At 37.8% G+C, this 106,023-nt stretch overlaps 2 long non-coding RNA genes across 2 annotated transcripts; one reads left to right on the forward strand and one right to left on the reverse strand.

The window, feature by feature from the left end:
- Positions 1 to 12,173: 12,173 nt before the first annotated feature.
- On the forward strand, positions 12,174 to 75,699 carry LOC125694206 (uncharacterized). Its single transcript, XR_007377456.1, has 6 exons — positions 12,174 to 12,377; positions 42,575 to 42,688; positions 71,295 to 73,929; positions 74,482 to 74,553; positions 74,635 to 74,706; positions 74,791 to 75,699. It is a non-coding gene; the product is annotated as an uncharacterized LOC125694206 (long non-coding RNA).
- On the reverse strand, positions 47,327 to 93,935 carry LOC125694207 (uncharacterized). Its single transcript, XR_007377457.1, has 3 exons — positions 93,857 to 93,935; positions 59,957 to 60,082; positions 47,327 to 47,750 (listed from the first exon to the last, which is right to left on the reverse strand). It is a non-coding gene; the product is annotated as an uncharacterized LOC125694207 (long non-coding RNA).
- Positions 93,936 to 106,023: the final 12,088 nt, after the last annotated feature.

Below are 106,023 nucleotides of genomic sequence, written 5' to 3' on the forward strand. Positions count from 1 at the left end.
GGAAATGCTCCAGAGACTATAAGAAATAGTCATTTATCTTCTTATTTGTTGGGATAGCGAAATTAGATAGTGAAAGAAGGGTTCTACAGCAAGAAAAAAAATGCTCCTCAACTCATTGCTGCGGAGAGGGCAGGGCTGTGCACACATTTCCCTGATGTCCAGCTTACTGCAGAAGATTCCGGTAATTTTTAAAGCAGGGAAACGCTGACACTGCCTAGCAACATTTTCAGTTTCTGTTCCCTCGCCTTCTCCGATAAGCTGGGTTGTACACCTCACTGCTAGCACAGGATGTGGTACAGAGCAACCCTGGGGGGACACAGCACTGGTCACTGCACAGCAGCACGCAACGGGCTGCTCTGCAACACCCCTGGGCTTCTAGGGTCCAATCAGAAGAAAAGTTATGACCCTATTCCAGAAGTAAATTATAAGGTAACGTGTGCCTCCTGAAAGTAAATCAGTTATTTTTTTCCAGCAGGTACATTCAGAATATTAGTCCCATTCCTAGAATTAAGAAACAACCCTTTTAGAGAAAGCAATACATCTCTGATTGAAACTGTATTCTTTTCAAAGCTATTAGAAACACATTTACAAAGCTGCAGTCAATGAAAAAGTCTGAAAGTTGTTTTATTTCTGCTTGTGTCTGCCGGTGTGGTTTTGACCCTAGTAAGCCAAAACAGGCACGCTTTTGGACTTGAGCTTTCAACTGCTGGGATCCAGTCAGTGGCCCAGCTTACCCTACTGGCCCCCCAGTCAGCTTTCCCTCATGTAAAGGTCCTCAAGCGCTACTGACCTGCTGCCACTGCACAGCCTGCTCCAAGGCCTGCTGCAGCCCCCAGCACTGCGGGTCGCTTCCACTTCTCATGGGTTCACTGACACAAGGTTCAATCAAGCTTTGCAAGTCCAAAACAGATTTGCAATGGAAAGAACAAGGAGATTCTCTTGCCTGTTTAGATTTTAACAGTATTAATTTTATTACAGATTTAGATAGAATTAAGATCATGGTTTTATGTAGAGCCCAGACCTACTTTGATCCGTTAACAACGGGAATAAAGTTTGTTGAAGGACTTTTAGGAAAGAAAAAATGTTCTCAAAAAACTTGCAGTGTTTTAAAATGTGTGCAGATTTTTCTCTACTAACTCATCCTGTAAGTTACTAAAATTAATGATGCTGAATCCAGAAGTGAATGCAAAGTATTAAGCTTTTAAAAACATTTCTGGTTCAGTTCAGCTTTTTCCCCAAATATTTTATTTTCCAGTGTATTGCTCATTTGTTCAAAATTGACAACTGGACAGTGCAGTGCCCCTTTCAGGTTCCACTTTTATAATCCACAGAATCTTTGTGTTTAATCTTTTGTTAGGCCCTCAAGTTCTTTGATGCATGCACATTATTTTCTAGTGATTGCCACCACATGAAAAGGGTGTTAATCCTCTGCTAATTAACAACTTGTTGAGGTCAAAAGGGGTCAGCACTTTACATTTTTGGATTTAGAGAATTTTTGGTTCATTGGAACTTCATTTTCTCATCAGGTCGGCTATTCCATTATTTTTTTCCTTGATGTACCTTGTTCTACCTCTGTGAGAGCATCCTCTTATGCTTTTAGCCCGCTAAGAACATACTAAAAGCAACTTCCCTTTGGTTTGACATGGGATAGAGTTTACTCTAATATTTGAGTAACCAGATTATCTACCCTACAATTATTTTGACTGCAAAGTCTATTGCTTCATGCATGCTCAGTGTTTTTCTAGTTCGGGAATGGACTTTAATACTTTTGATAGTCATACTACTTTTCATCATGTGCACTACTACTCAGTATAAATACAGAATCATTCACAGGTAGCTGGACAGGATAGAAAAGTGAAAAAATCAGTATTTTTCTTTTCTGTTGGAATCTTTTTTTTTTTTTTTTTTTTTGAATTTATGCCTCCTGTACATTTTTAATTATTCAGTAAGATATATAAATATTTCTTATTACCTTATTAATCTTCAAACTGACTTAATTAACTACAGACAAATTTAATTTATTTCACCTTTACATTTGCTGAGTGCAATGACTGTATAGTTGAAATTCGATTAATCAAGTTTCAAGAACTATTTTGTTTCTCTTTCACCTAATATTAAGGGAAAAAAATGATGTTTTCTTTAGGAAAATGATTTGTACTAAAAACATTCTTATCTAAGCAAAATTAACAAGATAGATTATTTTTTTCTGTAATACCTCAGCAAATTCCTCTTATGTGACCACATGACAATCAGATCAGACTACTGGTGAAAAAAATCACACTGCCCTATCTGTATTCTTTAAAAGCTTCTGCAACTTGAAGAAAAGTAGATAGCAGAGCAGTAAATGTTTTGTTTTGCACTCAGTTCCCAGAAAGTGGTAAAGATGCAAAGAAAATTGATTTAAAAAAAAAAACAAACAGAAAGAAAGAAAGAAACAAAAAGATGAATGAAATTGTGATTATGAAGCGACAATGTAACGAAGAAAATAATGGGGAGGCAGCAAAGCAGCCCATACAGATCATTCAGAAACTCGTCTAGCTTTATCTTGCCAGTGAATTCCACACTTTAATCAGACATGGTGCGTAAAAGCACTTCCTTTTGCAGAGAAGAAAGAAAAAAAACTAACATTTTTCTATCTTCAGATTAGTTTGAAGATCTCTCTCATCCCTTGTGTGCGACACAAGGAAGACAGGCAATCCCAATCTCTCTATAAGCTTCAGTACTTTGCATTTTTTTTTCCTCATGACCCATTTTAATTCTTTCGCCTTTGTAAATAATTAATCCTAATCTTTGCAGTCTCCTTAACCCAAGTGCCATGCATTAGCTTCACCATTTCTTCACTATTTGAGAATCCATATTTCTAAAATATTCTAATAAGGATGAGGAAATTCTCTTTCGAAACATTGGCTTTTGGTCTAGATGAAAATTACAAGAAATTGCTTAGAAAGAAGCAAAACAAAAGAGAAAATAAAGCAGAGACTAAACACATAGCGCTGTGGCTGTCACTTGTAATTATAATTCCTGCAAGAATTCTTTGAAAAAATACAAAACCATCTAAAACAGAAGTGCAGAATCAGCTGCACACACGTGGGCAGTGTGACTAATGACATGTTATGTAAACAGTGTTTCTCAAACAGTACAGTATAGATGATAGATCATTAAGACAGTTTTTAACAGGAAGTGGAAGATCTTACCCTTTTAAACCTTTATTAAAGGAAAAATTAATTGTATAAATTGCTTGGTTTAAAATGATTTTGTTATCTTAAATTCAGTAAAATCTTATCACAGAGGTGATTCATGATCCAGGATGTGTCTATGTTGTTGGACAAACAGAATACCTTCAGGGTACTGAAGCACTTTGATTTCATTTATGCAGATATACTTTAAAATCAAAATAGTTGAATAATGCTTGCCTTTTCAGTATTCTCTCTTTAGGATTCTATTAAAGCATTTTCCCTTTTATTAGATTATTAACATTACCTTTTATTCCTTCTGTTTTTCATTTGTAGCAATAGATTTTTATGCAGATAAAATAGTCATTCACTTGAAAGTCTATTTTTTCCAAGCCTGTTAACCAAGTCAGGAATTTCAGTGTAAATATTAGCATTAATACAGTGCTACAATTTTAGCATTTGAAGAAGTTTCATTACTTGAGGATTTGAAGTATTGAGATAAAGTTAAATTAGGCCACAAGAAAATACATTTTTTAGAAAAGACGATGACCTAAATGGTGAATTGTGACAGCAGCCAAGTAAATAACTTAACAAGAAAAAGCTTTGCAGAATATTGATTTAATGCATCACTTAAGCAACAGAATATCTCAAACCCGCATTATCCATGCTCTATTTCCCTGTACCTTGGACAGTTTATCTATTCACCTCTCTCAAAGGAACAAGCACATATTTCTACATGAATTGTTTGTCTCTGATGTACAGTTTTTAACAGTATGATAAAATTAATCTTCAGTATAATTCTGTTTTTGTGGAAGATACTAATTTAAAGAAATTTTACAATGCTGGAATTAGAAAGCTACAGAAATTTAAGCAAGATCTCAACTATTGCTGTTATCCTGAAAATGTGTCAATGCAAAATGAAGATTTTCAATATGGTAAAGGACTGCAAACTGCATCATAACTTCATTTCACAGAATTTCTTAAAGAAATGAAAAAGGCTTGCCAAAAATATGATACAAAATTACCATGATTTTAAAACATGTCTTCAAACATTACATGGAGGACAAATACTATAAAGGTAATGAAGTCTGACAGAAGCAGGAACAGAGAGCAAAAAAAATCTACTCCTGTTCATTTTATATTCGTTTTAAGAAACGGGTGAAATAATCAATTTTTGTTTGTTTGTTTGTATTTGTGTGTGTTTGATTTTTATGAATCTGTTCTATTGCCCAAAGTAAAATTTTGTTCTCTGAAAATGATTTCAACCAAAATTAGCCTTTATCAATGTTATGTCATTTCAAGCCCATGAATGACAGATCGCTGGCTAGAGGTGCAGGCAGTCTGAATTCTGAAATTTCCTGCATGTATGCGGAGCTGGAGCTGGCCAACCCCAGCTGCCACATCAGGCTCTGCATGTCGGCATGGCTGTTGTCACAGCACATGTTTAAATGGTTCTACCAAAGTCCTGCCTGCAGGATGGCTATTCTGAATGAGGTCCTTTCCTAGCTGCCTGTTAAAGGAAGCACTTAAACAGTCTTTAGTCTGGTAGGTTTGGTTTTTCCTAAGTAAGCACTCAATTTTATGGAAAATAAATGATTTTATGACAGTGTGATAAGAAGACAGAGGTGCTCAGCAGGTGGTACAGGAATTAAAATGGTTAATGGGAGCCCAAAGGAAACTGTGCTTTCCAAAAACTGGTCAAAGTACCATCCCTACTGGAGCTTCAAATCACTGCCTATTCATGACATCTTCAGTGATTTTCATACTGTTACTTACTCTCAAAGATCAGCAAAGTATAGAGAGGTAAATTCAGTACTGACAAAATCAACCATACCTACTTTAAACTTCTGTTTAGCAACACCTACTTTTCTAGTAGAACTGTTTAGAACGTTTAGGTCTCTTCTCAGTCTTAAGGTGGCCACAAGGTGCCACCGAACCTCGCCACCACACTGTGACAGATAGCTCCCAGGCTGTTTGTAGTCTCCTTTGTAATTTCTGCAAAGCAGATTTAAAGTATTACAGAAGTTACCTCCTGGCCAGTTTTATTTATCTTTTACAGCTAAAGGATGCTCTAAAAGCATCCTTGGAGCCCGTCTGACCACCCTTGGCGATCTTCCCAGCTGAGCAAGGCAGGGAATTGGACTCATCTGTTCACCTCATGTTGATTTGTCGTCTGACATCTGTGTCAGAGCAACACCCTGTATGAGCAGACACTTTGATGCCACTGCAGCTTTATCTCTGTCAGAACTAGAGCTGGGCAAACTATTTACTGCAAATAATTTATTCAGCAGATCCCACCCTTTCTTTAGTTTAAGAGTTCCCTATACATGTCCTAATTAAAAGGAATAATTGGCTTATTACTCAAGCACTTCATTCGTACTTGTTTCCTTTGTCTAGAGGTGTGCTGAATAAAGGCAGGGGTGAAAGCCTCATGCCACTTGAGACTCTGAAACCCACTCTCCTCCTTGATTTCACTAAGGATCTCAGCCAAGGCCCCTCATGCAAGAAATCTCTAGTCTAGATTGTGATATACCACAAACAAGGTTCATAAAAACAGCATGAAGAAAAAGGAGAAGCAGAGCAAAGGATGTGGTATTATGATATTTAGACACTATCTTGATGACTATATATAAAAAAAACAAACACTGAAAGATATTACTTAAAGCATGAGGACATTTCGTAAGGCACAGGATAGGATTTTATTCCCCTACAAGGATCAGACGAATATGTGAACATACTTTCATGACTGCAATTATTTGAACAAGTGCAGTTTGCATTGATTTCCCACCCCTCTCCTGCTTTCCTCCCCTCTGCCTCCATCTCGCTCTTTACCGAAGATCAAAATCCTCTTGCTGAAAGAATTCTTTGCTCTTTAGTCTATTAGAAATTCATTAATCAATATAGAATACGTAATCCAATATATAATTAAGGATAGAATGTCATTGCTAAGTACCAGTCCTATTTGACTCTATAAAATTATAATCTATTTCTGAAAGCATCTCTACCCTGCACACACCTAGCAAGGATCAGTGCCTTAAGGCAGTAAAGTATCAAGCTATATTCTCTGAAACGTCTCATGTTTTACTAGCAATTTCAAACTCCTCTGTTCTTCAACATTCACTCACTAAACTATGTTGCTTAAATTATTAAATCCTTTTAATTTAAATTTTCATAAGCTACCAGAGGAAAAAATGCATATCCTTAAAGTAACAGATCTGGCTTCTTGCAAGGAAAGCTACAGTATTAGCATTGCCTTTATACAGCATTAATTTCTCTTAAGTAAAGACTAAAATAAATTGTTAAAAAAAAAGTAGAATGTGGAAGACAGATGGTTTAAAGAGAAATTCCTTTGAAACCACCTCAACTTAGGACCACCCAAAAGTGGAACAGAAATGGGGCAAACTACCTGCTATCTTTATCCCAAAAAGACTGAAATAGACAAATTGTCAGAAAACAATAACAAATTTCCAAATGGGAGATCCATTTAAATCAAAATTATTTTTAAAAAAAAGTCTCAAAGATTTATTATATTGTTCCCATAATAATCAATATTTTGGATCAAATTTTAATATATTTTAAATTATATATATTTTACTGAAAACGTTGCAGTTGCATCTGACTTGTTTCCCTGTGATGCTTCATTTTCATAACAATCCTGTTCCTCTGTTGCAGACAGTGCTACAGGTGCTGGAAGTGGCTGCTCTATTTAATTTTGTTACATATAGTGTGAAATACTTAAACATTCATCTATTTCCTGTGTGAAAATAGAGATGATTTATCCCAGGGGAAGGATATATTAAATAAAAAATTACAAAATTAGACCACATACAACTTTTACATTAAAAGACTTCTGCATTTTAAATGTGATCTGGTAAGTACTATCATTCTTCACTAAATTCTGTCACAAAATGTTGAAACACTTCAGATTTTTAAGCCAGTAGAATACTTTACAGCAGATGGAAATGAAAATATAAAGGGCCAAGTGCAGCCCTCTATGAGAAAGTGGCAGTCATAAACATAATTTATGAAGTTTATATGCTTATATGCTATATGGGAGAGCAAAGAACTTACCTGAAATCAGCAAGAATTACATAACCTCATCAGAACAGTCTGAGGAAAGAAAAACCCCTCACGGTCAACAAGTCAGACTGCCCCCATCTGAGCCCCTCGTTCTTAGTGAAAATCAGACCAGCTGACTTTCATGCTCACATTACTACATAGAAGAGAATTTGGTTTATTGAAGGGATTTATGGACAAAAACAACTAGAAAACAGTTATAAAAATGGATTTACAAAAAATTCAGAAAAGCTCCCTGGGAAAAAAAAAAAAAAAGAAAAAAAAAGCATTATTTAATAGAAATCACCAGGCTTTCTGGATTCTGGAGATGTGATCTAAACATTGTCCAAGTATCTTTCACTTCAGTGGAACCTTAAAGGTTGCCATGTATTTAGTGTATCTTAAACTTGACATATATCAGCTTAAAAGCACTGTTGGTTCTAACTCTGTTATCAAATCTTGTTGGACATCACAACTCTGTGGCACTTTGAATATAGCCAAATTCTCAAACATTTCTGTCACCCAATTTCATCGGAACAACATTGCAGCTATCAACTCACTGTTTACAGAAAAAGCTACAAATTTTAGCCCTACAAATACAGTTGTTGTGAGATTGTTTTAACTGTCACTGCATAAAGCTTCTAAAAATTTTAGAATAGATTAGCTGAAAATTCAGGATTTTTCCTAACACCCTCAGGTCATTGGAATCAGATGTTGATGAGATCTGAATTCCTGATCAAAAGTCCTGTAACCAAAATCAGATTTGTAAACACAAAATATCTAAAAGCTTGAAGTATTTCATATTTCATATGGGTCAAGAACATATTCAATCTGAGGAAGTTTATAAGCCTATAAAGGAAACAGGGATAAGTTCCTCTGACTTTCAGAAGTAGTGGGATACTGGCTCCCATTCTGCTGAAAATCTTCCCAGTATCTCTTTTGTTTCTTATCTACATAGCATCTACATAAATACCAAGGGGAGAGAACGGAATGAAAAAGAAATCATTCCTTCCATCCATCAATGGTTCATCAAAGAAATGAAACAATAAGACAACAACCCCCCCTCCCTCCTCCCCCAACAGTTATGATACCAACAGCTTTACTGTTTCTTTTCCTTTTTGTAGGCAGGAGATACTGCAGCCTGACCAGCTGGTTCACATGCAGCACAGATGACCACCTTAGACAGCATTCTAAGAAAGTTTCGCCCCTCTTGGTGCAGAAGACAAGAGCAAGCATTCCTTCAGAGCTCTCCTATATCGTCTGCACTGGAAGATCTCCTCATGCTACCGTAAGGCTGCTCTTAACTAGTGTATAAAACCATTTCTGGAATATACGCGCACACTACAAGTTGTGTTCATGTTTCCAGGCTCTGGAAATTCCTCCCTGTGGAATGGCCTTTTGGTATCTTATCCACTTGCCACTACCAGAAATTCTGCCTCTTCTCTATCTTCTTCCATTCTTCCAGTTTCCCAATCTCTCTCTTTTTTTTCCCCCCAACTGATTTATTCTTTTCTCATGCATTACCAACAGTCATCACAGTGAGGGATTTTACTAGCAGTGACTAATACAAGATTTAAACTTTAGCAGATACCACCTACTGCTGAATTATAAAAAGCAAAGGTGTACAGAACAGCAAGTATTCTCTGCCAAAGTTGCAAGCAAATATACAGTCCATACAATAAAGAGTAGGCATTTTCCATAGCAAGAAGTGTTGCTTATAAACACTGGGCAACATGAAGTCTACATTACTCATGTGATGGTATTGCATTTGATTTTCTGAGGAAAGAGTAAATGCTTTCTGAAGTATCTATTTATATAATACAGTACATCAACAAGCACACTGCCTAAGTGCCTTTATTCAAAGTATTTCTGAAAGAAATTTATCTGATGTTTTGATTTTTGCCTAAATGTGGCACACATCATGATAAAGCAGCTGAGGGGCAAATTGCTTCCTCCCACCAACGGTCACTGTGCTCAGAGTTACACAGTAGAAATCACGAGCTGTTTTGTGAAGTTTGGGAATGCACCCCACACGAGAGGATCAAGGCCATTCTATTTTCTCCCCTCACACCATATGCTCTCTAATAATTCCAGTGAATAAAAAAGAGATCTTTTAGTGAAGACCATCTCTTACTTACTTCAGCCTTTTCTTTCCTAATGTTCCCATGCAGGGAACTGTGAAAATTCTTAGGAACAAGACCTCTATTAGGCAGGAGTTAAGCCTATGCTTACATCTTACTGATTCAATGGAATTTTAACACAAGTTTAATTAAGTATCAAGTCCATTCTGTCAGTGGATGGAATCACAGAGGACCACATAACAGTGTCAGTGTGGTCTCCAGACCGACAGTTCTGTTATATAGCAACATGATGTCTCACATAAGCATCACGGTCATAATAAGAGTATTTACAAATCAATGTTCTTGACCATATTGTGATGATTTTATCATGCTTTCATCCTTTGACTCCTATAGTTATGAAATCCTTTCCAGTATCCAATAATGGAGGAAGCAGCAGTTTGTTAATCAAGGAGAATTAAACTGATGTAGCTTTAGTCTTAGCTTTGATTACTTTTCAATGGAGATGATATGGTGAACAAAATCTCCACTGAATATACAGAGGCATTTCTCTCTCTGAAGACAACAGTGATGCTAAGTATTAATACACAAACACATCCACTTGCATCACCTAAGGCTTTGACTCATGACTTTAGAAGTGCAGGTGAGCAATCTTTGCTTCTGATTCCCTGTATTTCCCCAAAATTCACCCATGATTTGTTTGAGAAAACAGCTGAACAGTATTAAATGAATTCATATGTTTATTTGCTCCCTCTAAATAGCTTTCCAACATTTAAAATCAGGAATCAACATGAATGAAAAAGATGCATTTAACACAAGACCGTGTACTGGTCTTGAAAACAAAGATTTAACTGCACTCTGGAGTAAGGTTTATTTTGTTACTATTTCTTCCCACTTTAATTGAATTAAATGACAACAAAAAAAGTAACCAAATTATGAAGACCACCAGCACTGTGAAAAAAAGAAAATGTCTCCCAGGGCTCTCAGTTCTCTCCCATCCCTGTTCTGGAGTCCAGATGTGAAAGCCCAGTGGAGTCAAAAACATTTTAGGAGGGAGGAGAGAAAGTTTTGATGCTACTGCTATAGCCTTGTTTTATCCAAACCAGACAATTGCCTTTCTTCATGAAGATTAACAAATCCCAAACCCAACAATTAAAGAAAATATTAATTCCATCTTTTATGCGTTATTACTGAGCATTTTTTAAAGTAAGCCTGCTAAAGAAGAATAAATGCTCTGCATCTTCTTAGCACTTACAAGCACAGAAAGCCTTGCAATAGGCCTTCTTAGCTGGCAGTAAAACATGCAGTGTTCTACATGTAGCATTTTTTCTGAAGTCCTCCTTGTCAGGTTTGTGAGTAGATTTTTTTAAATATGTATTTTTTTGTGCTTAGGTATCGAGCAAGCTCATATCGATTTCTGCAGCAATACCAGGTGCAGGCTGCAGAGGAACATTCCCATATCCTTTGCAGCTACACCTGGAAGACAGTGTTCAACAAAGTGATGACAAGGCTGGTCAGCGAGGTGATGATAAAAGTCTAAAAATAGCTTAAGAGAGTGAGCTCCAAAGAGAAAGACACATTGTCTTAAGGTGGTCTGAACAAACAAGAACTCCTGGCACCAAGAGCTAGGCATAAGCTGCTGAATAAGGGCGTACACAGACGAGCACCCACGATGTAGCTTGTCGGTACTTGGCCCTGTGTACTCTTGAGGCATATAATGAATTAACTACCACAGAACAGTTATTCTGGAAAATTTCCAAGCCCACTTAAACCCTTGGGCTGCTACATTAGCGCCCTAAGTTCAGCAGTCCCTCAACAGGAGCCACACATTTAGGGTATTTAAGCAGCACTGGTCAAAGCCCTAGAAACAAACCTGCAAAGAGAGAATGGACACTGAGCCTGACAGATCTGTCATACCTCTGCCTTCTGTGGCTCTGGGAAATATGCATGTGGGATTTGAGAAAGGTCTTTTTAATAAGGGTTAATTGGAGAAGTATGTCACACATGACTGAGTACCGTTTCAAATTACTGCTCACGCTGGCATAACTAAATCAGGCACATGACATTACACCAAAATAAGGAATACTCAATTTTCTACCCTCTTATTTAATATTAATAGTTTTGTTATTCTCAAAATGTCATAATATCAGCAATTACAGATACTTATCAAATTATGTTGCTTCATACAGAATACTTTGATTGTAACATGATAAATAAATATTATTATATCATAATATTCCCAGAAGATTAAATAACTTAAAAAAAAAATAGTTTCTATTGCCACACAAATTACTAGTATAGGTCTTGGGACTGCTGGATTTATTTGTCTAGCTCGTGGGATGCAAATGCTCAAGTTAGATGATTCTAAAACAAACCTTTCAATGCTTAAAAATCTAGAAAAGAGAAAATAACTACCTTTTAGCCAGCCAGAGTAATTCCCATAAAATTACTGCACAATCTGTCTCACTCTAAAGTCCCTATCCCTGAACCTAACCTGGAGAAAGTCACTTCAGTTTCCCTCACTGCCCAAGTTAACTACAAGCATTTCCTGATATACCGAAGACGGGCAGAAAAAGGAAAAATGTCGACTTGAGAAAAGCACAGCTTCCAATCCCCACCCACCAGCTTCAGTCAAAGGGATGACTTCAGTCCCTTTCTTAACTAATCCTGTCACTGTAAAATCCTACAGTCATTCTTCCACACATAAAGGGAAAACGGACTCACTAGGAGGACCTAGACTCTTTCAGCTTGAACTGTTAACCAATGGTGGAAATGCAAGAACGCTGAAGTTGTGCCTTCAGAGCCAATAGAGTGGATTTGTGTGTCCCACATGACTGTGTTTCCCCTGTCTTTCACATGGGCAGTATTTAGTTCAATTCAGAACTGCAGATAGTATAGCATGCAGAGCAGCAATGGGATGTCTGAGCACAAGTGGTTGACTTCCAGGCGACTTCAAGAAACATATTTGCACATTTCTCCTGAATTAAACTGGAATTCTGCACCCTTGACATCCTCCTACTCTCCTGGTGTCTGTGGAAGGAAACAGCGACCTGCACAGCACAACAAAACTGTGAGTACGGGGCTATTTCTTTTTATTTTCAGCCTGAAAAGCAAATCCCTTAAAACTGTCAAAATGCTATGTGCACCAAATGGAGGGTTACTTTTTTGAATGAGATGAACAAGTATGAAAACTGTTATTCAAATTCAGAAATATTTCTTGCATGCTTCAATAAAAGAAAAAAAGAAAGAGTTCTCCTCCAGGGTAGTGCCTGCATGCATGCTGCATGCCACACTGCTTCCTGACATAGTCAGCATGCTGCTTTGTTCATAAAGAAAAACAAAGACAAAAAGCCCTACACACGTATGTTGTTCACTTTTATTTGTACTCTGTGTCTAATCATGCCTGATCTGTCCCCAAGGGGAAAAAATAAAAGCAAACTTTAACTCCGCCAGCAAGGGCAACCCAGACTTTGCATTCATCTGACAGTTATTATAATTAGCTATGAAAGACAGCAAAGACACTTTGGGGCAAATAGCTCTTACATTTGGAACAATGAAGTCGAGCAAGGTTCCCATCCCACCCCTTCCATGGGGGGAGGGGGAGAGCGGGCGGCTGGGGGGAGAGCAGGGCGGATTATGGCTGTACTGAGAAAACACTGCCGTGCAATATCTGGACTCGCTCAGCCTGAGGAGAGGCTTTTTGATAAGCAACTTTAACTGCCTCTCCATTGCAACTGGCAGTCGCGCGGGTTCCCAGCAGGCGGGGAAGGGAGTGGGGCTCCGCACAGCACAGCATTGGGAGGGCGGGTGGAGGGGGCACTGGGGCCGAAGGGGGCAGAAAGAAGAGAATATTCCTAGTAAGAGGCATTGCAATCGCTTCCCAGATCTCCTTAAGCCCAAGTTGCTTTCTGGGCAAGATTTATGAGAGTTCTCAAACAGAAGCAACAGACAAAGCAGAGCTTTTTCCTTCTCCGGGAAAGAAATCAAACCCAAACGATAACTGCAGAACAAGAAGCACTGATTTGTATTTCTTTCCAAACATTCATGAGATCTTTCCCCTGCTTGCTTCCCCCAGACCCCCGCAAAAGTTAGATCCTGAGAACTACATTCAAAGGGGAAAAAGCAAAGACAATAGAAATCTGACTCGGTCCTGGCTGGGTTGGATCTCCAGTAAAGCATGCAGTGAAAACAGTTACTAAGTGAAAGAGGAGCAGACTTCTTTTTAAAAAAATTTAAGTGCAATAAGGAGAAATTGTTGAAAGACTCCAGACGCTACTAATTATGGCTTAAATAAATCTTCCTGGACAGATGTTTGCTTGCTCCCACTGTGGGGAAAGGAACGTTAAAAGAAGCGTTTTTCAAAAAAAAAAAAAAAAAAAAAAAGAGGATCTTGAGGTGAATTTTTAACATACGATTTTTTTTTAAAAATACACCATATTATTCTTTGTCTGCCCTCCTTTCTCCCCTCCCCCACCGCCGCCCACCGCGCAGACACCTGAAGGCTAGACATAATGATCAACAGAGCTGCGCTGCCTCGCTGGAGCCCAGCCAGGTTTTTTTCCCCTCTACAATCAAGGAGCCTGCACGCAACGCACGGCGAGCCTGCTGCTCTGCTATGTGCACGTCAGGAGGAGTCTGAGACGGGCCGCAGGGAGATTTGAGGCAAACACAGCCCTTTTCTCCCTACGTTACCTCCTTCAGTTTTGACTTCTCTGTAATTCTCAAATAAAAGCAGTAACTCCATAAATACATATGCATGCTATTGTACAAAACACGTGCTTATGTGCACACACTTTCCACTCTGCATAGCTACAGCCCCCACTATTTCTGATTTTATGGTGGTTTCTACTCCAGCTTTACAGTCACTGCAGTGTTTTACTCTAAGTTTATGCATTAGTTGCACAATTACCGTGCAGCTCTTGTCTATCACACTAAGATTTTCTGTACGTATACAATACCCTGGATAAAGGTAAACAGTGTACAGCCCTATAACTGAAAGGCGGTCACACTGAAACACTTTAGCATTTGCTTTCAGAGAGATTAGCAGGATCTCCAAGACCATTTTGTGGCAGTTTTCTACTCAGCAGCAGTCAGAGGCTTTACAGGCAGGCTTGTCTGCAGATGGAGGGAGGGAAGCATGGCTGGGGCTGCTCTGGTCATTCCCGCAGCCAGCCCGGCCCCGCCACAGCCCTTCTGCCGGCTGGCCCAGAGCCACCACGTAAGAGCTGGGCTTGGGCACGCAGTGCTCCCAAAATAGTCGCCCTCTGTCTGGTGTGGCTATGGGTGGGGTTAGCAGACACCCAGGGGCAAGGCAGACTGAAAGCAGTTTTTGCCATTTCGTTTTTAAATATATGCTGTGTGGACCTATTTTCTCCAAGTTCTTTGGATTTGTGTCGCCTTCTGGTACAAATTATGGTATGGTACAAATTTCAGTATGGACTTTGTGTGAACAGAACTGAAGATATGTCCTTGTACATGTGTGCTTCTAATTTACTCCCTGGAAAGTCTTAAAACTACAGTTTAGCCACCCTAACAAGTATCTTGCTGGAAGGATAAGAGTCGGGGGTTTTTTAGGTATTTTCTTTAATGCTGCTAATAGACACAACAAAGGGACCCAATATTGATAGCCCAGATATTTAATCTTTACAAAAACTTACTTAGCAGCAGAGATGTACAAACAAAAGCTTGCATCTAGAGACAACACTATTCTACAGGCAAGGTAAAGATTCCAGAAAAGAGATTTCAAAGAAAGAAAGAAAATGAATTGAGAGCTACAGTCACATTTGCATTGCTGTATTTTTTAAAACAAGGAATTAAACACTTATTTGATGGAACATTTTACATACCTTGTATGTAATATCAGTAGCTGATTCAACACAATGGTTATGTAAGTACATGCTTATAAAATGCATGTCTATATACATGAGTTTGGTAGGATTAATACGCTACTTTCTACTTTTTTTTTTTTTTGTATTTTTTCTGGCGTGTTATGCTTGAAAAAGATAATTTGTCATTTTTTACAAATGAATTTCAGAATGACTGCAGCTGCATTTTGAAGTGCTGACTTTTATTTTCTTAAGTGGTAATGACAATAAGCAATCATATTTTTATCCATTTCCTAAAGGCTGAAATCCAACACAAATCCATTCCTAGAAATTTCAGATTTATATACTACTTTGTATTCAAATGAATATTTCAACTGCCAATGTTTGTATTGTATGTCAATGCAAAACTAATGGTTAATCACATAAAAGTTGAGCATTAAACCTGAGCTTATGAATGCAGGACCCTCGAATCCATATTTAGTGCATCATTCTTCTCCCCATAAGGCTTCCTGCTGTTGGGGTTTTTTGTTTGTTTTGTTTTCTTTTTGTCAATGCTTGGTGTTCAACGACTCTTGCTAACTGAGTTGGATTGGTTACTCCCACCTACTTTTGTCAAATATGGCATTAGCCTCCAGCTGCTGTTGCCCAAGTACCGGAGATTTGGAGAGATGTGATTTAGGTTTTTACGCAGAGTTTATTTTTTTTTTTTAATATGAAAATTCTGACCTCTATTTTTTGCTGATTTCTTTAAACTTTTAAATTGCTGCTGATGCTGAAAACAAAGCAATTGAGGAAGCTCATGCATATTTATGACTCTGTTCCCTAAAAGTTTGATGTTTATTACAGCTTATACCTTAGTTTATGGCCTTCAAGTGGTTGTGCAGACTCCATGGTGCTACTCACAGAAACTTCAAGTTCTAATTTCTAATACAAGTCCTCCCAACCCCTCTCTTCCCCTCCTGCTTCCCTTGTTGCATCCGCTTGTCACAGCCTTTTCTTGTTCTAGCAGAAGTGCAAGTTTTAATCGTAACAATAAAGTACTCAGGATTACTTCTAAAACTTTCAAAAGACGGACTGTTTCACTTATACCTTTACGTAGCAGAAGTAACTTGAGTGTCTACCAGAAACACAGTCAGTCTGAGCAAGGTAATGGGGTCAAATGAGCTCATGCATTACAGATAGGAAGAGGACGGCACATTGCATTTTTATAGATAAAAAACACAGAGTGGTTTAATGTAAACAGATTTCTGTGTGATATTTTGGCAAACTGTTGTAAAGATCAAACTATGGCTGAGCCAAAATGACTTTCAGCATGGTACAGTTAGACCAGATGGCCACGTGTTCTTTTCTTATTTAGATGAGACTTTTCCTTTCAATAACATCTTTCTTCCTGACCTGCTTAAAAATTCCAGTGAATGAAATCAGCACAGGATTTTCAATTCTAATTGACCATGTGCAGAGGAAGGGCCAGTAGAGAAATCAGTAGAGCCATTGTAAGGCACACTGCATCAATCTCCCCTTTGTCTTGAACCTTTTCTAGCATGAGCTAAAATAATTAAGAATATTTAATTTATATTATTTGTATAGCAGCAAATCTAGTTGCATTCAGGCAAAAATCATTACGAATTCTTCTCTTATGAATGTGTGCAACAAGGAATGCCTATCACACACCAGACAAACAGGTACTCAGCATCATTTCATTGTGAAATATTCAAGAGAAAAAAAAGCCCTCAAGCAAAGAGCAAATAAAAAAGGAAAGGTGTGGGTGAATTAAGGCTTGATGCGCTGCTTTCCCTTTTCTAACAAGGTCAGAAAAGGTAAAGGAGATGGTAGTTAAATAAAAAAGAAAATACAGTACAATATAGAAAACATATTTTTCACTATCCAAAGTGCCACCTTTAAAATATCTGAAATCTTCTATTGCTACTAACTTGCCTATGCGGATTTTGTACACACACCTCACCCACAATGAGTGGGTTGTAGATCATGGTCTCACTTGTGTCTGAGAGCTACATGCAAAGTACAGACTGTAAATACTGTACATATCACGCATGAGCATTATCAATAGAAACATGCACACAGATTGCATCACAACCTGCTGTTTTATTGGGATTTAATGAGATATCATCTGGAGACTAATATAGCCATGATCATTGAGTTTTAATAAGTAGAGCATGCTAAAGATGCACAAGATCCTACATATACGTTTATGTAATCCACAGATAATGTAAGTGGGTAGAAAGAATATTTTAGAAGGAAAGAAAGAAAAAGAGTATCAGTTGAAAGCAGTACAGAACAGTTTTCTTTATACTCACAAGAATAAAATTTGGGAATAGTTTTATCATTACTATTATTACTATTACTATTATTATAACTTAGATATATCTAAGTCACTCAACTCTTCCCAGTATAGTTTAATATTATTCTTGAGAAGTTGATAGTTTTAAATTATCACTGGAAGCTTGGACCAAAAAACTACCAAACAGTTCTGGAAAATAATTTAGGTAACGTATCTTCATGTTCTTCAGTTAAATTTTTTTTTATTAAAGTTTCAACCGTTTCCAAATGTAAAGTAGCAAAAATAAAATTAAATAAAATTTAAAAAATTTTAAAAAAATTAGAAAGAAGTGGGCAACATGGCCTTTAGTGTACGTCAGGCATGCAGTTCAAGTAACATGTGCGTGAAGAAACACGTCTGAGAACATAAAACAAAGCACAGACTTTGGGATTGGCCAGGCTGATGTGATAAAAGGTCTGGTTTCAGCTCTCCAGCAATATGCTTTGTAGCCTTGGGCAACTCATGTAACTACTGCCTTGTTTCTCATCTACGTCATATTGCTAGAACTCAAATTTTGAATACGTGAATATCATTGTGAGGCTGGTATTGAGTTATCACAGCAAAGTGTCCCGAAGACAACCTCAGATGCTCGGAAAGCATATAAAACTCTAGATAGAACAATAGTCTTTTTTCTCTTTCTGTTTTTCTGTGTGCATGCATGTACACGTGTGTTAAATGAAGTAAATTTGCTGCCTTATTTCTATAGCTTCAGATAAAGGTGTGCCTCAAGAGGTTCACAAAGTTCAAGCTTAGTTTTCACATGCTTAAAAATAGAATTTTAGTTTTTCAATAGCCAACAAAAGATCAGAATATAGGACAAGCAGACTTTACTAATCCATCTGCAGTGATGCTCTATGCTCACTGTAAAGCACTGCCATACAAGGCCTAAATTTAAAATGCTGACTCCTGCAGAATAGCAGCTTGTTTAACAAACAGATCCACGAGACAGCGATGCTATAAATTCAGGTCAAATCACTGCACCACATGTGGGTCAGTACCAAACCTGAGGCCCAAATATTTTCAGCCAGTACATACACACCAAAGCCCTGATCACATAATGGCGTTGAGCATATTCTTATTATTAAAGTAAAAAAGACATGTAGTGAACCACTTCAGTGCTCAAAGTTCAACCTATGCTTTACACATGGTGTTAAAATATGCCTTTAATTTCCACAGCACCGTTTGCATTTACAGTGAAAAGTAAATACCCTTTGCTGGTTGTAGTTAAATCATATTCCCAATTTCAGCTTTCTATTTGTATTGACAATCTAATGCCAGCACTAAACAGGCAACTTTATAAATCCTTGGGCAGTAATTCTAAAGTCACCACACAGGGGAAAAAATCAGTGAGCCTGAAGTTGGTCATGAGGTTTCACAGATTTTCTCCAGCCACCATTTTGTGATTAACTAAGATTACAGTGTAACACACATGGAATTGAAAAATCTTTTCTCCACAAGCAAATATGGATCTCCATGCAAAAAAGAAAATACCATTTTCTGCTGAATGTTTGTATTCATTTTCATACAGAGGAGTATGAAAGAAATAGACTTTCAACCGCCTTTTGTCACTGCTGTTCAAGAGCTGCAAGAACTCAACAAAATGGCAGCATGGCATGTCTGCAGGGTGGTTTGCAGAGAGAGGGCAGGGAGGACTGGGCGAGAAGGAAATATCCTGTATGGAAGCGCAGCCTGGCACCGTGCATAGTGGGGGGAAGTCAGTAAAATGTGCGTGGCTATGTGCAATTGATGGGCTCTTTCACCATCCTGTTTGTACTGTCCAGGCTCCTGACTATATTAGCAGTCTATCCAGCCCCTTAAGCCTTGGGATGTGGATAATGGGATTGGACGAAATGATTAAAATCAGTTTGGTCTCGTGATTCCAGCTAGTAAGCGTAATAGATGCAAAACTGAAAGACTTTATTGTATGATAAAAGTACAAGCACTTCTTTGTGTTTTACCTCTATGTTTCTTCCAGTTTTAAGAAATATTTTGTGAGGACTTTTTTGTTGGATTAAAAAAGCAACAATAGCAAGCGACATGATTATTTTCTCGCAACATCTCAATTGACACTAGTTTCGTCTATCCAAATAACTAAGGTCAGAGGAAGTTGCAAAAACAAGTATTATACTACATATTTTACATACAGACTATTTCAGAAGATAAAGGACACATTTAAGTTGTTTGCAGCTTGTGAAGTGGCTTAAAAAAATCAGAGAATGCTTTATGCCTATATTGAGTTTGTGCTTCTGTTATCGATAATTTTTAGTTCATTTGTGACCATTTTAAAAGAAGATAATTTGCAAAACATGATTTTAAAAGATGAGAAATCTAGCAAATCACAACAGTGAAGGACAAGGGCAGTTCCCAAGGTTTATTAAAAGAAACAGAGTTAAAATTTCAGATCTTTATGTAAGAATTAAAAATGAGAGTTAAAAAGGGGGAGGGGGCTGGGGGAAGAACTAAGCTGTTGGTGACTTGAGTATATTTATGGATTACTATGTCCTGAAAAGAAGAGAACCAGAGTTGTAAGATGACACTGCAGGGGTTGTCTGGACTTTTCACCGAGTGTAAAGTCTGTTTAGTCAGTGCCTTAATGCCTAATGCTGACCTTTGCCCTCTTCACTCCTCCCTGCTCCAGGTGCAACATTTTTGCAAGTGCTTTAGCATTATTGGGAAGTTTGTGCAGGTTTCACGTGCTGCAAAATGCAGTATTTTACACTACACCATTCATTGCACATATGCAATATCAAGGCTTAGCTTTTTTTTTTTTTTTTTTAATCCCAAGTACTACACACAGTGATTTTATGCATTTTCTGCTATTAGTTACTACTGCGCTAAATTAATAAAAACAAAGCTTATTTGAAAGGGTATACCATTTGCATAATTCTGTTTAACAAGATACAAGATTAAGATAAAGCTTTGTTGCATGCTCCCCAGAACTGTGAATTATAGAGTAGGAGTAAGCAATGTATGCTAGCAACTCTATTGATCTCTCAAATTAATTCTCTTTGCTATGGAAATAGGAGAGACAACCAGAACCCACTGCCATTAAACAGACAAGGTACTTCTGATGATTTTCCTTCAAAATATAAAGATTTCTTGTACAGAAATTGTAACATTAATGTCTATGTGTAAATATCCATTTTGTCTGAACAGAGATTTTAAAGAAAAATCTCAAGTCTTAGAGTGTAATGATAAAAAAGCTAAATTACATGAAGTCTGTATAATTTTACACTTTGATTTACAAAAACATGTATATTAAATAGAAGATTCTGCAGTATATTCTGCAGTTGTCAGCGATACATATGACGTAAAAGCACATCCATGTGTGTTATTCACCTACATTGTATATTTAGTAGATGGTTGCTAAGATTTCTGAGGACTTGTAATTGGACTTTGCTGCAGAAAGCACAAGCCAGATACGACCACCTCAAGACCGTTAGATATTTTTTCCACATTTGTAGAACTGGTGTCTTCCTGAAATGTGGACTTTGACTTTAAGATCCCTAGCTTCTTCACCTTATGATACCACTTAACTACAATGTACTCCATGTAACTACAGCATAAAGTTTACTGGAAACACAAAACTCCAGTACAGGAGTCCTGCACTTTGTGATCTATACCAGCTAACTATGCCTAGGAAAAAATGTGATATTATGATTTAGACATTTAAAGCTTTAAATAACCAACTTTGCATTCTTTCTCTCTGAGCTATGCTGCAAAATGTTCATCAAGATGGAGGAAAAATAAAGGAAACAAAAGAGTTGAATGGCAGTAGTATGAAGTAAAAAATGAAGTAGTCTTACTTCATCAGAACTGTGGTTATGGCTTATGTGGGCTAGACATCTATTCTAGGTACAGCGTTACCTTGAGGTGGTAATTGCACAAAAAGCGGTCTGACGAGGGTTCACACTTATGGAACTTCCTTGAGAGGTGTGTGTGGGGTCCGTACTAGAACATTGCACTTGGATTCCAGACATGAAGAGCAGGCTGATTCTCCTATGACTTCTATATGTGAGTTAATTTAGGTGTTTTCATTTGCTATATAATCTTAAGGGGATTGGCTTTGGAGTTTGCTAGGTTGTTTTTTTTCCTGTGCGTATTTTTTTTTGTTTAAACAACAAACAGAAAAATAGCCTCTACTTCATTTTACTGTACTGATTTATTCTATGATTAGGCACAAGCCTAATTCTGTTCTAATCTTGGGATTCTGCAAAATGTCCCAGAACAGCTTTGTTACATTCCCTGATTTCATTTCTAACATTTCTACTACAAGAGATCCAGGAGAAAGAAATGAAAATTGTTTATTGTATGACAGGCTCTTCCTAGAGCTGGACAGCCTTATCTCGCACAAAAACTGCTCCTGTTCACAGTGCAGATGCCAACAACTCAACACTGCTTGTTCAGGCGCAGGCTACAATTAGAAGTCAAAACTTTAAAGCAATCTGGAATGTCATTATTCTAGTAAGCTATGCAACTGGACTTGATTACTAGCCAGACTGTATCTCTTTGCTTCTAACACTGTTTACAAGACACATATTTAGTGCAGGTGGTACTCTCCTTAATTTCACTGAAGGTCAAGTGTACTTGTCATAATTGTGTTTTTTGCACAGCTGAGAATTCAACTACTTCTGTAGACTGAAAACAGACATTGTCTCTATGAAGGAAACAGCACTGAAGAGCTGGTCTTGAAATAAACAGAATGAAATGATTTTTCACACTTTTTTCTCCTACTATCTCATCAAGATCACTTAGATCTGAGGTTGCTCTGTATCAGTGGAAACAGACATTCAGGTACTAACAGTTAAAGAATTGTGAAGTTCACTGTCTGGAAAAAGTGGTTTCAACTGTCTTACTTTATGTGGCTGCTATGAATCCTTTTCAAGACTGTAACTAGAGATGAAGTTTGTATGTTTATATATGATTAATCTCACAATGACTAGCAAGTATAAGATTTAATAAAACTTCAAAATTAGTCACATTTCTATTTTAACTACAGAAAAAAAATTGGCAACTCTGCCTATGGCAGGGGGGGCTGGAACTAGATGATCTTTAAGGTCTCCTTTAGCTTAGAGACCATTCTACTATTCCATGAAATTAATGCCGTCTACTATTTAGAATGTTAAAAGAAGGTCTTTCAGAGAAGATTCATATAAAGCTTATTCTCTGCAAATTCTAAACTGACTTGGTGCAATTGTTACTCACCATAGTAAATCTGCAAAAAAAAAATACCATAATTGGAATAGGACACTCATCTTGTAGATTCATTTGCTATTTCAAACTATCAGTGCCTTCGCACACGCTTTAAAAAGTCCATTCTAAATATAAGAAATTAACCATTGAACCTGCTTTTTCTGTGAATACACATTTCAGTCATCCTCCAACTTCTGATCACTTCTTAATGCCTTAAGTATTAATTTTACACAAACAAGTGAAATTAAAACAAGCAGTCCCAAATCACTATTTGCTTTAAAGTTATTTTCCATGTTGAACTGAGATGTAATGAAAAATGAGGTGTCTCCTTCTGTAATTTTTATATAATACTTTAGTCTTACGTAACACTTAGAGTGGGGGGGAGGGGGGAAGGGGGAAAGAGGGTGCCGGGGGTGTAAGGGGGAGAAAGTTTCTTCCAATAAACTACTTCCTAATATACAATAGACATGAAAGTGAAGAAAAGAGAATATAAGTGAGCGCTTGGGTCAGATCTTGTCTGTGTTCCAGAGCAAAAACAAACCAGAAAACCAACCAAACAAAAACAAACAAACAATCCACATTCTCCTTGTGAAATTCACTTGGTGAGCTGCTCCTCATCAATCTGATCTGCTATTTCATTAAAATCATAGAACGGCTTGGGTTGGAAGGGACCTCAAGGGTCACAAGCTCCAACCCTCCTCTTAGTATTCACCTGCAAAGGGTAGACTCACAATATGTAAGTTGGATCTAGTCGATCTAAATAGGAAATGCTACTGAGGACAGGATGAGATTTGTGAGGATTTTGTGAAGGCTTGTTTTAGTTGTTTGGATTTGTTGTTGTTTTACTTCCAAGTACATATGCAACTAAAATGGTGTTCGTATGGAGTATTTTCAAAGATAGACAAATATTTTTATTAAGTTCAGACATGATAGATTAGGATTTCAAATCTGCATTTTCATTAGCAGTGGAAATAGCAAGAAAATCACGAACTTGCAATCTGAACCGTCTCTCATAGTTTTCTCACTTGCAAAATGACAGTCAGATTTCCTCGAAACACAAAAATATCATGCTAAAGAGAACATTTACTCCTGAAATTTCAATAACTCAAAATATGGGACAGTGGTACCTTCAATCTGTGAGACTCATCTGGCATTTTGTTTCCAGATCCAAGCTAGAGGGATCAAGAAGTTTCTGCTGAAGAACAAATTAACTTTGTACTAGACAAAGAATTCTGAATTTTAAGAAAGAAATAGGTCAAGGGAAACTGCACATCCCATTCATGAAAATATTTCTTAGTTATATAACTGAATTGGTTCTCCAAGATGGCAGCATACCTGTTCCCACAGTCTGTCCTGTGGCAACTAGTTTAGTGAAGGTTAAACCAAAGTAGGGTAATCCCCTAAGGCCTCTGTGGGTCAGGACTCCATCACATATTTCCAGCTCACATGAAGACGGAAAAAGACTGCCACCTTGCATAAGTAGATTATGAAAAACTAAAGGCCTTCAAATTCACCATAGGAAATTCAGTGAGTTAAACTTGATAGCGTTAAAATAGCTTCCTCTTTTCTCCTCTGCTGCGTAAAGCACTATGTGGTGCCTACATTCTCTCCCTTTCTTGCCTTCTTTGGGATTTACACAGAACAGACAGCACGTTTCCTGCTGGACACCCTCTGGATTCACCATGTGCTTTGGGGGTGTTGTGATGGGTGAGCAGTTAAGAAAATTTGAGATTTTTTTTTAAGGGAGAGGAGGTTGTGGCCTTTGGCTGCAAGATCACACTGAGCCTTCCTGCTCCTTTTCTTAGCTTTCTACAGAAGGAGCTGGTGAGTATAAAGAAGACTTGAACTGCATATCCCATCTTGCCAAAGATTTATCATACAGTATTATATATTTAGAAACTTCATTTGGCTGGCATTTCCCTTACTGCACAAAAGTAAAATAAGTGAGAGTAACACAGCATGGAAGAGAAACATGGGGGAGAAGACCTACTTTTCAATTTTTCTGTTTGAAAACTCATACTTTATTTTATGACAAGCAATGAGATTCACTTTATTAAAAAAAAAAAAAAAGCATTCTACATTGGAAGATATTGGGCATTTCTTATTACATGAGAATATTTCTGAATTAAAATCTGTATTCTTTCCCATTTTGTTAAGAAGCCCTCAGATTGTACCAGCTGTCAAAACATATTTACAGTCTCTGCACTGCTGCAAGCCCACTGTAGTGACATTTGTGTAAGGCTCAAAGGTAGCCTAACTGAAGAGTTTTTGTTTTGGGTTTGTTTTTTGAAAGAAAAAAGATAGCTATGCATTTTCTGCAAATATGGCAACAATCATAACTGTATCTCTTGTTTATTGATACAGCCTTTCTGATTGACTGCTAATCATTTGGCAACGTAACTTTCTTTAAAGGTAGTGGTACATTTTGCATCTTACTTTTTTCTTACCCGTTCTCTACTCCCTCTCTTTCCTTTTTTTTCCTGTATGAACACTAGTTGGAGTGGTACAACCTGTTTAGTTGTCAGGTAAATTTTACCTTCACTTATTTATTAATTTAAGCTAGAAAAGAAAACCACAAACATTTGGGGTCAGATGATAAAGTCCACATCTGAAGCCAAAAGCTGAAATGAGATTTGATCAAGTTTGCCTGAATGCAGACAGTAAATTACTCACTATTCTCTTGAATCAGTTTGTCAAAATTTGAAGGTCAATTCATCTATGAAATTGCTATTTGGAGAATCCCTTCCCCATTCTCCAGGAAAGGCATCTGGCTATTACCAAATGGAGTTTGGTATTTGAACATCTCATCTGGATTCATCATGTTAACACATGATTCCAAGTCATTAAAGAAGTATGAACAATGGATATTGTATTCCATATACTACTGTATGGATTTAATCTTTAAAATATGGTGGCATGGTAGAACTCAACCTTTTAGTTGAAAATCAGAACATCTACAGATCTACAACATCTATGTACAGAAAACATATTTCGCCTCAGAAAAGTCATGAATATTATTCCACTCTAAAATCAATAAGAAAAGATGTCTCACTCATCATCATTCCCATTCTCACCCATTCTATCTTGATAAATCAAGAACACAATTCCTAAACACAGCATTAATGAGTGATATTATGACAGACTTGCACATAATTTTGTGAGAATATTAATTATCTTATTCCTCAAATTATTTCCATATTGCTTAAAATCAAATCTTAAAATTTGCTATGAACCAACTTAAATGGAAGTTGGGCACTCTTGCCTTCCACAGTTGGCTAGTCTACCTTCTACAGAGACCAAAAACATATATATCTTTACAAAATTTTCTTCAACATACCAGCATTAATCTGTTCCAGCAACACTGATATAAACATCTCATTCCTCTCTTCTCTTGAATAAGAAATTAAATTTCAATTTATATTTCTTAGTGAAACACTTCATTTATTTCTTCATAAGAATGATTTACCCACGGGTCCTGCAACCCTGATCCTAACAGGTATTTTCTGTATTTATTAAAGGATCCTTACTAAAACCAAATATTCAGTAAGTGGCTTGCTACGAAAAATTAACAGAACTAATTTCAAACTGAGATTCATGGAAACTTCAGATGTAAGCAGGCACTTAAGTATTTATTAACTATCCTGTAGGCAGCCTTAAAATGACATGTTAGGTCATGTCATTTTTAAATCACTATGCTGAATCACAACTCGTATTTTATTTTATTTTTGGAGGTAAGATTATAAGATACATGATTTCTCACTGGAAATCCCTGGAAAAGGACTAAAAAAAGGGATGGGCTCATCCTCAAAACTGTAAACCAGAATCATAGCAGTGTAAGAAGAGAGATTTGGGTGATGAGAAAAGACAAAGAGAATTCAGTGGAGGATGATAAAGGAGATTAAGTTACACTATCCTATATTTTGTGAACAGTGTTGAAAAGTATCCTCTCTTTAGTGTCACCACAACTACCAGCCAGCAGACAGACTGAAGTGAGCTAGATAAAAATGGATGAGAAATACAACACGGATCGTGTAATAGCAGGATTTTTACACCTAAAACACCTAAATAAGAAGTACTTAAGAGGATAGTGAGGATGCTTAGGAGATCCTGGGAAAATTTTTTACTCCATGCTTTTTTTTTGTTAGCTAAACCCATCTACTGTATTTGGAAACTGAAGGGGTAAATGAGGAAAACGAAGAAAAATTATCCAGTTTTCTTTATGGACATTAATGTCTTTTAGGAGGACACTGGATAAGTTCATAGCAAAGTTGGGTTGAAGTTCAGCTGTATCAGTTCCAAGTTTTCTTCAAACTCCTGGTGATCAAATCAACTGTTACATTAGTAGATTACAAGTATTCAAGTGTCCTCCCCCTCCCACAGCTGAATATAGCAGGGAGGTTACTAAACTCCTTAATTCAAGAAATCAGCTAGAAAATGCAACATAAGAATAAATATGATACAATTTTGCTGTTCTTAATATAGTTTCTTCCTATCATCACTAACGATTGAATCATAAATTTATTAATGTTAATTGACGACCATCTTGGTTTTACAGAACTAAAACAGAACTGCTTGATTCATGTTGTAATACTCCTTTCAACTCTTTCCAAGTAGTTTTGATTGAGTGCCCACTCAGTACAGACTTAGGCAAGCTATTGCAGATAGTACATGTGAGAAAGTCCTGGGAGTCTAATTCAATTACTGTTACTCTTTTAGTTCCTTATGCTGGCAAGTATAAAGTCTCCAAAATACACAGTACTTTGCTGTCTGTAATTATTAACAGTAAATGTTAGCAACCTCCCTAAAGGTGGTTGACGCGGCTGGAATACATTGCCCACCGAGGTGGTGGATACCCCATCCCTGGAGACATTCAAGATCAGGCTGGACGGGTCTCTGAACAGCCTGATCCAGCTGTAGGTGCCCCTGTTCATTGCAGAGTAGTTGGACTAGATGGTCTTGAAGAGTCCCTTCCAACTCAAATGATTCTATGATTCTGTCAATCATCTGTAGCACCTGACTTGCCACAAGCACTCTTCATGCACCAAACAAAAAAAGAGACAGCAGAATTTAAGTGCAACACCAAGCCTGCCTGAAATCACTTTTAAGAAGTTTTAGATTTCTGTAATATTTTAAGACAGGAAAATGCTCACTTAAAAAGAACTACAAAAAGAAAAAGCAAAACAACTTCTACAACTTAGAGAGCTAGTTAGACCTTATTGCTTCCATACATAATACATATATGGCACAACTTGACTTCTTTTGCCATCAAAATCTTTGACTTCTCACACAATATCTAGAGTTACAGTTGGTTCTACTCATGATAGGTTTTGCTTAAGACCATAGAATAACTAAGGTTGGAAAAGATCTCTAAGATGAAGTCCAACCATCAAGCCATTAGCACCATGCCCAGTAAACCATATTGCTAAGCATCACATCTACCTGTTTCTTGAAAACCTCCAGAGACAGTGACTCCACCAACTCCTTGGGCAGCCTGTTCCAATACTCAACCACTCTTCTGGAAAATAAATTTTCCTAATATCCAACCTAAGCCTCCTCTGGTGCAACTTGTAGCCATTACTTCTCATCTGTCTCTAACCACCTAGGAGAAGAGACTGGCGCCCACCTTGCTACAATCTCCATTCAGGGAGGTTGTAAAGAGTGATAAGGTTCCTCTGAGCCTCATCTCTCCAGAATAATCAATCCAAATCCCCCTGATGCGCCTCATAAGCATTGCATTCCAGCCTCATTGCCCTTCTTTGGACACACTCCAACGCCTTAGTGTCTTTCTTGCAGCAAGAGGCCCAAAACTGAACACAGTACTCATGGTGCAACCTCACAATTGCTGAGTACAGGGCAACAATCACTTCCCTAGTTCTTCTGACAATAAGCCACGATGCTGAAAGAGAAATACAACATGTACCAAGAGTTTCCACAGGAGGTATAATTTATTCAAAGAACTTGCAGTGAAATAAGTTATACCACACTAGCCTAGCTAAGCCACATAAACTTGGTGCCAAGTGATCAATAACAATGCATCCAGTGATACATACCTGATAGAACTCATTACTTCATTAGCTCTTCTCTGACATGTGCTATGTGTGGGCTGTTAATCTTTTTGTTGTTGTTGTTCTAGAATTTAATAAGGAATGTTTATTTTTGAGTTCATTGTATTCATTCATCTTGCTTCTATCTATGGTGTAGTTTGATTTCAGTTCCAACATTAAGATAAAAATAAGTGACTTTATTAAATGTATCCACTCTTGTTAGTTATCTACATAGAACCGCCACTGATTGACACTAGAAGTTTGTCTGAATATGAAGTCTTGCAAGGGCAGCCTGAATTTTGAGTTGGACTTTTGATTATTTGTAAATCATGGCTCTCCATATGTGGGCTCTAAACGCGTTATGATACAAATTACTAAATATAATTTAAATCTCTTCTTCATTAACATGACTAAGATATTTGTGCAGAGCAGACGTGAAATCTTAGTCTCTCCCTCTTGCTAATACAATCTTGTTTTCCCCAGATACATGGCAAGCTGCCAATTAGGGAAGTACACATGCTGCAACGTGAAGGAAAATAAGTAGATATGTCTGTATGTATAACTACAAGTGAGAGTATTGTCTGGTGCAGCTGGAGTGAAAAACATTCCAAAAAAGCTAATTACAATTCCAGCCTTTATTATTATTGTAAGTGGAAGCCTTTGTGAGCTAGAGTTTCATTCTTTACCACATCTTACTACTTGTATTTAAGTTTTACTGATTTTCTATGTCCCCAATGCAAAACCTTAAAAATAAAATTGTGTCAAAGACATTAAAATGAAAGAAAAAAAAGGCAACTTTTTTTGCCTTCGGACAAAGGCATAGGACAAAGAAAATAATTCTCTTCATTCTTTCTGTTACCACTATGGAAGAATATTTCAGTCCTATGTAGAAAAACTCCAATGTAGACATCAGAGTTGCAGTGAAATATCTACAAAAGAAAACCTATTAGTATTGATTGAAACATTTTTATAAGCCTTCCTTCCTCCAGCTTAAGGAAGCAAAAAACAAGTTACTGGAGAAGCCAGCGGGCAACCCATGCTCCTGTTACAGATTCAGAGTGGTGTGAGATGAGAAACTCCTTCTGCTCATTCCCTGACTGCTGCGCTGTGGGAAGATGTATTAAGCTTGCTTCCTTTTATTCATTTTAGTATAAAACAAAGGAAATTGAGAATATTTCAGACACTGCAATACAATAATAAAGAAATCTAGGCAACTCTATATGATTTATCATAGACATACAGCCATATAACAATCTCAAAATCTGGCTGTATTATTCTGATCAGAATACTGACAAACAAAACCAAAAATGTCTGCATGTCCTCTCTCTCCTTTCCATCTAGGTACCGAAAGTATCTTTACCATCTACAAGATCACTATATTTTTTGAGCTTTTTGAGCTTGCTAAAATAAAAATACAACCATAATTATATTTTATTCATCCTCCTGTCTAGTTCAAAATGAAACACTTAGCATACTAAATTTTTGAGGCTCTGTAAATCTCCGCATGACTGTGCTACATGCTCTCCTCATGAAAAGCTTGGCATCTTCTTGTGCCACACTGCTCAACATAAGCTGCTTTCCTCTAATACATAGATCACTTTTGTACAGGAGCATTGCCATTTTTCATTTGCAGGAGCAACTATATGAAATGATAGAGCTTTCAGAAATGGAAAAATGTGCCCTACTTTTAACTTAACAGAAAGTGGCATTTCATCTTCTAGCCTTGCCAGTGCACTTGTTAGTAATGTGATGTAATGTGTCATGTAGGTTGAAGAGAAGTTGTTTGCCTCAAGGATCAAGTGCCACTTCTCACCAGAAACGTAAAAAGATTTCACTTCATGTTTGACTTCTAATTCACAAGTAGTGCTGCCTTTGAATATCAACTTTTCTGTCAAGCTGGAAAATAGTGGTTCATGAAGTTGCACTTGAAATGAAGTTACACCATTTTTTATGAAAACTCCTCTGGAAAACATTTCTAAGGATTAAAAGGAGATTTTTCATCAAAAACAGATATACTGACTCCAGAATAGCTCTTTCCCATTCAGTAGTAAATCAACAGTTCAGACAGATCTCTTCATTCTTAAGTTTCACTGAAATTTAATGTGGAACAGAACAAGTTTTGAACTGTAGAAGTTTTGTGGAGTGGAAAAAATGAGCCTTCTGCTTACCTGTGGTCGTAAAAATATTTATCAGTTTCCCAGTTAAAAAATAGCAATGAATGGTATACAGTGATTCATTTCTGTATACGAAGAATTTATATAAGCTGGGAAACGAGCATTCAGAGGCCGTATTTATTCAACATATTGAGCCATGTTACTTTCTCTCACTCTCATACAGGCACAACAATGTGACCTCCCATTAAGTTATTAAGTGTTTAATCTAATGGGTCAGAAGCAATTCAAGGTTGCTTTTAACAAAATTTTCAAACATAATGGATAATTTGTGGAGAAAATAAACCCATGGTCAATTTGTGGAAAACTCGTGCAAGACGTTTTGTGTAGAACTGTACCTAACGCATAGTTTTTATAAAAAGCTGTTAGTCCATTATGAGCACATGCAACTACTTATGCCAACTTTTCAAGTTAAAGATCCAGTAAAACCAATGAACAAAAACAGAATAATGCCTAATGAGTCTTTGAGATTACATATACATACTATATTAATAAAACTAGCACATCCCACCTTATATTTTATGTGAAGAGAATTGCAATTATTAAAGGGGTATGCAAATTTATTCAGGAGAGAGGAAGGATGACTTTTGGGATATTTAGTAGAGGTTTAGGGGGACAAGAAAAGAAATGAGAGTCAGCTCTGTGTTTAAAACAATTCTGCTGCTACAGAAGATTTCACCTTCACAAAAGAAGCGACACATGGAGCAAACTAGACAAGATAAAGATCTTCTCAGCTTCAGGGTTATGATTAGAGCTAAAATAGTATTTGACAAAGTTACTTAATAACCTATTCCTAGGTTTTTGAAAATTCATCATTAGAGATGAGAAGACTCAAGAGAGGCTACTGTTGATGAAAAATATCTTCAAAAATTACAGAAATTATAGCAGGCTGCTCTTTCCCAAGTCATGGAACTGTGCTGTTTGGATGTCAGCTATCTCAGTGGACTTCTCTTCAAGGAAAACCCCAAGTTCCTCCTGAATTAAGCAGAATAGCCTAGGCATCACTGTTACCTTCACCTTCCAGTTTAGATCTTTTGTAAGAACGCTAAGTACACACTTGAAATAATCATTAATAATCTTTAGCTACTGTAAAGATTGATCTATTTGAGGTGTGGAATGAAGATACTATTTCTAATAAGTACAGATCCCATGTGGACATTTTGATCTATTTTAAAATTTAAGACAGTTTCCATAAAAAAAATTCCTCACTGTCAGTCATGTACTGGACTTGCTTCCATTGATCTTCGACACTAGCAAATGCCCCAGAAGATTAAGGAATACTGGTTATTAGAATGTGAAAAAATATTGTCCAACAAAACATATAGCTATTTCTTCACTACGACAAAAATACTTAAAATCAGAAAATTCACCATGTTTGAAAAGAGAACTATATAAATACTCAACAAATACATATTCTTCCGCAGAGTGCAAGTCAACAATATGGCAGTGTGCTTGGACATAATAGTTGAAGGTTGACTGAAGTTACTTATAGACACAAATATAATTTGTGGCATATCTAATCAACATTAGACATCTCTAGAGTGAAATATAATATTATATATATAATGTATATATATATAATATAATATTATATATATATGTCAAATCATCCTGGAAATGTAGATTGTCGATAGGTATAGATTCCTTTATGTGGCATGGATTTTTATTGAAAGGTTTCTATATAATTTAAAGCAAAATGACCAGTATAATGATTTCACAGAGAAAATCTCTAAAAAGATAATATAGATTTAAGGAAAATGCTATGAAGTGTCATTGAAATCAAAGTAACAACAGAAACACAAGGCCAGTTTCACTTAGCTAAGAAATATTTGTAATTCTGGAGAGAAGTTTTGACCAGAAGAATGCAGATGCTGAGGGCCAGAGTACTCTTCTGCAATGTTATATCTCAGTAAGTCATGTGACATGCAGTGCTTTCACTAGAAACAGATTTAAAAGGTTTTTTTTTTTTTTAAATTAATCAAATTAAAATTAACTGTTAAGACCTCTTCAGTGAACCAACGTGCCATTACTGTAGGCTACAGTACCTGCAGCACTGGTAATGCTTGCCAGGGCACGTGCTGTTATGTCACCATTGTCAGAGCAACTCATGGAGGAGTAATAGGGCCAGAGACCAAACTCAGCCAACTAAGAATCAGTGTATGCCTGCAGTACATTTTTGGTTTGTTTATTTTTGTGGGTTTTTTTGGTTTTGGGTTTGTTTGTTTTTTTGCTTTTTTTGAGGGCCAACTATGACGTTGCTGGTGAAATGCAGACTGCCATTCTGGAAGCAAAACAGGGTGGACAAAAATCACAGAAAAAAGTATTTCAAGTTCTAACTTGAAGACATGTTTCATTAACATGGTGATGTCCACATATGCTAAATTAATTAGTAAAATGAAAGCATTAGATGCAATACTGCTCAGAAGCAGGACCCACGGCATTCATCAAAATACTGTTTGACCTACTGTGAAGGAAATTATTTACAAAAAACCTGCTCCTTGAATAGTATGATTTATGTACTCATGAAACGGGTTTGGCTGTATCAGTTCCCTCTACCAGGCCCTATACTAACCACACTCAAGGAAAACACAGAGCTTAGAAAAAAGAAAACTGTAAAGTCTGAAGTTTTCTTATTTAATAAAACTCACCTTCTGTATCATAAACAAAGACTTCTACTACACCTGCATCAAGTATAGAAGCTAATGAAGGATGGAAAGTTGAAAAAAAAAACACCCAAAAAACTGCCTATTTACAGAAGAGAATAGAACTTGCTGTGAGAGGAAAAAAAACCCAAACAAATAAACAGTAGTAAAGGAAAGTGCTCCTGATCTTTATTTTGTCTCTTTAGATGCCTTGATGTTAAACCTAAAAAAAAAAATCACTTACTATCTAGTCATATTGTATTCATTTTACCAATGTGAAATAACGTTTCTGGAAAGGAGCAAAAGTAGTTGTAAAAGCTTAAGTTTTATCTTCTTAAAAGAGAAGATTTAGTCTAACAAAAGCCCAGTTTCATTGTTGCATATTCCCATCTCCTGGCTTTTCCAAAAGTAGTTTTTTAAAGATATCATCATACACATTGATTTGATGAGTCAGGGTTTAAATAGTTAAATCAAGAAATAATAAATTGAGAATGTGTTCCCTTACTCAACTGATGCCTAGGGAAAAATGCAATTTCTTACTTTGCTTTATCATTCCTTCCTCTGATTGACAGCAATGCAGCAATGCAGATCATTTTGAGTCTCATATGGTTGAAACACAAGTCAGAAGAAAATTTGCGTCTAATTTGTATGTTAAGCAAATCAGCATTTGGAGTATGCTTGAATGAGAAGTAGTGTTCTTGTGTGTTTCATTTACCTTTCTTCCTCCCTCTCTCGACCTCTTAGTCAATGCTGCATCTGCCAAGATAGAGAGTGAGATCTCCTGCCCTTCCTAATTGTTCCCTTCTAGGACGTAAGGCAGAGGGAAAGGTTTCAGAAGCCTGGAGAGCTTCTGAAGAGCCAAAAACTGACCAACAATAGGGATGATAAAAATAAAATTCTTTAAGTTAGTCCATCTGTATGCATCTACTTTCATTGTAATTCTACAGCATTCTCATCTACATAAACATTATTTTATTTAAAAGGAGGATTAATGAGAATATCATCTTTAAATTGCATGCCAGAATTACCTTACTGATTAAAACAAGTGGGGCTACCCACTTTCCGTGAATTAAAACATTTTGTGAAACAGTTCACATCCTAATAGGAAGTACTTAAGAATAAACCATAGAAGTGCTTAAAAACTGTCAGGGATGTGATTAGAAACTGAGATTCAAAGTTAAGTGTGAATGTATTTTCCTTTACTTTTATTCTAATGCGTTTTTCATTTGTTTGCTTTTTAAATAGAGACCCTACCATCAAATACCCTACCAACAGGTCAAATAAAATTCTCTTACTCTTCAGTAAATAAGACACATGAAAATACTTTAAAAGACCAGAGAAGGGACACATCAGGCCAGATCACACACACAAAGAATATACTCAAAGTTCTTTAAAATCTTAGAAGATTTTAAAATCTTAGAAGAATCTTCAAAGAAAAAAAAAAAGCTGTTAAAAGCTGTGGTATAATCAGAACACTTACAGCTATTTTAAAACTTTCTACTTTAACAGAATGGGCTTTGGATAATATGGTATTAAAAAAAGAAAAAGAACTGCCTTCACCCTTTAAGGAAACAAGTACTATAGCATCTGATGGTATTCCCAGCATCATATAAGATAAACAGGAAGTCTATAGAGCAGCATGGAAACTGCCAGTTCTCAGGAGAGTTTCACTTGGAAACCACATATCTATGAGTTTAAGATAACAGAATTCTGCTACCAACATCCAGTCTTGCTACGACTATACTTTTTCATATTATCATCTCTTAAAGCAAGCCTATGCCAGGAACCATGTTTTAGGCTACCCAACAGTCGAGTATATTTGTTAATATCTGTGAAATAGGCACTTGATCAGTCTGCACTAAGCAGTGGTGCACTAAGCAGCAGTGCTCTGTTGCTGAACTGTAATATCATCTTAAGATTCAAATATTTGAATAGTCAGTGTTACATCACCTTTCATTCTAAAAGAATCATCCTACACATTACAGCTCCCTCCTTCATCCTACACGCTAAAGTTCCCTCATTCGGCATGCAAAAGTCACATCAAAAGCTGAATACAAGGATTATGCTCAATGTAAAAATGCTCTTTGTGATGTACAATTGAAGACATTCAAGTTATTTACTAAACAGGTTTTATATTATTTTCTCTGTAATTATAGAAGTTTTAAACTTAAGTCAATTATGTGCAGCATGTAAACATCTCATTTTTGAAGGTCAAAAAATTATATAAATTTTCACTATTTTCTTCAAAGTTTTTCTTTGTAATCTAACCTTTCTTGTTGTAAAGAACTCTCTTGTCTACAAAGAAAATTCCCATAGGACCTGGAACTGTATTAAATATTACAGCTCTAGAAAACAAACAAACAAAAACAAAAACAAAAAATACCACCAGAATGAAACAAACCCCAAAAGCTTAACATAGTAGTTTATAACTGTACCTGAAGTACACCAGTATACTCTGAAAATGAATTCAACTACTGCCTTTTGATTTTTTTTCTTATTATATTAGTCATTTGAGACATTTATTTGCACTAAGAAGCCAAGCACTTGAGTCAAGTAGTACCACATCCCCTGAGCTGTCTCAAGAAAAGCTGTAAGTCTAGCTAGATATAGGCATGATTCAGGATGACAGAACTCAGCACTCGGTATTTAACAGGATGGAAATGCATTTAGAAAATATCAGAAATCCAGTTGCAAACTATGGAATTGTATAATTTCAAAGTCAAATGGAAAAAATCTACACTTAAAATTTGGAATACACACTCAGATAACTCATTTAATCAGTCACTAAACAGAGTATCTGCAGTAAATATTTTAAATTGACAATGCCAAGGAAGCAGCCATGTAAATATTTCAACTACTTTTTGGATGTAGTCTGCTGTAGTATTAACTACAGTCAGTGGAAAAAATAAAGAAAATTACAGGACACAGCGTTGGGATATCTTCTTTGAATTTACTGAATTCCTTCCAAAATGCCTTATGGAAGGACTATTTAGTATTCATTGCCATGCTCCTGTACAGCAACGGCTGGTTAATCTTATAAAATGTACAGAAAAGGAAAAACATTAGCACTACAAACAGGGTTATTTGGGTCTACCTTGTCATTTTTAGTATATGAGCTGTTGGGCTTACCACAGAGAGAAAAAATAATTCTAGTAGTTAACTGAAAATTAAATAGCTAAAGTAGGAATTTACTGACTAGAATGTCTAAAAAAAAATCAGTGAAATAAATTGCCTTTTCTTCCCTTTTCAAGGTCAGCATTAAGATGCCATACCGACTGTATTACACAATTGCATCACATTGTGGACATGAGGAACGATTAACCCTTAATTCAACACACTCAGACTTAAGGGCTGGCCTAACCATGGCATAAACATTTCTACTGCCCCTTAATATTGCCATTTACTTATCACTGCTCCTCTAGGAAAACACATTCCCCTCTCTTCTCCACTAAGTAACCTCAAAACCAAAGCCAGTCATAAGTATGGCAGGCAGAGCAATGTGCAGCTGCCAAAATGACCTTAACAGCTCAGTGACATAACTGAGAGGAACTGGAAGGGGAGTGGGAAGAGGAAAGGGTTTCCAACTACTTTCTGAAAAGGTGTATCAGAAGGGAAAATACAGTCCTTAAAAGAGGAAAAATAAAAATAAAACAAAAACACCAGCAACTTTTCCTTAAGTTTCCTTTCTTTTGTTATCTTTCTAAAATACATATATACAGTTTGTTCCCGGAAATGTCTGAAATGCCTTCTGGTAGCTTTTAAATAAACACGAAAACCTCCTTCAAAGAGTGCAAATAATGACAGAGGGAAGCATTTCTGGACAATTGTACAGATGTAATCAAAGGTCAGGAATCACCCTCTAATGAAAATGCATATCGTGCTTTTTGCACCTTTGATTTGCTATCACATAACTGAATTAGGCTTGAGCAAAGCTCTTGGGCTTCCACAGTGATCTTTCCCTCTAATATCAACAGACCTCAGCTGCATTTCTCAGCTAGGAGCTAATGTTTCTGGATCCATGTTGCCATTGCTGTTTCATTTGTCAGCAAAGCCTTATTTACTCGCTTCCTGTTATTAATTATGGGAAATGGGATCTCTTCAAGCTGTAGGAGAGGCTCTTTTAACTGCTGTCTAGACTTTTCAAGACAAAATATTGATGAGCCCTTTAATGTTCGTGCAGAGACACAAGCTGAGCGAAAAAACAACGTTGCCTCTAACAGCTTAAGACTCCTTATCGCACTTTCACACAAAAAAATCCTTTAAATCACTTGGGCTCACATTCTCATTGTTAGTCACTGAAGTAAGGTTTTCTTTCATAGTCGGATACTTGCTTCATCTGTCACACTGATTAATTAACAGCTCACAGTATGAGTCCTTAGCTTAAATAGCCTACTGAAATGAGGAGAGATCAACATTTATATTCCGTAAAAAGCCAAGGGTGAAAAATGCTTTATTTGATATGAAGGAGCCTATCTTCCAATAATAAAAAGAAAAAATAACTAATTTCTTATTTGATTATGTTACACATGATGATGAAAGTACATGGGCTATGAAGGAATACAGCAGTAGAGGATTAGGACAAAAGTCAGAGAAAAAATATTTTTAAAAAGCCACTGGTCGGAAGGAACCCAGTCTTGAACAGCCATGAAATCATTTTCTTCACCACTAAAAAAAGCCAGTTTATCAGTTGAGTGAACAAGCCTGGAAGCACAGTAACACTGCCCATACACACACACAGGGAGAAGGCACATAACATGGCAAAAAGAAAATTTTCTAGACCTTTAAACCTACAGCTGTATTAAGCTGAAACTTTTGTAGTTTCTCCCCCTGTGCACACCTTCCTCAAACCATTATGGTCTGACAATTATTTAAAGAGTTTAACTTTCAACAACTACAAGCTGTCTCCCTTTTCTAAGCCCCTCCAGTACTGCTGAGTGGACAAAAAATTACAGATGCAAGAAAAGCTGACAAATGACTGCAAGGCCCCTCCTCTCCAGTGCCTCGACAGCTGAAGCTCCTGCCAAAACATGCCTGAAAGCTAGCGAGGAGACAAAGACACAAAGATTCCATTTTCTTGGGTAAAGGGGTTTTTACATAGAACTACCAGAGAGAAGAATACGAACAGACACACATTGGCACATGCATCATTCCAAAAACAGTGCAGGAATGTGTGTTCCAAGAAAAAAAAAAAAAAAAAAGAGAGAGAAAAAAATTAGAATTCTTTATTCAGTAAGCTCAAACGCTGTTTAAGGCACAGCTCTTTTTAAACTGCAGAATGCCATGAGGGGAGGGAGAGAGGAAGCTTCCATAAAGCTGAAAAATCATTTTCAGTTGTGGAGGACTTTCAGTTTAACGAGATCCAAGCTAAGATGTTGCTGCTGTTCCTCTAAATCATCTCTTGATAAAGTTGTAGTACACATGCAACCAAAATAAAGTAAACTCAGCTTTTTTAACTCAAATCTGTTTGGATGTGTTTACTATTAAAAGATTCTTCCCCCAGGGTGTCATTAATAAAGTTGCAATGAGTTTAAAACCCTGGCACCTAAGCACTTCCAAGTTTGCAAGCTTTTAATCATAAGTTTACTACTTCTGGCTTGTTCTGCTATCGTGACTGGCACTCATCACTGAGCTGGAACTGCTTCTGTGAGCAGAGATAGCAGCAGTGGGAACAGAGACAAGCTGAGCAGAGAGAAAACGAAAGAACGTGACTTCTCTCTGAAACGAGTCAGGAAGTTGGGAAAGAGTGCAACTGAGGGTGGGAAAACTTCAAGAAGAACTACTCAACTTTCTCATTAATTTAAAAATGAAAAGGATGTTTACAGTAGAGGCATGTAAGATTAAATCGATCAATTATTTCAAGTGTGGTCCCAATCCAGTACCAGCTGCTATTAAAGATAATATGAAGTCCCAACAGACTGGTAATTTACAAAGTGGAGGTGTAAAATGGAGGCTTCACTACTAGTAAGGTTTACAGAATGCACACAGATCTGATAATTACCATTCATCAGCATGTAGCATTCCTACAGATCTCTGCTTAAAGCAGCCCTTCTTTTATGTGAGGCTTCTTCTACATAGACAGTATCAGAGGTGCCCAAATTGAACTAAGGTTCAATTCCATCAGGAACATTTATGCATATAAATAAAAACCAAACCATTACATAATGCAAAGTCTAAAAATGTGATTAATGCCTTTCATTGACAGGTTTGCAATTGAGCCAGAATACAGCTGCTGCAACCCCTCTACCGGATATGTTATGCAGCTGTGCTGCCCCTGGGCCATCGGCCAGTCCTGCTCCTGCATCTAAGGCACAGCAGAAAGCACTGCAGGCAGCAAGTCCAGCTCTCTGCCCTCTGCTTATCCCCACTTACCTTCCTTCAGCCCAGACTTAGGCAGTGGTGTTTCCTCCGATCGCTTAATACCCAGGCCATAGAGGTGTGGCACAGTTGTCACTTATTACAAGTGCTGCCCCACAGACCTTGCTATTCCCTTCTGTCCACTCCTGTAGACTGCTCTCTGCTGATAGGCTTTGTGAAGGAAAGTGCTGATAATCTTCACACTAACTAATCAAATCAAATGAAGTTACGAATGCTGATAATTATACTTGGTTTCAAGTAAATCAGGCGTAGTAAGAAAACACAAAGATCATTCTGAAAAACAGCCCTGTTCTCCTTCTTCCAACTGAGGTGAATAGTGAACAAGAAAACTTCGAACATTACATGTTGAATCATAAATTTATACTTTTTTTTAATGAAACTTTCACATCACTTAGACTGATCCCACTATTTTTCCATTTGCGAAGTCCAGACATTTATTTTTAAGTCTTCCTAGCTAGACAATATCTGCATGCTTTTTGTTCTTTCTTTGCAGTTTACCATCCAGCCATCACTGATCTCCTCTTCATCCCATGTTCCTACAAAATTCTCTCATCTGCTCAGACAAAATTCCACAGCAAGGGCAGCATCTGAGCCCTCCACTTCTTAGGTCTCCATTCTCCACCAGATCTGACCCCTTTCTGCTTCTCATCCTTGTTATCCAGTTTTCCCTAACAAGAAGTCCACACTTATGTCTAGCAGCATTTACTTCCATGGCTGTCTGCTCAAACAGGTACTTTCCTCTTTATCTCAAGAGAAGAGGCTTAGGAACAGCTATCATGACCCCTAACATCTATTAAAACCACTCAAACCTCCAGCAAAGCCAGCAAAATCCAGGCTGGTATCAGTTGAGGAGCTGGCAGACTGAAACCAGTGCCCAGCAGGCTGCCTTGATCCTTTCCTGTGTGCCTACATCAAATACCAGCTACTGCAAGTGTTTGGGTAGGGGCGGTTACTGTGTTTTGTGTTTGCATAGTATCTAGTACAAAGGGATCCTAATGTTGATGCACTGCAGAGATGTGAAAGCCTGTATCTACCTCTTATTATTGATGAAGTTACTGTCTAGGGGAAAGACACAGAATAAAGAATGAAACTAGAATCAAGACAAGATTTATGACTGGAAAGTTACAAAAATACTTCCTCTAATACTACTAGTAAACATTTTTGAGTATAACATTAAAAAAGAATCTTGAGAGAAAAAAAGTTTATATCAAATTCTAGAAACACTGCAGCAGTTGCAAAATATTATCACTTGATTTAATGTGCTGGTCTTCTTCCTCAGCTATTTCTATTTGAATGCTTTTAAAGATTACTTGAATAAGATTAAATTCCAGAATAATTTCAACTATAAAAGCTACTGGAAGTTGAAATGAAATCTTACATCTTTGTCTTATACTTGTCATTGCAGCTGAGTTTATTTTAATGACTACGTGTCCAGGCAATAGGTGACATAAGGGTTTGAAAAGGGAGACTGTGGCTTAGTGCCTTTTGTACAATGTAGATCTCCAGCATAAAATGTATTATTATAATGGGCATTCTGGAATTAAAGCACACCCTGAGGGGTGCTGTGGGTTGGTTTTTTGTTGTTGTTTCTTCCCCTCCCACCCCCACTCTCATGTTCCACAAATGTGAGATTTTTGAAATCTCCAAACACCTTTCAACTTTGCATGTTTCTGAACTCAATACAGATGATGTAGCTACATTCAAGATGGATCTGAAATTCTCAGAACATCTTCTATGAAACTGCACAAAGCTTTAATACAACAAACAAGTCTTCAGCATATGATGTATAATTACAGTATTTTTCAGACTATAAACTCTTCAAAAAGGGGATCCTTAGACCATTGAGAAGTATATATTTGAAAATATTTCCTTTTACATTTAATACACAATACTTGGTACTAGACTCATTTACATGAGTCCAATTTAATAAGCAAGTGGCTGTAGCAAAACCTTGAATATTTGTTACTTATGCTTTGCATTTTCAAAACATGCCAAATGCCAAGAACTGGAAGGCTTTGAGAATCCCATCATCCAATTCACAGCACTTGAAGGACAGGGGAAAACTGATTATATTGCAGGCCAAGAATGTAACAAAATTCAGAGCTATTGAAAAATAAGTTTTTTGAAGGTTTCATCAGGCTTGATGCTTATCACCGAAAAAGGTCAGACTATTGCCTAGACCTGCATTTCTGAGTATTTAAGTAGGATTTATTTATTTAAAATAGAAAATGAAACATAAGCTCCATTATGGCAGAAGAGCTATGAACGCAGGTTTATTATTTGAGTTTCCAGAGAAGGATCTTATAAACACCTACAGCACTGAAAAACAGCCTGCAGATTGTTTTCTGTTTGTTTTGGTCTTTCTGAATAATCTCACAAAAACAGCATGAAGGAAAATACCATAGAGCTACTTATTTGTAATATTAAACTTATTGAAAGTATAAGATCCACAGAATTATTTTTCAGTTTAATATTCTGAATAATCTCTTTTCATTCAGAGCAAAAACTTGTAGCACAACATACTTCATCTCAAAAACCAAAATTATAAGTATAATAACACTGCCAGACTTCTACAGCAGAGCTAGGTATTTTTCCTTGGGTAATGTGAACAACTATCAGCTGATCTATTGAGCTTATTCTTAGCTATCACTCTAAATCTTTCCTTTCTTTGTTTTCTAGACAAATCATCAGTGATCTGCAGACAAGCAAACGGAGTGAGCTGAGGGCAATTTAACTACCGCCTTCTGTGTCAGTTCCCCAGAAGTCAATGAGGCATACTACCGGGTCTCCAAGGTACATCCCAGAGATTATTTAGTCATGCTGTACAATTAGCAAATGATTAGAACAAGCTTTTTTCTTCAATCATATTAAGGTACTTGCAGCAGTGAGAGCTGTTACACTTTATGGTAGACTATACCTTTCAGAATGATGTGTACTAGCACTTCATAATGGTTTGTCAACTTATCAATTGGCCAAGCGGCACAGTGGTCTTAGGTACAAGGAAGAGACTATTATGAAACTCCACCCATCTCACGTCAGTAAATCCAGTAATAACATCTGAGCTACAAAATTCACAGAAGTATTTGAACACTGGTTTTCATCACGGGCATTTTATGTATTTCAAGACACACCTTTACAAAAGGAAATCAACAAAATAGTGCAGAGTCTGCATTAATCAAATGATTTCAAGTATTTAAACTTAAAATGATGCCTTCTAGTAGGCCATGTGAAAATCTCAATTATAGAAATCATTTTTCCAGGTTTTACGTGCTATTTTATGTTCCCAGCAGGATGTTTTTCATCTCATCAGGAGTTTCCAAGGCTGTTTAGTGTTTCTATATATGCAAAACATACTTAAGCGCCCCGAAAAGACCTGCTAATTAAAAAAGCCTAGTAAAGTGGTCAGACAGACTGGAACTTGAGTATTATAGGTAAGAGGGAAGAAATGAAGGCTTGGAAACTATAATTTTTCTTTCTGTGGTAGCAGCAGAAGCAGCTGTTATAGGCTGAGCAAATTAAAGATGTGGCTGACAAAGCCAACAGTCTGGAAACAAGACGTTGCAAAAACATAACAGCAAGTCATATGCACCCCACTTTTAAAAAGCCAAAAGTGCTGACCACTTCTTTTTCTGCCTCCCTTCCTGTTATCCTCGTCACTCACAAATATCCTCCAGTTGGTATCCTTCCAACCTTGCTCAACAGCTCTAATTTCCCACCCCCGTCTTCGGGAGTTAATAATTCCTCAGTCTTTTGACATGTGCTCCATCATAGTGGGAGTTGTCAGCAAACAAGAAAGGATACTTCTAAAGGAAGAACAGGTGAAATAACAAGAGATACTGTTGTTCTGTGCATTTATTTGTGCATGAGTTGTTCATCAAAAACGAAAAGAATTCGTCTAGTACTTAACAGTAATTATCACTCCTAGAGGGCAGCTTCAACTGCTCAGTAAAATCAGTGTCTAGACACAGAAAGTTCTGAAGTCCAAAATCAGAAAAATTACTTCCTGTTTCTAGTTCGGTTACCCTCATTCTTTTTAAAAATCAGTTGAACCTGATTGTGCTATGAACGATGTGGATCTATACTGTTTTCCAGCTCTGAAAAGTGATGGAGGCTTAGTGAATTTTTACAAATATATAGATATATTTAAAAAAAAAAACAAACAAAAAAAAAACCAAACATAAAACCCAGGGAACTTAATCTTTCCTTATAGCTGGTTGGGCTATAGACCTCCTGTTAGAATAAACATTTTGCTTAGCGTTAAGGTCAGCGTTGTTGTGAATTGCAATTACTCTCAATTCACATTAGCATAAATCTGCATACTATTTTAGAGCTCAGATTTTACCTAATGAATGAATATCCTGTGATCTATTTCCTCCATGTCTGTTTGGACTCAAAGTAAACTCATCGATTCTGACCTGCAGCTGATGCATTTAAGTGCTCAACACTTCTCTAACAATGTACTTCATTTTGCTGAATTGAAGCATTGCACTGGATTTGAGGCACACTGACAACTTATACAAGCAAATTAGATGCCCCGTTTCTTATCAGAAATGAAACAAATTTAACCTTTAAAGGTGGCATGGGGCCTTTTCCTGATGTCTTCACATGAAAACAAATAAGAGTGTCATTTAGCATTTCCATTCAAGTAAAGAATGAGGGAACAGCAAAATAATTCTGAAGGTTAAACGTCATATTCGGTACCGTTTTGTTTTCGTTCCCTCCCTGTTGTGAGAGTGGGTATCGCAGGAGGTGCTCTGCCTCTCCTCCCACACTGCTTCCCTGCTTCATAAGCAGAAACCAGCTGTTGGTTTTTCAAGTCTAGCGGTTAGTTGACATTTACCATCAGTTGATGCTTTTCGTTCTATTGTAGCACGGAAAAGAGCTAAAAGTTTACTCTGAAGAGCGAAGATTAAATCTTTACTTTTCTAATGCTCCTGCAGTGGAGGGGCCTGCCACCAAGGTTTTGTTGCATAAGGCGGGACAAAAAGATGAAGTGCTGCACCAAAGCAGACGACTAAGCAGTTCTGGCTTTACTGTTGCTATTCTGTCCCACAGACAACACTTCATTGCAACTCCTGATCAGCAGCACTGATGTTATTTCCTTCTCAGCCCCAGTCACTGAAGGATGTAGTGTAGAACACCGATTGCATTATTGATTTGACAAACTTGGCAGTGTACTTAGCAAATGCCATAAAAACCAAAAACTCCTGCGTATATACCCACGATTCAGCAACTGATGTCAAAGGTGGCAGAAATGAGGAAGAGCTCTAAGACACCTCACAGAAAACATTGCATTTCTAGAGCGAGGAAAACATTAACCCAACTAAAACCTATGCTGAAAAGGCATCATATCCTGCAAGCAACGGCACTGCAACCGGGCTGTCCAACTTAATTGTAAAATAGACACAGATTGATCTAAGCTTTGCATTTCTGAAATTTATCACAAAAAAAACCCCACTGTTATGAATTTTAAATACACAAAGTTCACATAGCCAAGTGAAGATACAATACAGTGGTGTCACAACTGCTATTTCAGTAACAGAGCACACTAAAATTATTTTCAGACAAATAGGTGTTTTGAATTCATACTGAAAATACAGAGTTGGCTCTTCTTAAAGGCAAATTCATACACAAAAGAACCAGGAAACCAGAGGTCATCTAATGAAGAAAATTCCCCCAAAATCAGGAATTTGAAACAAGTGACCTGTAGCCATTAACAGCCTACCGAAACCTTCAGTGGGAAATTAACCTCACAAGTTAGCCAGCAAGAAATACTATGTTTATTTAATGGTCTTCTACAGAGCAGAAAACCAGAGTATGTAGCCTTTTATCTGGTGATATTTACTAACAGAACTTTAAAGAGGCAATATTAACAGGACTGCTGTAGATACGAGAAGGAACTTGGAACGTGCAATTACTGGATGGCTCCGAACTTTATCTGATCGGCTTCAGAGCCACAGAAGAAAACCATCCCAGACAGCTCAGTACAGAGAGTGTCAGAAATAACACTGTTTCTCTTCTAGGTCTAGGTCATTTGAAAACATACATGACTAAGTATGATTTCTACCCCTACATCAAAGCTCTCAGGATTGAAGATCGTGTAGTCAGTTATAAAGCTCATACTGGCTCAACGTTCACAGAACTCAGTAGTGCAGCTGTTCACTGCACATGTTAAACGATCAAAGCTAAGAACTATAGAAACAAGCCAAACTAAAATCAAGGACCTGAAATGAAGAATTTCATATAGGCAACTAGAAAAGAATGGGAAAACAACCTTTTCTCCAAGTCAGCAAGCTGAAAGCATTAAGAGAAAAGCAGTTTGCCTCAAACCACATACAAGAGGTCTTGAACATTACTTTTATTGTCTATTGCACTGATGGGGCACTAAATTTTTCTAAACAGTATCCTAATCACACTTGCAGCTCCAGCCAACAAACATCTGAGTGCCACAGCAGCCTTTCAAGAGAAAGCTTCAGCGCTGTGAGGTGTTTAAAGAAAAACTGAAATGTTTCAAAGAGATCAAATACTCTTTGGTGTTACCTCCTCATTCCCTCCAATTAGAAATGGAAAACATCTTTTCTGGAAAGTAGGCAGAACCTATTTTTAAAAATAAAGGAACTGAAGAAAAGAGAAGAAAAGCCCCAAACTTTAAATACTATGGAAATCCACCTGGATGGACAGCTGTATCTGTTTCTTTTTTGCAATATAGTCATTCAGAAATGCACCAAAAATATTTTGGTAATACTGAGAAAAAAAACATTACTAAAAATGAGGTACATCTCAGGGGAACATGATCCAACTGTCACCTCTCTTTCCTCAGTGATGTAAACTTTAAAAAAATAATCAGACGTGTGTCAAAGTACATCTTTAAAAAAATCAATATCTTAGTATGCATACTAAATCTTTTGGAAGATTTTACTGACTGCATTTAGAATTTGTACATCAAAAGAGATGCTGTAATAGCTACAATAAAACCAAGGTTTTACAAGTTTTTGTATGAACTGAAGGGAGGGATTCAGAGATTGATTTTTCTTCCATAAAGAGCCACTTTAGCGTTATTAACAGAATTCTCTCCTCCAGTTTGAGTCGGTTTTGGGGTTTTTTTTTGTTTTGTTTTGTTTGTTTTTCAGCAGCACTCACATGAGAGGATTAATTCTAGTTTTCGCTACACAGAAATAGAGCAAAACATCAGGTACACGTACGGCTGCACAGACAGCCAAATGCTTCTGTGCAAAGCTCAGTGGATTAAATACAAGAATTTTCCATTGCTCCAGCCACAACTAGCATCTTTCTGTCCATACATGTACAGTTGTGACACTTAATTGCAAAGAATAATTGCTACATCTTTGCTCTAGTCTACTTCTTTACTAGACTGCATAAACAAGGGATCTGTGTCTTACTGCATTTCAGAGAGAGAAAGAGAGAGAGAGAGAAGTTTCAGCAAGCTTTTATTGTGTGTTATAAAGAGAGGTATGTCCACATTATTTTTATTTGCCTTTGGGGAAGGAGTTCATGGCAAATGAAAGAGGAGGAAAAGTCTTAGGCAGCAGTTGTTTTTCTTTTTTGCAGATAGATAGTAGTCTGATAGTTAAGACTTTCACAGAATATTGAAAACCCAGGTTTCCAGGCCTTTCTCCAAAACTAACAGGACTCGGACATTCCAGAGGCACACCAAAAACACCAGGCTATCAACCATTCTGGGACAGCAAGGGGTCTTTTTTTCTTTTCTTCACGCAAAAGGCCTTCCCAGAAAAATGTCCATTGAAAAAAGGTTACTTCAAGATATCTTAGGTGATCCCCACAGGAGGAAAAACAGATTAAATTTTCAACCAGTTAGTTGCAGTCTTGTTTATGCCTGTAAACAAGAGGGAAAAACCTCTAGCTTAATGAGAAAAAAACCCAAACATTCTCTCAACAAAGTTCTAGTAATACCTTTAATCATATAACAAGCTTAATGCATTACATTAATTTGTTCAATTAACACAGTTGGACTTTAAGATCAAACACAGAAGAGAGAAGACTGTGATCCAACAAAAGTGTGTTATAAAAATACTGCTTAAGACATGCCAAGTATTATTTAATGCTTGAACCCCAACAAAAGGCTTCCCCCCTGAGACAGTTGGTGTTTTGTCTCCCTTTTTGTTATTTTTAAGTGGTCACATCAGTTCTACTGCTTTGTTAAACGCACTCTTGTTTCTTATTTCTGTGCATAATAGTTCTTAGGACACACTTTCTTGTGATGGTAATAGTTGAGAACAAACTATTTTACAGAAGATCACAAGCATCAGAAGATTGCTGTGTGGATGAAATACATGCTGGGCAGACCTATCATGGCAATAGTATACAAAACAATGCAATGCTTGGTATTCTTTCTGCTCTGAAGGGGTCTCACATCAGGTAGAGTAAACTAACTCACTTTCTTTGCTGTTGAATGACTTTTCCTAGCACCCTTCATTTCAATGCAGTTTATATTTTAAAGTTCTGGAGAGACTGCTGCAGCTATGTAAGGGCCATGTAAAATGCAGCTGTTCCACACACTACAGGAGAAAGGCAACCACTTAGCCGGACCTCTATACCTTCCCTTCCTCACATAGCCAACTAAAATCCATTATAATTAGTGCAGTATGAAGAAACTAGAAGGTGGCTAATCTAAAGCTATACAGTTGTAGCCTCATTTAGGAAATGCCTCCAGGCTTTCTCAAACATTTAGTAGTACAACATGATCACAGAGCAAAGCTAATATTCAAATCTACATGCTCAAAAGGCATAAAAAAAAATTCCTTTTCTGTGCATTATTAAGCCCACATTATCTTCTCTAACAAAGTGCTTCTAGGAATTTGAGAATCATCTTTTTTTCTATCCTACAGGCTAAGCTGTATACTGTTGACAGTGACTACAAATGTATGTTGCAATAATACGTCATCATCTGAAATCTAGGCCTTATTTCACTAGATCTCATTTATACAACTATGCGCACACACACACACACACACACGTGAATTTCAGAGTAGGTAGGTTATGAAGATTAGAAGTAATGGCCACAAATAGTTTGGAAACAGAAAAATGGTCCCTTGATTCCCAAATGGATTGAAGCCTAAAGCACATTTCCTGCAACTCACGGTGATTCCTGTACACCGGAATATCACTCACAGCTGAGAGGACATAGGAAAGAATTGATAACACTGTGAATTTCAAAAGCTGAGTTTGGAGAGAATAAGTATGCAGCTTTTTCATCCTCCTGCTTTTATTTAAGCTAGCAGGGCTAAAAACATTAGCGTTTGGTTTACACTGGACAGTTCTGATTGAGGTAGATGGAAATGTCACTAGCCCAGCTATTCTGAATCTTTCTTTACTATATATTTTTTAAAAACAACGCAGATGGAGTGTAAGTCCTATCATTCATCTTTAAGGACAAAGTAAAGAGTAAATCTAAGGCTGGTATCATCAACATGCAATTCCAACCTTTAAACTAGGCCCTTCAGGTACCAGTGGAGCATGAACTGCAATGCAAGCTATAAATTCAGTTCTCGGGTGATGAATTTATGCTAGGTTTCCTATGATCATTGTTTATACTGAATTCAAGTTTTATTAAGCTTTTACTGCCCTGTAAGAACAGTCCCATGGAACAGCAGGAGAAACAACAGAGCTAAACACCTAAAAATGCTTCCGTAGGTGGCTTTTAATCCTCCTCCATATACACACTGAAATCTTGACTATAGTTAAAGAAACAAATTTGGTGAATAGAAGGTTTGGACCGTTAGTTTTGTTACCCCTTATGTTGCTTTAGGTACTAGATAATTCTTCCTTTATGTGGGATTCAAGATGTCATTATTACACCCTCGAGCCTAAGTGCCAAATGATTTCCTTGCGGTCCAACAGCTTACAGCACCACACCACACAGCAGAACAGGAATTTGTGGAATCCAGTTCATGATGGCAGCTGGGACTGCACTGCTACATCAAGGAGGGAATTGAGCTCTCCTCAGAGTTTCAATAGTTTAAAGAACATACCCACAGCTTTTAGCAGAAAAGTAACAGCTATGTTGGTTTCCTGAAGAAACTGGAGTTCAAAACACTTATTAGAAAAAAGTAGTCTAAGTGTATCATATGCTTGCATGCCATGAAGACAATCTGTACGTTCATTCTGAATTTAAAACTCACTTGAGCATGGAGAATGATTTCATTTCACTGGTTATTCAGAAGTTACCTCTTAAATAGGAAATTAGTGCTATACCTAAACCATTTATTTTATTTTTGACAAACCTTTTTCATGAGTAGAGATTTTTCATCAATTCATACTCTGATCTTAAAGTTTGCAACAACGTTAACCATTACTTCTCTTAAGTTGTCTTTTGCATTCATGTTGTCCCATAGAGGGGTTTTGCAGCAATAATTGTAAGAAAATCTATTCAATTCCTTTTGACTGAACTGTGTTGTATGATAGGGAAGTGACTATTTGCAACCTTGATCCACACCAGCTAAATACAGCCAGGCAAGATCAAGTTCTTACCATAATGGTTCTCATGCCCTCTTCTAGCTTTTTCCAAAACCCAAGCACACCATTAGACACGTGTTTCTTTTCCATACAGTGAAGTCACAGGATTGTGGCTTACTAAAAAAACTCATTCATCTCTGCTGATTCCTGTAGGACTATAGGCACCAGATTGGATTACTGTCATTTTTTTCTGACCAGCATATCTTCCTAGCACTTCTAACTGCTCTCAACTAAATTGTTACTTAATCCTTCAGCTTTTTAGTTTCTTGTATTAACTACTCATTTTACAAGAAACTTTTTTTGTTTTGTTTTGTTTTCTGATGATTATGCTGTTACAGTAGTTTTCAGAGTACAGTTGAGGAGCACATTCAGTATTTCCTTAAAGACTGTAAATTTTCTATTTGGAGTCTCTGAACTAATATCAGTAATAGATAACACCATGGTTAGGAGTCCAGTACTTGTTTTATGATCCTGATAATATAAATGACGTTGACAGAAATTAGTTCCTATGCTGCTCAGAAGCTGAGTTTCACATCTGTTAACATGGGCAAAGATATGACCATTTCTGAAATACTTTTCATTTCGAAGTTTGTTCACTTCCCAAAACCATCTGATAATTCTGCTCAGTCCAGCTGATCATTAGGAAGACCATTAAGATCAAGTATACGGAGAAAGTCGATGCAAATATGCTGCAAATTTTTCTTCACCATTTACTCTGAGTTTTCCCCTCAGAACAAGTAGGAACTTTAGCAGGCAAAGATTACATCCACGAAATAAAAACACCAGACTTTTCTCTCCATGTCTGCAACACCTCAGAAGTAAAAGCACTTTGGTTTGTGAGAAGATGTTAGGATATTCCTAAGCTTTCCAAGGCTCTTATTATTCTTACGAACACTTCCAGTAGTTTGAAAGAGTGCATTAAGCATAGGTGCTTAATTTCTAGGTAAATCCTGGTTTTCTGTGGTGTTCAAAAATGAGGCAAAAGTCCTCGCCTATCAACCAAACTGTTGTCAATATGGGTGCTAAGAAACCACCATTTTTCAAAAATCACAAGCAGAACTCTGGTACTCAGTCACTTCCAACAATATTTTCGGCATTTCACAAATACAAATTCGATGCTGTCAGCACAGTTACATGAGCTCATTTCATCTTGCATGGAAAGAAAGACCAAAAAAAAAAAAAAAAAAAAGAAAAAGTTGACCTCATATTCACACGCCTGGACTGCATCTCAACATAAGTAATGTGATTAACTGTGACCTATGTGCAGAGACAAGTCTGCAATCAGAATTTGGGAAGTTCAGCACATGAAGTCATACCTCTCAATATTGTATGTGCTTGATTTGTCAGTAGTTTGTCACTAGGCAGTTTTAATGACTATTAATAGACAGTGACAAAAAGCAATCACGCTCATCACAAAGGATTTGATTATGATACCTGTGACATATCAAGGAAAAAAATCTAAGGTAGGAACTAGAAGTTCAAGAAATCTTATTTTACTGTTTATTTCTGTTGTGCTATCAAGCAAAAAAATGGAACAAAAAAGAGACTTAAGTACATTGGCAGGATAATAAAGGATTAAACTAGCAATAAATGTAAGAGGAATTTGCACTTCGGTTGAGGTAATCCCAGATATGCAAACAAAGTGGGAGAACTCCTTGAGAGTAGCCATGCTGAGAAGAACCGTAAGGGTTCTGGTTGATGAAAAACTTAACATGAACCAGCAGTGGCACCTGCAGCCCAGAATACCAATGGGACCCTGGGTTCCATCAGAAGAGGGGTGGCCAGCAGGGTAAGGGACGCGATTGTCCCCCTCTACTCTGCCTTTGTGGTGCCCCATCTGGAACACTGCATCCAAGTCTGAGTCCTCAACACAGGAAAGATGTGGAGCTGTTGGAGAGGGCTACGGAAATGATCAGAGAGCTGAAGCACCTCCCCTATGAAGACAGGCTGAGGGAACCAGGCTTGTTGAGTCTGGAAAAGAAAAGGCTACAGAGAAACCTCATTGCTGCCTTCCAATATTTAAAGGGAGTTCATAAATATGAGGGATATCAACTCTTCGCAAGGGCAGATAGTGAGAGGACAAGGGAGAATGGTGTTAAACTAAAGGAGAGGAGATTTAGCTTAGATGTCAGAGGGAAGTTTTTCACTGAGAGAGCGGTGAGGTGCTGAAACACGTTGCCCAGATAGGTTGTAGATGCCCCATCCCTGGAGATGTGTAAGGCCAGATTGGATGTGGTCCTGGGAACTTGATATAGTGCTTGATCTAGCAGCTGGCAGCCCTGCCTGTGGGGGGAGGGAGGGGAAGTTGATGATCCTCCCTTTCAACCCAAGACATTCTGTGTTTCTATTAAAAAAAAGAAAAGCCATGTTTTCACAAAACCTGTAGGCCCAAGACCCAAAACGTAGTTATTTCACTCTAGACACTTCTGAATAACAACAGTAAATAAAACAATGATCTTTGCAGGAAAGAAGATGGAAGCCTTAGAGCATACTACAAGATTACACCAGTTTCAATTTCTATTAGATGTTTAAAAAAAACTATATAGATGTTTATAAAAAACTTCACCTTTATAGATTCTGAGCAACCTGTTCTAGAGGGAGACATCCCTGCAGGGGGTTTGGAACTAGATTGATCTGAAAGGTCCCTCCCAACCCAGACCATTCTATGATTTATTGCTTACAGGCATAGTTCTAGTTACAGTTCTTGGACTTCCGGACAAAGACATTTTAAAGTCACTAAACATTTCTTTGAAGAGTTCCCTCTGCCTTCTGCCAAAACTAAGAAGGACTGATTGCACTCATTCAGAGTGGTTTAACTTAAAACTTTCTTCACTCCTATTCAGAAGGGAAAATCACAAGACAGCTGCTTTCACTTGGCTGCTGTACCTTTGTGTATTTTTTTTTTTAATTTCTTTATTTTTTACAGTTGTCAGACTTCCTTTCAAAACCTATTAATGGATTTTGAAAGATCCCGAGTAGCTATATAGATGTACAGGATCAGGAGAAAACCATTTTGATTATTGCAAATTTCTAATAGTTAGAAGAGGAGATCTCAGATGACAAATACCAGATGAAGACAGATTTCAATAAGTAACTTCTGCTAGACCCCAAACTTCCTAAATCAGTGCAATAGCCTTATCTTTTTCACTTTTATTTACTTCTGTGTAAAATAGATAAATTTCATTATTTTTCTAGCAGAGAAATAGGCATTGAATTTTAGGTATGACTTTTTTTTTAAGCGAGAAGAAAAGGGCATACATATGTGCACTTATTTACCACACTTGGAATTTGAAGTTTGTTTCAGAAAAGTCTTTTTAAAAAAAAAAAAAAAAACAAAAAAAAAAAAACTTACTTACGTCTTTACCATATACCGAATATTACTACTTTTGATTTCACAGAACTAAGTGGATTTTAAATTTGTTAGCCCTCTGTGAATATTTTAAGAGTCCATGCACTTAGTCTAAATTGGAAACAGCTAACATACCTTGTATAATACCACACTTGTCTACAATGAACCAGTCTAAATGAAAAAATGCAATTTACAAAGACTTCATTCTTTTGTTTGCATTCTAGCAGTATAATGAAATAATGTGTCCTGCTAGAAATTGAGTATTTAAAACAAGTTCCACTTACAGAGCATTTCTTCTCTTCTGAAATACATACTGAAAAATACTTCACAATTAACATATTGTATACATTTTGCAAGGTCCTCAAAGATCAAGAACTGTATCTGGAAAGACTGTCCAATCTGGCAAACAATTACACCATGTATTACACTAAGGTGCATTAAATGTCTGGCTGCTGCAAAGGCACAGAAACGTGCTTACTCACAATTGAGTCCAATAACCAAAACAAAGTCGGTTATAATCTAAAATGGAAATGAAAAAGAAAAGGAAAAAAAAAAAAGAGAGAGGGGAAGGACAAGTCTAAAACACTGCAGACTTACAACAGCAGAGTGGAAACAAATGGAATATTATAGCTGGGATGCAGTCACAGGACTCTGTGCAACTCTGTTACAGCTCAACACCAATGGCTTCTGGTGAAATTAGTTCTGTGTGCTACTTCAGTGAAAGTATAAAGAAGCACATTCAAAAGCCAACAGCACAAAGAAAACATAGTCATGACTACTCACAATAGAGAATTCTGTACTGAATGTGTGAACTGGACATGGGTTAGGCAAAACGAAGCAGCCTCCCCTTGCCTGGGATTTTCGTAGCAATGCAAGCCAAGCAATCTAAACAGGAATGTCTGTCTGTTAAGAGGAAAGGAAGAAATAAAACTCCACAGCAACAAAAACTGCTTTCCCCATGGAAAAATGGTAACTTGGGACAACATTTGGCACCACAAGTTCAAAGGGTTATTTTATCAGCCTTCTAAGTACAGACCCGGAGACTTTACAGTATTCCTGTCTCCCTGCTATTGCTTTTTGTGCCATTCATGGCATTTAAATTATAGACCCACTGTAGCCATGTAGTCAAAACACCACATCATCTGATGAGACACTATTATAATGTCAGTGTGTCTGTTTTAACTGTTCTTTCATATACTGTACTTCTCATCAATCACTCTCTCTGCCAAAAAATGGATACAAGAGACGATTTTATCTTTAGACTCCACAGAAATTTTGTACTCAGACAACTGCAATACTTTGTTCATCACATAATCTAAACTCCCATTTACACTCACGAAATTTTTAGAGATGCAAACAATTCCAGGCTAGATGAAAAACCATTTGTAGAGCATTTAAACCGCATATCTAGGGTATTTTTAGGGAGTCAGTTTAATTGAAGCACACTACACTAACTTCTAAGCTAAATGGCTGATCAAGTATTTTTAGTGTGTGGTTTCAATCTATATTCCAGATCTACTAGAACACTATTTCCTAGAGGCAAGTACTGACCTGCACACGTGTAGTTATTTGCTGCAACAAACAGTGTTGTGCAAGAGCGTTTTCAAAGCAGGTTTAACACAAATATTTCATTTCTAAACTGTTCTGTGACAGAATTTGAGCTTTACCTAAACCATCCTGAAAAGGTAAAATAGCTCTTATGAAGTCATTAACAGAACTACATACCGAATCCAGCTTTGGCCCTATGTTTAGAGCTTTCTCTTCTCAAAAGCTAAAAGAAAGCAGTTTCAATGTCACAAAACATATATATATATGGGGAGGGCCGGGGGTCTCCTGCTGGTAGCCTTCAAAACAGCCAGCTCCATTCAACATGGAAGAGATTATTTATGAAATTTCTAGATTTCATAATGTTTCCTATTTTCTGCCATTCCACATATGTGCTATTCATCAGTTCAAACATTCAAAACTCAAAGTTGTGCTTTGAAGTATTTACACTAAGAAATAAAAAAAGGTTATTAAAAACAGCTGAACAATATTTTTATTAACATATTTCTAATGCCTTAATCATTAGAAATCATTACGCAAATGATTTTTTGCTTATTGAATGTATAGTTTCAACTCAAAGGGGCTAAGTATCAGGAATCCATTCAGGTTTTTGAGCATGTAGCCAACTTACCAATATTACCTACAGCAACTGAATATATTCCACAGATCTGTTGAGCTTTTACATTTTTTTCCATGGGGAGTGGGGGAGCAGCATACTTCCCCCCCCCCCCTCACAGTTTGGAAATCATTCCATTACAAAGGAAAGCAGTATTTGATGCTTTACAACTGACCTTGCTAGTTTTATTCTACTATTTTTCCCCTACAATTTTATGTTTTCTATTCTTCCTTTGCACTCCATTTTAAACTTCATCCAAAGATTACAATTGCACAAAGAATATAAAAGCAAAATAAAACTCCCCAAGCCCTTCTCAAAATGAAACGCTTTACAGGTGCTGCAAAAAGTTATGCAGACATGTGAAGATGTCAGCCCACATTCTTTTTTCCTTAAACAAAAGCTCTCAAACAGCTGACAGAAAAACGCAGAAGTAGATCTACTTTTTAAAGTCTTGGACTGTCTGAAATATTTTTACTGACAAGTGCTTCTGACTAAGTTCCATGAAGCCATACAGCAGCATACTCAGCGTGGCTGAGATTAGACATTCCTGAATTGAGATTGGAAAGGACCCCAGTCAATCCACTAGTCCAGTGTCCTGCCTAAACCAGTGCAAAATCTGATATCATCCTGTGCTGGTATCTCGTATAGCCAAATCTTAAAAATTGTCAAGAGCGGAGAGATCTCTCGCTTGGCATTCAGCTCCTTTAGTTCAAAAGGGATTTACCATTCAACTAATGGTAAAAATACAAGGTATTCTCTTCAGACATCTGACCTGCTGTGAAAGCCATGGTATTACATGACACATTCAATTCATACTTGACCACTACATTCCCGTAATTTACATTTCATGTGTAAGAAGAGAAAGGTTACTGAATGAATACTAGAATATTTTCTCCTGTATCCCCTCTAATATCTGGTCCATTTTCTATCTTACTGATGTGTTCTGTTTTCACTGTCTGCAGAAACTCATTCACAACTGTGGCACAAAAACAGGGAGAAGACTGCATTTAAATACAAAACAAAACCAAATGAGAATGATCTACACCCTCTGTATCCCTTCTTACAAACTAGCAAGACGTTTAAGTTAAACTACATACACAGTTCACTCTAAAAGTAATGCCTCCTACTTAGTCTATGGAAAATACAGGAGATACAAAGAGCATAGTAACTATCCAATAGAGCAAAGTCTCAGCTACTAAACACCATTTTTGAACAGTTTCCACCATTAGCTTTGCATTTTTGCCAGTGATGAATAAGAGCATGACTGCTTCAGTTGCAAAAATTGGCACCAGCAGAAGTGTCCCACTGTTGCACAGCTGCTATGACATTATTGCTAGGAAAACACCCACACAGCCCATCTTCCACTGGCCTGAACAGACAGAATTCAGATGGTGACAAATCCATTCAGACTGTACTGTGGATGTGGTAGGACAGTGCAGCCAAGATTGACAATGCTCTCCATTGCTCCACTGTCTTCAAACTGGTACAGGGCCAGGTGGGATTGAATTGCAAGAGGAAGGTTGTCTTCTTCTCCAGCCTGACTCAGGAAGTTCAAGCCCACATTATGATGCAGCAGTCAGCACTGATGGTTTAGCCAGGTTACAGAAAATGCAGAATGACCATCCCTTTCCTATCCCAAAAGGCAGGCACATCACTTTTCCCACTGAGGGCTTATAATATCTTGCATATTTTCTTCAATGGGAAATTTCAGTGTCCACTTCATGGACTGCCATTTTGACCTCAGCTCATAGAGTTAATGTCAGGTCTCATCACTGGTAATGGTGTGACCCAGAAAACTGTCACCTTCAGCCTCACTTTGGTTCAACAGGTCCTGAAAATTTTGCATACAGTGTTCTTTCTGCTGTTGTGTGAACATTCGTGGCGCCAATCTGGCACAAATATTCCAATATTTCAACATTGTCACCATCGTTTCCAATACACTGAAGCTCATATTCAGCTCAATACCCAGACCCCCACTCCTAATCCACCGATTCGCCCAGATGAACTGATCGAGATGTTCTTCATTTCATGTTGTGACAACTGTGCATGATCACCCAGAACATGGCTTGTCTTTCACACTGCTGTTGCCACTGCTGAAACACACCACCCACGACCTCACTGTGCTCACATCCACTGCTTTGTCTCATAAGCATTCAGTAATCATTGATGAATGTAAATGAAGGCAATTTTTCCCACGTGTAGGAATTCAATAACACCTTAGCTTCATATGCGCTTCTGTGTCAGATGCCTTTGTCAGACTGCCCCTCTACTGCTGTCTGTCACACAGCAACAAAATGTAACTGAGTAACTGATGGGAAGGTTCAACCTCTCCTTTACTACCATCAACATCCACCTCTGCTGTCAACATAATGGGTCAACATAATAAGATAGGAGGCATCACTTTCAGAGCAGCCCTCATATATTCAAAACTCCAGCCATACCTATTTTAATTGCTTCTTTTCAAGTATCAAGCAGCTATATTCTTGCACATGATGGAACTGAATGGGACAATGAAATACAAACAAGAAGTCCTCTCTGGGCTTTTCACTTCTAATAATCAAATTCATGGGACAGTAGAGAAGCTTGTAGCAGGGATACCACCCTCATGATTTTAAAATGCTGTTGTAGATTTTATGTTATGAAAATTAAACAAATGAGAACGAAATTTAAGATAACATATTAGAGTTTCCATATAAATTTAATAATTACTTTTATAATCAGATGATTTGCCACAGATACTATCTAGTGTATAAATGAATTAGCATAATGCACAAACTGATTTGCTGTTTGTCCAGAGATCATTTTTTAAACTGCAGATTTTGACACACGTTTTAAATCACATCCCTAGCAGTTAAAACATTATCAAGTTTCATGATCAAGTTTCTACATCTGATATAAAAGAAATAGAGACACATTTTATCATCTTGCACTACATATTTGCAACGTATTTGAGCTTTATCATTGAAGTACAACTGGAGGCGTGCTTTTGTTTCCAACCTATATGCCCCTACTGAATAGGAATCCCACTAATTCCATGGGAGATAACATACAACAGTGCTGCAGTGATGGGACAAGATGCAGGGAAGGTGCAGGGATGAAAAAACACAGCAATCAGTAGCCCTACCAGGCCTGCACAGGCAGCATCCATCTTACTCAGAATAGCTCTCCAACCGCAGCTCATAAGCTGTTGCACAGCACACCTCTCACAAGAATAGGCATGTTTTCCATGTTTCCATGCTTGTCTTATTTTACATAACCCAGAATTTATTCACCCTCACTGTCTCAATATAATGAATGAGAAATCAGACGAGTCAGCAAGATCACACCTTTGCACTTTTTTCTAACCAGTTTTTCCAAGAATCCCCAAGGGCATCAAGAGAGATGTGGACTATTTTTGATTACCTGACCTTATGAAGGAGCAAACAAGAGCAAGAAATATTAGCATAAAATTTCAGTAATAGATTTACAACATATTGAAGGAGGTGAACAAAGATAAGGAAGCTCAAAACACAGTTAATTCCTTTTGAAGTCTATTAAGAGTTCTTTGGTAAAAAGGAAAAACTCTTTTTAAGGTAGACTATATTTGATATACTCAGAGTAGAAGAAAACTGCAAAATACTTAAGGTTCAACTTTCTAAATCAGCAAGGTGTAAGAGAAAACCAGTCCTACACTAGTAATTCTCCATATTAATAATTTTAAAACAAGTAATTTATCCCAGAGCTGTTTCCCATCACTCTTACTAGGATGAAGATCTTGTAAGACAGCATGCTCTCTTCATCCAGGCCAACTACTTGCTGGCAGAATGATAAGCAGAAGTAAAAACCAAAAGTTCCATATAAAAAATATTTTAACTTCTCCAGTTTGCTTTTGGTGTGGCTTAGCTAAAAGCTAATTTACATACTGAAAACCCTTCTTAAACCCTCAAACTCAGATATTAACATTTTCAGCCAGTGAAGTCACTTGCATTAATCTATTTTTCTAAATTAGGTGCCTAGAATTTGCAGATGAAGCTAAATTCTTTAAATAATGGAAACAGACTTTTAAATTCTGATTTACCTGCTAAATCCCTTCCTGGAGAACTATCCAGCAGGAGAAGACACATCCTATGTACAGATTTCTTGGCTGTACTGTCACGCATCACCAGGAGCTGTCATTTCAGCATAAAGGAACATCAAATTATGCCTAAGAGGAAAGCAGAACAGCCAGCAAAGAATAAGACGAGTCAGCTTAATCAAACTCATAATCATGACATCTTTTTCATTATAAAGAGAAGACAAAATGAAGTCCTGAACACATATTAGTGCAACTAAGACTGAAGTTACAAAAGTTACCAAACACCGCAATTACCTTCCAAGCATCTATATGCCACATACCCATTGAGATTTATATCTAGGCAGCAACGTATATTGCATAGGGAACTGTGCACATAAGAGGACTGCCAGAAACCAGCAGATTTGAAAGAGCTCCTAAATTCACCAGGGAAACGAGAGTCAAGAGGTATAGAACTGCAGCCACAAAGGCTTGGATTTAGTGTTGCTGCCTTCTACCGTTAGGAAGAACTCACTTTTCTCACAACTGGCAAAGGAATAAGCAGTTTTTGCTGCTTTCCTTTGAAGAAATAGCTTTCACAGCCAAGGCATGGAGGACCTGAATTCAAATTCCAACTGCACCAATGAGATTTTGAAAACAAATCTACTCCCTGTCCACTACTTGGTATGTCAGTGCAAGGAATGCTCTCAAATGCTTTCTCCATTGGTTTCAGCACTTTGCAAAGAGCAATTGAATATTCAGTTGGAGGCAAAGAGTATGCCCAGCTACAGCACAGTAACTGAGCCACCAGCCTCCCTTGTCTTGGGCATTTGCTCCAATACCTGGCTGCTTGCAGCAGGAGAAGTGCTAGGCAGGGAGCTGCAGGTGATTGCAACCAGCTGTGCAAGGAGTACTCAAGGGAGGCCAGCACCAATCTGACCCAGGCACTGGGAAACTCATTTGACAGATGTTCTGGCAACCAAGGCCTTTGGGCAACTCCCTTGTGAAATAAACTCTGAATAAGGCTTTTGAGGACAGTTGATTAATTTAGGTAGTCTGGGCTAGCACTTAAGCTAGCTGCGGCATATATTTTAAGAATATAATGCAGCTTGATAAGGTTTCATCATGCTCATCTTTTTATGGTGGTTTTAAGTGACCGCTATAAATAATTTGCTTACTTGTAAGTGTGATTGGAAAACTTATTCTGTTTTTTATACAATCATATTTATCCATATTTCTTCTAAGGATCCAAAGATCTTCTAGAAACCAGAAATGCAATAAAGAGACATTCATGGTTGTAGAGATTTGTTGGCACATTAGCATTACTTGTTCTGAGCTTCGTTTTTAGTATCCCACCATTTCAGTTTTCAGTATGCCAACTGTGCATAGATATCATCTCTGTGGTAGAAGCAGGGTGCAGCTGAACGGCTTCATAGATATTCTGCTGGTTGGTGGTGTGTTACATGTGCAAAGCAGTTTGGTGTTGCTATTTAGACTTGATTGGCAGCAAAACGCTTCTTGATTAAAATAGAATTTCCAAATTCACTAAACACAAGTCTTGGCAAGGGAAGAACTGAATGTCGAGTACCACGGTAGGTGAGCATGAAGACATTACATACAGTATAAAATACCAAAGGAAATTAAATAAGACCTTGATACCATTTTAGTCCAGTTCAACTCTTTAACCACGCAGGATGGCAAGATGTTTGTTACATAACAGCAAATTCAGATGGCTTTTTTTCTTTTTTAAATCCTGCCATCTTTACAGTGAAGAGCAGAGGATTAGATATCCACAGATTGAGAGACAGAGAGAGGAGCCAGCAGCAATATTTAGCACAGAGTGAATGATTCCTGGCACCATTTAGCTTTTCTGCATCAGGAACCTGGCAGCCTCTTTTCAAAGATGCTGATTGAATAGTCAATATCAGTGTTATACACAGGCTCTAAACGAGCACAAAAAATGAATGAGAACGACCAGGACCTAAGCCCCCAACTTACTTTCATCTCTATATAAAATACATATATATGTATACACACAGAAAACGGTGGGAGTGGGGTTTAAATACTGGGCAGAATGCCAAAGCCAAAAGAATGCAGACAAAGGGCATAGTTCATCTTCTGACTACACATCTGTGAAAAAAACCTTTATAAAATATATATCAAATTTTTTAGGCACAAGAAAGCCGTAATGCAACGTAAATGGTTAGTTCTTAATTTTCCCAAGACAGCATAATCTGCAAGGTACAGGATTTTTTTTTTAATCAGTAGAATTATCCCTATTTTCTTTCAGAATTATAAAGCTCTAGCAAGTCCATAACCGTAAAGATAGCACATTTGTAGCCTTTCACTATACTCAGGAATTTTGAACTACAGAAACCACAACTAATCACCCACCAAGTCTGTGTAGAAATCTGCTGATCATTTGAGAAAAGCAGCCTTGTTTTACTGCCAAATGTCAAAATGGAGCTAAGTGGTGAGATGCATACACTGATTACTCTTGCACTCTAAAGTTTGGCAGTAATATATTTATGCACACACAAGGATGTGTTTACAGACTTGCACTTTGAGAAACCATGAAAGACTACAAACTAAATCGGTTGACGTCCTTAAAGGGAAGAGGCTTGTAAAAAAAATAAACACAGCATACTGGACCGTACCGAATGGTCCATCAGAAGCACACTATCCGCAACTGAGATTTTTTTAGTCAATGCAGAGAAATTCTTCCCATTTGTCTGTTGTAACCGAGCACCTGAAATGCACTTCTGTTACTAATCCAGCAGCATAGGCCCAAACCTAGGTGACATTTCTCAGACTTGTGACCAACCCAACCCACTTTCTCATTTTCTTCATCTTTTCAATCATGTGTACACACAGCTACAGGAAATTAGTTACCCAAAACTAATACAAACAAGTTTCCTAATGGAATAAATAGGAACAACCATTACAGTTACAATCCATGTTGCTTGAGGTGGATTATTTCTCTGCTTATTCCCCAGGATATTGGCATGGCATACTCAGTCTGTACTGACTCATTTTCTGCTGTTGCTTCCTTCATTCATGATGGATTTCACATGTTGTGATTTCAGCCAGTAGCTGAAGTTGGAATGCTAGGGAAGCATAGCTGCCTACGTGTTTTAACTGTTTCAATGTTTTCCTTTGTCATATTTGCTAGATATTTAATTCTTTCTAGACTACTTACTCTCCACCTCTTTTGATTACACAAGGCTATGAAGGACAATATATTTTCACTGCATAGGGACACCTGATGCCACAGAGTGTGAGACGTGAAGGAGAGAACCCAAAGGGAAATGAGTTTCAAGATCCCAATCTGAACAGCAAGCAGAAGTAAAAATCAGAGTTTGAAACTGTTCAAGACAGCAACTATTAGTGAAAGTGAAACCCTTCTCTCTTTTTTCCCCTTCAGTGAGCTCTCATATAAGTATCCTAAAGCAAAGCAGCTTGTACATGTGCAAACACACACAAACTCTTGGCCTCCTATGTTTCTGCTGATCTGTTTTGGGGGCAGCTTGTCCAACTTGAAATTGTTTGCTCTGTAACTTCTCGAAAAGAAATCGCTGTCATGCATTTGACTGAGGATGTGATGGCATTGCTTATGTCCTCTTTTTAGAGGGCAGCTCTGTTGTTTTATTCCACATGAACTTAGTTTCCCCGGTAAGCACATATGCAGACCTTCTCCCCCAGAAATACTCAGCCATGACCTTCCTGTTTCTACTGTCTTACCACGTGCCAATAAAATCCAAGTCTCATCTAGGGAGGAGGAAAAAAGAACAACCACACACGCAACAAGAAATAGGTTCATATAAATATTTTCAGAAAACTCTTATACTATGTAGGCAACCTAATAGAATTGTAAACACCTTAATAAGATTCTGTTCCTAACTTTCAGATACACCATCTAAGATATTGGTTTGAGAGTAAGCACTGGAAGAACAGGAGAGGGAAAAAGCAACAAAGCTATTATAGGAATGTGGTAGTGCTACCCTTTTTTTTTTTTTTTTTTTTTTTTAAATTCAGCAGGAGTTTGGCATAACAGCAGTAGCACAGTGACTCCTTTTACACTGAATAATTTCCAGCATTTCTGTATAATTACATCTCAGGTACACATACCGAAGACAATTTTCTAATCTTGCAAGCATAGGTATATAGAAGAGGAGAGCGAGAAAGACCAATAAGCCTCAACTCACCTTGGCCCTTACATTACTGAAGGATACTTCTCCCTCTCTAAATACCTGAGAAATTCAACGCCTCTGCACAGAGGAAGGAAAAGACTGAAAGAACAGAACTGACTTGTACAAGCACAATAATTTCAGTTTCTATTTGATAGTTCACAAATTTTTGTATACATATGTCTTTCTCAAATAGTTTGAATGAAATCCAAGCTTCAGGGAGAAAAAAAAAAAACATGATAAAGTCAGCTTATTTATTCTCTTGTGGAAGTGTTTTCATACCTTTGGGAAGAAATTAGATCTCAGAAGCCATTTTTCCTAAATTTCCTTGCAGTTTTTGCCCCCAAAGTGGGACAAATCACTAAGTATTTTAACTGCTGCTAGTTCTAATTCCTGCCTTCACTATATCTTACATTAGTGATGCTATGAACAGCAAACAGCACGTGACAATAATACTGAACTCTTATGCAAGATACATCCTAGACCTTCATATGACAGTTAAGCATGATCCACATTTCACAAGATAAATGAGATCCAGTGACATGAACAGACTGGTTATATGCTTTCTTTGGTCATATTATATTCTTTCTTTCATCCCATTCAGTAATTCATTTCTTGTATCCTCTCTTATATAGCCTTAAGGGATGGTATGTGGAATCTTAAACCAGTTTCAATCAATGGGATGAGGTCAGCCTTGAGATTCGTGTGGCAGGCAAGATTAAAATGTGCTTGCCCCAAGTCTAAGCTTTCTGAATAAGGCACCATGTTATGCTGCCTGCTTGTTGTCAGGTTGAATTGAAAACAAAAGTTATATTAAAAGACAGCCAGATCATTATTTCTCCTTTCTGCCCCCCTCCTCAAGCGCCTAAGGTCATTTTCCCAAACAAAAATAAATCCTTTTTGGAAGCGTTTTTGTGCTAAACAGCAGTGGTTAATTTCTTGCAACTAATTAGTTATTCAAGTGAAAGTATAATGATCCTCCAACATGATTGAAAGCGCTTCAACCGAGTTTCCTGCTAACAGCATACTTCTAGAGAAGACGCAATAAATCAGCAGGGTTATGGAAATCTTTAAAACAAAGCATGTCTACGACAGGAACCCATTAAAGATGTAGCCATGTAATATTTATGTACCTAGCTGACTTGTGCTTTTAACCTAGCACTTTCAGCCATAGCTTTTAGCACCTGGGTCATTCACTAAGAATGAAATTCACTGTATCTGCTAAAAGCCAGCTTAATATCTCTGCATTAGGTGTTCAGACAGAGTTTATATAGGATTTAAGCAATGGAGCCCTCCCACTGAATGGAATTTTATCCTGAGCTTTCTGAAGAAAAATACAAATAGAACACCTTTACGCTGCATAGTAATTTGAATCAAACTCCCCAGATGCCATTAGAAGGGTTTTGGAAATAGCATGAGGTAAAGATGTTAAAAACAACAACAACAACAAAACACACAACAAACAAAATCAAAAAATTCATAACAGAAACCCCCACAATCTTTCAGAACAGCCAGCACCACCTATGGTTGTACTGACAATGGTTTTATTAGTGGCTATAGAAGCTGATCTCTAAACCTAGTGCTTTCACTAAAGGTGCTGCCTGCATTGGAATCTTTTTTGACATACTACTAATCAGTACAGACCGGCTGTTTAAATATACTCAGAACTGGAAAAGAGCAAGAGTCGGTTGTGTGGAAATACATTTTTATTATGTTTGGGACTTTTAGATGTGACAGATGTATAACTATAGCCCTAGACTGCTATAGCTGATAGCCCTGGGTCTCCAAAAGAAAGAGAAATCCTCTTTTCTCCCATCACATTCTACTGCTTGTGTTGTATGTTTATGTGCATTGTTAAAACACACACAAGCGCATGTGAAGCAAAGGGAATATTTTAATAATCCCCACATCCTTTGGCTATACATATTTTCCCCTCATCTGATTCTGTCATTTACTTTATTGCCAAGCTTCTAGTGTATCTCCCACAGTTTTTGTAGACAGAATTCATGAATCCGTTTCAGCCAAGTTCCCAAAAACTTGGCTTTTTTCTCCCCCTCCTCCTGGTTTACTCTTTCTTCCTGCAGCAGATAACTACAAAGAGGGAAACCTCACTGCTGTGGGGCTGGAAGAGGGGAACTTCAGGAAAGTGTGTAGAAACTGCATTTCCTGGGAGTCTGGGAAAGGGGAGAAAGCAAAAAAAGATAAGAAATTAGCACAAAAAAGGGTCTGAAAGACAGAAAAGAGATTAAACATCACTCTCCCTTCCTAATAAAATCATCTTTGCTCTCACCGTAGGTTTTTGGGCTAATGACCACTTTCAACTCGCACTTTCTGTTGGAAAAATAAATTAAGGGTCCAGTTTAATTTTATCAATAGAAAGTTTAAAGTGGTCACTGGAGCACAAAGATTTTCAAAAGGCAGCTGAACTGAACAGGGACAAGGATGAGGATGCTGGGACAGCCACAAAAGTACAGGCAAATGGAAAACACTATGAGCGTACCAATTTTCAACAAAATAGATAAGCTTTTATAAGAGTTCCTGCAATCCTGTAACTTTTGTTGTGGGCTTTGTTTAGGCAATACTTAAAAACACAATTTCCAGAGTAGAAAACAAGTGTTTTGTGTGTTGGTCTTTATATATAGGGAAACAACAGTAAATGGCATTAACTTCATGAACACGAGGATTATGCTTCACCCATGCTGTAAATCATTGGATCTAGTACAAGTAATTGTACTGCAATGGGTTTTGCTATGCTAAGCATTTCAGTTGTGTGCCCAGTCCTTCCAAGTCTGAGCTTATGCTGTACTCAGAGCTTTGTAGGGTTTAGTCAATAGCATGTTTGATTTGAATGGTTTTTCCTAGATAACAGCAACACAAATCCATAACTTGTGTAACAAAAATCCAAAGCTTGTTTAGATCATTTAACATGCCTAAAAGCCTAAGCTCAAGACTGTAAAAAATAAGAATAATAAAAGTAGAAAAAGCACTTCTTTAGAAGGGTCTCTGCTGCTGCACTACCAGAAGGCAAAAAGCATATTACGCTAACTATGGGCCAGAAACTGTTGTGCTCTTTTAAACCGCAGCAATGACTTGCATAAAAAGACTTCAAGGCATTTCCTCTTCTCCCAGAAGAAGCCACGAGTCTTTCTACTGCCCCAGGATGCACAGTGAAGTGACTGCAAGACAGGCGTATCTTTCGCATCCTAAACAGCAGCCTTTATTTATCAAAGCACACAGACCATGCAACGGACAGTCAAAACAAAGCAAAACCAGCAATTCTAACTACCCTAAGAAAACTTTGTTCCAAACTGAGCAGTACGTCCCACTCATAGATGGACATTACATTGCCTGTTTAGCAAATGCCCCTCTATTTTCTTAAGTTCATACCTTAATTTTATTTCACCAGCATTTATACACAGTCATCCATGAAGTTCTCAACATAGTCTTGAATCTGTGGTTTAACCTTTGTGAAGCATGCTGGTATTTTCAAGGATGAATTTGAAGCACAATCTCATTTTAAAGTATATGTGGAAAATACTGAGTTTGTCAGCAATAAGTATTTTGGCATATAGAAATTTTGCAAAGGAAAAAACCCACAAAAACCCCAAAACATAATTACAGCAAAGCAGATACTGTCATCAGGCAGCGATTTGCCATCCTTACATTTGCACAATAACAGTTCTAGCTGGATATCTTCTGCCTTTTGCTAGTACTGTGTGATAAACACAGCATTTGAAAACATGTGTGCACATATATATTTTCCATATCTACGTGCTACGTAAGAAGTTCCTGATGTTTAAACAAAGCAGAGACACGGAACCTAAAAAGGTGCCTCTCTTCCAGTGAAGACACAATTCCTGCTCTAAGGGCCTGGGGCAGTGTGCCTCAAATGCTAATAGCTCGAGTTGTGTGCAATAGCCCTATACTGTTTATATAGCACTTCACATGTTCAAAGCACTATGAGATATCAGCCATCACTACACTTTTATGAGGCTCTAAGTATTACCCACTAAATGTTCAGGTTCAAATGACTTGCTCTTGATCAAAAGAAACTTTGTGCAGCAGGACCATAATTATTTGAATTCGGTAATTCTGACAGTCCATTCCTATAGCGACTCAAACAAAAAAAAAAAAAAGAGGGGGATGGGATATTTAAAGCCAGTTGCAACTGCACTCTGTTCTGGCTGTGTTAAGTACAGGCATATGGAGGATCCCAAAGCTAACTCTCACAAAAGCAGCACCCGCCTCCAAAGAAAATGAAAACGCTGATGAAATTTTTCTATTTTAAAAGCATGAATATAAAAACTGTTTTCAAAACCTCAGTCACGTTTTTCTGAGTATATACGTCTGTCATAATCACCGTGAAGAACCTAAAAGGTAATGCTGTACAGAAATAGACCAGAAAACTCAAGATGTAAATCACATCATCTGCACTGAAGCAGGTTTTCCTTCTTTGCTGTTGCTGTTTTGATAAAGGTTGGGTTTTGATTTTTTCCTCTTCCTGTAGAAATCAGGAGGAGAAGCAGGCAAAGACCAAGGCAACTTGCAATAAGACTTAATACCTTTTAGTAATACAAAATATATTCCTGTTTTTAGACAGAATTTCATCCTATGAAAACCCAGTTGCCATTGCTGATACTTATTAACTCAGAGTCAAAATATCAAGTCTCCCTTCCCATGAAGGAAACCCAATGGAGCAGATGGTGAAAAGCAGCCAATCAGCTTTTGCTACTTAGAAATAAATCCATCCTTGAAAAAAGGAATGTTGTGCTCAGGGACATGATTTAGCAGAGGGTTGTTAGAGTTCAGGTAGTATGGTTCGGTTGCGGTGGGACTTGATGGTCTTTAAAGTCTTTTCCAACCTGAGCAATTCTAGGATTCTAATAAAGGCTGAACGGAATTGATACTGAAGATTTTTGTACTTATAGCTGTAAAAATCTTCATGCAAAAAATATAAATATTGAGATTCCAAAATAAGAAAATGAAAACTTTTTTTAAATTCACATCCAGCACATCCTATCATACACAGTTTTCTTTCCCACATCTTACATTTTAACTTGCACACAGCCTTTTGTTTCCATACATACTGTATTTTTTTAGAACACAGCTTTGCAGTTACTGCCCTTCAAATCTTGTCTGCAGGATCATGTGCAAAATGTACAGTACTTATACAGAAGTGTAGGTCTCTACACACAACACAGATTCAAGAAATAAGGGAAGGGTTCCTGTTTAAACAGAGGAGGGTAAGAAATTCCCTTCAAAAGCAGTACATTGTACAGAGTTGTACTAACAGAACTGTTGTGTTTTAGCCAAGTTGATCATGTTGTTTGTAATGTTTGCCCCATCTATCCTGCCACTCTATTAGACATTCTTGGGTACAGGCAACTCGGAACTCTATGTAAGACTGTTTGCTATATCAAAAAATCCAAAGTTACATCACTGAGATATTTTTTAAAATATTAAAATTTAAGCACAATGTCAGTGAGCATTGCTTCATGGATATTAATGTAAAAAGCAGTTCAAATCTCCATCTACTGATCTAAAGAACAGATGCTTACATATGATTTATGAGCATAGAAATATGTGTATATCTTCCATAAATAGTAACATGTCCCAGTAACAAAAAAATGGAGAACTGTTGTCCAAAAGGACTGGAAAACGGCATGCAGTATTAGAATATATTCACCAATTTCTTGGCTTTAGATACAAAGCAAAGTTAACAGGTCCAGCACAGCAATCCTCCATGCTGGAAAAATGTCCTCAAATAAGACTAACATGAAGGAATACTCACTCAAATTGCAGTCTGGTTCAATTGCTCAGATGTAAAAGTACATTTAGAACATAAGAATGCAATTGTGATCTAATAAATAAAAATAGCAATTAATTTTCATTGAGTTATATAATGCAGTAAGCAAAAAACAACCAAAATCATATTGCATTGAGTATTTTCACATTAAATTCTGATTTTGAGGGGTTTTTAAAATCAAAGTTTAATGAAACAGTAATCAGGAAAAATTTTGGTGAGCAAAGAATAATTTCAAACCCTAAATACATTATTTTTGGAAGTACAGTTAAGTATTTGAACAAATATTATGACTGCTCCTCACATTTGCTCTGTTCCTAAACTAGCCTGGCTAATGAGCATCTCACCTCAAACTGTCCTGTACACACAGTATTACTTGACAGTTTTTACCTCAAAAGCAGTCAGTTTTTTGACAGCAGCCTAGTTAAAGGCTACAAGCACGTGAGCTTGCAGGCTTAGAGATGTACTGGTTTCTGGGCCAGCAGAACTACAGAAGAACCCAAAAGTCTGCACACTAACCTGTGACATGTATGCGTATCGCAGAAGTTTTGGTTTGGTTTAAGAGCCGCCTCAGTATTGGTTTTGGATCTCTGAAAAGCATTTCCTGCGTGCCATGTGATTTTCCCCTTCTTTTCCTTTAGTCAAGAATATGGCTAATTCTGCGTAACTTTAGATTTCTCCATACCATTATGTACAATTGCAGCATTCTCTCCTGACTGGGGCAGCAAGCATGAGTACTTTGAAATATTATACAGCTGCTCGTCTCCTCCAGAAGCAGCTATACTCCAGTAAATGCTCCCTGAAACATCTTTGCCCAGAGGTTTACAAAGATGTTACCACGTTTCCATAGGTTGACACAACACAAAAACATCTGATCATCTAGCTGAAAAACGCTGGCTTTTAGCATTATTGCAGAAATAATTAGGAGCTGTGCTTCAACCAACTGCAGAAACAACTGCAGTTAGTGTTTGTATAATACAATTAGAGTCTTATATTACAGGAAAGGTTATTGAGTTCTCTTCTCACATGTTTTAAGATCAAAGAAGAAATGAACATTTTTCATTTTGTCAGGTAAAGGCCTTCCTTTTGATGGCTGTACAGTCTTTATTTCCAAGGTATAAAACTCAGACATCCACGAATAAATTGAATCTCTAATAACAACAGTCAGCTGGATTCAACTTCTCCTCTTGATGGAAGCACAGCACTGTCAATGCACAGTGAGATTTAGTACCACTGTTCATTTACTGCAGGTAAAACGTAGATGCAACATGAGGATCTAGCATCTAAAAATAGCTTAAGATAAACAGGAAAAATAAAAAAGGAAAAGATGATAGAAACTGATGAGTGATCATTCTACTTCATTTTTTTTTTCCAGAGGAGCATCCAGGTGCCAGCTGGTGGAAAGGCAGATGCCACTGATTTCAATGGACTTGCACCAGTTTACATTAACTGAGAGCCTGACCCCATGTGCATTAGAGTTATTTTTAGGCACTTGCATTGGAACTCCCTTCAGTGACAATTAAAAATACATCACATTACATCCTGTTCCCAAGTGTATGACTGGAAGCCTGTTGACAGGCTGTGGGAGAGGGCAAGTAGAAGTAGCCAAGAATTATATCCATGAGATAACTTTTTAAAATGAGTATTAACCCTGAATTTCAGCTTTTTTTTGTTTTTTGTTTTTTTACTGTGACTCTTTGCCTACAGAAAAAGTCTCGGCTCTCCACCTTCCAGTCGTAATTCAATGCTTGCAAAGGAAAAACAAAAAACCCACCATGCTGTAAGACCACATAAAGTGTCTAAGTTTAAAAAAAAAAAACAAAAAAAAAACACGACTGGTGTCATCAACTAGAATTGTAAGAAAACTCCCAAACTGGGATCTGTTTGTTCAACTAAACATTTGTTCCAAGGGACTGCATTGCTGGACAAGCAGTAAAATTGTTAAAAATACTGAAACAGCTGTTGGAAGCTCTACTTCATCAAGCAGTTAATGTGAGGGAGGGAGAAACCAGAAAGGAAGAGGTGGAGCAATAAGCAAGGCAGAGCAGTACTTCATAGCTCCAGCCATCTTAGTAGGGAGTGGGAGCTAAATAATAAATTTAGATAAAGCAGCTAGCTGTTAAACATGAAGATACTGCATAAAAAAATCTCATTACCATTATTAACTGGTACAATGATTATTTGTCTTTTGATTCAAGATAACAAGATCAAAATGGAAAAGCTAACTAAGAAAAATGAAGATGCAGCTCACGTACCAACTGAAGTAATTGTTTGTACAGCACAACACCCATATCTCCAATTTAGGTCAGGCCATCAAGAAGAGGAAAAGGAAAAGAACTGGAGATGAGATGCTCTACTTCACACAGTTGCCCTCTGGAAGGGCTGGCAAAGGCAGTCACTTAAATTAAGTACAGGTCATCAGACAGGATATCTAATCTATTCCTAAAACAGGCAGCTCTCGCAGTCCAAATCCCTATGGCCTTTACAGCAACACAACGAACTACTTCCTCATGTACCTCTGTCAACTCACGTTAGGTTCCTATTTTTTTTAAAGCGATATTTCATGTACACCATGACCCTATTGCTCACAGCAAGGAAAGTGCTTTGGTTTATTTATGACCTACTAACCTTAAATAAAAAAACCATACATCCAATCTGAATGTTCACATAAGCCTGCAGATCTGAAATAAAACTTAAAATAAAGCTGGCATTTGTAATAGCTAGCTAAGCCCAGTAAGGGATTTAGAAAAAAATTAAAATTAAAACCAGATGAGAGAAGATGAAAGCATTTTTACCCTGCATAACCTGCACACATCATGAATGATGGCTGGAGCTCAGGAATACTTTTTTGTGTTTTTGTACTTACAAGTTTCAGCCCACTTCAACAGCAGCTAGGTAACCAAGGAAATACTGAGGTTTTCCCATTACAGGGTTGGGAGGGAATAATAACAACCCATGAAAGCAATTCCTTTTAAGATGTAATCCATCCAGCCACGAGCTCTACACAGCTCCTCTCTTTTCCTTACACCCCATCCTAACTGCCAGGTATCAGTCTGGCCAGACCTCATATTGAAATACGATGTGACAGAAGGAAGCAGGGAACAAGACCATAGGAATAAATACTGAAAGAAATGGCATAGAGGAAGAAAGCTTATAGCAGGGAATATGTGAAACACAAGTGACCATATATATATTTTTTGCTAGAACAACATTGAACAGATGCAGATGTGCAAAAGACTGTTGAGTTGAAGAGTTTATAAAGATCTGTCATAAAGAACTCCCTTTCTCTCTACATCCATGGGGTTGAATTGTGATATGGACAGTACAAATAAATGGGGGAAAAAAAAAAAAAAAAAATCAAGCTTCAGACCTAAAATATCAAGAGCAAACATCTTTTGCTGAATCAGCTCCAAAAAAAGGGAGGAAAGGGCATCTCTGCCACAGTTGGTTGGAACTAGAACTCACAGATACTCATGATCACATTGAAATTCCTAAATAAAAAAAATCTACAGAAAGGAGAAATTCTTTACATTCCATTCTTCTGTAGTTCTCCAGCAGAATATATTAATGCCTCTGTTCTTGAGATACTTTAGATGTATTTGATAGAAATACAGTTATCTGTACAAGAGCAATTTGTTGAAAAAAAAAAAAAAAAACAAAAAACAGATGCAACCAAATTCTTATCACAGCATTTGTTTAAAAAATAAAATATGCAAGGCATCATATTTACGACTGGAAGTCTTTTGGTGCTACCTCTCTTTATGATAATATAAACAAAATTAACAAATAAAAATCTTTATAAAATATTCTTTAAGTGCAGAAAGCAATGAGAGAGTACAAGACTAGCTTGTCCTCTGGTAAAAGATTTAACAAGTAGCTCCTAGAAGCCAATGAATCACTCACAGTTTCAGTGCAGTAATCTAAGAGCAGCCCCAACTAAAGGAACTCAGACCAACAAAGCTGCAAGAGAACAACCTTCTGCAGGAGAACTGCTAACAAGCATGAAGAAGGTAAAATCCCTGTGTTACCATTTTGTGCCTTCTGCTATAGCCTCAGAAATTCTTCCTGTAAAACATTAAAATTGTAATCTATACATATTGTGTGTGTAAAAAATATATATGTGTATATAGAGAGTTAAAAAATATGAGGAAAATTTAGTCGGAAAGCTCAGATGCTGGAAAAAAAGCTTCTGCTACTGTGGAAATTGTTATGCACTTCAATTTGTAATGAGCAACTTCTGGATATAAACAGTGTGTAGCCACATAAAAAAAACATGAAAAGAAATTTAGGTCACCAAACCTTGATGTAAACTCATCAAGAGGTGAATATTGGCAGATTTTACTCTGCTTACTTTATATTTTTACTCTATTGGGCACAGTATAAACTGTAACACTGCTTCACAATATTCTTGGCAGGATCTGTTAATACACAGGTGAAACTTTATGCTTCGGTTTGCTATGAAGTTCAGTTTTGTAATACGGACATTAACCAATCCACTTCTGCCTGGATGACCAACTACTTACATAAAGCTTGAATAAATGAAATACCTTTTCTTTTCATAGGAAGACATCTGGGAAGCTACCAGCTCCGTGCACGAAGAAGGAAATGGGAAAGGGAGAAGGGTGCTGGTATTGGTAAGAGAACAATGACTGAAATTACATCATCTGTTTGATGAAAATAATCGTGTCAATTTTGATTTCCCCCCCTCCTTTCAGACATTTAAGGATGCTGTCAAGTCAATGGAGTTCTCTTGTAGTGGTTGCTTCAGTGAACATTCAACGCTGTCGGTGAGTTTGGAATTTAAGTGAAAACCATCGACCGTTGATTGTACCCTCCAGCTAACCATCCTCCTCCTTACTTCATGCTTTCAGGCCTTCACACCGAAGATAGAAACCTAACCAGCACATGAGGTTTCTCCCCTACTCTGCCATGCTTTACAAAAAAGGTCACAATCAACATTCATTGCTGTCGGTGGGTTTAACTATGTGGACAAGCTCACTGAACAATGAATGCAACTGTGGCCCCACATTTTACAGGTGCAATTGGGAGGAACGTCAGCTCTGAAAGGAATAGTGAGAAGCAGACATTTCTTATAGGTTACATTTTTTCTGGTCAAAAAATAAATGAGGATATTCTATTTTCACTTGTTTGTTTTTAAGGGTATTTAACTATGTTGACTAAAAAACAAAACCACTGCACGTTTCTGGAATATCACCCCCACAGGGTTTGGCATCATTGAAAACAAACTATCTTGTTCAGTCTGTATGTGGAAACGAGTAATAACACAGAGAGTTGTATATATGTATTCTTCAGGACTGAGCATAAGAGGAAAGGGTATTTAAATCTTATCTTAACTAGGTATTATGGAATAGTTTACAGAAGTCTCTTCTATAATTGTCAAGACAAAACCAGAAACAGGAGTCAGAATTCAGAGGCATGGACAAAATATATCAAATAAAGGATTCAGTAGTTTTACATGACAGTGATCTTACGTACCTAAATAAATGGTACCAGACAGTAAGCATTACTACATTTGCCTTTTCTAATGGTCAGATTACAGAAATAGATGTATTCCTGGTATTTAACACTAGTTAAATTGCAAAATTACTCTAAACTCTGGGTGCTTGTATCACACTCAGTATTGCTATCACTAATGAAAAAATAAAAGTATAATTAAAGCTCACTGCTCTGTCCTTATTTCCTTAAAACTTTTGTTTAATCTAGTTGGAAAAATAGAGCCCAGCCTGCATTTCTACTTTTCAGAAGTCATCCAAGGTAAGTGCAAGCCTTCACACAGCACCATTTTAATAAAGAGAATTGCTTCTAGCATTTAGGCAATCACATAACGTTCCTATTTTCTTCTTAAAAAAACTGGGGTCTATTAACAATACTCAGTTTCATTATTTACACATTAACTTCAGCACTGCAGTTATGCAGAGCTCTAGCTCACTGTCCTTGCTTGTCACATGCAGTTTTCACCATGCAGCACTGGAATAGAGTGCACCCATCAGGGCTATCATGGGAGGAAACATTTCTACCTGCTTCATGAACTGTATACGAACAGTCTAGCTAAATAATAACTACTTAATGAAAGAGATCAGCCCTCAAATCACACGCAAGACTCCATTTTTATTTAAAAACTCTGTTATTCAAAGAGAGGCACACAAATGAATTTAAAAAAAATCCTGGAATTGTTAAGACAGTACTTAAAAATCAATGGTTGGGAAAAGTATTTTTTTTCATTCTGATATTTATTCGCAAAGAATCCAGTCTCCTGAGGTGAGGGGCAGCAGTTAAGTACTAATAGAAGGGGTGTATGTGGATACATGACTTCTCAGCAACACTGCATAGAGAACCCCAGGTTCTATCTTGAAATTCACTCATTTCTACACAGCAATGAGAACTTGAATAACTATCAAATTATATATATATTATATATATCATATTAAAAGCAAGTTATATATTATATCTAGAAGGACAAAATTTCAAGTCAAGTTGCAGCTACTTCATTCTTGTCTTATTTCTGCATTTATTACTTTTACTAGTGTGACTAATAGTTGTGTTATGCATTTATAAACAGTGAAGGTGTTATTGCAGTTTGTGGAATTTCACAGCAGCGGAAGGAGCCAGCATCCTGGCACATAATCACCTTCAAGCACAAAAGAAGAAAATACAAAAATAAATCCTATGCAACTGAGAATTGTTGAACAATACAATTGTTACAGGGACACAGGATCCAGTGCAAGAGAAAGAAGGTTAGTTACAGGGTAGCTGGGGAGGCGAGTGGTTGACGGCACTCTCAAAATGCACAATGTTTTACCTGTTACAAGATATCTACAGTAATATTGTTGCCTTGTATAAGTTGTGTCAGTGATTTTAATCATGTTTACATATCGAGACCCTCCCTAGTGTACAGATATACATTATTTCGTACAACTCAATAATTTACTAACTCCATTACTTTACAGGATGCTCATGGGCAAAGCAATACCACACCTGGTACCACACCTCTCTGACAAGAGAGGCTGCTTTTCACATGCTTCCTTTACATAATGAAGCAGAAGTGATCCCCATTCAGCAACAGTAGCTGTGAAATACTGTGGGAAGTTCCTTGGTCATTTGCAAGGTTGTTGGTTTTTTTTTTTTTTTATTAATATCATACATCCATACTCAGTGCAGTATCTGCAGGCTATAGAGACCTTCTAGAAAATTGCTTCTTGATGTCACTGTAAATAATTCACTCACAGCAATATTTTTAGGTCAAGCATATCAAAGTTACAGCAAACGCAATGGACCTTGACATAATAGGAGCACTAGTTTCAAAGCAGCAAAGGAGGAGAAGAAGGAACATACTTTTCATATAAGAGATAAATCACAATTTCCCAGTGTCCACAGCACTGTGCTTGAAACAGGAGAGGCAGTACCAAGTGGTTGCTGTTAAGTTTGGGTCACTGAGGTTTTAGCTAACTCCAGACATTCTTCTATTTTTCCTAACATCTGGAGCAAAATGAGTGAAAGCATTTAATCCAAGTCTCTGCATCAAGCCTCTAGCTCCTGTTTACCAAGCACAGAAAGACACTCAATATCACCTTTCAAATTACACCACAATGAATACCCATGAAAACCACAGGTGATTCAGGACAGCAGCAAAATGAAAACATTACACTGTCCAGCACAGCCTAAAACCATCACAGTAATGTTTCTTGCTATACTGATAGTAAAGTGAAGAAATACAGTAGAAGTTAAATATAGAAATAATCTATATCTGAACTGGAAGTTGTATCTTGATCTTACATTCTAGTCATGTGTCTTTCACTGGAAGAAGCAATACTGTAATTTTGACATGAAAACCATATTTTCCTTCTTGCTGATCACTCCCTTTTCCTAAATAAACGATATTTATTTTTTCTAAGGCTATCATCCACTCCAGATTAATATCTGTATCTCCCCCTTTCTTCTACTTAGCTCTGCATCATTTTCTCTCAACTTCTTTAAAAAAAATTAGTCTTCCTGAGCTTCCTCTTTCAGCACAAGTGCCAGAAATGCAGACTGCGTTCCAAACAGCCCAGCCAAAGCTAGCTGAAATAGTCTGATGTCTCCCTATTTTACAAGGAACTGCTGATCATTTTCAGCCAAAAATAGCATTTGTAATGGCACCACACAGTTAGCACATTTAAATTTATCTAACTTTATTCCACAGATACATTAGTGTCCACAAGTTTTTTCCTAATTTGAAGGAGGCTCTTTCATCCCCCAAAATGCAACAATTGCCTTTATTTTTTTTAATCAAGTATGTAATTTCTGCAACATCCATGGATTACAGCATTGTGGTCAGAATTCCACAAGAATTAAATAGAGACTCCTTGTAGGCTTACATCTGAAAAAATATAGGGAAAGATCCAGGGGTAGGAGCTCCAATCCACAAAAGCCATGAATTACAACAGAAATTTTATTCTCTACTTGACGAGTAAAACAGAACTGAATCCCCTAGCTCTGCAGCCAGAACAAGCATGTACAATGCATAGACTGACCTTTCCTGGTTTTGTTTCAGGAGATACAGTTGCACCCAAGTTAGCCCTCTTTTTTTTTTTTTTTTTAAACTTTCTTTTAACAAAAGAATTACCATTCCAGTTTGCAAATAGGTTAAAATGGGACCTGAAAGTGCAACTTATCATGCAGTGATTATTCATTTGTTTTTGTTAATCTCTATTAGAAATGCCACTCTACATCTTGACAATGAAAGACAAGTCCAAAACGGACCAGATACCAGAATTGTAGGATACCAGAGTTCAGAATAGGCCTGGCAAAAAGACAAGGTACCTGGAAAACAGCATTTTCTTGGACACTAAGATAGGGGCATTTGGACTCAAAATAAACTGCAATATGCATACACTATCTGAATTGTGATATCACCTGTAGTTAATGGCAAGCTATCCCAATAATCACATAATATTAAGCTATTTGCTAGCCTGGAAATGCTATTTAGTAATTAAACAGTTAAAATATTTTATCATAGGTTTTTTGAAACAGTGAAGAAAAAAAGATACACAAATATTAATTTTAGCTAGCAGGAGCTGAGTCCAGGTGGTTGCCCTCTAAAGTCAACATCACCATCTGATATGTAAAACATTCCTAATTAACATGAAGTACACCCTGTACTAATTACTGTGTTCACCTCCAAATAATGAGCCATAACAAGCCTAGAGTTCAAGATGATCTATTTACATTTAGATGCCATGCAGTTCACCATCCTGTATCAATATGCCCCTGGTTAACACCCTGACAAAAAATGAAATTTCTGCCTCTACTGCCCTGCAGACTAGGGAAGCACAAACAGCTAAACAGATACTAGAACTAAAAGAACTTTCAGACAGACCTTCAGGTTGTTATTGTGGTAGACAACGGGGAAAAGCAGTGCTGCAAAGACAGTAGCCAGCTGTGGTCTACAGAACATCGTAAGCAAAGCACAGTCCCCGCAGGAAGATATCCTTACATCTCCAAAACAATTCTAGAATATTCCAGAAATTCACACAGATTGTGGTTTGCTAACTAGTGAATTCAGATTCCCCACCGGTCAGCATACTTTTGATTTCAGTGGAATTAAACCACTTCATACAGTCTGAGGATTTGGCAAACCAACATGCAAGAGATGTAAATGTAGCATGGTCCTGAACATCCTACACTAGAAATGCAGTCAGAGGTAAATGTCACTCTTTGAAGGAAGAGCGGGAAACAAAAGAACACATACTTGAAAAGCACACACCCCCCCACCTACAGAAAGAGCATTTCTGCCCACAAACTGTGGGTGGTCATGGACACGCAGCACTCGGACACCTAACTCCTCCATTCTTGCAGGTTACGGCTTTGCAGGTACAAATACAGAACTTCAAAACACAACATGAATAGAGTATTTTGGGGCAGAAATTTAACACCCACATTATGATAATTTGGCCTTTGCCACCACATGACAGTCTCCTTCTCTTCATGAATCTTGAGGTACGTGGGTGGCAAAGAGCTGACAGCATATTTTTGTCTGACGATGGCTCCCACAGCGCGAGTGTACATACTGGAAGCAACGGCAGTTTGTTCCCTTCCTCCCTTAACACTGTGCTCTTGAGTTTTTTTTTTATTTCTATAGAGAGCTAGTAAAACTAAATCATTCACTGAGGAGAGGGGAAAAAAAGCCAAAGCAAAAAAAAAAAAAAAAAGTCACCTGAGTCTTCAAATTATTTTGTCACAATATCCTGAACCATCTTCTCAGGCACCTTCCTCTGGCCTAGAACTAAGAACTAAGCTTCGACTTCAGATTTAGCTTTTACAAGAGATTTTCATAAGTTTCAGACACTGCAGGTATGTGTACAAAGTCTTCTATCTGCTGTCTGGATGTGCCTTCTGGTTGTAGAAGGCACAAGAGTAAGATAAGCAAACCACAGGTCTGTTTCAAATGAATACCACAGACAGACTGTTAAGAGTCAATTAAAAAAAATAATAAACCTTTCTCTGCTTCCTCTGTACTGCTATTCCAACTAGACCCTACACCACCCATCCTAACAACATCTTTGTGGATGCAGATAGATACCCAAGACACCCCATATCTTAAAAGAAAAAAAAAAAAAAAACACATTAGGTTTTCTTTCTCCTTAAAGAGACTCATCTGTGTGGAAACCTCACTTCTTTAAACCTTGCACTAAGATTCTGGGGGAGTGCTAATGCATCTACTGCTAATAATCCAAGCCTGTGGCATGCATACCCACAAGGGTATTTTTAGCTAGATTCCAAGTACGTACCTTTGCAACTGAATTCGAGTTGCATTACCATCTAGCACTAGTGGCTCTTCTCTACTTAGATGAGGAAAATAAACACTGTCCCAGCTTAAAGTGGGACTCGGATCCCCAAATCAAAAGACTACATTAATAGTTTGTCACACCGGAGCCCACAGAGCATTGTTGCTCACTATTCTCCAAACAAGATGCAGTTTTTACAGGCTCACCTAATTTGTTGAGCAATATAGTTGGAACCTCTGCATTGTGAATAAAAGAAACCACTAGGTTGCTAGGCGGATGGCAGGTTGTACAGCTTTATTCTTGTCAGAAGATAGAACAGCCAACAGTGTAGAAGTGAACTCAGAGCCTGTAACTTCCAAGCACAAAGCACCACAATATGTGCTCAGAAGCACAGAGGGTTTATGTTCACTTCTAAATTGTTGGCTGCTACATTTTGTCATCTCTTTTTAAAGGTTGCTCACTAGCTGCTTTCCAAGTTTTCACATATGTATGATTTCCATCAGCTACAAGTGTAAATTTGCAAGCAATGGGAACATGAGCGCAGGCACTGTCTGATGGAATTTGCATAGAAGGTAAAGCTGTCACCAGATGGCCTTTCTGAGTTTTGTGCAGCCACATAATCAAAAGCAGCATCTGAATTTTGGATGCTACACTGTTGTTGTTTTTGTGGGTTTTTTTTGTTTTTTTTTGTTTTTTTTTTTTTTTTTGTTGTTTTTTTTTTTTTAAAGATTTATTGTGGATATTCTAAATCAACATCTGCTCCTGGGAATATCTCCTGTGATATTTTGTGGATAAACCTCTAACAGCTCATTCTGCACAGCTATGTACTTAGGGTACTGATTTGGGTCTCTACTTAGTCAAGTAGAGACTACTTCACCAATTCAGTCCATAATGTTAGTAAATAAACTTTTTATGACTATGATTTTGAGTCAGTCCTAACAGTAGCAAAAATAAGTAGGTTGCATGTTCCTTTCCTACAGGGAAACATTGCCAAAAATACATAACTGTCACTTTTCATCTTCAGATGAACGCTAGCTACTGAAAAAAAGATTTGCAATGAGCAATTATGCCTTCAGCTTTCATGTCATTTTACATCACTGCACTACCAGCCATGCTCAAAAGCTTAGAGGCAATATTCTAGGTCACTGACTTCTGCACACAGTGTATTTGCTGCTTGATAATTAAATTAGATACACTTTAAATATTTCTGAAACAGACAGCCATTTACAAACACGTGACCAAGTGTATCACCAGTGCTGCAAACGCTGGATGAAGAAAAATTACACACGTTAGCAATCATTAGCTATCATTGAGGATTATAAATTTAAGGATGATGACATTAAGAATGAGTGGATCACAGCAAATCACTGCAGAGGAAAATCTTTCAGACGTACCTAAAAGTCAGTCGGAAGGACTGACCTACTTTTCATCCCTTCTTCCCAATTTACAAGTTTTATTTATATATGTATAGATTTTTTTTTCCCTTATTGTTACCAAAATAACTTCTCTTACCAAGAAAGTTACCACAACTATTAATAAAACCAAACAATAGACAACGAAATACTGCAACGAATGCTAAGCTTCTATTTTCAATGATATTTTGGCCTACATTTCATGTAAATAGACACTAGTGTTGCTTCAGAGTAAGCTTTCAAGAGCAAAATGGAGACAGATTTTCACTTTATATTGTGGATGAACAAAAATATTAAGTGTTAAGATAAGACAGAATATTTTTAAATTAGCATTTTGTTTCAGATTATGACTCAGAGGGCATCTACAGTGTAAGCAATGTAGTAGGTTTTAGGTTTTTTTCCTCCAAGTCTACAATTTGGAAATTAGTGCTAAAAAAAATCTGTTGAGTAATGGGTTCTTCAAGGGAGAAAAAGGTTAAAAAAGTCTCATCAATTTAAAGGTGTTCTAAAGAAGCACCTGGTTTTCATTTTTGTGTATCTGAGGAATTATAGGGATGAACTGATACACTGATACGCAAACAACAAGGCACAGGAAGAACTTAATCCTATTTCATAGAGCCATAGTGTGTAAGGCATGCAAGTGGTTTCACAGCAGAGCTTCCCAAGGTTCCACTATTTAAGATATACTTTCTTTTGCCCACCAACAACACTAAGACTTAGGGGTGCCTTTGGTTTTTTTTGTTTTGTTTTGTGTTTTTTTTTTTTTTTGTCATTTTAACACTTCTATCACCCTGCCCAAATTCAACATTCAAGAGGAAGTCCTTAATTGGCAACAACCACGCCAAAATGTCCCTCCAACATTAAAATCTCATTTTGTCTCATCTTTAGGAGCCTGATGTGTTGGCATTAAGCTAGACAAGCTGCAAGGCACAATCAACTGCTGTAGATTATTGAAATACGCTGTCCACCTAACTGTGCTTACAGACCACAGTAATGCATTTACATACCCCCTTCTGAAGTACTGAACTGGAAAGTCAGTCTTAACATCAGCAAGTATTGCTCTGGCTGAAATCCGTGGAAAAACTGGCTTCAAGAAAGAGGAAAATGCAACCTACCACATGTGTATTTCTGACTATTATAAGGCGAGAGGCTGTACAAAGGGTGTCTGTGTCCACTCCCGTGCCATGGGTAGATATTTGCAGCAGTGTCACCCTCAGCTGCCAGCAGGTGTTGCAATGGGCAGCCATGTAAAGCAACTATTCACTGAACTCTGTCACTGCAGTTATGCACTCTTTATGGCAAGGAAAACAGAGAAAACAAAGAGGCTGTTATGCTTTAACTTCAAAGCCTTCATACCACTAAGCTTCAGCTCTGTACCTCAGGCAGTGCAGTCCAGAAGTCAGGCAGCATAGGCTCAGGTAAAGATATTTTCTGCTCCAATAACCTAGTCTCTATGGTGCTGAGATGTAGAAAGCAAAAAATCCACTTGGCACACGCATGGCAGTAGCAGAAGGTCATCTGACATTTGTCATTTGATTAGCAATTTTTATACGTAAGTTCACAGGAATACTTTTTCAGAAAGTTCACAGAACAGTCATAACTCTATCTATAAGTATGGCAAGAATCAATGCACAAGAAGTTAGGAGGTATCTTTCCAGTTTATGGTTCCTGTTGTAATTATCATTCTCTAGTTGCACCAATTTCCTCTTCAACAGGGGGTAAAACTTTTATGAGATCCCTAAAGCCTGCGTGCAATATTTATTCAGTTACTCTAATTAAAGGTATTACTATGTACACAGTTACAGGATCTGTCCCCAGTGGCACTCCACATCATAAATAACAGATGTGAAATGTACTTCTATTGAGACAGCCTCTAGTATCAATTCTTCTTATGCTATCTCTTTAATTATTACATCACTATTCTTTAGGATTCTTTTGTGTTATGTTTGGATGAGAAAAATGCTACTCAAATAATATTAGTTTGGGATAATACAGTAAACAAGCCATGCCCACAGAAGAGCTAATAATATTTTTCCCCTCTACCTTTGCACATGTATAATGTATATAACTGTTTTCAGCTGAAATAATTCTACATTAATCTACATTTTAACAGCATATAGAATTTTGAAATCATAAGGCAATTTGAAACGTTGCATCAAGTCTGCCCAACTAAGCCAACACAGAAGCACCTATACACGAGTTATGCCTGGCAGATATTTGTCCATGTTTTTCCTAAAAGCTTACAGAGCTGAACATACACAGACATCTATGGCAGTCTATCCCAATGTCTCAATTTCTCATGCTGTAATTCCATTACATTTTTTGTCCACTCCAGCAGAGGAAACAAGTGTTCCCCTTCCTACTTGTGCTATGCCAAAGCACTTTGATTCTTTCAATGTACACCCCTGGTGATTTTCAGTAACCTTTTTAGGCTTTACATAGCATGGAACCACATTTCTGGAAGTGCCACATATCAGATTTTATAATTCAGATGATGCTTTAGGAATGCTGACTACAATAGAATCTTTCAGATACTTTCCACAACTTCCCCATTATCTTGCCCCCTCCCTGGCAGCACTCAAGGCCAGGCTGGATGGGGCTTTGAGCAACCTGGTCTACGTGGAGGTGTCCTGCCTATAACAGGGGGTTGGAACTAGGTGATCTTAAAGGCCCCTTCCAACCCAAACCATTCTGTGATCTTCATAGGTCTTCCCAACATCCCTTCCTGATGCAACTGTTATTTGTAAAGCAAGTGAAGACGCTTGAGCAGACTCTAACTGAAGTTAAAAGATGACAGAGTTGTGACAAAACCACACGGACTACCATTCAGTAGCTTTCCATTTGGACAATTAATAATTGGCAACTACCTTGAAGCTAACTAATATTGGGATAGCAGTTATTGCTTCTCTACTTCCCATAAGTCCTAGAGGATACCACTGTAAAGGAAATTAATTTGACAGATTCCTCCTTAGAAGTCCATGGTGACTCCTCCTCTTTTCTTGCCTCAAGAGCTTAGAAAAAACTTTGGGCTCTTCATTCCAATATTCAGGGAGTTTAACTCCAGAACCTATACTTCTGTGACTTCTCTCACAGTGTTCATAGTTCTTAAAGGTGGGAAAGATTATTTTCATCTGTAGCCATCATCTGTCCTTCTCAAAGCTGCAACTTGTACATCTTTCCTTGGAAGAACAGATTTCCTGCTTTTTTTTTTTTTTTTTTTGAAAGAATTTTGAGAGAAAAACCTGAGTGTTTTAGAGATGATTGACACTGTAAGCACAGGATATTTGGCAGTAAAGGAGACAAATTACTTGAGCAGCAATATAACAGAAATGAAGAAAATCTTGTAGGCAAAAATATACGACCCAGTTTCTCAGTGCAGGCCAATAGTAAAATGGAATAAGGGACATTTAATATGGTGCAAGTTTGGAGAAAGATATTGTTGCTAGGTCTTAGACAGCCTTGTATGGAGACAACATAGAGATGATCAAGTATGTTGGGCATTGTGGACACTGACTTGACACGAGAGGATGACAGTGGGGATTAGATCAGGTAGCAATGATAGAAGGCGGCATATCACACTGAAGATTGACAGCTCAGAAAGAAGAGTGCTTGCTAGACAAATTCCTGTGAGGAACAATGTAGAAAGGCTCTGCAAAATGAAATATTAAAAAAGACAGAAGTACAAAGCAAACTATTATGCAGGAAGAAGAGGTGAGAGTTAAAAAACTAAATACATCCAGCTGGGCTCATCTCTGCATGGATAGTTTTATGAAACCAGGTATCTACCTTTCACACTTTTCTTTAAACCACTGAAGCTTACGCATTATTACCAACTTGCCTGTCCCTGCACTTACACCTTTACAAACAGGGTAACAAGTCTGTCTAGCCCGCTACCCCCTGGACAAGATATTTGGTTATGTAGCACAAATAATCTTTTCTACCTCATTTTGAAAATGAGTTTTATTTCTAATACTGCAATGGGAGCTGACTGTTAAGAAGTGTCAAAAACACAATTAGAGCTTGCTTGTGTAACTGCTGTTTTCATCTCTTTGTGGGTCTTTTTCAAGTTGAAGGGTTTAGTTGTTTTGAAGAAAAATATTGTTTCAAACGCATTGTGAATCCTGGCAAACAACAACTAGTCATTTTGTAGCCAAACTCTGGATAAAATCTTTACACATTTCATCACCCTTATTTATTGAAATGCTTTGTTTCCGGGTGGATTTTGTGAAGACCAGCATCCCATTGCATCGGAACATGCTCAGAAAGCTATGTCCACACACAGCTATTCATCCAGTCTCAGAGTGAGGTTTTCTACACTGTTGCATCAAGATAACCCAAAAAGTTTTGCTTACTGGTTTGGTTCCTCTTATTTTAAGAAGTCAGTATATTTTGAGTTGTTATTGACGTTTTCAAATTAGACCTCTTACAGCAACTCTCTGTTTTGTCATGTTTCTATGCGCACTAAAGGTTTATCCCCATTCAGAAATTATACTCTGTGAAACCCCACAGGCTTTAGACAGCAGGTTATAGCAGTACCTGGATACATTCTTTCAGCCTCTTCAAGTATTATGTCAAAGTTACCTGTCTGATGACACCATAAGTCAGGATGCTACTACTTTCTACATGAAAGCTTCACAAGAGCATGAAAACACAAACAATGACAGCACTTAATTCTTGCAAGTGGCAAAAGACGCTCTCCAGAGGATTTCATGTTTTTCCATCTCAATTTTCATTTCTTGAGCCAACTGTCCTGTCCAATTGCCCAGCTGAGCCCCACTCCCAACTGTTAGAGTTCATAAAAAACAACTTCTGCCTTCCAGCAATCTTACGTTCTACTTTCATCTAGAAAGGCAAAAATGTGTTCCACAGTGCACCAAAACCACAGTATTCACCACTGTTAGAAACAATCTGCGTGGCTCTTTCACATCTCCATTTGCAGAGCCCCTTACAAAATTCAGTACGGTAACCACAGCAGTAACTTTCCAAGTGTCCACACACATCATCCTCTAGGTAAATGGAGAATATATAGCATCAGGCTGTGAAGCCTTATGACTGGGATCAAAATAGCTCCATGAATACTGCCTTTCTCATCTAACCAAGAGACTCCAGAATTAGAATTACAGTGGCTATTTCTGCTGATCTGAAAGATTGAACGCAGCCCTTCTCATCAAAAATTCTATTTGAGATAAAAAATGAATACTTCCAAATCTAACTGTGCTGTACACAATATAAGGAAGAGACAGTGATTTGGTAGCTCAATAAATCTTTCAAAAGATATTGAGGCAAAAATCTCAATTCCCACCAATGAAACATTAGCAAAAATTAAAATAGAGACGTATGACCGGTTCATTTTTTGTATCATTTGATGTGGACAGACCTGACATTTAGAGCAACTCACAAACTTAGAAATCACATTTGTCTCAGATCAGTCTTGATGAATGTATGAGAGAAGTCAAACATGCGATAAGCAAGTTAAAGCATTTAGTATAGCAACCAAACTTCATTCTCTGTCCCCTTAATAAAATAATGAATAACCACCTATAAGTGTTTTTAATCATAAATGTTTTTGTAGAATGCCAAGACTTGTGATTTGCTGTCAAGCTGCATGATCAATTTGAACCAAAACACTGAGGGGAAAAAAAAGGAAGTTTGGCCATTTGTTTCGGTATTTTCAAGTAAAAACACTGACTGCCTTTCCTCTCAAAAGAAAAGTTTACATTTTAATATTGATGAAACCAGTATAAAGTAATGTTTAAGTTAAAACATTCACATCAGACCAGGAACTTACATTTACCCAAAAGAAGCTGATGGGAAAGCTAACCCCACCTTCACCCATCTGGTTTGGTTTGTCCTGAAACCATTTTCTCCCTGCTCATTTCAAATGTTTTAATTCAATCAGTGAGCTGAAAAATCCAGCTTTATTTGACATCTGTGCTTTGATGCACATATATAACTGGAAGATTGCAAAGCCTTATGCTGAGCAGTATTTAATTATATTGCAAAGAACTTTTTGAAATTTGTTCTGTTTTTATTAGATGTCACTGGGGCCATTCACCAAACTGATTGCATGGCGACGGAAACCACGTTAATTTTCTCTGGGCACCAATAAAAGAAAATTTGGCAGTAGACAAACTGCCACTTTATTGCTGGACAATAAATTCAGAGCAAGCTGAGTTACTTTCTTGCTCCCTTTACACCCCTGCTTCAGCTGTCCTTACTGCTGCTGTCAGGCAGGGCTCTTCCTGTCACCATGAAGATCCGAGGACCAAAGCAGCCTCTTTCCTCCTACAGAGAAATGCAGGATCTCTGGATACACAAGAATCAACACCCACATTAAAATGCAGAACTGTTTTCCATCAGAGAAATTAAGTATTGTGTAGCAAAAACTATTGCATCTGATCCAACCAAAAAGACATAAGAACTCTTCCATTTTCTCTTCTAGAAAATTTCCAATCTCTTCCTGTAGAAATCTTTATTCAAAATCTGAGGCAGCAGTTGGAAGCCATGCAGCACCTGCTTAGTGTGCATTCTGACTGGGGAGGGGAAGCAGCACAGCACAAGGTGATTCAGAGCAGCGTTTTTAATTCCTTCAGTTTAGTTTACTTTGAATACAGTTCAAGGCTGTGAGGGCAGCTTGGCCAAAATTAACTTGGTTTCTATATTTGCTAGTTTTAAAAAGTCACAATCTCGAAGGCTGTTGTAAGAGTGACCTAGGCTTCCGTCAGTGACATGAAGCAGCAAGGAAACGTGCCTGACAGGGCTACCTGCAGACAGCCACAGACCTACTGCACATTTAAAGTTTCAGATAAAGAATGAAATCACGTGGTGTGATAACAAAGGATGGGGAAAAAATAAAAACAAAAATCGAGGAACGTTTTCCAAGATAATTTCAACTACCACAGTAATCAACACAAGACAGAAGACTTGCCAGTAGTTTGTTCAACTAGCTTTTAAACGAACATTTTAATTACGTAAATCACATGCTCACTTTTAACTCCTAACTCAGGCACCATTGAAAAATCCAAGTAATAGAGCAGCGATTACAGACTAACAAGCATCATTTGCAGATAAATAAGCCATTCTTCTAGCTCAGAGGACCCACTATTTGCTTTGTTCCACCCAGGTAATTTCTCAGACACTGAAAGCATGGCAGGATGCTCTGCTTTCTTCCCATTGTAAGGATGAAAATATCCTATTCAGTCTCATTCCAGAGATGTTACACTTCCTCTAAAAATAGAAACTGAAATGAGATTAGTAGTACTTCTTTTATCAGTGCTTCTGCAAAATGTTTTTTCCCTGATGCATAATATCCAATTTAATATTCTGCCTGTTTTTTGTATGGAAACCCTCAAATGGTAGAGTGTGGGAACACAGAACAGAAGTCTGTACAGAAGATGACAAAAGCACAAAGCAGTCAAAGACACAGAAAGCACAAAATGTGAGCAGACACACAAAGTGGAATTTGGAACTTTGTTAATGCAATTCCTTGAGTAGCTTGCTTTTTTTAGATTAAATAGTCAACAAACATGGGATTCTAGGTATGACTGCTTTGACAAACTAAAACACTTCATGCTGCCATGGACAATGCAAAAGCAGGCAATTATTTAACATTCTGAGACTTAGGTGCACAAAAATTAACAAAATCAAAAGCTTTTTAGATGCCAGGTTGCAAAGCAGAATTCATCACATGTGCTTGTTGCATATTATCTCACTGCAGGAGCCGTGAAGTTCTCCAAATGTACACAGAACAAGATTTTAATCTTGGAGCGCCTTTTATTCACTGCCGAGATGTAAGGGCAGCCCCAGGTGCAAGCAGGCATGCCTGCACTGGCATCAGCCGCACGACTGAACCTGGCACAGAACACTGCTAAGTGGCCTAACTCACAGTGCTGCCCCATCTCCCCATTCCAAACAGAAAAGCATTGCACAGACCATCACAACACCAATAGCACTCAGAGCTCACTAGCTATTTCAGTAACCTTACAAGCCGCGAGAGGTGACAAAGCTAGCACTGCTAATTCAGGGGAGAATTTCCAAGTTGTACATACAGGCTGTAAAACCTCCTAACAAAGACAATGTGGTAAGAGCTTCAAACCCATCTGAAAAGGATTTACTGAATAAAGTCAGCACTGGATTCAGAATGCTAATTTGGGAAACAGAGTATTTATGTAACACTGTTAAAGCATACATTTTAAGATGCCAGTGGAGGATAAATATTCCTGAAATAAGTTCACCAAAAAAAATGTCTGAAAATGCATACCAAAAGCAAAGCTGAAAAGAAAATACAGATAGCATTTTGTTTTGTTTTTAATTTATCAACTTCATGTTGTGAAAGATTCAGAAAAAGCTGAATTTTCAAGTTGAATTAATCATGAACTTCAGGTTCAACAGAGTATGCAAATTCAAGTCTGAAGCCTCAAACTCATATTTAATACTTCATAAAGCTTCCTCTTAAAAAATAAATTACTGCTCTTTGGTAAGACAGAGCTCCCCAAGCACAGAAAATGACCCCTGTTAAAACAGATATTATATTGATTATCCAACTTTTAAGTATAATCTAAATAACATGGTGGGTTGAACTAGCCAAGTAGCAAGACAGCTCCTTACTGAATTGGCCACTAGGGATTCCAAGATAAATCAAAGTATTAATTAGGTTAAGCATTGGTGGTGATTATCAATCCCAGCTATTAGGTTATGCAACATTCCTATGAACTTTTATTCAAGAGCTCACAAGTTCCTTATCACTCTTGAGGCATGCAGAGTTAGGTGTTAATTAAGGAAGTCCTCACTTGAACTAACTGCTGTTACCAAAAAAAGTCTTTAAAAAAAAAGAATTCTCATGTGTTATCTTTAAGCAGTCGCTGCAGACAGGATCGCATTTCTCAAGCTGTATTCTCAACTACTCTCAGAAGCAAGGATTGCTATTTCATATCATATACTAAGAAATTTCACCCCTTCAAGCAATCTTTCACACATCACTTCTATGCTTATCTATAAATATAACGAGCAATCAGCTCCCCCAGTGGTGCCTTGCTGTCTGTCTACAACTACTCTTCTATTGTAAAATTCTCAGACAGCACTTTTGCCTATTAATACACAAAGCATTCAAACCTGCCTCTTTTCACAAGTATAATCTCAGAATATCTAAGCTGCCCACAAACCCATACATTTTTATGAGGAAATATTTGGCACAGAGACAAACTTTATTAAAGATCAGAATTTTGAGCTAAAGGCCAGAAGTGAACTTTTTGATGGCCTTTCTTTATACACAAACTACTGCATTAATAAACATATGCCCTAAACTTCCACAGTTAGCTGTATGTTCAGAAAGACAAAGTTGGATGCCTGTCCCCCATCCTCCTCACCTCAAAAAAAAAAAAAATCCCCCCAAAAAACACACTAGCACATTTATTTAACAAAGAAAGTGGTGAGGCAGCCTGTATCTGCACCCATATCACCAGCATACACACAAATTAAAGCCTACTGTAAATGCGTAACCACAAAGACGCCCATGATACAACGCTCAGCTTCATAATACTTTAGTAATCTCCTCTAAGGGAACAAAGTCATGGGTCTCTTATTTTCCCTGAGCTTTTCCATCCACATTTTAAGCCCTGTGTCTACTTGTTTAGAATCTAATCTGCTATCACTTGAGAAAGTCTTTAGGAACAGGCCTTTCAGGTTTCAACCATTTGAGTTCTTACCATGGCACCAGGAACATGAGAGGCATTTTAAATAGTTAAGACACCAGAAATGGACACAGACCCATTAAATCAGAGGCCACACGCTAATGGGCAGTCAGAGTCCCTGGATTCAAGCAGTGCAGCCATTCAGTGCTGCCTTCCACTTCTTGCAGATGCATTCAGGAGAGGCACCACCTGTTTTCTCCAGATGTTTATATTAACGTTCCTTTAAAAGACAACTAATCAAGCAGCTAATCAACCATGATTGTGCCATGAGAATTTTTCATTTAGTGGATACTTCATGCGAAAAACAACACCCAAGCTTACTGTATTCCTTCTATCTACAACCATTTCATGAATTTTTAGAAGTTAAAAATGCATCCGTGCACAAGAAGCTATCCTGATGAAAAATGATATAAAGCTACAGAAACTCTTTCAGAAAAGCTATAAAGCAGCAACTTAAAAACCAAATGCAGTAAGTCAGTTAATACGTGGGTACTTGAAGTTCATACGTACTTGCTAGCATGCACTTAAGATCTTGTGAAGGAATCCGATTCTACTGCTTTCCTTCAGAGCAAGTAAAACGCAAACTATGTAATAACTATTTGTTTTAGGGTGTTTCTGTGTTTGGATACATTTGTTCAAATTCCTGGCTAAACATTTCTTTTGTATGCTTATGTTTATAAATGGTACCTGATTGAAAGGCAACGCAATAGCTATGGAATTAATACAGCCCTTCCTCGCTCTCACAAATAGAAGAGTATATTCAAGTTGCATACCTGATGTAGACTTTTTTCGTTTGTATTAACTTCTTTATTTAGAACAGTTCCCTATCCATTTCTTGGTGCTAGAGTCATCTCTTTTTTTTTTTTTTAATTTTCCCCAAATTGCAAGAAAATTTATTTTGTTATGTATTTCAGTCAGACTTTTAAGGTCATCACTGCCCAACTGGATCCCATGCTAATTACAAGATGTAGATTCCTATGAACAGAAATGTTCTCCAAGCTCTGCATTGTAGAGCCTCCAATTTGACACAAAAAAGCTGTTTTAGTCTTTGACATTACAAAATAACTTATTCTACATAATGCACGTCTCGTACATCATTTTTCATTTGCTCCCATAGCACAGCCACATATTTTGATTGTAGAGTGTAAATGCTTGCACAGTTCTCAGAATCAAAGTTCATTTTCTATTTTTGTTAATACGTTATTGTTGTTTATTGAAGTTGTATAATAATCATTTTATGACAGCATTCTTCTGTCAATAAAGATTAATATTCTTGAATACATAGTAAACAACTAGAAAACTTCACCTTACTTTACATTTGCTAGTAACACTCAGACCATGTTCTCAGTCTTTACTTTACTAATTCCATAAACAAAATTTAACATAAAGATAAGTTTTAACTCAATGAAAACAAAATAAATTTACTTAATTTCCCCCTTATTTTCTTCTAATCCAAAGCAGCTGCTAGTTGGCTCACATGGGAGCACTGGTAAAATGCAAATGCAAGTTATGTGTTTCCTTACCTCTGAAACACAACTGAAAAAGAGTAAAGTGATCACATTTACACAAGACCAATAAGGAAAAGTCTTCCTAGTACCAGGAAAGGCAAATTGTATATACAATTAGACAGTCAACGTTACTTATCTTCTAGAATAAAAACTGCACTAAGATTGCTCCTCCCTCAAAGCACTGGCTCACCTCTCAGAATCCATAGCAAGAACATTCTAGCCCAGCTCAGGGCATACTATAGTACCAAAAGAAACAGTCTACAACACCAACAGTGTGCACAAGAGATGTTTGTTAGGAAACATGATGCTGCAATTAGGGCAATAATTCATTAAAGCTTTTCCCTACAAATACCATTAGCAGGTCTAAATCTCTTCTCCACATCACAGCCTATGAGTGTGCACAGAGCTTCATGCTACAAAGGAATAAAAACAAAGAGCCTGGAACAGCAAAACAGGGACCACACTTACACAAACATTACTGCTACCATTTAGATGCAACACTAGCTAATCATAGCTGTAAGAAATGTTAAGAGAAAATACTCACCTAAGCACCTTAGTCCTCTCCTGAGGAGCTACCCAAGAGAATGAGGGTTGCTGCCTGCTAGAAACTGCCCTATATAGCTTCTGCTGAGGGACGGTGCTCCCCGACCAGGACTTGGTGGGAGGCCAGGCCCAGGTGCTGCCCATCAGCCCTGGCACCCACACAGCAGCTGTGCGCTCATGGCCACCTGCCTCGAGACCTTGCTCTGAGCTGCCTCTTCAGCTTCACTTTGTGCCATACCACAGAACAGCAACACTTCAAGCAGGAGTTGGCTATCCGAGCACAGTGGGGCTGTGTGGGGCTCCCCGAGATGCTGCTCCCAGATCCCCAAGGGTCCCTCAGCACCGAGCTGAGTGCACCTAAATGCCTCCCTGACCAAACTCCAGCCCTCTGCTTCAGCCCACCTGCACCTGTTGAGCTACTGCTTTGTCTAGCAACAGGGCATTCTCTGTGCAGTGCCAGAAACTCGGTTCTTACCTGTAACGTCTGAGTAATTCTTGGTGGAAGTTTCTGGAAGCACCCAGTGCGCTCTGAGGCAGCTGCTTGCTGCCCTTCCCTCAGGGTGCACTGCCCCCTCCCACACACACAAAATGGCGCCCACAACATGGCGGCAGGCTGGCCTCTGTGCTGCCTGCTGCAGCAGTGCGTGCGTCACGAGTGTGCCTGCCTTTGTAGGCCTGCAGGGTGTTCATTTGTTCATTTTCTCAGTCATTACAGAACTCTAACACTCTCCAAACTTTGTGCTGTTTAAATGCCATGTTCCTACCTGTGCTCTCACTTCCACTGCCCTTTGGCCAGCTGTTATTAATTGTTCAGTTAATGGTAACTAACAAGGATGCCTGACCACAAAGGGACTTCTGATATTAAACAACAACAGTTACACAGTAGCAATGGTAGCATGAGCACCAGCTGCCAAAAGTTTCCTGAGCACTTTTTGGTTCATTCAGGCAAACAGAATTTCATCTTTTAAAGTCATGACGTCACTGTTGTTTGTTTTTGATGTGAATGAAGCACGGTCTCTTGAGTTGCACCAATTCTTATTAAATGCATAAACAATCTACCTGGGACCTCTGTTTTAATGTGGCAGTTCAAAATCTGTTGAACATTGCAAAGTATTCAGAATGTTTCTGTTTCTGACACTCATGGCTTATAAATCATATCATTCATATGATCAGAAACAGCTGTTGCGTTAGACTTCTAATTACCTCAAAGGAGGCAATGAACATTGGAAGGGATGTTGGAAAGCTTTTGCAGAAATGCCACCTGACCACTCCAAAATCCAGTTCTTAGTGATTCAGAACTTTGCTAAGCATTGCAAAAACTCTTCACATATAACATCACAACCTGGACAGTGATGTTCTGTGACAGAAATAGAAATAAAATAGACACAATGCACACAACAAGCAAAAGTGTAGAAAGTGCTCCAGACAGATGCATTTTTTAATTAAACATACAGCACATGTATCACCAGTTTTTGTGAAATGTAAAGAATAAAGTTTTTGCCTAGCAGTCCCTATTCTCCTTGAGTTACATAAATCCCATTAATCCAGGCTTATGAATCCTGATTTGAGATGCAGGATAGAAAATGTTTTGTTTAACACCAAAAGCTGCACCTGTTCTCTTTACCCCTCATTTAAAATTCAATGAGGCTTTCCACATGAAAAAAAAGAAAAAGGAAAAGAAAAAGAAGAAAAAAGAAAAAAGAAAAGAAAGATGTGAAACAAACTAACATAATAGCGAGATACTTCAAATATATCAAAATTGTACAAAGATCTACTCTGCTTTATATCACGTGCCTAAATGTTTTACCGTTGCAGATTATTGGCCGCTACTTTAAAGGAACAAAGTAATACAGGTGATAAAATGTCTTGAAAGTCATGCTTGGCTCCTGCCTCTGTTCTGCAAAACAGCCCCAGGGAAAAACAAATAATGCTTTCAGGCATCCATGAATCACATTCAGGAAAGAGAATCCTATTGTCTCATCATAAGAAACTGATCTATAAATGAAAAACAGTGTAGCACTCAGAAAATAAAAATAATTGGTGGGGCTTTTTTCATTGGTTTTGTTTTCCCCAATGCAACTAATGTTATTCTAAAATACACTGAAAGAAAAGCAAATACAAAAAGACAGGAATCACCATGTCAAACCAGATGAAAGACCCTTCGTCCAAGACAAAAGCACGACATTGAAAGTGAAAATTTCTGCACTAAGAAAGTTGGAGTTGATCTTTCCACTCCCTCCATTTGAGGTTCTTTTTCATTAATCAACAGCTGATTTGAAGACCATCACGTGTGGAAGTCATCAACAATTTCCCTGCTAAAGGGCATCATTTTGCACATGTATCCCCTGTGACCTTCACTTCTGCTCACAGTTCCATGTTTCCCTTGACACTTAAGTCTCCATATTCAGCAAGAAATTAGAAATGCTTTTTTAGCTGTAAGTACTCACTAATAGCCATCTTGGAAATTTGTTACACCTGGGTTGCCAACACTATGAAACATATGTCTCCGACAGCCTCTTAATTTAGGTGTTCTCTCAGGAAAAGCATGTTCCAACAGCTCTTTCACTCTCCACAGTTCCTGCCTGCCTTCATTAATTATATGAATCAGTACTCCTGTTAACATTTCTCCCCATTAGTGTTGCTTCTCTTAAAAATGTTTTTTTTTTTGTTTTTTTTTGTTTTTTTTTTTTTTGTCATGCAGAACTGCAATTATTAAGGTCTGATGGATGCTCCTGAACATCATGAGAAAAAAACAATTCAGGCAGCTAGAGCAGTGTGTGATTTTCTTTCATGACAAAGGTGACAAAGTCTACACTAATAAAGACTGCTAATTTGAAAGTAGAAGAACCATCTTTGTATCAGAAAGGAAATCCAGGTTCGCTGCTTTTGAAGAGAACGCTGAGATTTTTCTCAGTGACATTCTGCCCAGAAAGCCACCAAACATCTCTTTGTAATTTCTTCTCAATTTTTTCCTAAGCTTCTTTTTGAGCTTTAGTCTCTAATTTAGACTCAGACTAATTTAGAGTTCAGCATTCAAAAACAGAAAGGATGCAGAGAAACAGAAGTGCCTGTAAAAGCTGCTCTGAAGTTTAATCAGTCCTCCTTCTTCTGGATTATTTTCACTTACTTCCAGAATGGATAAGGACATAACAGAAGACATCATCTTCTACTTTCTCAGCTATTTAAATCTTAATCATACCTTGCATTTCTCCAGAGATTTCTGGTTTTGATCATCAACCTTGGATTTTGACTCCATTAACAAAATGGAAATGGACATGCAAATTTAATAGATAGCTTTGAAAGTCCTTACTCCCATTCTGCGCACACTCTGCCAAACTGCTGCAGCTTTGGAAGTATGAGATGGGAAAGGGTACTGTTTTGCTACAGTTTAACCTGTTTTGCTGACCTCATAGAGAGTGGCTTTTTTAGCAGTCAGAGTCTTCCTTCTCTTGAAACTATACCTAAAAGGAAAAGCATAGGAGGAAAAATATTTGTTTTGTTTTGGTTTGGATTTTTCTTTTTGTGCATTGTGCACATGTCTTTGAGAAAACTGATCTCACAAACAGTGTTATCTGCCTTACCCTTAAGTCAGCACAACTTTCTGACATCAAGTCTGTGTTGCTCCAAACTCATTCGGTGAGGTACCAAGCACTGTAGCTGCTCTGCCTTTGCAGTCTGCCCAGGCAGATCTGTCCTCCCTCCCAGCTGTACTAATTAATTCTGGTGGGAGTGCAGGAACAGCATGGTTGGACTGCATCTCATCAGTGGTGGCTCCCAGCTCCCTGGCTTAGCATTAGCAGAGGAGCTTCTGCCCTATACTCCTCTGTGTGACACCTTCTAATGCCAGCATTGCAGTGAAGATTCATCACATTTGGACTGTTCTGCCCCAGTTATTTGGGGGATGAAAAGAAACCACAAACTGATGTGGAATCATTTCCATTTTCCTCTTGACAAATTAATTCAGGTACAACCAGGAGGCTGTGAAAGGTCTGTCATACCACATTCCCCTTATCCAAGGCAAGAAAGATTAAATAAGACTTTGCTTCGTTTTACACAGAAAACAAACCAACAAAGTTCATTTGCTTTAGTAACGTGATTTTGTTAGTTTTCTTTAATTTGGGGATAAATATTGGTGAAATTCAGTGCTCATAAAAGTGAAAGATTAATCCTGGCCAGAGCAAGGCTTGGTGCAGCTGGACTCTCTGCAAACTCCCACTCGTTCCCATCAATGCATCTCAGTCAGGGTAGCAAGATGTGGCTCCTGTCCCAGCGCTGGGCCTCTTCTGAGGGGAGATTGCCAAACCTGCTGAAAAGCCCAATGGTTTGCTTGATTGCAAATAGGTTTCAAGCCCACTAGAATAGCATGTTTAATTACACTTCCCTGTTGCTTAACTCTGAGATAGTAACAGGTACTTATGTGTCCTTCAATGATGTTCATGTAATAGGCCCTATAAAAAAAAATCCATGAGACAGCAGAGATTGTATTTCTGAGGATGGTTTACTTCTTTTTCTTCTTTCCTTCTCTCTTTCTTAACTAAATGCTGATTTTTAGTCTGCTGGACTGAATCTTGATGTAACAAGAACCACTTCTAAGGGCAAATTCCTGCTGCTCCTTGCTTTGATCTTTTGCACACACAAACACACAAAAATCCAACACAAAGGAAGACAGGATTTGAAAAAGAAACAGGTGTGAGACTCTGAAAAACACTATAACCAGGTCAATAGGAATTTCCCACTTGCTGTTCATATTCTGTGCCTGTTTGCCAAGGAATCAAGGGTCACCACATACAGTTTCCCTACTGCTGGCAGGGGTCTTATCACTGAGCCAAATTAGCAGGAAGGCATATTCTTAGCTCTTTGTTGGTTAGGGGCCAATGTTACCATGGGCTCCAGGTGAAACAGAACTGATTATTGTATCCTTTCTCTTAAGGAAGCAGAATGTGAAAGTTACTACTAAGAGTTCACCACAGACCTATCCTGTGCTCTTCTCTACCTATAGGGCAGCAGAATCCAAAGACTGAACAGCTTCAAGGCACATTATTGTGCCAAATGCACATTTTTAATGTATATAACCTCTGTTCTCCCCTTGGGAGACTGTATTTATGAGCATCAGTATCTCTGGTTCAGAAAGACAAAAAATATGTATTGAATGCCATCTATTCGTGTTTTCTCCTCTTATTTAAAACCCAAAATATCGCACAGCAAAACCACTGGAAAGAATCCCACTAATTTTAGTTGGTAAGGGACAGAGCCTAAGTTCAGAATAATGAAGTGATCATATCAACATTACTGGACAATTTTAAGCAACATTACAATAGCAATTTGTCCCTGGAATTGCTTCCCCTAAGCTCATGATATGCCTTGTGCAGCAAAAGCACACACTGGGAAAACTCAGGGAAGGCTACAACCCAGGGAATTGCTTACGCATTATCCAATTGGGTCAGAAAATTTGTTTTTCTAGAGAATGTGAAATGCATTGGACTTGAAAAGCTCTTGGCTTATGTAAGAGATGCCAAAGGGCAGTCTATTCATTAGCCAAGACATAAAAGTAAAAAGGCTGCTTCAGGGCCTTGAGGCAGCACAGTTTCTTGAGCTCTCCTTCATAACAGCTGCCCTCCAGAGTCTGCCTAACGTCATCAGACATGCTCCGTACTAGAGGAGGAAGATGATGCACTTACTGCCAGAAAATCCCCACGTTGGACAGACTCTGAATTCTGAGATCCTCTCAGAAATGAGAGGAAAACACCTTCCATTTTCAAATCTGTCTTTTCTAGTGCTGAACCCCGACACTGGGGTTTTTCCTTTACTTCAGTGTAATTGCAGTTGGAAAATTTACTCCTTTCTTCATAATATTACTTTCTACCCTTCCATAGGGCTGTAGCTTCTCACAGATTTAGTACGTGTGCTGCTAGCCCTGCATACCTCTATGAAGAAGCTGCCTTGATCATTTGGGAATCATGAAGTAGCCTTACCGAATGTACGCTTCAGATTTACAATAGGCAACCAGTACCAGAAAGCAAGGAGAGTTAACAACTGAGTTTCTACTACATGCCTTTATTACTTGGCTGTAGATATGATTAGTGCATTTTGCATTTTTTCACTTAAATGCTGCCATAAAATGATCTAATTGGCTACAAATTCTTTGTTACTCAGGCTGGTACGCTCTTTTCCCTTTTGGAAGTCTAGCAGAACAGCAGGGCATCTGCATTTCTCCCTTGCATACAAGCCGACTTGCCTGATGTAGAGGTGCCTCCTGCTCTGTCTTCCAGCTGGGCTTCTCCTGCTACCTGCTAACAGCACCCTGCATACAAGCTCTGCCTGTGAACCACTTCAGAGGGGCCATCAGCACGCAGTTGTAGCTGTTCAGAGCAGTTACCGTCACACGGTCACTCGTCTGTGTTTGTGATGTCTCTCAGCCAAGAGTGTCAGGTTGCAGGGGAATGCATTGGCTGGGATGTCTACTGTAGTTCGAGCTCTTGCCAAGGAAACCTGAATAAACCCTATAAAAATATTCTCCTTCTTCCTATTTATCTTAGATTTTTTGAAGTTATAACTATTTAATTTATCAGGCTTGATTTATTGAAGTATTTACCTTGGATGCTGTTGTACTTGATGGTTTTGAGCAAAGAAATGACTAATTCATAATGACAGTTGGGATAAAAAAAATTGCAGCACAGGAATTAAACTAAACAAACTCTTGATTTATTTATATCTTTAGTTGCAAGCAAAAACCTGAAGTTGAGTAATGGAGTGCTAGCTGCAATTTAAAGTACAATACAAAAAAGAACCAAAGCAAAAGAAAATTCCATTAAAAAAAAAAAAAAGAAAAAAATACCATACCCACCTGCTTCATCCAGAAGCTTTGAAGGAGAAAAGGGAGAAGAGGTGGAACTGGCTATTGAATAACATTCATTTGATGACTGCTGAGTATTTCTTTACATAAAGAGAGTAAGAGCGTGAGGCCATCTCAGTCCAAGCCTCCTTACTCCCTCTCCAGCAGTGCCTTCTGCCAGCAGCTTCCTGCCACACAGCGAGCACCGTGGCTGGCCTCATGCCTGTGCTATTTTAGTGAAGCTTCTTGCTAAGAAAAGGTGCCCACTAGAAGGCTATGGGGATATCAGAAAATGAGATGTGGGATTGTTAATACATCTCTGTGTTGCAGTGCAAAACCTGTAGCTTCAAGGAGTACTGAGTTAGGAAGTCAAAAATAGCAGTTTTGAAACTGTCTCTCATAGAACACCATCAGAAAACTTCCTGCTAGATGGAAAAATTATGAACAAGATATCTAGTTTGTGAATACTTCTTTCCTACCAGTTGTAGGACAAGCTCTCACAATAAAATCTCAGCTGTGCAGGTGATGGGTGGATGCACTTTGGATGCAGAATCTGCAGCTAAATAGCTCAGAGCAGAAGTGGGCCTTGGAAGGAAATATCCAGGAGCATCCTCTCTGTAAGGCAATGAACTCAGCTAACTTGCTTTTCTCTCATCTCTACGTGCTTAACTCAACTTTAAATTCTGCAAAGGTCATTATAAATAATATTTTATATCAATAAAGTTCCAATTATTATTCTAAATACTCAGCTTGCACCACTGGTTTTACAAGAGTCATTGCTTTTCCTACATGCTGAATAAGAAAGACCTAAAATCTCTGCAATCTCCAGAAGTACTAAAGCAGAGACCATAGCGTGGCAGGGCCACTGTGCTGCTGCCCTGATATCTCTGGCCTCATTGACTGCACAGTGGTGTCAGGTCCCAGGGAGGATGTCACAGGCTCCAGCAACACCATGCTGTGACAGCAAGTCAGCCCCTGCACGCCAACCCAAGTGGTACATAAACTTTGCGCAGCCAGTAAATCCAAAGAGGTGTAATGCCATTGGAAGAGTAGATGCAGGGTGCACTTGTTTCATAACACAGGGAGGGCAGGGCTAGGGTTGGGAGTTAATCAAGTTAATTAAATAATGAATGTAACAAATAGGGAGAAAACCTAGAAAGCTGATGTAAATGTTCTGGTAGGATATTCCAGTAGGCTGATAAGACGGGAGATAATGGCATCAACTTGTGCCAGGAAGGTTCAGGTTGGTTATTAGTAAAAAGTTTCTTCTCTGAAAGAGTGGTGAGGCATTGGAACAGCCTGTCCAGCAAGGTGCTGGTGTCATGGTCTGTGGAGGCATTCAAAGAAGGTGTATATGTGGCACTGAGTGGAATAGTTTAGTGGTATGGCAGTGATGGGTTGATGGCTGGATGAGATGATCACAACAGTTTTTTCAACTTTAACGATTCAATGATATCCAATTCAGAAATTCAAGCAAGAGCTACCAAAGGAAAAGGCAGACTGACTCACTGGACTGTGGGGGGTCAGACTGGGGCTGTCTGCTGCTGAGTGGGTTGCAAACTCCTACCCAGCACACTCAAGAATGTCTTTCCTTTGCAGCTGGGGCAAGACACCGTCTGATGGTGACAATCACTCACTCTCTTGAGAAGGAGACGCGGCTCCTTATGGAATAATTTATTAATGCCATTTAAGAAACTGAGTTCCTGTTCAGTGAGTATTTATCCTGAATCAATACATGAAGTCAGAATTTCATTTTATTGCTGAATAGAAAACATATTAAAAATCAGCATGGAAAAAGGAAATACTTTTAATGATACTGAGCTGTTTTAGTCTTCAAGTGCTTTCAATGACAAAATGATACATTAAAAAGAATACATTTAAATATTTCATATAAGATGAGAGTAAAACTGAAGTCAGTGCTAAAGTTAGAATAAGATATGGTTGTTCCCAAAATGATGTTGTAAATGTCAGTAAAATTGGATGAAAAATGATTCATTTTCTGTTTTTTGTTGTTCTTGTTGTTGTTGTTGTTTCAAATCAAAGCTAACACTTCTGGCCAAATGCCTGCATTTGGCAAGAACTTCAATTTTGAGTGAAAATTTACTATCATCATTTTTTTAACCATATTTCTTTGCAGTTGAAGATCACGAAAGATTGCAGCATTGCAAACATTGCAGCATAAGGGGAACTGATTTCTTGGTAGATGCTGATGCAAACACTGATTTACTACTGCATGCATGCAGTCTATTGCACCTCACCTCTGGTTAAGTTTTTGGAAAGTCACTTTAGAGAACCACTGTTCCAAAGTTCAACAGTCACACAATTCAGTATTGTCTCTGTGCTGTATTGCTCCACAGAGAAATTAGTAGAGAGACACTATTTCGCTGCTTTCTTTCCTACTTTCTTTTTCAGCCTGAGGAGTTACCAAATCAACAATTCACTGAATTCTGTGTTGGGAACACAATCCTACTTTAGAGCAATTAACAACACCCACAGCCAAACAGGGCAGGCTAAGACAGTTCAGTTACAGCATGTACACTTCTAACCAGGTCTCGGATAGACATAATACACATGTAGGGATAAAAAAATTTCATCCTCATTACTCCAGGTGGCTCCAGGTCTTTGAAATCAAGCTGCTCTGAACAGAGCAAAAGGTGTTTGAGGAATTCCAGCACAGCCTGGTGGGTAGGCTAGGAAAATGCAGCAGGCTGAGGCACAGGCAGGCAGCCAGGAGGGATGCTCTCCAGAACAAAAAACATGATGCTGAATGCTAAAAGTGGTCCAAAGCAAGCTTACTTAGTTTAGAAGTTTAGCTTAGAAGTTGTCGTCTTGCTTTCATTTGCACTGAAAGATCAACTTATGAAACATTTGTATAAACCTTTTTATGTATACTGTACAATATGTTTATAATGTATTGGGTCCCATTCTTCCTCAGAAGCCTTATGTTTTTCTGAAGCAGAGCTGATGCACACAGAAGTGCACTGTACTGTGACTAAAAAGTTCCTTTTGGTTTGGTTTCCCTTGAAAGTGAACAGAAATCAGCACAGCACTCTGGGTCTTGGCAAACTGTTGCTCTATGTATGGAAAAATGGCTGTGGCACAGCTGTGCAGAGCCCTTGGGGAATTTCTGATATTCTTTCAGAGGCAATATGGGGAATGTACAGAGTCAAAAAACACTGAGCCTGTACAAAAGCAAGATGCCTTGTGTGAGAGATAAGCATTGCTACTGGAGAGCTTTTCTGAGGAAAGTTTTAAAAAGGATATAATTTCCAACTTAATGAAACACCTGTCTTGAGCCACTTCTCATTCTTACCTCTCTGTCATCTCACACAAACAAATGGGTCAAATTGTTAGCATTTCACTTTCTTTCGTAGCTCTTAGATGAAACTCTGGGATGTGCCAGACACACTCCTTTTCATACAAGATTTAAGCTAGTTTCCCTGTTTTGCAGCAAAGCTCAAAAACCATGGCTTTATTCAGCAGTATGGGTGCAAAAAGCAGCAGGTACAAAGGTACCCTGCAAGGGCTCAAACACAGCAGTAGAAGCTGGGATGGGAGGGAGCGGGCTATATGAAAGCAATTGGGTTTCTGTGATCCCCTCAGAGGTGCCCCCAACCACCATGCCCTGAGCCAGCGTCCCACACTCAGTGGACTGATATTTCTGTGTTGGGTAACATCCATCTCAAAAATTGTGCTGTAGTTGTTAGTCGTAACATAGAGCCTCTGCAAAAGGTTATACTGTAACTACTTTGTTCATTACAGGGCACAAGAAACATAAAAAGCTAAACTAAAGAGAATGCGTGACTCGTCCCATTGTACTCACCTCGGCAAACAGAAGCTTGTGAAAGCTCAGGGACCCTTCCTCTCTGACATCTTCCCACACATGGCTTCGCTAACATAGCATCACCATTCTTCCACTTTTCTATCAGCTTCTAGACTGTAAATTGAACAGAAATCTAACCCCTTTGGTCACATCAGTCCTTGATTAGCTTCACTCGTCTCCCAGCACACCTGTCACTTACTTATTTTTAGCCTAGATTTCAGATTATAAAATACTTTTTAACAACTAACTTTTAGTTGGAGGCAGCAATTACCAGTTTTTGTGCAGCTAAGCTCTACCTGAGAAAATCAACAGTTTTCCATCATACTTTGCCTGACTGTTTCTCAGGTTTGAGCTGTACCAGGTATCCAGCCCACTACAATAAAGCTGTGCTGTAACAAAGTCAGGTCAGTTTCCTATGAGCAGAGCTTGTTAGTTTGCGCTTTGTGCCCCACCTGTAATACACTTCACTGGGTTCCTGGAAGACTTGCAGATATGCCCATAGCTTACCCCTATGAGTTTGTAAGCAGTGTCCCAGCATATGAATACTCCTCTACAAAGACTGTGTCACCATCTGGTGGACTTCTGAAACTCGGGTGACAGCACAGAAGGCAAAAAAAATACAACCCTGGTGTATGCACAGCAAGATCTTGCAAACAATCAGAACTTCTAAACTGTATTAAGACAGGCTCTCTCAATTGTCACATTGGGATTTTACGAGATTTAATTGTGTGAAGCATTATTTAATTTGAAAATAATTAAAAGCCAAGAGCTCAGTTTACCCTCCAGGAATTATACCCTGAAAGACATTTCCACTCAGCATGTGGGGACAGTTTTAATGTAAGGCTCTGTTTCCCTGTCGTGGTGACTAGTAAGAACGTGCATACAGCAGAATTTCACACCGTTCGGAATTCTTCACTGAAAATGCATTCACAAATCAATCATCAACTCTTTGTGCACTTTTTAAAAAAAAATCCACATTCTGAGGTTTGCTCTCCAAAACAAAGAATGTGATCCTAAGTGCTAAAATCGGCTCAAAGAAAACTTCTGATATTTTTCCTGTAGCCAAGAGAAGAATTAGAATCCTCCTAGGAAACAGCTTCCAAATGAAAATGAAATGCTCCAGAACGCTCACAGCCCCAGTGTTGCTGGAAGGGCTGATAAACAGTTTTTCAAGGAACCAATATGAATGAGTATCTCCAGAGTTACACAGGATGAAGATTTGGGAAATATTTGCAGTTATTCCTACAAATAAGGGAGATCTCTGTCTGTGCACTCAGATACTGCCTGAAATAGCCAGAGAGGCTCTATGTCAACCAGATCTTAGAAGAAGAAACAGAAATGAAGTATTCTCTGTCACCCAATGATCCGCAGTGAGTAGATCAGTGTCTCAGGCTTCTTTTTTTTTCTCATTTGATCTCCAAAAGCATTCCTCAAGACCTGCCATCACAGAAGTCCCCAGAGCTTTGTTAATGATTTAGCACAGAGCTGGCTGGAAAGAGAATTCGGATCATTG

The sequence above is a fragment of the Lagopus muta genome, chromosome 5, assembly GCF_023343835.1.
Source record: "Lagopus muta isolate bLagMut1 chromosome 5, bLagMut1 primary, whole genome shotgun sequence".
In the NCBI taxonomy this organism is placed as follows: domain Eukaryota; kingdom Metazoa; phylum Chordata; class Aves; order Galliformes; family Phasianidae; genus Lagopus; species Lagopus muta.